Source organism: Tribolium castaneum, chromosome 8 (genome assembly GCF_031307605.1).
Source record: "Tribolium castaneum strain GA2 chromosome 8, icTriCast1.1, whole genome shotgun sequence".
NCBI lineage: Eukaryota > Metazoa > Arthropoda > Insecta > Coleoptera > Tenebrionidae > Tribolium > Tribolium castaneum.
Window position 1 is genome coordinate 9,275,389 of NC_087401.1, and position 108,957 is coordinate 9,384,345.

The window sequence follows — 108,957 nt, forward strand, 5'->3', positions numbered from 1 at the left end:
CAACTTATTCGGCGTTTTTGTGAATAAATTTTAACGCAATTTTACAAAATATTTGCTTCTCTAATGAATTATTAATTACTTATGAATCTCGAAGTTGTTTCAACATGTAAGCATTACAAAATGTGATCCTTGTCATCTAAAACAAACACCTAATCATCGAAATTTTTATTCACACACTTACCGAGAGAAAAAAACCGCCATCTAGACACACCCCAGCGTAAATAATTTTAATCGGACGAATCGAATTTAGCAAAAAAATTTGGTAAATTTTGCGGTTGTTTGTACTCCACACATACCAGGGACATTTGAGAAGTTCAGCGAAAAGAAGACTTGCCTACGATATTCTTTTATTCCTAATTCCCTGGTCTTTTATTTACCTGATTCAACAAATGTTGGCCAACCATTGAATAACTAAAAATAACGACAATAATGGTAAGAAGAAATGCCACCATGCGGAATTGCATTATGAAGCTTAAAGTCCCCATGTACTAAAAAGTGCAACTAAATTATTGAGCTATTAGCTGTTTCAAAACTATAAAAACGCCAACATCGCATTTTCTTTCAAAATTAGAAACAATTTTACAGTTTTATCAACCTTATTTAAAAAAATTATTTGGTAAATTGCAACGTTAGCGTTTTTATAGTTTTGAAACAGCTAATACATAGTTTTAACTTACTGTTAACATAAAGAAAAACAAAGAAATCAGGCAGAAAAGTAACACAATTAGGAAAATTGGAATTCCGTTTTGGACTTTTCGACTCAAATCGGACATAATTCTGCAAATTCTTGTCGTTATTACCTCTATTAAAATAAATGGTGTTACTTTTTTTAAAACAACGTCGTGTGTGATACAATCACGCAAAATCATGTAAACACAGCTTTGATATTCTTCATTTTCAAAATCATCTAAATTGGCAATTTCCAAGATTTTGAAAACAAGTTCGTTTATGAGGAGTATTTGGACTTCCAAATGCAAGACTCCGTACAAAAGTATGAACAGCATACGAGCTGCATTGTAGCCTAAAATTGGGAACCCAAACTTGACAATATCCTGAACAGTCTAATCGTGGATTAATTTTTGAATTTTTCTGGTTAACGACTGCTTAGCTGGAATCAGTATTGTTGGTTGCATATTTAAAAAAAATACAGAAACAACCCACTACTGACTCACCCTGTATTTAAAAAATTAATTAACTACTGTTTCAAATGTCGAAAAGTAAAATTTTCACTTAATAATAACTTTAATGTTACCCTAAGACCATTATTCCTCATTATATATAATGTGCATTGTTGCTAAAATCAACTTCTAAAGTCATATCTTTTTAGTTATTAACTTTAGGAATCTAAAACTTTATGTTTTTAGTATACAATATAATAATCTTTGAGAAGGAAGAATAAAAAATAGGGTGTTCTATTTAAGTGTTTCTTGTTATTCAACTTTTAACAAACTTCTTAATATTTCTAAGTTCCTAATTACAATGCGCTAAACAATTGGAGCAGATTTTAAACTGGTGAAAGTTCTACTTTATTTTTACGATGCTTTGTTTTTGTGTAATACATTTTTAAATAAAACGTGTTTTTTCAAAAAAAAATTGTTTCAAAAACTAAGCAGAATCAATATTAAAGATAATTTGGGACAGCCTGTATACAGGATGTTTTACGTAACTTTACGAGGTTAAATACACATTTGATTACTTCATTTTTGGACACCCATGACAGTAGTTGTCAGACTTTATAACTGTTTTCTTTCAATAAAAGTAATAAATTTCTGCTTTTTACAAATAATTATCATGTGTTCTTTCAAGAGACGTGTGCTAATTTATTTATCTTAATCACTAACTAGCTTAAAACGTTGTAATTGTTTGAAGGGGTGAACAAACTAGAGAAGATAGTTCAATTATTCAAAGTTTGTAATCGAGTTTGTATTGGAATCTTTATTTTTGGTGTCACATTAGAGATGTATGCCTCGTAAAAATATGTGAAACACCCTGTATTGTTTTTACATCAACATAACTTCAACAATAACAACTTATTCGGCGTTTTTGTGAATAAGTTTTGACGCAATTTTGCAAAATATTTGCTTCTCTAATAACTTATTAATTATTTATGAATCTCGAAGTTGTTTCAACATGTAAGCATTACAAAATGTGATCCTTGTCATCTAAAACAAACACCTAATCATCGAAATTTTTATTCACACACTCACCGAGAGAAAAAAACCGCCATCTAGACACACCCCAGCGTAAATAATTTTAATCGGACGAATAGAATTTAGTAAAAAAATTTGGTAAATTTTGTGGTTGTTTGTACTCCAGACGTACCAGGGACATTTGAGAAGTTCATCGAAAAGAAGACTTGCCTACGATATTTTTTCATTCCTAATTCCCTGGTCTTTTATTTACCTGATTCAGCAGATGTTGGCCAACCATTGAATAACTAAAAATAACGACAATAATGGTAAGAAGAAATGCCACCATGCGGAATTGCATTATGAAGCTTAAAGTCCCCATGTACTAAAAGTGCAACTAAATTATTGAGCTATTAGCTGTTTCAAAACTATAAAAACGCCAACATCGCATTTTCTTTCAAAATTAGTAACAATTTTACATTTTTATCAACCTTATTTAAAAAAAATTATTTGGTAAATTGCAACGTTGGCGTTTTTGTAGTTTTGAAACAGCTAATACATAGTTTTAACTCACTGTTAACGTAAAGAAAAACAAAGAAATCAGGCAGAAAAGTAACACAATTAGGAAAATTGGAATTCCGTTTTGGACTTTTCGACTCAAATCGGACATAATTCTGCAAATTTTTGGCGTTATTACCTCTATTAAAATAAATGGTGTTACTTTTTTAAAACAACGTCGTGTGTGATACAATCACACAAAATCGTGTAAACACAGCTTTGATATTCTTCATTTCCGAAATCATCTAAAGTGTTAATTTCCGAGAATTTGGAAACAAGTTCGTTTATGAGGAGTATTTGGACTTCCAAATGCAAGACTCCGTACAAAAGTATGAACAGCATACGAGCTGCATTGTAGCCTAAGATTGAGAATCCAAGGTAGTAGAAGAATGAGGGAATAAAGGACCAATCTCCAAAATACTCCCCAAACACTTGAATCGAGAGGAGAAAGTCGCTCTGATCTCCAAATAGTGGCATATTAAAAACACACATCACACAAATGGCACTCACGAAGAAATTATTTAAAATTTTTATTATTGTTACTCGTTTTTGTATAATTGTTTCAAGTTTTTGTGACACGTTGGTATGAGGCCAAGCAACCCGAATAAACATGTCGTACGTTTGTAGGATGGTTTTTTCGTAAACTGCCGAAAAAATCAATGTGCTAAGCAACTAAAAGAAGGGAAAAAATTCAATTAGGTGCATGTTTGGAGAAATTGTAACTTACGTAGATTGACATCAAAAGGGCTAAGCTATATTTTTGAATAATGTCAGGAGTGAAATGATAAATGAGGTAGTATATTTGAAGAGCATAGGCCAGGCTGTAGAGGGTTATGAAGAAAGTGTTACAAGATTTGACAATTTTGTGGTAACCAAAGTCGATATAGAATTTCTTCAGAACGGCGAAGGGATCGTTTAAATCTAACATTTTAAGTAATTATGACAAACTACTGATGGTTTACCAATAAATCATCTATAATTTTCGTAAAGCGTTTAGAACTAGACATTGACATTTATTACGTTAATTTGGAATTACGAATAATTGTGCATTTTTCATGTTGTATTTTTTATGTTGTAGTAATTTAAATAAATAGACCAAGAAATCGATTTGTTTTTTCCTAACCTACAGTAGAAATAAATACATTGTTTCACAACTGAAGTTTAATTTTAACACCATGTTTATTAAATAAAAAAACATTAAAGGAAACAAACAGTAAAAAAAATTCACTGTTTTACTTTATTTTGAATAATTAACAGAAATGAATTGATCAATAATTGAAGTACCGTTAATAAAATTTGTTCTACAGAGTGTTCAAGAATTTCGAAGTTAGTATAACAAAAAGAGTTGGAAAGTATTATCTTGATAACTGGAACAAATAACTAGGTATTCATTTCTAGCATTACCTAGTATTAGCTGTTCCAAAATTATAAAAACGCCAACGTTGCATTTTATCTCAAAATTAGCTGTTATAAATTGTTCCTGCACTTTAAAAAATAATAGCTAATGTAATTCATACTTTTAATAAGAGATCTAATCATTAATAATTATTTTACAATTTTATCAATCTTTAAATTATTAAAAAAAATAATTCGGTAAAATGCAACGTTGGCGTTTTTATAGTTTTGCAAAAACTAATAGGTTAGAAAAAAAGTGTTATCTATACAAATGCCGGCATACAGAGGGTCTCAAGACTACGTAATCGGTCTATAACGTTTTTGTTAGTTGAAATATTGCCATGCTGTTTTTATTTTCCGATAGACCGACTTAAAGTCCACAAACTAAAAATATTTTTATTATGCACAGGTTATATACAGGGTGGTGAACTGAAGTTATATTTTTCTAAATGGAACACCCAACATATTTTTGCATAATTTAGATTCTACACAAAAAAATAATTTAACTTTATTGAAACTATATTGGGTCTATCTTTTTTCGTTTCGGAATTATTCAACTTTTCTCTATAAAACAAACCAATTTTTGAAAAATCACTGCGAAGTGGCTTATGAATATTTTGCGATAAATTTGCAACAGAAAAACTCAGAATATTCTATAGTTTTAGCAGTAGTCGACTGTCACTTAAAACACACAGGTAATGTACAGGGTGTGCCAAAACACGAAAAGTTAAAAAACTATATTTTTTCAAATAAAACACCATCGATTTCTTTACACGTATCGATAGCATTTTTTATAAGCTTTCTAACGATATGCGGTTTGTATAGGAAATTAGAAATATTTCTTAGTGATCAAAAAAAATTGTTTATATTTATTTTATTATTAAAACTTGATGAGTAAAATACATTCATGCATCAAGTAATATTTAAATTACGAATGTAATTAGTCACATTAGTACATATCAAAATATAAATTACCATTACAAATTTTCTTGTAATAAAATAATTTTTTTGAAAAATTTCGAAAAATGTTTTAAATTTGCTGTACAAATTCTATACCTTTAGAAAGCTTATGCAAAATGACAAGTAATGACAGTAGAAATTTTTCGGAATCGAGCAAAGACACGGGCTCTGTTTTTTCAAAGGCAACTAAGATAAAACATTTGTCTTATTCAAACCAAATTAAAATTTTTATTGCGCAAAACGCCTTAAGTTTTTTACTACTTCAGTATCGGAATTCTCACTTAGAAAATAGAAGGAATTTTATTACAAAGAAAAGATTCCAACAATTTAAAAACGAAAAAATTTTAATGTAGTTTTTTGCATTTCACGCAATCATGAAAATTTAGGATAACATTAAGCATCAAATTGAAGCGTGTTATAAACTCAATCGTTTGAAATACATTTTTTTCCTTTGGGCAACTAGAGGTATTTATTTTTTCACTGGAACTAAAACTTGAAACACTCTGTGTGTAAGTATTACAGAAGTGATCCAAAGTCACTTTGGTTTCTAAGTTAATTTTTTTTTAAATAAACATTATACAAAATAGATTTGTTATATTTCTTTTAATAATTTTGCAAAAACTTTGTGGCATGTTGTTACAATCGCCAATCAATCCTAGTGAAAATGTTGTATGTTTATAAAAGATAAAAAAAAACAATGTCGATTTAATTAATGTTTTAGAAATTACAAAGTTCCAATTAGTAATTAGTATCCAATTAGCATCTTAAGACATGTCAAAAATAACACACTATTGACTAACCCTGTATCTTTTAAGAAATCAGCAAGAGACTAATAACTGTTTTTAAATAGTGAATTTGAAGGTCTCTTATACATGCAAAAATAAAAAATTAGGTGTCCCATTTAAAATGATTAAGTTATTCAACTTGCAATAAACTTTTACATAATATTTTGTATCTTCTTAATTGTAGTAAAAAAAATATTTCTTAAGTTAGGTTAAAAAACTCAAATTATTTCAAAAACAAGGCAAAATCGACTTTTAACAATTTATCCTAAAAACATCATAAAAGTTTGATTATGGGAAACACCCGGTATATTTAAAAATAATTTTAGGTGAGTCAAGAAATTAGTGTATTTGGCTTTCGTAAAAAAAATTCAAACATTTAAGGGACAATAATGAACTTTTTCACATCACTATTAGTTACGAGAGTGTAAAAATTAAAGAAGTTACAGTTTCTCTCTCTAATTTAGAACTGTTATGAAAGCACTTTATACCTAATTATTTTGTGAGAATATAATTTATGATTGGCTTTTTTCAATTTTCGATTTCTCATTATTACACAAACAATATTTGTTTTATTAATCCATGTAATACCAACTTAACGTGATTTAACGAACCGTGATAATGAATAATAAAAATTACGCTTAGTGTAAATGTTCCCATCAACCTAAATTATTTAAAAAATAAACCACAGGAAATAAAACTAGTACTTGTCTTGATATGGAGGTAACCGGAAAAAAGTCACTTCCGGTGACCCTTTCATCACTTTAAAGAAGCTTTATATTGATCTAGGATACCACAAAGTTACGAAACTTGTCAACGTCTTCTTCATCGTCTTTTATGGTTTCGTTTATTTGCTCCAAATTTATTACCTGATTGTACATTTCAATTTTGAGATTATCGCAAAATACAGCACAATTCTTCTCCTCTCGACCTACGTAAGTGTAATAAATTTTTCAATCAATGGATTTACTAACTTTCCAGCTGTTCAACGTGATGATATTTTCCATAATCTACGAGAAATATATTCTGGACGCTTATAAAACCTTCAGCCTAATTGCTTGGCCTTGTGATAACGCCTCCAAACCACTTCAGATAATTATTTTACAAAGGTCCAAAACCATCAAATACTGGAATTATTTTTTCCTGGGTTTTATTTTTTTCATGGCTTGTATTAACTGGCCATGGTTGGGAGACCAAAACGACTTTCTCCTCTGTATCCAAGTTTTTAAAAAATATTTTGGCTCGTGGTCACCCCTCTTTTTACTATTCTACTATCTGGGATTCCCCATAATTGGTTACAGCGCTGCTCGCATTTTTTTCATAATCTTGTACGGAGTTTTGCATTTGGAACTCCAAGAGCTTTTTTGCAAAATATCTCGAACTATTTTATTAATTAGAGCACCATCTATGTCTTTACACGTGTCAATAGCATTTTTATAAGCTTTCTAACGATATGCGGTTTGTATAGTAAATTATAAATATTTCTTAATGATCAAAAAAAATTTTATATTTATTTTATTATTAATACTTGATCAGTAAAATACATTCATGCATCAAGTAATATTTAAATTACGAATGTAATTAGTCACATTAGTACATATCAAAATATAAATTACCATTACAAATTTTCTTGTAATAAAATAATGTTTTCGAAAAATTTCGAAAAATGTTTTAAATTTGCTGTGCAAATCCTATACCTTCAGAAAGCTTATGCAAAATGACACGTAATGACAGTAGAAATTTTTCGGAATCAAACAAAGACACGGGCTCTGTTTTTTCAAAGGCGACTAAGATAAAACATTTGTATGATTCAAATCAAATTAAAATTTTTATTGCGCAAAATGCCTTAAGTTTTTTACTACTTCAACATCGGAATTCTCACTTAGAAAGTAGAAGAAATTTTATTACAAAGAAAAGATTCCAATAATTTGAAAACGAAAAAATTTTAATGTAGTTTTTTGCATTTCACGTCCATATCATGTAAATTTGGGATAACATTAAAGCATCAAATTGAAGCGTGTTATAAACTCAATCGTTTGAAATATATTTTTTTTCTTTGGGCAACTAGATGTATTTATTTTTTCACTGGAACTAAAACTTGAAACACCCTGTATGTAAGTATTACAGAAGTGATCCAAAGTCACTTTGGTCTCTAAGTTAAAATTTTTTAAAAATAAACATTATACAAATTGCAAAAATTGCATAAAATTGTTATGTTTCTTTTAATAATTTTGCAAAACCTTTGTGACATGTTGTTACAAGGCCAAGCAATCCGAGTGAAATGTTGTATGTTTATAAAAGATAAAAAACCAATGTTGATTTAATTAATGTTTAAAAAATTACGAAGTTCCAATTAGTAACTCGTATCCAATTAGCATCTTAAAACATGTTAAAAATAACACACTATTGACTAACCCTGTATCTTTTAAGTAATCAGCAAGAGACACTTAACTGTTTTCAAAGAGTGAACTTAAAGATCTTTTAGATGCAAAATAATAAAAAATTGGGTGTTTCATTTAAATTGTTTAAGTTATTCAACTTGCAATAAACCTTTACATAATATTTTGTATCTTCTTAATTGTAGTAAACTAAAAAAAATATTTCTTAAGTTTGAACTTTATTTTTTAACGTGGTGAAAGTTCCACCAAGCTATAATTCTTAGTTAAAAAAATCAAATTATTTAAAAAACAAGACAAAATCGACCAGTAACAATTTATCCTAAAAACATCACTGTTAAAAGTTTATTTATGAGAAACACCCGGTATACTTAAAAATAATTTTAGGTGAGTCAAGAAGTTAGTATTTTTGGCTTTCATAAAAAAATTCAAACATTTAGGGGCAATAATAAACTTTTTCACATCACTGGGACACTCTGTATGTGTGTATTTAGCTACGAGAGTGTAAAAAATAAAGAAGTGACAGTTTCTCTCTCTAATTTACAACTGTTATGAAAGCACATCATACCTAATTATTTTGTGAGAATATAATTTATGATTGGCTTTTTTCAATTTTCGTTTTCTCATTATTACACAAACAATATTTGTTTTATTAATCCATGTAATACCAACTTAACGTGATTTAACGAGCCGTAATAATGAATAATAAAAATTACGCTTAGTGTAAATGTCCCCATCAACCTAAATTATTTAAAAAATAAACCACAGGAAATAAAACTAGTACTTGTCTTGATATGGAGGTAACCGGAAAAAAAGTCACTTCCGGTGACCCTTTCATCACTTTAAAGAAGCTTTATATTGATCTAGGATACCACAAAGTTACGAAACTTGTCAACGTCTTCTTCATCGTCTTTTATGGTTTCGTTTATTTGCTCCAAATTTATTACCTGATTGTACATTTCAATTTTGAGATTATCGCAAAATACAGCACAATTCTTCTCCTCTCGACCTACGTAAGTGTAATAAATTTTTCAATCAATGGATTGACTAACTTTCCAGCTGTTCAACGTGATGATATTTTCCATAATCTACGAGAAATATATTCTGGACGCTTATAAAACCTTCAGCCAAATTGCTTGGCCTTGTGATAACGCCTCTAAACCACTTCAGATAATTATTTTACAAAGGTCCAAGACCATCAAATACTTGAATTATTTTTTCCTGGGTTTTATTCTTTTCATGGCTTGTATTAACTGGCCATGGTTGGGAGACCAAAACGACTTTCTCCTCTGTATCCAAGTTTTTAAAAAATATTTTGGCTCGTGGTCACCCCTCTTATTACTATTCTACTACCTGGGATTCCCCATAATTGGTTACAGCGCTGCTCGCATTTTTTTCATAATCTTGTACGGAGTTTTGCATTTGGAACTCCAAATTCGGCTCATAACTGAGCTTTTTCGCAAAATATCTCGAACTATTTTTTTAAATAGAAAACACCATCTATGTCTTTACACGTATCAATAGCATTTTTATAAGCTTTCTAACGATATACAGTTTCTATAGGAAATTAGAAATATTTCTTAGTGATCAAAAAAAATTTTTTTATTTATTTCATTATAATACTTGATAAGTAAAATACATTCATGTATCAAGTAATATTTAAATTACAAATGTAATTAGTCACATTAGTACATATCAAAATATAAATAACCATTACAAATTTTCTTGTAATAAAATAATTTTTTTGAAAAATTTCGAAAAATGTTTTAAATTTGCTGTGCAAATCCTATACCTTTAGAAAACTTATGCAAAATGATAAGTAATGACAGTAGAAATTTTTCGGAATCAAGCAAAGACACGGGCTCTGTTTTTTCAAAGGCGACTAAGATAAAACATTTGTCTGATTCTAACCAAATTAAAATTTTTATTGCGCCTTAAGTTTTTTACTACTTCAGCATCGGAATTCTCACTTAGAAAATAGAAGAAATTTTATTACAAAGAAAAGATTCCAATAATTTGAAAACGAAAAAATTTTAATGTAGTTTTTTGCATTTCACGCCCATATCATGAAAATTTGGGATAACATTAAAGCATCAAATTGAAGCGTGTTATAATCTCAATCGTTTGAAATATATTTTTTTTCCTTTGGGCAACTAGAGGTATTTATTTTTTCACTGGAACTAAAACTTGATACACTCTGTATGTAAGTATTACAGAAGTGATCCAAAGTCACTTTGGTTTCTAAGTTATTTTTTTTTTAAATAAACATTATACAAAATAGATTTGTTATATTTCTTTTAATAATTTTGCAAAAACTTTGTGGCATGTTGTTACAATCGCCAATCAATCCTAGTGAAAATGTTGTATGTTTATAAAAGATAAAAAAACAATGTCGATTTAATTAATGTTTTAAAAATTACAAAGTTCCAATTAGTAATTAGTATCCAATTAGCATCTTAAGACATGTCAAAAATAACACACTATTGACTAACCCTGTATCTTTTAAGAAATCAGCAAGAGACTAATAACTGTTTTTAAATAGTGAATTTAAAGGTCTCTTATACATGCAAAAATAAAAAATTAGGTGTCCCATTTAAAATGATTAAGTTATTCAACTTGCAATAAACTTTTACATAATATTTTGTATCTTCTTAATTGTAGTAAAAAAAATATTTCTTAAGTTAGGTTAAAAAACTCAAATTATTTCAAAAACAAGGCAAAATCGACTTTTAACAATTTATCCTAAAAACATCATAAAAGTTTGATTATGGGAAACACCCGGTATATTTAAAAATAATTTTAGGTGAGTCAAGAAATTAGTGTATTTGGCTTTCTTAAAAAAAATTCAAACATTTAAGGGACAATAATGAACTTTTTCACATCACTATTAGTTACGAGAGTGTAAAAATTAAAGAAGTTACAGTTTCTCTCTCTAATTTAGAACTGTTATGAAAGCACTTTATACCTAATTATTTTGTGAGAATATAATTTATGATTGGCTTTTTTCAATTTTCGTTTTCTCATTATTACACAAACAATATTTGTTTTATTAATCCATGTAATACCAACTTAACGTGATTTAACGAACCATGATAATGAATAATAAAAATTACGCTTAGTGTAAATGTTCCCATCAACCTAAATTATTTAAAAAATAAACCACAGGAAATAAAACTAGTACTTGTCTTGATATGGAAGTAACCGGAAAAAAAGTCACTTCCGGTGACCCTTTCATCACTTTAAAGAAGCTTTATATTGATCTAGGATACCACAAAGTTACGAAACTTGTCAACGTCTTCTTCATCGTCTTTTATGGTTTCGTTTATTTGCTCCAAATTTATTACCTGATTGTACATTTCAATTTTGAGATTATCGCAAAATACAGCACAATTCTTCTACTTTCGACCTACGTAAGTGTAATAAATTTTTCAATCAATGGATTTACTAACTTTCCAGCTGTTCAACGTGATGATATTTTCCATAATCTACGAGAAATGTATTCTGGACGCTTATAAAACCTTCAGCCAAATTGCTTGGCCTTGTGATAACGCCTCTAAACCACTTCAGATAATTATTTTACAAAGGTCCAAGACCATCAAATACTTGAATTATTTTTTCCTGGGTTTTATTTTTTTCATGGCTTGTATTAACTGGCCATGGTTGGGAGACCAAAACGACTTTCTCCTCTGTATCCAAGTTTTTAAAAAATATTTTGGCTCGTGGTCACCCCTCTTTTTACTATTCTACTATCTGGGATTCCCCATAATTGGTTACAGCGCTGCTCGCATTTTTTTCATAATCTTGTACGGAGTTTTGCATTTGGAACTCCAAATTCGGCTCATAACTGAGCTTTTTTGCAAAATATCTCGTAATGCGACACTCGAAGACGTTAGAAATGCTAAATATCAGAGGGATGTTTACTGGACGTTGCGTGAGGGCATTAGACATGACACTGCGCTAAAAAAGTATAAAACTTGTAATTGGAATTGTAATTTTTTATATTACCATTGATTTACAGAGTTTTGTTCGATTTGAACAAAGAAGTTAAACACGGTATTCCTGTTTTTCTAATTGTAACACTTCTTTGCTCAGTTTCTATCTTTTTCTTTGCGATCACGGTGAGCCAAAAATTTTGTAGTGAATTATTGAAATCGTAATTTTCAGTACTTGGAGAGTATGGGCTTTGGAATACAAATTCGAACGATAGCGTTTGTCGGTGCGGTAATTTTTGTTCTTTTTAGTTATTCTTTGCTCGGTCAACACCTCATTAATCAGGTAGTCAAAATAGGAGAAAATACAAACTTGTAAATATTTTTTAGACAAGTTTGCTGTTTGATCAACTTTATGAATGTCCCTGGTATACGTGGAATGTGAAAAATCGTGCAATTTATCTCAATTTTATGCTAAATACAGTTCGTCCTATTAAAATTACGTATGCTGGCATTTGTATTGATAGCAGGTTTTTTCTTTCTGTAAGTATACCTATACAGGGTGAGTCAATAGTAAGTTATTTCCAAGTTTTTGTTAATATGCAACCAATAATACTGATTCTAGCAGACCAGATCTGTAGTTATTTAAAAAATTTAATGTAATCTACTATTACTGTTCTGTGTATTGTCAAGTTCGATCTAACAGTTTTGGTAAAATTTCATTATGAAGTCAATTAATGTTTTTAAAATATAAACAATATTCAAGTGGTGAATGCAATTTGTATTTTTGGTTGCATCTTAAGACATGTCAGAAATAACCCACTAGTGACTCAGTCTGTACACATTAAAAAGTGTTCATTTTTAATGTCACTCAGTATATTTTGCTATTTGTTACAGATAACAAGAATAATACTTTCCAACGCTTTTATGTTATATCAACTACGAAATTCCTAAACACTCAGAAAAAAACCTGTTTTAATTTTTTTTTTGATAAACGGTGTGTTTAAACAGCTATTTTTTTTTGATAAATTTAAAGCAAAAAGTCTCCCACTTGGTTGCTCCCTTTATTATAGGCATTTTAAATCAGAAGAATTTTTCTATCAATTTTAAGCTTTATAAATATTTATTTAAAAATTTGCTTTTTCATTTTGTTTGGTTTTATTACTACTAATAAATAAGATATTACAAATAAGTCAGTGACAAAAAAAAGACTCGCTTTATTTACGATCTTGTAAATGTCATTTACCGAAGAATAATATTAAATAATGAATTAAAGATTCAATAATCATTCATTATTTTCATTGTAAACCATCAGAAATAAAATTAGTACCTATACCAAAGTTAAACTCAAAAAATGCTAATTTGAAGCGTCATTATAATAATTGTACTAATTTCTTAACAACTTATTACAGTAAAACCTCTAAACAACGGACACCGATGGGGAATCTTAAATTGTCCGTTGTAGAGAGGATCCACTAATGGTGGAAATTTTAATATAGGTTTTATTACGTTCCTACAAAAATGTCCGTTGTGAAGAGGTGTCCGCTATTCGGAGATGTCCACTAAGGAAGGTTTTACTGTAATGCACGCCTAAATATTTTTTAATTTTTCTTAAAATCTTTCTAAGAAATTCAAAATTCAAATACTATCTAAACAAAACTCAAATCCTTGGCCTATATAACCTATGTAACCTATAGAAGAACTTTTTTAATTCACATTTATTAATTTATTAAATATTATTCATAATTAAAATTAATATTAAATTTATAATAAAAAAATGTTATAGTAGGAAGATTGACGAAAAGTAATACAAGAAGGTTTTATTTAATTTTGTAGTTTTTTTTTTAATATTTAAAAAGAATCTGTTTTTTTATTTGTCAATGATGTCTAGTTAATAGTTATTTCAAAAACTTAGCAAAATTTACAAGTAAAAAACATTGGATAAGTTTAACAACTATTAGCTGTTTTAAAACTATGTTATAAATAACTTATAACAACTAATTTTAAGAGAAAATGCAAAGTTGGCGTTTACATAATTTTGAAACAGCTAATATGTATAGGGTGAGTTTAAAATAACTCATAAATTTAATATTTTTGTTGCGGGTCACTATTCGAAAAAAATCTTTAAACAGGTGGATTTTATTTTAGTAAATGTTACATTTTGACACCATGGTAAAATTTGTTACGTTAAATTATTTAGAAAATGGTTGCACAAGATGTTATTTTTAATATTTTTCCCAACATGTATTCATTTGATACTACAATTGGTAGTATTTTGTCGGTCCTTTTAAGAATCACGCTGTATATAATCTTTTATCTTCTTGGTAATTACAAAAATATATATAAATTTAAAAAACTCGTGACAAGGATAAGGTAAAAAAGACGAAAAACGTATTAATCATTATTAGCTGTTTCAAAACTATAAAAACACCAACGTCGCATTTCCTCTCAAAATTAACTGTGTAAATTATTCATGCTAATAAATTTACACTTTATGCTAATGTAATTTATACTTTAAAATAAATTTTTGAAATAAGAGAAAAACAGCTAATTCACGTAAAAGAGTTTATCTGTTTGTTTTTGCCTTATTTTAATTAATCAATTAATTAAGCCAATTAGTTTTTTTGCGTATTTTGAAAAATTACTATAACAAGAATATACATTTTATAAATTACATTCAACTTACTCTAGGGCCAAAAATACCCAAAATATAGGGTAAACTAAATAAAAACTGGGGCCAATTGTTAAATAGGGCAGCTCTGCCAACTGTGTAAAATTAGTTACCCTAAGATCTAGACCTTTTTCAATCACAATAATACAATTTTTTCAAACAACTGTGCTTCTGACCAGAATTAAAATTAATGTTTCCACTATTTCCATTTTATTCCAACTTTTAGTCGATTTTTTTTAAATTGTGACACTTCTCATATGCGCGCGCATTGCAACTCCGAAAAAGTTAGGTTAGGTTTAATAATTCCAGTTCAAAATCAATTATTATAAATAAGAGAAATGATTTTAATTCTGAAAAACACACATCCGACAACGTCTGCGTTCCGAATTTTACCAAAAGTATAAAACGCCCCATTTTTGACAACAACTAATTAAATTTAAGGTACTATTCAGCAGCAAATCGGCTCAAATCCCCACAAATGCCCTCAAAGACGTGATCACGGCTGACAAACAGCCCGAAAATGGCCTGGTTTACGACAAAAAACCATTCAAAATGCCTCTGGAGGCTGGTACGTAAGCTCAAAATTTGTATAAAAAAATTGACCAAATTTCAGGTAAACGATATTCGTGGTGCCTGTGTGGTTATAGTCACACGCAGCCGTTCTGTGACGGCACTCACAAGAACCAACAATTGAAAATAAAACTAAAGTGAGTGTGTAATTTTTGTGGCTTTTTTAATTCGCTGTTTCAGGCCTGTGGCTTTTAAAGTAGAGGAAAGTAAGGAATATTGGTTGTGTAACTGCAAACACACGGCCAATAGGCCGTTCTGTGACGGCACCCACAAACAACCAATAGTCCAAGAAGCCACTTCTGTAGTAAAACAATGAGGTAACTCAATATAACCTTTATTATTTAACTATTCTAACCTAACAATTCACTAATCACGTTTTATTCGCTTTATCTTTCCCGGGACTCTCCTCCTGATTCTTCATTTCCATATCAATTCGCTCCTTCGCCCTCACAACTTTTGATTGGAGGTAAAACGAGCCGCCACTTGACTTTTCATTCGCTTTAAATAGGGCTTCGTAGCGCTTCTCCACCTCTTCCTTGTTCAAGTTTGAGACGTTTAATATCTGTTTCGCCTCATCTAACGATAAACCTAATTTGTTATTGGCTATTCGTTCGTTCCGCGTTTTCGCATTTCCTAACCTCTGTGCTGCTTGTTGCGACGCCTCGTATTCTTGCTTTATAGCACGAGCGAACGCCCGTCCGATCACTTGAGTACCAGCTATTATAATCTGGGCGATGTATTTTGCCATTTTTGGCAAAAATGCGCTAATTTTTATATAACCTCAAAGTGTCAAACGTACAGCGCCGCCTGGTGGTGACGTACTCAAACAATGATACGGGCAAAAAAATTAAATTTCACCAAATCGGAAAAGTACCAGATTTTGATTTGAAAACATTTTTTTATGAGAATCATGTAAAGTGTAGAAGATTAACGCGTTTTTGATCCAATTCCGACGAAAATGATCAGGTGTTCATTATTAAAAACACTCGCAGCATGTCCTGATATGTATACGAATGTCCTAGTACAATGTTGCCATTGTATTGTTGGTTGTCTACTAACCTTTCTTACCAAAATTCATAATCTGAGATTGCTAAATAGTGTTCAAAGGCGATGTGTTATGTGTGTTGAACAACAAGGAAAACATTTCCAACAGTTTTTATAAGTAATAAATAAAAAAAATTATGAAAATCTGTTCTTTTTAATTGTCAAAAAGTTAGAGCATGAGAGAACGAATTAATCAAAGACATATAAAACAAATGTTTTTTAATTTCAAAACACTCTAGAGTTTTTTACTAACACTTGTTAGTAAAATAGTACGACGTATAGCAGAGCAAAAATGAGGGCGCTGCGAGCGTTTTACGGTCTCAGCATCTAATCGTTTTAAATTAATTTAAATCTAACCAATTCACGTAATTACTTGAAAAACATGCCGAAATGTTAAGCTTTGCACTGAGAAAAACTAACGCTAGAAACATGTCAAAAAAAATTAAACATAAAATTTACGCTTCGTCCCGTATTTTTCAAAATCGGTTAAAGATACAAAAAAAATGTTAGGATGAAAGTTGTAGAGAATTAAATTTTCAAAAAGAAAATCCGCGAGACCATATCTCTATCGTCAACAGTTTGGGCCCCAATGACCTTCAAAGACACTCAAGCGACGGATTCGTTTAATTTTACCGGTGATCAAGTAACGGAATGTTAATTTAAACCTAAACTGTAGAAGATAGAGATATGGTGTTGCGGACTTTTTTTATAGGAAATCTAATTGTCTACAACTTTGTTCCTTACACTTTTTTTCCTATCTTCAACTGTATTTGCAGCGTTTTGAAAAATATGGGACAGAGTGCAAATTGGTAAAAGTTATTTTTTTTAAATAGAGTTTACAATAAAATCTACTACTGTTCTACTATTCACAATTTAATTCTCTATCTGCCTGTATTTTTTGTTAGGTGTATGATAACCGTTATACAAATACAAACATTTTTTCTGAAAACTTAGATGGTAATGGAACATCTGCGCTCTCTGGTGACATTAACGGAACTATCGAGAATGGGAACGTTTTATTTGTACGTCGTTTTATAATCCTAGCCTTTAGATATCCGTAGATACGACAAAAAAATTAAAATCTTCCTAATTACGTCCAATATCTCCAAAACTACGATTGATTTTAACATCTTCAAACACTTTTACGTCAAATAAGCATAATTTTAAACAGTTCAGTTTAAATGTTCATTTATTGTGGTTCTGATGATTTTTTTATTGCTGGATAAGTGCGTACACAAAAATTTTGACCTAGTTGTTTTATTGGGACTATTTTTTACTTGATTGTCACAAAATTTTGTCTAGAAATAGATAATTAGCTAGTAAACGGTTGCAGATTGTTTTAGATCAATTTATTTATTTATTTTTTAAAAATTAAAACAACTCAAAACGGAGACAGATTTGAAATACTCTCACAATTTTACGCTAAATAAATATAATTTTGGTTATTATGATCGTAATGATTCTTTTGTTGGTAAATAAGTAATAATAAAAATTTTAGCCAATGCCTTCAAGTCGCTTTCTGTTTTTTTAATATTCTATTTATTTTTGGTAGATCAGAAAAGCAAAAATCGATGGACCTTCGTGTAATATCTCTAAAATTACGAATGTTAGAATATAAATGGAGACAGATTTGAAATCTTTACACCATTTTGCGTCAAACAAACATATTTGATGCTTTTTTTATTGGTAGATAAGTAAACATTTTGATCAAGTTCTTTTATTCGGATTATTTACACAATTTTGACTCGATTCCAACATAATTGTGATCAGAAATAGATAATTAACTAATACTTACTTAAAGGAGCAACAAGCCTTTTTAAATCAATTTCAGTTTCTTTCTTTCTGTAATTGTAAAAATTAAATTTTTTCGCTCTGAAAATCGAAGAACATTTGGAGAAGATATGAAATAATTTTATTTCTCTTCAATAAGGCGAAAAGTTTCCATTAATGGTCGAAAATAACGTGTTTCTCTATCGTATTTTATAAGGAGAAATTTTTTCTCAAAAAATATTTTCACCTTTTTCAAATATTATTAGCTGTTTCAAAACTACAAAAACGCCAAGGTCGCATTTTCTCTTAGAATTAGGTGTTATAAAAAATTATTCATGCTATTCAAAAAAATGATTTTACTATTTTAAAATTTTATCAATCTTACTTACGAAAATAATTTGGCAAAATGCAACGTTAGCATATTTATAATAATTTTGAGGCAGCTAATATTCACTTTGCTAATACTGACATTATTTTTGACTTTTTATATTTTTTTGACAAATTTCAAAGTCACGAAATCTGGCAACACTGTACTCAGCTGAGCCGCGCGGGAAGTTCAAATAAAACCTACTGATAAAATTGTTTTTTTCAGGTTATTGCCCCCCCCCCCTGATGTAGATAGTAATGTAATAAAAATGTATCATTTTTAATAAATAAACTGTTTTTCAATTCATGTTTATTACAAATATAAATACAATCCTAATAAACGGAACTATGAAATAAAGTTAATTTCATGCACATTCACTGGGAACGGTGCGCTTGGAGCTCCAGTAATAAATAATCAGTCCAGTATTTCACTAGTAACAACACACTTAAAGTTCGGTATGTTTATGCTTCAATTCTTCTATTCTTTGGATGAACTCGCTTTTTTCGATGCACCCTTGGCAGTCTTCGCCCCAGTCGTTGATAATCTTCTTCAAATCCCTCACTTTGAGTTTCTTCAAATCAACTGTCTTTAAATCGATTTCGACGTCGTAGCGCAATTCGCAGATTTGGGCGTCTTTTTTCTTCAATTTTTCGCAGATTTTGTCCGATGGCATTGACCATGAAAGCGGTTTGGACATTTCGCCCAAAATACCAGTGGCACTTTCCTCAAGGCCCCCCAAGTAGTAACACTGAAATTTTATTGCATTTTTATTTTTGTGAAACTTGACGAATCAACAATTGCTGCTTACAAATCGATTCTCCTTGTTTCTCGTGTTTTTACAATAGTCCCGAAATTTGGATTCTATCAATTTCGGGTCTTTTTTCACGTCGTCTGATAAACTGGCCGCGAATTTGTCCAAGACTTTGATACAGACTTCGCATTCTCCTTGCTTTAAACTGTTCACCGCGACGATGCTTGCGAATAGAACAGTGAAGATTAATTGAAATTCCATTTCTGGGGCTGCAAAGTGAGGTTATGTCAATTGTCTTGACCGGTTTGTGTAAAAGTGTGGGGTTTGTGAATGAACAATGAAAAGAACTACTCACTTGAGCTTTTATTTCGTAAAAAATCACTGATTGTTACACTTTTTATCAAAAATAATTAACTATTGGCTTGTTTTACACGTTGACAGTTATTAAAAATTGATTTGACAGAACGGTGATTTTGGATTTTGTGGGTACATCGTTGGCGCACCGTGATTGGTCCACGTCTCTCTCAAGGCTTTAGTGTGGAAGGTGGGCTCTATGAAGTTGACTGTCTTTAATGACTTTATTTAAGTATGAAGAGTCGCAAGGTGTTTTTTTTTGTTTAAGTGTAAATCAGTGGAGCAAAAGTAAAAAGAAAAACTTATTTTGTCAAACATGTTCACCGACATTGAGACAATTAGCCCACCTCACTGAGAAATCAGTGGCCAGTCCAGTGGCGTAGGTGTTTGGGTCGTTTTTCTTTAATTCTTCAAAAACCGTTTCAACTTTCAAAACTAATTTTTGAAGCAAAAATTAGTACGGCGAAGTAAAATAAACGGTCGCTTTGAACGTTAGATGGTCACACCGACAAAACACAAATTAATTAAGTTCAATTAATTCTCTAATTGCTTAAGCAAGTCGCAGAAACGTGGGGCAACAAATTTTTAATAAGCTGAGAAAAACTGATTGCTAAAGTTTTTACGATAAACTTAAATATATATATATATATATATATATATATATATTACAATCAAATCTCTCTTAATGGTGACTTCCGAATAACGGACACCTCTTCACAACGGACAGACCGAAAGAGTGGTGATGCAAAAAACAAACATTTGTTTCAAGGATTGTGTAAAAATGGGTGAAAAATTTTATACAGAAATACCAGAATTGAATAACGATGAGTGTGTGATTTTTTTTTAGAAAGACGTTATTAAATGACTGATGAAGATGATTGTAATAAAGAGAAAACTTGCCTTAGAGCCACAGTAAAGTCATGCTGTCTGATTATTTTGAACCTTTTAAAAAAATAGCTGAAATTATGTGATGTAAAAAATTATAAAAAACACGAAAGATTTTAGTTATAACACATTTAGCTAAGAATAAAAAGTTTAATAACAAATTTTTTATACTGTCACGAATCTTGCAGGTACCAACATGGTCAAAACATTGAAAGAATTAAATACACCTAAAGTTATATCCTTATTCTACGAATAAAACATTTTTCTGTTAAATATATTTTCGCAGCTGTTTTAAATTTGAATATGTTTGGTGGTAAATTTATGGAATGGAGATGCTAAAAATTATTCTCCACCGGTGTCCGTTGTTGAGAGGTATTACTATAAAACGCTGCGAGTACGATTAGAGATACATATAAAGTGAGAAGGCAAGTTTTGTAAACTTAAATTATCTACTAGTAAATAAAACACAAACTGTTCCAAAAAAGAAGTTCTGTTTCTAATTTTTCATCATTTTTTGTGGTGTTTTTTTTTTAAAACATTTAGTAGACGATACAAAAGAACGCAGCATGTAGTGGATTTAACAGTAAACGTTGGTATGTTAGGGAATTTCTTAGAACTGCTTGCATGCGCGCGCACAGAAACTTTCTAACATGCCAACTTTTATTCTTAAATCCACTAGATACTACACATAACTAAGTCGATGAACCTAGTGGATTTACCACCTTTAAGTTGGTTTGCTAGGGGTTTCGCACGATTAAGTCCACTGGCACTGCTGTTGTCTCCTTATCTTATCATTTGTTCTGTGGTCAACTAAACAAAATGGTGTCTTCGGAGGACCAGAAAAAGGTAAGTTTCCACTTATATCTTACCAACTTGCGTCCGAAAACAGAAAAAAAGTGTTGCATTTCCAAAGCAGAGGCATTTATAAGCAAAAACATTGATTCACTTTATATTCAATACGAAATGTTTTATAAACAAAAAAGTTTCATTTCTTGTGTTTTAATGGTTTTTCAACCAGAAAGAGACTTATTCTACAAGATTTTAACTACTTTTAACTTTTAACTACTTCTACTTTAACCAGTTCTAAGTGACTAAGGGCCGCTTTTACAATCGTCCTATAAACTCCCGAGGAGTATGAGGAGAGGTTAAGAGTTCCTATCTAAGTAATGTTGTCTAAGAAATAAGCCTATTAAGTTTCTCAAAAAGCAAACAACAAATGAGAGCAGAGTATAAATTTATCCCATAGTTTATCCGGTCGTCGAACGGGTTTATCGACGACTGAAATACTGATTTTTTAATTTATCCTGGTGATAAAGTTATCGGGAGTTTGTCCTGGGGATAAAATTATCGGGACGATTGTAAAAGCGGCCTTTAGGTAACCAATTTAAGTCGAAAACTCATTTATTCTAAAGATTGCGTTCAAACTACTTTTTTCCAAGATAAATAAAAAATCATGACAACAACACGGTTCTACTCCTTAGTGGCCAATTCGGACACCGGTTTTCTGCATAGTATATTTTTCTTATATAGACGAAAAAATATACAAGGGGATTCTGCTAAATGTATTTTTTATTGTACTATCTGAAAAACTAGAACTAGTAATAGTGAAAGTATTTTATTTTTTTGCTTTGTGTGTGATTTTTTTAAACTTTTCTAAATATCTTTAATAATAAAAATTAATAAAAAATACAGATGAACTATATTATATATATATATATATATATCTTCTGTAATCTTCTGTACTATATATATAGTCTTCTGTACCTCAGTAATTAATAAAGTTGATGTTATTTATACTCTAGGACGTATTTAAAGAAAATATGTTTGATTATACAAAGTGTTTCAAAAAAGTATTATGGCAACATAATAATTTCATCAATGACAAATGACTTTAAATATTATTAAAGTTCGAACATGATTAAAGTTTTTGGAAAATAACTCCGAATGTGTTAGGATTTACCTTAAGGTTGTAATAAGAAAAAATTGAACAATATTTAAAAAATTCGCATAAAACACGGATTTAGAGTGACCCATGCGTCGCTTGGATTGCATGCAGCAATGACCTTTATTTTTTTACGAAAACATTACAAGACCTTTCTCTATAACATACTAAAAAATTGGAGTCGTAAGCCTTTTTGTTTTCTTTGTATTAAATTAGGAAAGTTGAATAATATTTGAAAAATTCGCATAAAACGCGGACTTAGAGTGACCCATGCGTCGCTTGGATTGCATGCAGCAATGACCTTTATTTTTTTACGAAACCATTACAAGACCTTCCTCTATAACATACTAAAAAATTGGAGTCGTAAGCCTTTTTGTTTTCTTTGTATTAAACTCGGAAAGTTGAATAATATTTGAAAAATTCGCATAAAACACGGACTTAGAGTGACCCATGCGTCGCTTGGATTGCATGCAGCAATGACCTTTATTTTGTTACGAAAACCTTACAAGACCTTCCTCTATAACATACTAAAAAATTGGAGTCGTAAGCCTTTTTGTTTTCTTTGTTTTAAATTCGGAAAGTTGAATAATATTTGAAAAATTCGCATAAAACGCGGACTTAGAGTGACCCATGCGTCGCTTGGATTGCATGCAGCAATGATCTTTATTTTTTTACGAAAACATTTCAAGACCTTCCTCTATAACATACTAAAAAATTGGAGTCGTAAGCCTTTTTGTTGTCTTTGTATTAAATTCGGAAAGTTGAATAATATTTGAAAAATTCGCATAAAACACGGACTTAGAGTGACCCATGCGTCGCTTGGATTGCATGCAGCAATGACCTTTATTTTTTTACGAAAACATTACAAGACCTTTCTCTATAACACACTAAAAAATTGGAGTCGTAAGCCTTTTTGTTTTCTTTGCATTAAATTCGGAAAGTTGAATAAAATTTGAAAAATTCGCATAAAACACGGACTTAGAGTGACCCATGCGTCGCTTGGATTGCATGCAGCAATGACCTTTATTTTTTTACGAAAACCTTACAAGACCTTCCTCTATAACATACTAAAAAATTGGAGTCGTAAGCCTTTTTGTTGTCTTTGTATTAAATTCGGAAAGTTGAATAATATTTGAAAAATTCGCATAAAACACGGACTTAGAGTGACCTATGCGTCGCTTGGATTGCATGCAGCAATGACCTTTATTTTTTTACGAAAACATTACAAGACCTTCCTCTATAACATACTAAAAAATTGGAGTCGTTAGCCTTTTTGTTGTCTTTGTATTAAATTCGGAAAGTTGAATAATATTTGAAAAATTCGCATAAAACACGGACTTAGAGTGACCCATGCGTCGCTTGGATTGCATGCAGCAATGACCTTTATTTTTTTACGAAAACATTACAAGACCTTTCTCTATAACACACTAAAAAATTGGAGTCGTAAGCCTTTTTGTTTTCTTTGCATTAAATTCGGAAAGTTGAATAATATTTGAAAAATTCGCATAAAACGCGGACTTAGAGTGACCCATGCGTCGCTTGGATTGCATGCAGCAATGATCTTTATTTTTTTACGAAAACATTTCAAGACCTTCCTCTATAACATACTAAAAAATTGGAGTCGTAAGCCTTTTTGTTGTCTTTGTATTAAATTCGGAAAGTTGAATAATATTTGAAAAATTCGCATAAAACACGGACTTAGAGTGACCCATGCGTCGCTTGGATTGCATGCAGCAATGACCTTTATTTTTTTACGAAAACATTACAAGACCTTTCTCTATAACACACTAAAAAATTGGAGTCGTAAGCCTTTTTGTTTTCTTTGCATTAAATTCGGAAAGTTGAATAAAATTTGAAAAATTCGCATAAAACACGGACTTAGAGTGACCCATGCGTCGCTTGGATTGCATGCAGCAATGACCTTTATTTTTTTACGAAAACCTTACAAGACCTTCCTCTATAACATACTAAAAAATTGGAGTCGTAAGCCTTTTTGTTGTCTTTGTATTAAATTCGGAAAGTTGAATAATATTTGAAAAATTCGCATAAAACACGGACTTAGAGTGACCTATGCGTCGCTTGGATTGCATGCAGCAATGACCTTTATTTTTTTACGAAAACATTACAAGACCTTCCTCTATAACATACTAAAAAATTGGAGTCGTTAGCCTTTTTGTTGTCTTTGTATTAAATTCGGAAAGTTGAATAATATTTGAAAAATTCGCATAAAACACGGACTTAGAGTGACCCATGCGTCGCTTGGATTGCATGCAGCAATGACCTTTATTTTTTTACGAAAACATTACAAGACCTTTCTCTATAACACACTAAAAAATTGGAGTCGTAAGCCTTTTTGTTTTCTTTGCATTAAATTCGGAAAGTTGAATAAAATTTGAAAAATTCGCATAAAACACGGACTTAGAGTGACCCATGCGTCGCTTGGATTGCATGCAGCAATGACCTTTATTTTTTTACGAAAACATTACAAGACTTTCCTCTATAACATATTAAAAAATTTAAGTCATAAGCCTTTTGTTTTCTTTGTATTAAATTCGGAAAGTTGAATAATATTTGAAAAATTCGCATAAAACACGGACTTAGAGTGACCCATGCGTCGCTTGGATTGCATGCAGCAATGACCTTTATTTTTTTACGAAAACATTACAAGACCTTCCTCTATAACATACTAAAAAAATGGAGTCGTAAGCCTTTTTGTTTTCTTTGTATTAAACTCGGAAAGTTGAATAATATTTGAAAAATTCGCATAAAACACGGACTTAGAGTGACCCATGCGTCGCTTGGATTGCATGCAGCAATGACCTTTATTTTGTTACGAAAACCTTACAAGACCTTCCTCTATAACATACTAAAAAATTGGAGTCGTAAGCCTTTTTGTTTTCTTTGTTTTAAATTCGGAAAGTTGAATAATATTTGAAAAATTCGCATAAAACGCGGACTTAGAGTGACCCATGCGTCGCTTGGATTGCATGCAGCAATGATCTTTATTTTTTTACGAAAACATTTCAAGACCTTCCTCTATAACATACTAAAAAATTGGAGTCGTAAGCCTTTTTGTTGTCTTTGTATTAAATTCGGAAAGTTGAATAATATTTGAAAAATTCGCATAAAACACGGACTTAGAGTGACCCATGCGTCGCTTGGATTGCATGCAGCAATGACCTTTATTTTTTTACGAAAACATTACAAGACCTTTCTCTATAACACACTAAAAAATTGGAGTCGTAAGCCTTTTTGTTTTCTTTGCATTAAATTCGGAAAGTTGAATAAAATTTGAAAAATTCGCATAAAACACGGACTTAGAGTGACCCATGCGTCGCTTGGATTGCATGCAGCAATGACCTTTATTTTGTTACGAAAACCTTACAAGACCTTCCTCTATAACATACTAAAAAATTGGAGTCGTAAGCCTTTTTGTTTTCTTTGTTTTAAATTCGGAAAGTTGAATAATATTTGAAAAATTCGCATAAAACGCGGACTTAGAGTGACCCATGCGTCGCTTGGATTGCATGCAGCAATGATCTTTATTTTTTTACGAAAACATTTCAAGACCTTCCTCTATAACATACTAAAAAATTGGAGTCGTAAGCCTTTTTGTTGTCTTTGTATTAAATTCGGAAAGTTGAATAATATTTGAAAAATTCGCATAAAACACGGACTTAGAGTGACCCATGCGTCGCTTGGATTGCATGCAGCAATGACCTTTATTTTTTTACGAAAACCTTACAAGACCTTCCTCTATAACATACTAAAAAATTGGAGTCGTAAGCCTTTTTGTTGTCTTTGTATTAAATTCGGAAAGTTGAATAATATTTGAAAAATTCGCATAAAACACGGACTTAGAGTGACCCATGCGTCGCTTGGATTGCATGCAGCAATGACCTTTATTTTGTTACGAAAACCTTACAAGACCTTCCTCTATAACATACTAAAAAATTGGAGTCGTAAGCCTTTTTGTTTTCTTTGTTTTAAATTCGGAAAGTTGAATAATATTTGAAAAATTCGCATAAAACGCGGACTTAGAGTGACCCATGCGTCGCTTGGATTGCATGCAGCAATGATCTTTATTTTTTTACGAAAACATTTCAAGACCTTCCTCTATAACATACTAAAAAATTGGAGTCGTAAGCCTTTTTGTTGTCTTTGTATTAAATTCGGAAAGTTGAATAATATTTGAAAAATTCGCATAAAACACGGACTTAGAGTGACCCATGCGTCGCTTGGATTGCATGCAGCAATGACCTTTATTTTTTTACGAAAACCTTACAAGACCTTCCTCTATAACATACTAAAAAATTGGAGTCGTAAGCCTTTTTGTTGTCTTTGTATTAAATTCGGAAAGTTGAATAATATTTGAAAAATTCGCATAAAACACGGACTTAGAGTGACCCATGCGTCGCTTGGATTGCATGCAGCAATGACCTTTATTTTGTTACGAAAACCTTACAAGACCTTCCTCTATAACATACTAAAAAATTGGAGTCGTAAGCCTTTTTGTTTTCTTTGTTTTAAATTCGGAAAGTTGAATAATATTTGAAAAATTCGCATAAAACGCGGACTTAGAGTGACCCATGCGTCGCTTGGATTGCATGCAGCAATGATCTTTATTTTTTTACGAAAACATTTCAAGACCTTCCTCTATAACATACTAAAAAATTGGAGTCGTAAGCCTTTTTGTTGTCTTTGTATTAAATTCGGAAAGTTGAATAATATTTGAAAAATTCGCATAAAACACGGACTTAGAGTGACCCATGCGTCGCTTGGATTGCATGCAGCAATGACCTTTATTTTTTTACGAAAACCTTACAAGACCTTCCTCTATAACATACTAAAAAATTGGAGTCGTAAGCCTTTTTGTTGTCTTTGTATTAAATTCGGAAAGTTGAATAATATTTGAAAAATTCGCATAAAACACGGACTTAGAGTGACCCATGCGTCGCTTGGATTGCATGCAGCAATGACCTTTATTTTTTTACGAAAACATTACAAGACCTTCCTCTATAACATACTAAAAAATTGGAGTCGTTAGCCTTTTTGTTGTCTTTGTATTAAATTCGGAAAGTTGAATAATATTTGAAAAATTCGCATAAAACACGGACTTAGAGTGACCCATGCGTCGCTTGGATTGCATGCAGCAATGACCTTTATTTTTTTACGAAAACATTACAAGACCTTTCTCTATAACATACTAAAAAATTGGAGTCGTAAGCCTTTTTGTTTTCTTTGTTTTAAATTCGGAAAGTTGAATAATATTTGAAAAATTCGCATAAAACGCGGACTTAGAGTGACCCATGCGTCGCTTGGATTGCATGCAGCAATGACCTTTATTTTTTTACGAAAACATTACAAGACCTTCCTCTATAACATACTAAAAAATTGGAGTCGTTAGCCTTTTTGTTGTCTTTGTATTAAATTCGGAAAGTTGAATAATATTTGAAAAATTCGCATAAAACACGGACTTAGAGTGACCCATGCGTCGCTTGGATTGCATGCAGCAATGACCTTTATTTTGTTACGAAAACCTTACAAGACCTTCCTCTATAACATACTAAAAAATTGGAGTCGTAAGCCTTTTTGTTTTCTTTGTTTTAAATTCGGAAAGTTGAATAATATTTGAAAAATTCGCATAAAACGCGGACTTAGAGTGACCCATGCGTCGCTTGGATTGCATGCAGCAATGATCTTTATTTTTTTACGAAAACATTTCAAGACCTTCCTCTATAACATACTAAAAAATTGGAGTCGTAAGCCTTTTTGTTGTCTTTGTATTAAATTCGGAAAGTTGAATAATATTTGAAAAATTCGCATAAAACACGGACTTAGAGTGACCCATGCGTCGCTTGGATTGCATGCAGCAATGACCTTTATTTTTTTACGAAAACATTACAAGACCTTTCTCTATAACACACTAAAAAATTGGAGTCGTAAGCCTTTTTGTTTTCTTTGCATTAAATTCGGAAAGTTGAATAAAATTTGAAAAATTCGCATAAAACACGGACTTAGAGTGACCCATGCGTCGCTTGGATTGCATGCAGCAATGACCTTTATTTTTTTACGAAAACCTTACAAGACCTTCCTCTATAACATACTAAAAAATTGGAGTCGTAAGCCTTTTTGTTGTCTTTGTATTAAATTCGGAAAGTTGAATAATATTTGAAAAATTCGCATAAAACACGGACTTAGAGTGACCCATGCGTCGCTTGGATTGCATGCAGCAATGACCTTTATTTTTTTACGAAAACATTACAAGACCTTCCTCTATAACATACTAAAAAATTGGAGTCGTTAGCCTTTTTGTTGTCTTTGTATTAAATTCGGAAAGTTGAATAATATTTGAAAAATTCGCATAAAACACGGACTTAGAGTGACCCATGCGTCGCTTGGATTGCATGCAGCAATGACCTTTATTTTTTTACGAAAACATTACAAGACCTTTCTCTATAACACACTAAAAAATTGGAGTCGTAAGCCTTTTTGTTTTCTTTGCATTAAATTCGGAAAGTTGAATAAAATTTGAAAAATTCGCATAAAACACGGACTTAGAGTGACCCATGCGTCGCTTGGATTGCATGCAGCAATGACCTTTATTTTTTTACGAAAACATTACAAGACTTTCCTCTATAACATATTAAAAAATTTAAGTCATAAGCCTTTTGTTTTCTTTGTATTAAATTCGGAAAGTTGAATAATATTTGAAAAATTCGCATAAAACACGGACTTAGAGTGACCCATGCGTCGCTTGGATTGCATGCAGCAATGACCTTTATTTTTTTACGAAAACATTACAAGACCTTTCTCTATAACACACTAAAAAATTGGAGTCGTAAGCCTTTTTGTTTTCTTTGCATTAAATTCGGAAAGTTGAATAATATTTGAAAAATTCGCATAAAACACGGACTTAGAGTGACTCATGCGTCGCTTGGATTGCATGCAGCAATGACCTTTATTTTTTTACGCAAGTATTACAAGACCTTCCTCTATAACACATTAAAAAATTGGAGTCATAAGCCTTTTGTTTTCTTTGTATTAAATTCGGAAAGTTGAATAATATTTGAAAAATTCGCATAAAACACGGACTTAGAGTGACCCATGCGTCGCTTGGATTGCATGCAGCAATGACCTTTATTTTTTTACGAAAACATTACAAGACCTTCCTCTATAACATACTAAAAAATTGGAGTCGTAAGCCTTTTTGTTTTCTTTGTGTTAAACTCGGAAAGTTGAATAATATTTGAAAAATTCGCATAAAACACGGACTTAGAGTGACCCATGCGTCGCTTGGATTGCATGCAGCAATGACCTTTATTTTTTTACGAAAACATTACAAGACTTTCCTCTATAACATATTAAAAAATTTGAGTCATAAGCCTTTTGTTTTCTTTGTATTAAATTCGGAAAGTTGAATAATATTTGAAAAATTCGCATAAAACACGGACTTAGAGTGACTCATGCGTCGCTTGGATTGCATGCAGCAATGACCTTTATTTTTTTACGCAAGTATTACAAGACCTTCCTCTATAACACATTAAAAAATTGGAGTCATAAGCCTTTTGTTTTCTTTGTATTAAATTCGGAAAGTTGAATAATATTTGAAAAATTCGCATAAAACACGGACTTAGAGTGACCCATGCGTCGCTTGGATTGCATGCAGCAATGACCTTTATTTTTTTACGAAAACATTACAAGACCTTCCTCTATAATATACTAAAAAACTGGAGTCGTAAGCCTTTTTGTTTTCTTTGTATTAAACTCGGAAAGTTGAATAATATTTGAAAAATTCGCATAAAACACGGACTTAGAGTGACCCATGCGTCGCTTGGATTGCATGCAGCAATGACCTTTATTTTTTTACGAAAACATTACAAGACCTTCCTCTATAACATACTAAAAAATTGGAGTCGTAAGCCTTTTTGTTTTCTTTGTGTTAAACTCGGAAAGTTGAATAATATTTGAAAAATTCGCATAAAACACGGACTTAGAGTGACCCATGCGTCGCTTGGATTGCATGCAGCAATGACCTTTATTTTTTTACCAAAACATTACAAGACCTTTCTCTATAACATATTAAAAAATTGGACTCGTAAGCCTTTTGTTTTCTTTGCATTAAATTCGGAAAGTTGAATAATATTTGAAAAATTCGCATAAAACACGGACTTAGAGTGACCCATGCGTCGCTTGGATTGCATGCAGCAATGACCTTTATTTTTTTACGAAAGCATTACAAGACCTTCCTCTATAACATTTTAAAAAATTGGAGTCATAAGCCTTTTGTTTTCTTTGTATTAAATTCGGAAATTTGAATAATATTTGAAAAATTCGCATAAAACACGGACTTAGAGTGACCCATGCGTCGCTTGGATTGCATGCAGCAATGACCTTTTTTTTTTACGAAAACATTACAAGACCTTCCTCTATAACATACTAAAAAATTGGAGTCGTAAGCCTTTTTGTTTTCTTTGTATTAAACTCGGAAAGTTGAATAATATTTGAAAAATTCGCATAAAACACGGACTTAGAGTGACCCATGCGTCGCTTGGATTGCATGCAGCAATGACCTTTATTTTTTTACGAAAACATTACAAGACCTTCCTCTATAACATACTAAAAAATTGGAGTCGTAAGCCTTTTTGTTTTCTTTGTATTAAACTCGGAAAGTTGAATAATATTTGAAAAATTCGCATAAAACACGGACTTAGAGTGACCCATGCGTCGCTTGGATTGCATGCAGCAATGACCTTTATTTTTTTACGAAAACATTACAAGACCTTCCTCTATAACATACTAAAAAATTGGAGTCGTAAGCCTTTTTGTTTTCTTTGTATTAAACTCGGAAAGTTGAATAATATTTGAAAAATTCGCATAAAACACGGACTTAGAGTGACCCATGCGTCGCTTGGATTGCATGCAGCAATGACCTTTATTTTTTTAAGAAAACATTACAAGACCTTGCTCTATAACATACTAAAAAATTGGAGTCGTAAGCCTTTTTGTTTTCTTTGTATTAAACTCGGAATGTTGAATAATATTTGAAAAATTCGCATAAAACACGACTTAGAGTGACCCATGCGTCGCTTGGATTGCATGCAGCAATGACCTTTATTTTTTTACGAAAACATTACAAGACCTTTCTCTATAACATATTAAAAAATTGGAGTCGTAAGCCTTTTGTTTTCTTTGCATTAAATTCGGAAAGTTGAATAATATTTGAAAAATTCGCATAAAACACGACTTAGAGTGACCCATGCGTCGCTTGGATTGCATGCAGCAATGACCTTTATTTTTTTACGAAAACATTACAAGACCTTCCTCTATAACATACTAAAAAATTGGAGTCGTAAGCCTTTTTGTTTTCTTTGTATTAAACTCGGAAAGTTGAATAATATTTGAAAAATTCGCATAAAACACGGACTTAGAGTGACCCATGCGTCGCTTGGATTGCATGCAGCAATGACCTTTATTTTTTTAAGAAAACATTACAAGACCTTGCTCTATAACATACTAAAAAATTGGAGTCGTAAGCCTTTTTGTTTTCTTTGTATTAAACTCGGAATGTTGAATAATATTTGAAAAATTCGCATAAAACACGACTTAGAGTGACCCATGCGTCGCTTGGATTGCATGCAGCAATGACCTTTATTTTTTTACGAAAACATTACAAGACCTTCCTCTATAACATACTAAAAAATTGGAGTCGTAAGCCTTTTTGTTTTCTTTGTGTTAAACTCGGAAAGTTGAATAATATTTGAAAAATTCGCATAAAACACGGACTTAGAGTGACCCATGCGTCGCTTGGATTGCATGCAGCAATGACCTTTATTTTTTTACGAAAGCATTACAAGACCTTCCTCTATAACATTTTAAAAAATTGGAGTCATAAGCCTTTTGTTTTCTTTGTATTAAATTCGGAAATTTGAATAATATTTGAAAAATTCGCATAAAACACGGACTTAGAGTGACCCATGCGTCGCTTGGATTGCATGCAGCAATGACCTTTTTTTTTTTACGAAAACATTACAAGACCTTCCTCTATAACATACTAAAAAATTGGAGTCGTAAGCCTTTTTGTTTTCTTTGTATTAAACTCGGAAAGTTGAATAATATTTGAAAAATTCGCATAAAACACGGACTTAGAGTGACCCATGCGTCGCTTGGATTGCATGCAGCAATGACCTTTATTTTTTTACGAAAACATTACAAGACCTTCCTCTATAACATTTTAAAAAATTGGAGTCATAAGCCTTTTGTTTTCTTTGTATTAAATTCGGAAATTTGAATAATATTTGAAAAATTCGCATAAAACACGGACTTAGAGTGACCCATGCGTCGCTTGGATTGCATGCAGCAATGACCTTTTTTTTTTTACGAAAACATTACAAGACCTTCCTCTATAACATACTAAAAAATTGGAGTCGTAAGCCTTTTTGTTTTCTTTGTATTAAACTCGGAAAGTTGAATAATATTTGAAAAATTCGCATAAAACACGGACTTAGAGTGACCCATGCGTCGCTTGGATTGCATGCAGCAATGACCTTTATTTTTTTACGAAAACATTACAAGACCTTCCTCTATAACATACTAAAAAATTGGAGTCGTAAGCCTTTTTGTTTTCTTTGTATTAAACTCGGAAAGTTGAATAATATTTGAAAAATTCGCATAAAACACGGACTTAGAGTGACCCATGCGTCGCTTGGATTGCATGCAGCAATGACCTTTATTTTTTTACGAAAACATTACAAGACCTTCCTCTATAACATACTAAAAAATTGGAGTCGTAAGCCTTTTTGTTTTCTTTGTATTAAACTCGGAAAGTTGAATAATATTTGAAAAATTCGCATAAAACACGGACTTAGAGTGACCCATGCGTCGCTTGGATTGCATGCAGCAATGACCTTTATTTTTTTACGAAAACATTACAAGACCTTCCTCTATAACATACTAAAAAATTGGAGTCGTTAGCCTTTTTGTTGTCTTTGTATTAAATTCGGAAAGTTGAATAATATTTGAAAAATTCGCATAAAACACGGACTTAGAGTGACCCATGCGTCGCTTGGATTGCATGCAGCAATGACCTTTATTTTTTTACGAAAACATTACAAGACCTTCCTCTATAACATACTAAAAAATTGGAGTCGTTAGCCTTTTTGTTGTCTTTGTATTAAATTCGGAAAGTTGAATAATATTTGAAAAATTCGCATAAAACACGGACTTAGAGTGACCCATGCGTCGCTTGGATTGCATGCAGCAATGACCTTTATTTTTTTACGAAAACATTACAAGACTTTCCTCTATAACATATTAAAAAATTTGAGTCATAAGCCTTTTGTTTTCTTTGTATTAAATTCGGAAAGTTGAATAATATTTGAAAAATTCGCATAAAACACGGACTTAGAGTGACTCATGCGTCGCTTGGATTGCATGCAGCAATGACCTTTATTTTTTTACGCAAGCATTACAAGACCTTCCTCTATAACACATTAAAAAATTGGAGTCATAAGCCTTTTGTTTTCTTTGTATTAAATTCGGAAAGTTGAATAATATTTGAAAAATTCGCATAAAACACGGACTTAGAGTGACCCATGCGTCGCTTGGATTGCATGCAGCAATGACCTTTATTTTTTTACGAAAACATTACAAGACCTTCCTCTATAATATACTAAAAAACTGGAGTCGTAAGCCTTTTTGTTTTCTTTGTATTAAACTCGGAAAGTTGAATAATATTTGAAAAATTCGCATAAAACACGGACTTAGAGTGACCCATGCGTCGCTTGGATTGCATGCAGCAATGACCTTTATTTTTTTACGAAAACATTACAAGACCTTCCTCTATAACATACTAAAAAATTGGAGTCGTAAGCCTTTTTGTTTTCTTTGTGTTAAACTCGGAAAGTTGAATAATATTTGAAAAATTCGCATAAAACACGGACTTAGAGTGACCCATGCGTCGCTTGGATTGCATGCAGCAATGACCTTTATTTTTTTACCAAAACATTACAAGACCTTTCTCTATAACATATTAAAAAATTGGACTCGTAAGCCTTTTGTTTTCTTTGCATTAAATTCGGAAAGTTGAATAATATTTGAAAAATTCGCATAAAACACGGACTTAGAGTGACCCATGCGTCGCTTGGATTGCATGCAGCAATGACCTTTATTTTTTTACGAAAGCATTACAAGACCTTCCTCTATAACATTTTAAAAAATTGGAGTCATAAGCCTTTTGTTTTCTTTGTATTAAATTCGGAAATTTGAATAATATTTGAAAAATTCGCATAAAACACGGACTTAGAGTGACCCATGCGTCGCTTGGATTGCATGCAGCAATGACCTTTTTTTTTTTACGAAAACATTACAAGACCTTCCTCTATAACATACTAAAAAATTGGAGTCGTAAGCCTTTTTGTTTTCTTTGTATTAAACTCGGAAAGTTGAATAATATTTGAAAAATTCGCATAAAACACGGACTTAGAGTGACCCATGCGTCGCTTGGATTGCATGCAGCAATGACCTTTATTTTTTTACGAAAACATTACAAGACCTTCCTCTATAACATACTAAAAAATTGGAGTCGTAAGCCTTTTTGTTTTCTTTGTATTAAACTCGGAAAGTTGAATAATATTTGAAAAATTCGCATAAAACACGGACTTAGAGTGACCCATGCGTCGCTTGGATTGCATGCAGCAATGACCTTTATTTTTTTAAGAAAACATTACAAGACCTTGCTCTATAACATACTAAAAAATTGGAGTCGTAAGCCTTTTTGTTTTCTTTGTATTAAACTCGGAATGTTGAATAATATTTGAAAAATTCGCATAAAACACGACTTAGAGTGACCCATGCGTCGCTTGGATTGCATGCAGCAATGACCTTTATTTTTTTACGAAAACATTACAAGACCTTTCTCTATAACATATTAAAAAATTGGAGTCGTAAGCCTTTTGTTTTCTTTGCATTAAATTCGGAAAGTTGAATAATATTTGAAAAATTCGCATAAAACACGGACTTAGAGTGACCCATGCGTCGCTTGGATTGCATGCAGCAATGACCTTTATTTTTTTACGAAAACATTACAAGACCTTCCTCTATAACATACTAAAAAATTGGAGTCGTAAGCCTTTTTGTTTTCTTTGTATTAAACCCGGAAAGTTGAATAATATTTGAAAAATTCGCATAAAACACGGACTTAGAGTGACCCATGCGTCGCTTGGATTGCATGCAGCAATGACCTTTATTTTTTTACGAAAACATTACAAGACCTTCCTCTATAACATACTAAAAAATTGGAGTCGTAAGCCTTTTTGTTTTCTTTGTGTTAAACTCGGAAAGTTGAATAATATTTGAAAAATTCGCATAAAACACGGACTTAGAGTGACCCATGCGTCGCTTGGATTGCATGCAGCAATGACCTTTATTTTTTTACGAAAACATTACAAGACCTTTCTCTATAACATATTAAAAAATTGGAGTCGTAAGCCTTTTGTTTTGTTTGCATTAAATTCGGAAAGTTGAATAATATTTGAAAAATTCGCATAAAACACGGACTTAGAGTGACCCATGCGTCGCTTGGATTGCATGCAGCAATGACCTTTATTTTTTTACGAAAACATTACAAGACCTTCCTCTATAACATACTAAAAAATTGGAGTCGTAAGCCTTTTTGTTTTCTTTGTATTAAACTCGGAAAGTTGAATAATATTTGAAAAATTCGCATAAAACACGGACTTAGAGTGACCCATGCGTCGCTTGGATTGCATGCAGCAATGACCTTTATTTTTTTACGAAAACATTACAAGACCTTTCTCTATAACATATTAAAAAATTGGAGTCGTAAGCCTTTTGTTTTGTTTGCATTAAATTCGGAAAGTTGAATAATATTTGAAAAATTCGCATAAAACACGGACTTAGAGTGACCCATGCGTCGCTTGGATTGCATGCAGCAATGACCTTTATTTTTTTACGAAAGCATTACAAGACCTTTCTCTATAACATTATAAAAAATTGGAGTCATAAGCCTTTTGTTTTCTTTGTATTAAATTCGGAAAGTTGAATAATATTTGAAAAATTCGCATAAAACACGGACTTAGAGTGACCCATGCGTCGCTTGGATTGCATGCAGCAATGACCTTTATTTTTTTACGAAAACATTACAAGACCTTCCTCTATAACATACTAAAAAATTGGAGTCGTAAGCCTTTTTGTTTTCTTTGTATTAAACCCGGAAAGTTGAATAATATTTGAAAAATTCGCATAAAACACGGACTTAGAGTGACCCATGCGTCGCTTGGATTGCATGCAGCAATGACCTTTATTTTTTTACGAAAACATTACAAGACCTTCCTCTATAACATACTAAAAAATTGGAGTCGTAAGCCTTTTTGTTTTCTTTGTGTTAAACTCGGAAAGTTGAATAATATTTGAAAAATTCGCATAAAACACGGACTTAGAGTGACCCATGCGTCGCTTGGATTGCATGCAGCAATGACCTTTATTTTTTTACGAAAACATTACAAGACCTTCCTCTATAACATACTAAAAAATTGGAGTCGTAAGCCTTTTTGTTTTCTTTGTATTAAACTCGGAAAGTTGAATAATATTTGAAAAATTCGCATAAAACACGGACTTAGAGTGACCCATGCGTCGCTTGGATTGCATGCAGCAATGACCTTTATTTTTTTACGAAAACATTACAAGACCTTCCTCTATAACATACTAAAAAATTGGAGTCGTAAGCCTTTTTGTTTTCTTTGTATTAAACTCGGAAAGTTGAATAATATTTGAAAAATTCGCATAAAACACGGACTTAGAGTGACCCATGCGTCGCTTGGATTGCATGCAGCAATGACCTTTATTTTTTTACGAAAACATTACAAGACCTTCCTCTATAAGATACTAAAAAATTGGAGTCGTTAGCCTTTTTGTTTTCTTTGTATTAAACTCGGAAAGTTGAATAATATTTGTAAAATTCGCATAAAACACGGACTTAGAGTGACCCATGCGTCGCTTGGATTGCATGCAGCAATGACCTTTATTTTTTTACGAAAACATTACAAGACCTTCCTCTATAACATACTAAAAAATTGGAGTCGTAAGCCTTTTTGTTTTCTTTGTATTAAACTCGGAAAGTTGAATAATATTTGAAAAATTCGCATAAAACACGGACTTAGAGTGACCCATGCGTCGCTTGGATTGCATGCAGCAATGACCTTTATTTTTTTACGAAAACATTACAAGACCTTTCTCTATAACATATTAAAAAATTGGGGTCGTAAACCTTTTGTTTTCTTTGCATTAAATTCGGAAAGTTGAATAATATTTGAAAAATTCGCATAAAACACGGACTTAGAGTGACCCATGCGTCGCTTGGATTGCATGCAGCAATGACCTTTATTTTTTTACGAAAGCATTACAAGACCTTCCTCTATAACATTTTAAAAAATTGGAGTCATAAGCCTTTTGTTTTCTTTGTATTAAATTCGGAAAGTTGAATAATATTTGAAAAATTCGCATAAAACACGGACTTAGAGTGACCCATGCGTCGCTTGGATTGCATGCAGCAATGACCTTTATTTTTTTACGAAAACATTACAAGACCTTCCTCTATAACATACTAAAAAATTGGAGTCGTAAGCCTTTTTGTTTTCTTTGTATTAAACTCGGAAAGTTGAATAATATTTGAAAAATTCGCATAAAACACGGACTTAGAGTGACCCATGCGTCGCTTGGATTGCATGCAGCAATGACCTTTATTTTTTTACGAAAACATTACAAGACCTTCCTCTATAACATACTAAAAAATTGGAGTCGTAAGCCTTTTTGTTTTCTTTGTGTTAAACTCGGAAAGTTGAATAATATTTGAAAAATTCGCATAAAACACGGACTTAGAGTGACCCATGCGTCGCTTGGATTGCATGCAGCAATGACCTTTATTTTTTTACGAAAACATTACAAGACCTTCCTCTATAACATACTAAAAAATTGGAGTCGTAAGCCTTTTTGTTTTCTTTGTATTAAACTCGGAAAGTTGAATAATATTTGAAAAATTCGCATAAAACACGGACTTAGAGTGACCCATGCGTCGCTTGGATTGCATGCAGCAATGACCTTTATTTTTTTACGAAAACATTACAAGACCTTCCTCTATAACATACTAAAAAATTGGAGTCGTAAGCCTTTTTGTTTTCTTTGTATTAAACTCGGAAAGTTGAATAATATTTGAAAAATTCGCATAAAACACGGACTTAGAGTGACCCATGCGTCGCTTGGATTGCATGCAGCAATGACCTTTATTTTTTTACGAAAACATTACAAGACTTTCCTCTATAACATATTAAAAAATTGGAGTCATAAGCCTTTTGTTTTCTTTGTATTAAATTCGGAAAGTTGAATAATATTTGAAAAATTCGCATAAAACACGGACTTAGAGTGACCCATGCGTCGCTTGGATTGCATGCAGCAATGACCTTTATTTTTTTACGAAAACATTACAAGACCTTCCTCTATAACATACTAAAAAATTGGAGTCGTAAGCCTTTTTGTTTTCTTTGTATTAAACTCGGAAAGTTGAATAATATTTGAAAAATTCGCATAAAACACGGACTTAGAGTGACCCATGCGTCGCTTGGATTGCATGCAGCAATGACCTTTATTTTTTTACGAAAACATTACAAGACCTTCCTCTATAACATACTAAAAAATTGGAGTCGTAAGCCTTTTTGTTTTCTTTGTGTTAAACTCGGAAAGTTGAATAATATTTGAAAAATTCGCATAAAACACGGACTTAGAGTGACCCATGCGTCGCTTGGATTGCATGCAGCAATGACCTTTATTTTTTTACGAAAACATTACAAGACCTTCCTCTATAACATACTAAAAAATTGGAGTCGTAAGCCTTTTTGTTTTCTTTGTATTAAACTCGGAAAGTTGAATAATATTTGAAAAATTCGCATAAAACACGGACTTAGAGTGACCCATGCGTCGCTTGGATTGCATGCAGCAATGACCTTTATTTTTTTACGAAAACATTACAAGACCTTCCTCTATAACATACTAAAAAATTGGAGTCGTAAGCCTTTTTGTTTTCTTTGTATTAAACTCGGAAAGTTGAATAATATTTGAAAAATTCGCATAAAACACGGACTTAGAGTGACCCATGCGTCGCTTGGATTGCATGCAGCAATGACCTTTATTTTTTTACGAAAACATTACAAGACCTTCCTCTATAACATACTAAAAAATTGGAGTCGTAAGCTGTTGGAACTTCGGGATAAGATACTTGAGACTTCTAATAAAAGCATATTTAATATGAAAGTAAATCGAAATACAAAATGACGGAATTGATAAAAATATACACGGCACACTCTTATAAACAAAACTATTGTTCACACGGAAACGAAACGCGACTCGTGAAACTTAGATGTCCAACACTTCCCCTCGAGTCGTGTGTCGTTAGAATGAATACTTCCAAAAAAAATTCGTCATTCCACTAAAACTTCTGGCAACTATCCTAACTATTGATAACTTGTAGTCCCGCTGCATTTACACTCCAAATATGTTTTTGTTTAGCGAGTCCTTTAGTTAGGAAATCAGCCACTTGCTGTTCTGTAGGGATATGCTCGAGAGATACTTGCTTGTCTCTCAAAACTTCGCGTACAAAATGGTGACGGACATCTATGTGTTTACTTCTCGCATGAAAAACAGGATTCTCAGCAAGACGTATTGCACTCTGGTTATCACAATAGATTTTTACGTCAGCCAGTTTGTCAAATCCCAACTCCTGAATGAATCGTCTAAGATAAATGGCCTCTTTGGCACACTCTGCCATGGCCATGTACTCAGCCTCTGTTGTAGACAGAGCTACGGTACGTTGCTTCTTGGTATCCCAGGAAATTGCACTCCCGTTCAGCAGGAAGATGAATCCCGTGAAAGATCTACGGTCTTCAGTACAATTTCCCCAATCTGCATCTACATAAGCACGAATAGGTTTGTGCGTTGCTCTAAATGACAACCCCAAATGAATGGTGCCCTTGAGGTATCGCATCACGCGTTTAGCTGCTTTCCAATGTTCCTCGTCGTAGCAATTATTAAACTGTCCAAGTTGACTTACGACAAATGCGATATCGGGGCGCGTTGTCATTGCCAAGTAAGTGAGAGCTCCTACAAGCTCACGATACGGCAATTTTTCGTTCTCGTCTTCTTTCTTTTGTAGTCTCGTGCCTGGGTTAGTTGGTGTAGATACCGGCTTACAATCGGTCATACCAAACCGAGCGAGAATTTCATTGATGTATCCTCGTTGGTGCATGGTTACTTGTCCATCTCGTTGATCGAACTCCACACCCAGACAGCTCTTCACGTCTCCCAGACTCTTCAAGTCGAATCTACTAGACAAACAATTTTTGACTTTGGAAATCATGTTTCGATTGCGTGATGCAACCAAAATATCATCAACATAAACAGCAATGAAGGTGATATCTTCCCCTGAACCCAAACGAAAGAAACAGGGATCTGAGGATGTGGGGACTGCTCCGGTTTCCTTGAGTGTAGAACTCAACTTCTCGTACCAATTTCTACCAGCCTGCTTTAAGCCGTATAACGATTTCTTTAATCGGCACACTTTGTCTCCACTTCTTAGTTGTTGTAGCATCTGCTTGGCTCTTGATCTGATAGTACTGTTGCTCTCTCGTCTTATTATTTGTTGCAAAATCTGCTCGAAATTTTTCGGTGGTTCCATAAAAATTTCCTCTTCTATTTCACCATTAAGATAAGCAGTAGTCACGTCGAATTGCTGGATTCTCATCCCATGCTCGACGGCTAATGCTGCCAATAATCGTATCGAGCTGAAGCGAGTGACTGGGGCAAACGTTTCGTTGAAATGAATACCAGGTTTCTGACTAAAACCTTGAGCTACTAATCTAGCTTTCCTACGTTCCAACATGCCATTTGATTTGAACTTGTTGCGAAGAATGACTCGACTTCCGATGACATTACCCTCTTTAGGTCGGTCAACTAGTTCGAAGGTGTCGTTCTTCAAGATCGATGTGATCTCCGAAGTAATGGCTTGAAACCACTCACTTGCATCGTTGCTTGCCATCGCCTCGCGCATTGGAACTTCTGACAAAAATGTTTGCTCGACATTTTCGGAAATGTCGTTCTCTTCTTGCTCCAGTTCATTATCACGATTATCGTCCTCTCCTACACGACTTCTCATTTGAAATATCTTTTTCGGTTGGCCTCTACGTCCAGTTCGCTCAATTCTTGGTCGACCTCGTGCTTTTACACGATTATCTTCTGTTGCGTTCTCGTTCATCTGAACTTGTTCGGTGACGTTGAAGTCTTGAAAGGCCTCTTCGTCATCATCGTCGACTGCTTGAGTAGGCGTCAATACTTCATCAGAAATACGTTGATAAATATTAGAGCCATATTCTGTCGACTCCAATGGTGTCTCGTTCTGCAAAGATAAGAATTCTATATCAACAAACTCTCGACTCGATGATGATTCCTCTGGATCTGGAGGACTTGGAAAAACATCGAAGTTGTCTTCATTATCTTCATCATCTTTTAGTAATTTCACGTCCCGAGTTATAAAAACTTTACGTTTTTCCGGCGACCAAATTCGGAATGCCTTGGAATTTTCGGCATATCCAAGAAAAATCCCCTCTTGTGCTCGAGGGTCAAATTTTCCTCTGTCACGTTCTCTATTCAAGTAGAATACTCGAGCTCCGAAAACTTTGCAGTGTGACAGGTCAGGTGCTCTGCCTGTCCATGCCTCATACGGTGTACGACCATTTAGACTTTTTGTAGGTAGTCGGTTTCTGAGATAATTGGCCGTGTTGACAGCTTCGGCCCAGAAAGAACTCGGTAGTTTGGACTCCATAAGAAGACATCGTGCAGTGTCCAAAAGGGTCCTGTTTTTCCTCTCCGAAACTCCATTTTGTTCAGAATTATAAGGTGCTGTCAATCTTCTCGAAATGCCTCTTTTCTTCAAATATTCATCAAGTTCTTTGTTCGTGTATTCTGTTCCATTGTCGGATTGAAGGCACTTTACGGATTCTCCGATTTGATTCTCGATGAGATTGATATAATCTGCTGTCGCCTTGAATACGTCAGATTTATTTCTCAAAAATCTGACCTCGCACCATCTCGTAGCGTCATCAATGAACTCTACATAATATTTGGCTCCCCCCAGGGATTGGGTCCTCATTGGTCCACAAACGTCCGAATGTATCAGCTCCAGGGTACTGGTTTTTCGGTTAGACTTTTTCGGGAATGGTGTTCTAGCCATTTTTCCTTTCACACAAACAGAACATTCAAAATCTTCTCGATTTTTCATCTCGACTCCCTTCAAGTATCCATTTCGTATGGCACTAGTGACATATGTCATGTTGGGATGTCCCAATCTGCGATGTAGTAACTTGGTTGAGACTTTTTGACTTTTCTGCATGGTACATGCAGCTCGTGTGTCGTTTGATGCACCACGTATGTAGTAAAGATCACCAACACGATCAGCACACAAATAAACCTCTCCTTTTGAGTCAGTAATTACCGCTTTGTTACGGCTAAAACAAACCTCGAATCCTCGATCGGTAATTTTACTCACAGACATGAGATTTGATCTCAAGTCTGGCACTTGTAACGTGTTATTTAACGTAACGTGAGTTTTTTCACCGTACACGTTCGGGAAAAACTGAACAGTACCTTCACCCGTGGTTACCGTCGAAGAATTGTTCGCGAGATTCAAAGTACCTTGTTTTACACAACTGATTTCTTGAAACTGTCCCGATTTATTACACATATGTGTCGTCGCACCACTGTCCAAGCACCAATCGTCAGATCGACTCGTGAATTTGGATGAAATTTCCAAACACACATTTTTCGCATACTTTTTAGTGTCGTATTTATCTTTATTTCTGCAATCTGCCACTCGATGACCAATTTTGTTGCATTTGAAGCATCGTATTTCTGTGGTTTTGCTGTGTTTTCCGTTGTATACCTTATTGCACGTGAGTTTTTTCTTGTACTCCCTTTGTCCACTTTTATTTGCAATCATTGCTCCTGACGAATTTTCACGTGAGTTGCCTTTTCGCGCGTCACTTTCTTCAATGATTTTTATTCTCAGGGCTTCTGGTGTGGGCAAATTATCACGAGATTCTATTGCACATCTGAAATTATCGAAGTTTGGTGGTAAACTGTATAGCATCAGTATCGCAAGTAGATCAAGATTAATGTCAACATTCATCTCTACTAGCTTGTCAACGGAGACGAAAAAATTGTTAAGATGTGAGCGCACGTCGTCACCATCAGACATCTTGCACAAAATAAGATTCTTCAATAATGTTGCCTTTCTCGCAGGTCCTTTTGACTGATAACACTCTTCTAGTTTACACCACATTTCCCGTGACGTTACACAATTTTTGATTTGTCGCAGTTCGGTTGAGCTGATCGACAAGATCATTTCAGATTTTGCTTTTTGATCATTTTTGATCCACTCGTTTATGTCGGCTACATTTTGATTGTCTTCACCCGGCTCAGGTTTCACTTTGACGCCGTTCGTGTAGTCCCATAAATCACACTTGATTAATACAGCTTGCATCTGTATTTTCCACGTATCATAGTTTTCTTTGTTTAAAAGTTCAATTCGCGATACACTAGAGTTTCCCGACATGATAGTTAATTCACTTTCAATCACGTATCAAACCCGAATTACAAGCACATGCGTTTCTGGCGTTCTTGGCGTTCCTGGGCCCATAACCTGTTGGAACTTCGGGATAAGATACTTGAGACTTCTAATAAAAGCATATTTAATATGAAAGTAAATCGAAATACAAAATGACGGAATTGATAAAAATATACACGGCACACTCTTATAAACAAAACTATTGTTCACACGGAAACGAAACGCGACTCGTGAAACTTAGATGTCCAACATAAGCCTTTTTGTTTTCTTTGTATTAAACCCGGAAAGTTGAATAATATTTGAAAAATTCGCATAAAACACGGACTTAGAGTGACCCATGCGTCGCTTGGATTGCATGCAGCAATGACCTTTATTTTTTTACGAAAACATTACAAGACTTTCCTCTATAACATATTAAAAAATTGGAGTCATAAGCCTTTTGTTTTCTTTGTATTAAATTCGGAAAGTTGAATAATATTTGAAAAATTCGCATAAAACACGGACTTAGAGTGACCCATGCGTCGCTTGGATTGCATGCAGCAATGACCTTTATTTTTTTACGAAAACATTACAAGACCTTCCTCTATAACATACTAAAAAATTGGAGTCGTAAGCCTTTTTGTTTTCTTTGTGTTAAACTCGGAAAGTTGAATAATATTTGAAAAATTCGCATAAAACACGGACTTAGAGTGACCCATGCGTCGCTTGGATTGCATGCAGCAATGACCTTTATTTTTTTACGAAAACATTACAAGACCTTCCTCTATAACATACTAAAAAATTGGAGTCGTAAGCCTTTTTGTTTTCTTTGTGTTAAACTCGGAAAGTTGAATAATATTTGAAAAATTCGCATAAAACACGGACTTAGAGTGACCCATGCGTCGCTTGGATTGCATGCAGCAATGACCTTTATTTTTTTACGAAAACATTACAAGACTTTCTTCTATAACATATTAAAAAATTGGAGTCATAAGCCTTTTGTTTTCTTTGTATTAAATTCGGAAAGTTGAATAATATTTGAAAAATTCGCATAAAACACGGACTTAGAGTGACCCATGCGTCGCTTGGATTGCATGCAGCAATGACCTTTATTTTTTTACGAAAACATTACAAGACCTTCCTCTATAACATACTAAAAAATTGGAGTCGTAAGCCTTTTTGTTGTCTTTGTATTAAATTCGGAAAGTTGAATAATATTTGAAAAATTCGCATAAAACACAGACTTAGAGTGACCCATGCGTCGCTTGGATTGCATGCAGCAATGACCTTTATTTTTTTACGAAAACATTACAAGACTTTCCTCTATAACATATTAAAAAATTGGAGTCATAAGCCTTTTGTTTTCTTTGTATTAAATTCGGAAAGTTGAATAATATTTGAAAAATTCGCATAAAACACAGACTTAGAGTGACCCATGCGTCGCTTGGATTGCATACAGCAATGACCTTTATTTTTTTACGAAAACATTACAAGACTTTCCTCTATAACATATTAAAAAATTGGAGTCATAAGCCTTTTGTTTTCTTTGTATTAAATTCGGAAAGTTGAATAATATTTGAAAAATTCGCATAAAACACGGACTTAGAGTGACCCATGCGTCGCTTGGATTGCATGCAGCAATGACCTTTATTTTTTTACGAAAACATTACAAGACTTTCCTCTATAACATATTAAAAAATTGGAGTCATAAGCCTTTTGTTTTCTTTGTATTAAATTCGGAAAGTTGAATAATATTTGAAAAATTCGCATAAAACACGGACTTAGAGTGAGCCATGCGTCGCTTGGATTGCATGCAGCAATGACCTTTATTTTTTTACGAAAACATTACAAGACCTTCCTCTATAACATATTAAAAAATTTGAGTCATAAGCCTTTTGTTTTCTTTGTATTAAATTCGGAAAGTTGAATAATATTTGAAAAATTCGCATAAAACACGGACTTAGAGTGACCCATGCGTCGCTTGGATTGCATGCAGCAATGACCTTTATTTTTTTACGAAAACATTACAAGACTTTCTTCTATAACATATTAAAAAATTGGAGTCATAAGCCTTTTGTTTTCTTTGTATTAAATTCGAAAAGTTGAATAATATTTGAAAAATTCGCATAAAACACGGACTTAGAGTGACCCATGCGTCGCTTGGATTGCATGCAGCAATGACCTTTATTTTTTTACGAAAACATTACAAGACCTTCCTCTATAACATACTAAAAAATTGGAGTCGTAAGCCTTTTTGTTTTCTTTGTATTAAATTCGGAAAGTTGAATAATATTTGAAAAATTCGCATAAAACACGGACTTAGAGTGACCCATGCGTCGCTTGGATTGCATGCAGCAATGACCTTTATTTTTTTACGAAAACATTACAAGACTTTCCTCTATAACATATTAAAAAATTGGAGTCATAAGCCTTTTGTTTTCTTTGTATTAAATTCGGAAAGTTGAATAATATTTGAAAAATTCGCATAAAACACAGACTTAGAGTGACCCATGCGTCGCTTGGATTGCATGCAGCAATGACCTTTATTTTTTTACGAAAACATTACAAGACCTTCCTCTATAACATATTAAAAAATTTGAGTCATAAGCCTTTTGTTTTCTTTGTATTAAATTCGGAAAGTTGAATAATATTTGAAAAATTCGCATAAAACACGGACTTAGAGTGAGCCATGCGTCGCTTGGATTGCATGCAGCATTGACCTTTATTTTTTTACGAAAACATTACAAGACCTTCCTCTATAACATACTAAAAAATTGGAGTCGTAAGCCTTTTTGTTGTCTTTGTATTAAATTCGGAAAGTTGAATAATATTTGAAAAATTCGCATAAAACACGGACTTAGAGTGACCCATGCGTCGCTTGGATTGCATGCAGCAATGACCTTTATTTTTTTACGAAAACATTACAAGACCTTCCTCTATAACATATTAAAAAATTTGAGTCATAAGCCTTTTGTTTTCTTTGTATTAAATTCGGAAATTTGAATAATATTTGAAAAATTCGCATAAAACACGGACTTAGAGTGACCCATGCGTCGCTTGGATTGCATGCAGCAATGACCTTTATTTTTTTACGAAAACATTACAAGACCTTCCTCTATAACATACTAAAAAATTGGAGTCGTAAGCCTTTTTGTTTTCTTTGTATTAAACTCGGAAAGTTGAATAATATTTGAAAAATTCGCATAAAACACGGACTTAGAGTGACTCATGCGTCGCTTGGATTGCATGCAGCAATGACCTTTATTTTTTTACGAAAACATTACAAGACCTTCCTCTATAACATACTAAAAAATTGGAGTCGTAAGCCTTTTTGTTTTCTTTGTATTAAATTCGGAAAGTTGAATAATATTTGAAAAATTCGCATAAAACACGGACTTAGAGTGACCCATGCGTCGCTTGGATTGCATGCAGCAATGACCTTTATTTTTTTACGAAAACATTACAAGACCTTCCTCTATAACATTATAAAAAATTGGAGTCATAAGCCTTTTGTTTTCTTTGTATTAAATTCGGAAAGTTGAATAATATTTGAAAAATTCGCATAAAACACGGACTTTGAGTGACCCATGCGTCGCTTGGATTGCATGCAGCAATGACCTTTATTTTTTTACGAAAACATTACAAGACCTTCCTCTATAACATACTAAAAAATTGGAGTCGTAAGCCTTTTTGTTTTCTTTGTATTAAACTCGGAAAGTTGAATAATATTTGAAAAATTCGCATAAAACACGGACTTAGAGTGACCCATGCGTCGCTTGGATTGCATGCAGCAATGACCTTTATTTTTTTACGAAAACATTACAAGACCTTCCTCTATAACATACTAAAAAATTGGAGTCGTAAGCCTTTTTGTTTTCTTTGTATTAAACTCGGAAAGTTGAATAATATTTGAAAAATTCGCATAAAACACGGACTTAGAGTGACCCATGCGTCGCTTGGATTGCATGCAGCAATGACCTTTATTTTTTTACGAAAACATTACAAGACCTTCCTCTATAACATACTAAAAAATTGGAGTCGTAAGCCTTTTTGTTTTCTTTGTATTAAATTCGGAAAGTTGAATAATATTTGAAAAATTCGCATAAAACACGGACTTAGAGTGACCCATGCGTCGCTTGGATTGCATGCAGCAATGACCTTTATTTTTTTACGAAAACATTACAAGACCTTCCTCTATAACATACTAAAAAATTGGAGTCGTAAGCCTTTTTGTTTTCTTTGTATTAAACTCGGAAAGTTGAATAATATTTGAAAAATTCGCATAAAACACGGACTTAGAGTGACCCATGCGTCGCTTGGATTGCATGCAGCAATGACCTTTATTTTTTTACGAAAACATTACAAGACCTTCCTCTATAACATACTAAAAAATTGGAGTCGTAAGCCTTTTTGTTTTCTTTGTATTAAACTCGGAAAGTTGAATAATATTTGAAAAATTCGCATAAAACACGGACTTAGAGTGACCCATGCGTCGCTTGGATTGCATGCAGCAATGACCTTTATTTTTTTACGAAAACATTACAAGACTTTCCTCTATAACATATTAAAAAATTGGAGTCATAAGCCTCTTGTTTTCTTTGTATTAAATTCGAAAAGTTGAATAATATTTGAAAAATTCGCATAAAACACGGACTTAGAGTGACCCATGCGTCGCTTGGATTGCATGCAGCAATGACCTTTATTTTTTTACGAAAACATTACAAGACCTTCCTCTATAACATACTAAAAAATTGGAGTCGTAAGCCTTTTTGTTTTCTTTGTATTAAACTCGGAAAGTTGAATAATATTTGAAAAATTCGCATAAAACACGGACTTAGAGTGACCCATGCGTCGCTTGGATTGCATGCAGCAATGACCTTTATTTTTTTACGAAAACATTACAAGACCTTCCTCTATAACATACTAAAAAATTGGAGTCGTAAGCCTTTTTGTTTTCTTTGTATTAAATTCGGAAAGTTGAATAATATTTGAAAAATTCGCATAAAACACGGACTTAGAGTGACCCATGCGTCGCTTGGATTGCATGCAGCAATGACCTTTATTTTTTTACGAAAACATTACAAGACCTTCCTCTATAACATACTAAAAAATTGGAGTCGTAAGCCTTTTTGTTTTCTTTGTATTAAACTCGGAAAGTTGAATAATATTTGAAAAATTCGCATAAAACACGGACTTAGAGTGACCCATGCGTCGCTTGGATTGCATGCAGCAATGACCTTTATTTTTTTACGAAAACATTACAAGACTTTCCTCTATAACATATTAAAAAATTGGAGTCATAAGCCTCTTGTTTTCTTTGTATTAAATTCGAAAAGTTGAATAATATTTGAAAAATTCGCATAAAACACGGACTTAGAGTGACCCATGCGTCGCTTGGATTGCATGCAGCAATGACCTTTATTTTTTTACGAAAACATTACAAGACCTTCCTCTATAACATACTAAAAAATTGGAGTCGTAAGCCTTTTTGTTTTCTTTGTATTAAACTCGGAAAGTTGAATAATATTTGAAAAATTCGCATAAAACACGGACTTAGAGTGACCCATGCGTCGCTTGGATTGCATGCAGCAATGACCTTTATTTTTTTACGAAAACATTACAAGACCTTCCTCTATAACATACTAAAAAATTGGAGTCGTAAGCCTTTTTGTTTTCTTTGTATTAAATTCGGAAAGTTGAATAATATTTGAAAAATTCGCATAAAACACGGACTTAGAGTGACCCATGCGTCGCTTGGATTGCATGCAGCAATGACCTTTATTTTTTTACGAAAACATTACAAGACCTTCCTCTATAACATACTAAAAAATTGGAGTCGTAAGCCTTTTTGTTTTCTTTGTATTAAACTCGGAAAGTTGAATAATATTTGAAAAATTCGCATAAAACACGGACTTAGAGTGACCCATGCGTCGCTTGGATTGCATGCAGCAATGACCTTTATTTTTTTACGAAAACATTACAAGACCTTCCTCTATAACATACTAAAAAATTGGAGTCGTAAGCCTTTTTGTTTTCTTTGTGTTAAACTCGGAAAGTTGAATAATATTTGAAAAATTTGCATAAAACACGGACTTAGAGTGACCCATGCGTCGCTTGGATTGCATGCAGCAATGACCTTTATTTTTTTACGAAAACATTACAAGACCTTCCTCTATAACATACTAAAAAATTGGAGTCGTAAGCCTTTTTGTTTTCTTTGTATTAAACTCGGAAAGTTGAATAATATTTGAAAAATTCGCATAAAACACGGACTTAGAGTGACCCATGCGTCGCTTGGATTGCATGCAGCAATGACCTTTATTTTTTTACGAAAACATTACAAGACCTTCCTCTATAACATACTAAAAAATTGGAGTCGTAAGCCTTTTTGTTTTCTTTGTGTTAAACTCGGAAAGTTGAATAATATTTGAAAAATTTGCATAAAACACGGACTTAGAGTGACCCATGCGTCGCTTGGATTGCATGCAGCAATGACCTTTATTTTTTTACGAAAACATTACAAGACCTTCCTCTATAACATACTAAAAAATTGGAGTCGTAAGCCTTTTTGTTTTCTTTGTGTTAAACTCGGAAAGTTGAATAATATTTGAAAAATTCGCATGAAACACGGACTTAGAGTGACCCATGCGTCGCTTGGATTGCATGCAGCAATGACCTTTATTTTTTTACGAAAGCATTACAAGACCTTTCTCTATAACATATTAAAAAATTGGAGTCGTAAGCCTTTTGTTTTCTTTGCATTAAATTCGGAAAGTTGAATAATATTTGAAAAATTCGCATAAAACACGGACTTAGAGTGACCCATGCGTCGCTTGGATTGCATGCAGCAATGACCTTTATTTTTTTACGAAAGCATTACAAGACCTTCCTCTATAACATTTTAAAAAATTGGAGTCATAAGCCTTTTGTTTTCTTTGTATTAAATTCGGAAAGTTGAATAATATTTGAAAAATTCGCATAAAACACGGACTTAGAGTGACCCATGCGTCGCTTGGATTGCATGCAGCAATGACCTTTATTTTTTTACGAAAACATTACAAGACTTTCCTCTATAACATATTAAAAAATTGGAGTCATAAGCCTTTTGTTTTCTTTGTATTAAATTCGGAAAATTGAATAATATTTGAAAAATTCGCATAAAACACGGACTTAGAGTGACCCATGCGTCGCTTGGATTGCATGCAGCAATGACCTTTATTTTTTTACGAAAATATTACAAGACCTTCCTCTATAACATACTAAAAAATTTGAGTCATAAGCCTTTTGTTTTCTTTGTATTAAATTCGGAAAGTTGAATAATATTTGAAAAATTCGCATAAAACACGGACTTAGAGTGACCCATGCGTCGCTTGGATTGCATGCAGCAATGACCTTTATTTTTTTACGAAAACATTACAAGACTTTCCTCTATAACATATTAAAAAATTGGAGTCATAAGCCTTTTGTTTTCTTTGTATTAAATTCGGAAAATTGAATAATATTTGAAAAATTCGCATAAAACACGGACTTAGAGTGACCCATGCGTCGCTTGGATTGCATGCAGCAATGACCTTTATTTTTTTACGAAAACATTACAAGACTTTCCTCTATAACATATTAAAAAATTGGAGTCATAAGCCTTTTGTTTTCTTTGTATTAAATTCGGAAAATTGAATAATATTTGAAAAATTCGCATAAAACACGGACTTAGAGTGACCCATGCGTCGCTTGGATTGCATGCAGCAATGACCTTTATTTTTTTACGAAAACATTACAAGACCTTCCTCTATAACACATTAAAAAATTGGAGTCATAAGCCTTTTGTTTTCTTTGTATTAAATTCGGAAAGTTGAATAATATTTGAAAAATTCGCATAAAACACGGACTTAGAGTGACCCATGCGTCGCTTGGATTGCATGCAGCAATGACCTTTATTTTTTTACGAAAACATTACAAGACCTTCCTCTATAACACATTAAAAAATTGGAGTCATAAGCCTTTTGTTTTCTTTGTATTAAATTCGGAAAGTTGAATAATATTTGAAAAATTCGCATAAAACACGGACTTAGAGTGACCCATGCGTCGCTTGGATTGCATGCAGCAATGACCTTTATTTTTTTACGAAAGCATTACAAGACCTTCCTCTATAACATTTTAAAAAATTGGAGTCATAAGCCTTTTGTTTTCTTTGTATTAAATTCGGAAAGTTGAATAATATTTGAAAAATTCGCATAAAACACGGACTTAGAGTGACCCATGCGTCGCTTGGATTGCATGCAGCAATGACCTTTATTTTTTTACGAAAACATTACAAGACCTTCCTCTATAACATACTAAAAAATTGGAGTCGTAAGCCTTTTTGTTTTCTTTGTGTTAAACTCGGAAAGTTGAATAATATTTGAAAAATTCGCATAAAACACGGACTTAGAGTGACCCATGCGTCGCTTGGATTGCATGCAGCAATGACCTTTATTTTTTTACGAAAACATTACAAGACCTTCCTCTATAACATACTAAAAAATTGGAGTCGTAAGCCTTTTTGTTTTCTTTGTATTAAACTCGGAAAGTTGAATAATATTTGAAAAATTCGCATAAAACACGGACTTAGAGTGACCCATGCGTCGCTTGGATTGCATGCAGCAATGACCTTTATTTTTTTACGAAAACATTACAAGACCTTTCTCTATAACATATTAAAAAATTGGAGTCGTAAGCCTTTTGTTTTCTTTGCATTAAATTCGGAAAGTTGAATAATATTTGAAAAATTCGCATAAAACACGGACTTAGAGTGACCCATGCGTCGCTTGGATTGCATGCAGCAATGACCTTTATTTTTTTACGAAAGCATTACAAGACCTTCCTCTATAACATTTTAAAAAATTGGAGTCATAAGCCTTTTGTTATCTTTGTATTAAATTCGGAAAGTTGAATAATATTTGAAAAATTCGCATAAAACACGGACTTAGAGTGACCCATGCGTCGCTTGGATTGCATGCAGCAATGACCTTTATTTTTTTACGAAAACATTACAAGACTTTCCTCTATAACATATTAAAAAATTGGAGTCATAAGCCTTTTGTTTTCTTTGTATTAAATTCGGAAAGTTGAATAATATTTGAAAAATTCGCATAAAACACGGACTTAGAGTGACCCATGCGTCGCTTGGATTGCATGCAGCAATGACCTTTATTTTTTTACGAAAACATTACAAGACCTTCCTCTATAACATACTAAAAAATTGGAGTCGTAAGCCTTTTTGTTGTCTTTGTATTAAATTCGGAAAGTTGAATAATATTTGAAAAATTCGCATAAAACACAGACTTAGAGTGACCCATGCGTCGCTTGGATTGCATGCAGCAATGACCTTTATTTTTTTACGAAAACATTACAAGACCTTCCTCTATAACATATTAAAAAATTTGAGTCATAAGCCTTTTGTTTTCTTTGTATTAAATTCGGAAAGTTGAATAATATTTGAAAAATTCGCATAAAACACGGACTTAGAGTGACCCATGCGTCGCTTGGATTGCATGCAGCAATGACCTTTATTTTTTTACGAAAACATTACAAGACCTTCCTCTATAACACATTAAAAAATTGGAGTCATAAGCCTTTTGTTTTCTTTGTATTAAATTTGGAAATTTGAATAATATTTGAAAAATTCGCATAAAACACGGACTTAGAGTGACCCATGCGTCGCTTGGATTGCATGCAGCAATGACCTTTATTTTTTTACGAAAACATTACAAGACCTTCCTCTATAACACATTAAAAAATTGGAGTCATACGCCTTTTGTTTTCTTTGTATTAAATTCGGAAAGTTGAATAATATTTGAAAAATTCGCATAAAACACGGACTTAGAGTGACCCATGCGTCGCTTGGATTGCATGCAGCAATGACCTTTATTTTTTTACGAAAACATTACAAGACCTTCCTCTATAACATACTAAAAAATTGGGGTCGTAAGCCTTTTTGTTGTCTTTGAATTAAATTCGGAAAGTTGAATAATATTTGAAAAATTCGCATAAAACACGGACTTAGAGTGACCCATGCGTCGCTTGGATTGCATGCAGCAATGACCTTTATTTTTTTACGAAAACATTACAAGACTTTCCTCTATAACATATTAAAAAATTGGAGTCATAAGCCTTTTGTTTTCTTTGTATTAAATTCGGAAAGTTGAATAATATTTGAAAAATTCGCATAAAACACGGACTTAGAGTGACCCATGCGTCGCTTGGATTGCATGCAGCAATGACCTTTATTTTTTTACGAAAACATTACAAGACCTTCCTCTATAACATACTAAAAAATTGGAGTCGTAAGCCTTTTTGTTGTCTTTGTATTAAATTCGGAAAGTTGAATAATATTTGAAAAATTCGCATAAAACACGGACTTAGAGTGACCCATGCGTCGCTTGGATTGCATGCAGCAATGACCTTTATTTTGTTACGAAAACATTACAAGACTTTCCTCTATAACATATTAAAAAATTTGAGTCATAAGCCTTTTGTTTTCTTTGTATTAAATTCGGAAAGTTGAATAATATTTGAAAAATTCGCATAAAACACGGACTTAGAGTGACCCATGCGTCGCTTGGATTGCATGCAGCAATAACCTTTATTTTTTTAAGAAAACATTACAAGACTTTCCTCTATAACATATTAAAAAATTGGAGTCATAAGCCTTTTGTTTTCTTTGTATTAAATTCGGAAAGTTGAATAATATTTGAAAAATTCGCATAAAACACGGACTTAGAGTGACCCATGCGTCGCTTGGATTGCATGCAGCAATGACCTTTATTTTTTTACGAAAACATTACAAGACCTTCCTCTATAACATATTAAAAAATTTGAGTCATAAGCCTTTTGTTTTCTTTGTATTAAATTCGGAAATTTGAATAATATTTGAAAAATTCGCATAAAACACGGACTTAGAGTGACCCATGCGTCGCTTGGATTGCATGCAGCAATGACCTTTATTTTTTTACGAAAACATTACAAGACCTTTTTCTATAACATATTAAAAAATTGGAGTCGTAAGCCTTTTGTTTTCTTTGTATTAAATTCGGAAAATTGAATAATATTTGAAAAATTCGCATAAAACACGGACTTAGAGTGACCCATGCGTCGCTTGGATTGCATGCAGCAATGACCTTTATTTTTTTACGAAAGCATTACAAGACCTTCCTCTATAACATATTAAAAAATTGGAGTCGTAAGCCTTTTTGTTGTCTTTGTATTAAATTCGGAAATTTGAATAATATTTGAAAAATTCGCATAAAACACGGACTTAGAGTGACCCATGCGTCGCTTGGATTGCATGCAGCAATGACCTTTATTTTTTTACGAAAACATTACAAGACTTTCCTCTATAACATATTAAAAAATTGGAGTCATAAGCCTTTTGTTTTCTTTGTATTAAATTCGGAAAGTTGAATAATATTTGAAAAATTCGCATAAAACACGGACTTAGAGTGACCCATGCGTCGCTTGGATTGCATGCAGCAATGACCTTTATTTTTTTACGAAAACATTACAAGACCTTCCTCTATAACATACTAAAAAATTGGAGTCGTAAGCCTTTTTGTTGTCTTTGTATTAAATTCGGAAAGTTGAATAATATTTGAAAAATTCGCATAAAACACGGACTTAGAGTGACCCATGCGTCGCTTGGATTGCATGCAGCAATGACCTTTATTTTTTTACGAAAACATTACAAGACCTTCCTCTATAACATATTAAAAAATTTGAGTCATAAGCCTTTTGTTTTCTTTGTATTAAATTCGGAAAGTTGAATAATATTTGAAAAATTCGCATAAAACACGGACTTAGAGTGAGCCATGCGTCGCTTGGATTGCATGCAGCAATGACCTTTTTTTTTACGAAAACATTACAAGACCTTCCTCTATAACACACTAAAAAATTGGAGTCGTAAGCCTTTTTGTTGTCTTTGTATTAAATTCGGAAAGTTGAATAATATTTGAAAAATTCGCATAAAACACGGACTTAGAGTGACCCATGCGTCGCTTGTATTGCATGCAGCAATGACCTTTATTTTTTTACGAAAACATTACAAGACCTTCCTCTATAACATACTAAAAAATTGGAGTCGTAAGCCTTTTTGTTGTCTTTGTATTAAATTCGGAAAGTTGAATAATATTTGAAAAATTCGCATAAAACACGGACTTAGAGTGACCCATGCGTCGCTTGGATTGCATGCAGCAATGACCTTTATTTTTTTACGAAAACATTACAAGACCTTCCTCTATAACATATTAAAAAATTGGAGTCATAAGCCTTTTGTTTTCTTTGTATTAAATTCGGAAAGTTGAATAATATTTGAAAAATTCGCATAAAACACGGACTTAGAGTGACCCATGCGTCGCTTGGATTGCATGCAGCAATAACCTTTATTTTTTTAAGAAAACATTACAAGACTTTCCTCTATAACATATTAAAAAATTTGAGTCATAAGCCTTTTGTTTTCTTTGTATTAAATTCGGAAAGTTGAATAATATTTGAAAAATTCGCATAAAACACGGACTTAGAGTGACCCATGCGTCGCTTGGATTGCATGCAGCAATGACCTTTATTTTTTTAAGAAAACATTACAAGACTTTCCTCTATAACATATTAAAAAATTGGAGTCATAAGCCTTTTGTTTTCTTTGTATTAAATTCGGAAATTTGAATAATATTTGAAAAATTCGCATAAAACACGGACTTAGAGTGACCCATGCGTCGCTTGGATTGCATGCAGCAATGACCTTTATTTTTTTACGAAAACATTACAAGACCTTTTTCTATAACATATTAAAAAATTGGAGTCGTAAGCCTTTTGTTTTCTTTGTATTAAATTCGGAAATTTGAATAATATTTGAAAAATTCGCATAAAACACGGACTTAGAGTGACCCATGCGTCGCTTGGATTGCATGCAGCAATGACCTTTATTTTTTTACGAAAGCATTACAAGACCTTCCTCTATAACATATTAAAAAATTTGAGTCATAAGCCTTTTGTTTTCTTTGTATTAAATTCGGAAAGTTGAATAATATTTGAAAAATTCGCATAAAACACGGACTTAGAGTGACCCATGCGTCGCTTGGATTGCATGCAGCAATAACCTTTATTTTTTTACGAAAGCATTACAAGACCTTCCTCTATAACATATTAAAAAATTGGAGTCGTAAGCCTTTTGTTTTCTTTGTATTAAATTCGGAAAGTTGAATAATATTTGAAAAATTCGCATAAAACACGGACTTAGAGTGACCCATGCGTCGCTTGGATTGCATGCAGCAATGACCTTTATTTTTTTACGAAAACATTACAAGACCTTTTTCTATAACATATTAAAAAATTGGAGTCGTAAGCCTTTTGTTTTCTTTGTATTAAATTCGGAAATTTGAATAATATTTGAAAAATTCGCATAAAACACGGACTTAGAGTGACCCATGCGTCGCTTGGATTGCATGCTGCAATGACCTTTATTTTTTTACGAAAGCATTACAAGACCTTCCTCTATAACATATTAAAAAATTTGAGTCATAAGCCTTTTGTTTTCTTTGTATTAAATTCGGAAAATTGAATAATATTTGAAAAATTCGCATAAAACACGGACTTAGAGTGACCCATGCGTCGCTTGGATTGCATGCAGCAATGACCTTTATTTTTTTACGAAAACATTACAAGACCTTCCTCTTAAACATATTAAAAAATTTGAGTCGTAAGCCTTTTTGTTGTCTTTGTATTAAATTCGGAAAGTTGAATAATATTTGAAAAATTCGCATAAAACACGGATTTAGAAAGACCCATGCGTCGCTTGGATTGCATGCAGCAATGACCTTTATTTTTTTACGAAAGCATTACAAGACCTTCCTCTATAACATATTAAAAAATTGGAGTCGTAAGCCTTTTTGTTGTCTTTGTATTAAATTCGGAAATTTGAATAATATTTGAAAAATTCGCATAAAACACGGACTTAGAGTGACCCATGCGTCGCTTGGATTGCATGCAGCAATGACCTTTATTTTTTTACGAAAACATTACAAGACCTTCCTCTATAACATATTAAAAAATTTGAGTCGTAAGCCTTTTTGTTGTCTTTGTATTAAATTCGGAAATTTGAATAATATTTGAAAAATTCGCATAAAACACGGACTTAGAGTGACCCATGCGTCGCTTGGATTGCATGCAGCAATGACCTTTATTTTTTTACGAAAACATTACAAGACCTTCCTCTATAACATATTAAAAAATTTGAGTCATAAGCCTTTTGTTTTCTTTGTATTAAATTCGGAAACTTGAATAATATTTGAAAAATTCGCATAAAACACGGACTTAGAGTGACCCATGCGTCGCTTGGATTGCATGCAGCAATGACCTTTATTTTTTTACGAAAACATTACAAGACCTTTTTCTATAACATATTAAAAAATTGGAGTCGTAAGCCTTTTGTTTTCTTTGTATTAAATTCGGAAATTTGAATAATATTTGAAAAATTCGCATAAAACACGGACTTAGAGTGACCCATGCGTCGCTTGGATTGCATGCAGCAATGACCTTTATTTTTTTACGAAAGCATTACAAGACCTTCCTCTATAACATATTAAAAAATTTGAGTCATAAGCCTTTTGTTTTCTTTGTATTAAATTCGGAAAGTTGAATAATATTTGAAAAATTCGCATAAAACACGGACTTAGAGTGACCCATGCGTCGCTTGGATTGCATGCAGCAATGACCTTTATTTTTTTACGAAAGCATTACAAGACCTTCCTCTATAACATATTAAAAAATTGGAGTCGTAAGCCTTTTTGTTGTCTTTGTATTAAATTCGGAAATTTGAATAATATTTGAAAAATTCGCATAAAACACGGACTTAGAGTGACCCATGCGTCGCTTGGATTGCATGCAGCAATGACCTTTATTTTTTTACGAAAACATTACAAGACCTTCCTCTTAAACATATTAAAAAATTGGAGTCGTAAGCCTTTTGTTTTCTTTGTATTAAATTCGGAAATTTGAATAATATTTGAAAAATTCGCATAAAACACGGACTTAGAGTGACCCATGCGTCGCTTGGATTGCATGCAGCAATGACCTTTATTTTTTTACGAAAACATTACAAGACCTTCCTCTTAAACATATTAAAAAATTGGAGTCGTAAGCCTTTTGTTTTCTTTGTATTAAATTCGGAAAGTTGAATAATATTTGAAAAATTCGCATAAAACACGGACTTAGAGTGACCCATGCGTCGCTTGGATTGCATGCAGCAATGACCTTTATTTTTTTACGAAAACATTACAAGACCTTCCTCTTAAACATATTAAAAAATTGGAGTCGTAAGCCTTTTGTTTTCTTTGTATTAAATTCGGAAAGTTGAATAATATTTGAAAAATTCGCATAAAACACGGACTTAGAGTGACCCATGCGTCGCTTGGATTGCATGCAGCAATGACCTTTATTTTTTTACGAAAACATTACAAGACCTTCCTCTTAAACATATTAAAAAATTGGAGTCGTAAGCCTTTTGTTTTCTTTGTATTAAATTCGGAAAGTTGAATAATATTTGAAAAATTCGCATAAAACACGGACTTAGAGTGACCCATGCGTCGCTTGGATTGCATGCAGCAATGACCTTTATTTTTTTACGAAAACATTACAAGACCTTTTTCTATAACATATTAAAAAATTGGAGTCGTAAGCCTTTTGTTTTCTTTGTATTAAATTCGGAAATTTGAATAATATTTGAAAAATTCGCATAAAACACGGACTTAGAGTGACCCATGCGTCGCTTGGATTGCATGCAGCAATGACCTTTATTTTTTTACGAAAGCATTACAAGACCTTCCTCTATAACATATTAAAAAATTTGAGTCATAAGCCTTTTGTTTTCTTTGTATTAAATTCGGAAAGTTGAATAATATTTGAAAAATTCGCATAAAACACGGACTTAGAGTGACCCATGCGTCGCTTGGATTGCATGCAGCAATGACCTTTATTTTTTTACGAAAGCATTACAAGACCTTCCTCTATAACATATTAAAAAATTGGAGTCGTAAGCCTTTTTGTTGTCTTTGTATTAAATTCGGAAATTTGAATAATATTTGAAAAATTCGCATAAAACACGGACTTAGAGTGACCCATGCGTCGCTTGGATTGCATGCAGCAATGACCTTTATTTTTTTACGAAAACATTACAAGACCTTCCTCTTAAACATATTAAAAAATTGGAGTCGTAAGCCTTTTGTTTTCTTTGTATTAAATTCGGAAATTTGAATAATATTTGAAAAATTCGCATAAAACACGGACTTAGAGTGACCCATGCGTCGCTTGGATTGCATGCAGCAATGACCTTTATTTTTTTACGAAAACATTACAAGACCTTCCTCTTAAACATATTAAAAAATTGGAGTCGTAAGCCTTTTGTTTTCTTTGTATTAAATTCGGAAAGTTGAATAATATTTGAAAAATTCGCATAAAACACGGACTTAGAGTGACCCATGCGTCGCTTGGATTGCATGCAGCAATGACCTTTATTTTTTTACGAAAACATTACAAGACCTTCCTCTTAAACATATTAAAAAATTGGAGTCGTAAGCCTTTTGTTTTCTTTGTATTAAATTCGGAAAGTTGAATAATATTTGAAAAATTCGCATAAAACACGGACTTAGAGTGACCCATGCGTCGCTTGGATTGCATGCAGCAATGACCTTTATTTTTTTACGAAAACATTACAAGACCTTCCTCTTAAACATATTAAAAAATTGGAGTCGTAAGCCTTTTGTTTTCTTTGTATTAAATTCGGAAAGTTGAATAATATTTGAAAAATTCGCATAAAACACGGACTTAGAGTGACCCATGCGTCGCTTGGATTGCATGCAGCAATGACCTTTATTTTTTTACGAAAACATTACAAGACCTTTTTCTATAACATATTAAAAAATTGGAGTCGTAAGCCTTTTGTTTTCTTTGTATTAAATTCGGAAATTTGAATAATATTTGAAAAATTCGCATAAAACACGGACTTAGAGTGACCCATGCGTCGCTTGGATTGCATGCAGCAATGACCTTTATTTTTTTACGAAAGCATTACAAGACCTTCCTCTATAACATATTAAAAAATTTGAGTCATAAGCCTTTTGTTTTCTTTGTATTAAATTCGGAAAGTTGAATAATATTTGAAAAATTCGCATAAAACACGGACTTAGAGTGACCCATGCGTCGCTTGGATTGCATGCAGCAATGACCTTTATTTTTTTACGAAAGCATTACAAGACCTTCCTCTATAACATATTAAAAAATTGGAGTCGTAAGCCTTTTTGTTGTCTTTGTATTAAATTCGGAAATTTGAATAATATTTGAAAAATTCGCATAAAACACGGACTTAGAGTGACCCATGCGTCGCTTGGATTGCATGCAGCAATGACCTTTATTTTTTTACGAAAGCATTACAAGACCTTCCTCTATAACATATTAAAAAATTTGAGTCATAAGCCTTTTGTTTTCTTTGTATTAAATTCGGAAAGTTGAATAATATTTGAAAAATTCGCATAAAACACGGACTTAGAGTGACCCATGCGTCGCTTGGATTGCATGCAGCAATGACCTTTATTTTTTTACGAAAGCATTACAAGACCTTCCTCTATAACATATTAAAAAATTGGAGTCGTAAGCCTTTTTGTTGTCTTTGTATTAAATTCGGAAATTTGAATAATATTTGAAAAATTCGCATAAAACACGGACTTAGAGTGACCCATGCGTCGCTTGGATTGCATGCAGCAATAACCTTTATTTTTTTAAGAAAACATTACAAGACTTTCCTCTATAACATATTAAAAAATTGGAGTCATAAGCCTTTTGTTTTCTTTGTATTAAATTCGGAAAGTTGAATAATATTTGAAAAATTCGCATAAAACACGGACTTAGAGTGACCCATGCGTCGCTTGGATTGCATGCAGCAATGACCTTTATTTTTTTACGAAAACATTACAAGACCTTCCTCTTAAACATATTAAAAAATTTGAGTCGTAAGCCTTTTTGTTGTCTTTGTATTAAATTCGGAAAGTTGAATAATATTTGAAAAATTCGCATAAAACACGGATTTAGAAAGACCCATGCGTCGCTTGGATTGCATGCAGCAATGACCTTTATTTTTTTACGAAAACATTACAAGACCTTCCTCTATAACATATTAAAAAATTTGAGTCGTAAGCCTTTTTGTTGTCTTTGTATTAAATTCGGAAATTTGAATAATATTTGAAAAATTCGCATAAAACACGGACTTAGAGTGACCCATGCGTCGCTTGGATTGCATGCAGCAATGACCTTTATTTTTTTACGAAAACATTACAAGACCTTCCTCTATAACATATTAAAAAATTTGAGTCGTAAGCCTTTTTGTTGTCTTTGTATTAAATTCGGAAATTTGAATAATATTTGAAAAATTCGCATAAAACACGGACTTAGAGTGACCCATGCGTCGCTTGGATTGCATGCAGCAATGACCTTTATTTTTTTACGAAAACATTACAAGACCTTCCTCTATAACATATTAAAAAATTTGAGTCATAAGCCTTTTGTTTTCTTTGTATTAAATTCGGAAACTTGAATAATATTTGAAAAATTCGCATAAAACACGGACTTAGAGTGACCCATGCGTCGCTTGGATTGCATGCAGCAATGACCTTTATTTTTTTACGAAAGCATTACAAGACCTTCCTCTATAACATATTAAAAAATTGGAGTCGTAAGCCTTTTTGTTGTCTTTGTATTAAATTCGGAAATTTGAATAATATTTGAAAAATTCGCATAAAACACGGACTTAGAGTGACCCATGCGTCGCTTGGATTGCATGCAGCAATGACCTTTATTTTTTTACGAAAACATTACAAGACCTTCCTCTATAACATATTAAAAAATTTGAGTCGTAAGCCTTTTTGTTGTCTTTGTATTAAATTCGGAAATTTGAATAATATTTGAAAAATTCGCATAAAACACGGACTTAGAGTGACCCATGCGTCGCTTGGATTGCATGCAGCAATGACCTTTATTTTTTTACGAAAACATTACAAGACCTTTTTCTATAACATATTAAAAAATTGGAGTCGTAAGCCTTTTGTTTTCTTTGTATTAAATTCGGAAATTTGAATAATATTTGAAAAATTCGCATAAAACACGGACTTAGAGTGACCCATGCGTCGCTTGGATTGCATGCAGCAATGACCTTTATTTTTTTACGAAAGCATTACAAGACCTTCCTCTATAACATATTAAAAAATTTGAGTCATAAGCCTTTTGTTTTCTTTGTATTAAATTCGGAAAATTGAATAATATTTGAAAAATTCGCATAAAACACGGACTTAGAGTGACCCATGCGTCGCTTGGATTGCATGCAGCAATGACCTTTATTTTTTTACGAAAACATTACAAGACCTTTTTCTATAACATATTAAAAAATTGGAGTCGTAAGCCTTTTGTTTTCTTTGTATTAAATTCGGAAATTTGAATAATATTTGAAAAATTCGCATAAAACACGGACTTAGAGTGACCCATGCGTCGCTTGGATGGCATGCAGCAATGACCTTTATTTTTTTACGAAAGCATTACAAGACCTTCCTCTATAACATATTAAAAAATTTGAGTCATAAGCCTTTTGTTTTCTTTGTATTAAATTCGGAAAATTGAATAATATTTGAAAAATTCGCATAAAACACGGACTTAGAGTGACCCATGCGTCGCTTGGATTGCATGCAGCAATGACCTTTATTTTTTTACGAAAACATTACAAGACCTTCCTCTATAACATATTAAAAAATTTGAGTCATAAGCCTTTTGTTTTCTTTGTATTAAATTCGGAAAATTGAATAATATTTGAAAAATTCGCATAAAACACGGACTTAGAGTGACCCATGCGTCGCTTGGATTGCATGCAGCAATGACCTTTATTTTTTTACGAAAACATTACAAGACCTTCCTCTATAACATATTAAAAAATTTGAGTCATAAGCCTTTTGTTTTCTTTGTATTAAATTCGGAAACTTGAATAATATTTGAAAAATTCGCATAAAACACGGACTTAGAGTGACCCATGCGTCGCTTGGATTGCATGCAGCAATGACCTTTATTTTTTTACGAAAACATTACAAGACCTTTTTCTATAACATATTAAAAAATTGGAGTCGTAAGCCTTTTGTTTTCTTTGTATTAAATTCGGAAATTTGAATAATATTTGAAAAATTCGCATAAAACACGGACTTAGAGTGACCCATGCGTCGCTTGGATTGCATGCAGCAATGACCTTTATTTTTTTACGAAAGCATTACAAGACCTTCCTCTATAACATATTAAAAAATTTGAGTCATAAGCCTTTTGTTTTCTTTGTATTAAATTCGGAAAATTGAATAATATTTGAAAAATTCGCATAAAACACGGACTTAGAGTGACCCATGCGTCGCTTGGATTGCATGCAGCAATGACCTTTATTTTTTTACGAAAACATTACAAGACCTTCCTCTATAACATATTAAAAAATTTGAGTCATAAGCCTTTTGTTTTCTTTGTATTAAATTCGGAAAATTGAATAATATTTGAAAAATTCGCATAAAACACGGACTTAGAGTGACCCATGCGTCGCTTGGATTGCATGCAGCAATGACCTTTATTTTTTTACGAAAACATTACAAGACCTTCCTCTTAAACATATTAAAAAATTTGAGTCATAAGCCTTTTGTTTTCTTTGTATTAAATTCGGAAATTTGAATAATATTTGAAAAATTCGCATAAAACACGGACTTAGAGTGACCCATGCGTCGCTTGGATTGCATGCAGCAATGACCTTTATTTTTTTACGAAAGCATTACAAGACCTTCCTCTATAACACATTAAAAAATTGGAGTCATAAGCCTTTTGTTTTCTTTGTATTAAATTCGGAAAGTTGAATAATATTTGAAAAATTCGCATAAAACACGGACTTAGAGTGACCCATGCGTCGCTTGGATTGCATGCAGCAATGACCTTTATTTTTTTAAGAAAACCTTACAAGACCTTCCTCTATAACATATTAAAAAATTGGAGTCGTGAGCCTTTTTGTTGTCTTTGTATTAAATTCGGAAAGTTGAATAATATTTGAAAAATTCGCATAAAACACGGATTTAGAAAGACCCATGCGTCGCTTGGATTGCATGCAGCAATGACCTTTATTTTTTTACGAAAGCATTACAAGACCTTCCTCTATAACATATTAAAAAATTGGAGTCGTAAGCCTTTTTGTTGTCTTTGTATTAAATTCGGAAATTTGAATAATATTTGAAAAATTCGCATAAAACACGGACTTAGAGTGACCCATGCGTCGCTTGGATTGCATGCAGCAATGACCTTTATTTTTTTAAGAAAACCTTACAAGACCTTCCTCTATAACATATTAAAAAATTGGAGTCGTAAGCCTTTTTGTTGTCTTTGTATTAAATTCGGAAATTTGAATAATATTTGAAAAATTCGCATAAAACACGGACTTAGAGTGACCCATGCGTCGCTTGGATTGCATGCAGCAATGACCTTTATTTTTTTAAGAAAACCTTACAAGACCTTCCTCTATAACATATTAAAAAATTGGAGTCGTAAGCCTTTTTGTTGTCTTTGTATTAAATTCGGAAATTTGAATAATATTTGAAAAATTCGCATAAAACACGGACTTAGAGTGACCCATGCGTCGCTTGGATTGCATGCAGCAATGACCTTTATTTTTTTAAGAAAACCTTACAAGACCTTCCTCTATAACATATTAAAAAATTGGAGTCGTGAGCCTTTTTGTTGTCTTTGTATTAAATTCGGAAAGTTGAATAATATTTGAAAAATTCGCATAAAACACGGATTTAGAAAGACCCATGCGTCGCTTGGATTGCATGCAGCAATGACCTTTATTTTTTTACGAAAGCATTACAAGACCTTCCTCTATAACATATTAAAAAATTGGAGTCGTAGGCCTTTTTGTTGTCTTTGTATTAAATTCGGAAATTTGAATAATATTTGAAAAATTCGCATAAAACACGGACTTAGAGTGACCCATGCGTCGCTTGGATTGCATGCAGCAATGACCTTTATTTTTTTACGAAAACATTTCAAGACCTTCCTCTATAACATACTAAAAAATTGGAGTCGTAAGCCTTTTTGTTGTTTTTGTATTAAATTCGGAAAGTTGAATAATATTTGAAAAATTCGCATAAAACACGGATTTAGAAAGACCCATGCGTCGCTTGGATTGCATGCAGCAATGACCTTTATTTTTATATGAGAACATTACAGGACCTTCCTCTACAACCTACTAAAAAGTTGGAGTCATTAAATTATTTGTTTTCTTTTTATTACATCAAGAAGACACCGTTCCCATTATTTATTAATTTTTAAATTCGGTGGTGTAAATCCGATTATTTTTGTTTTTTAATTTTTTTGAAAGTAATTTCTAAACCGATTAAAAAAACTTTAGAGGCATGTATGATGCTAGAAATGCACACTAAAAAATAATAAAATAATAGCATGCATTTAAAAAATGTATATAATGACGTTATACTTTTTTGGGACACTATGTATAATGAAAAGTATTTTCCTGAAATATGTCGAGAAAATGTCAAAAGTTTACTAATAATTGAGCTACAGAAGACGGGAGCTGAGCTGGGCCCCTCTGTTGATATTATGTATAGTTATTTTTTATTTTTACTTATAATAATTGTAATAATTAATTCAGCAACTGAGGGGGGCAATAATAAACAACAGACTGGAAGAAGTCAAGAACATCATTACCAAAGGATATGATCTAAACTCCCCTCTCTTTCAATGGACTCCACTTACGTACGCCATTACTTGCAAAAATTTGGAAATGATTCAGTTGATATTAGATAACCAGGCTGATATAAATTTTGAAAGTCCCCAAAAATATGTGCCTTTATACACTGCCATTGACTACAACTGTTCACTCGAAGTCATTCAACTCTTAATCAACCGCGGAGCTGATATCAACCAACTTGGACGCAGTTTCTTCAATGACAAAATCAACACTCCCCTATCACGAGCAATCCAGAACAATAATTTGCAAGCCGCTCATTTACTGGTCGAAAATGGAGCTGACGTCCATAAGCCAAACCCAGATGGAACAACTGCTGGGTCACTTGCCCACGACCTAGACCGTGCAGATTTCATCAAAGAAAAGCCACCACAAGAAAACAATGACAGTTTAAAAGGTTGCACGCCTCTGACTGCAGCCATTCTGTCCGGGAAACTGGACGAAGCAAAGCTACTTCTAGAATCGGGAGTGAATTCCTGCAAGCCTGACTCCAACAAACAAACCCCACTTGTGGCCGCAGTCCGGTGTAAAAACCTCGAAGCTGTGGCACTCCTACTGTGTTACAAAGCGAATTTAACAATCCCGACTGCGTTTTTGGAGGCTGTTAACTTACAGTGCACCGAAATTGTCAAATATTTGTTAGAAAATGGGGCCAAAATCAATAAAACGTACCGCGATGGTTCCACGCCGTTTATCAAAGCGATAGAAACGGAAAATTTGGCAATCATTGAGGAGCTTTTGCACACTGGGGCCCAAGTGGACCTGGCTAATAGAGAAGGAAAGACTCCTTTGGCTGTCGCAGCGAGTAAAAGAAATATTCTCATTGTGAATCATTTGATTGAGGCGGGAGCTAGCGTTAGTTTGGCACGCCAAGAGCTTGAAGAATTTGCAAATGATGATGAAGATTTTGACTTGTATTATCAAGATTTGGTGGAGCGAGGAGAACAGATCGTGGCTCCAGTGTCTAACAGAGGTGAGTTGTAGTGTCGGGATTTTTCCTGTAATTGAAATTTTGAATTTTGAACAGGTTTGCCACTTGGAGCCAACGCCACGGCAGACTAATTCGAACATTAGAGGCTGTGCATCTTTATAGCAATAATTTTTGGGTTTTCTCAATGTAAATTTAATAAATGTTTCTACAAGTTGTTTTGAACTTATTTTTTTCAAATACCAAGGCTTTAACACAATTTCTTGTTTCTTGTTTGTGAAAATCTAAAGTTGTTTATGTGTGTTTTGCTTTCTTTTCATTTTTTTATACACGTAAACACAAAAATAAGAATATAAAAAATGTGAGATAGCTGCTGCTTATGTTAACAAAAAATGAATGAACGCAAAACTAAGACAACAAAAATTTTATAACTTGAATGGTATTTATTCGATAAATGTAAGTACCAAAGATTTCGTTCCAAAAATGAATTATCAGCTTTCTTCTTCTTTTTTTATCTCTGTTATTAGTGAAAAAGTTTGGTTGAAACAACGCAACTATAGAAAAAATCTTTTTGACAATTTTTTTTGTTTTTTTTTACATTTGTGAAAATCTAAAATTGTTTACGTACCATTTGTTTTCGTTTTATTTTTTTTTTTCAAAATTATAAGAAATAAATTAGTAATGTAACGTAACGGTAACACGTAAACACAAAAGTAAGAATATAAAAAATGTTGAGTTAACTGATTCTTTACGTTTAAAAGAATTATAAAAGAACGCAAAACTAACACAACAAAAATTATTGAATTAATTTGTAAATTGTCATGAAAATCTCTCCTAAATTTAAATGATATTCAGTTGATAAAAAAATACTTCAACTCATTTCTATCATGTACACCAAAGATTTCTGCTAAATAAATAATTAGCTTTTATTTTCTTTCCACCTCTGTTATTATTATTAGTCAAAAAATTTTGTTGAAACAACGCAATGTGAAAAAAAAATATTTATCACATTTTTTTGTATTTCCTACTTTTTTGTGAAAATTTAAAGTTGTTTACGAATCCTTCGTTTCCTTTTTTTATTTTCTTTTAGAATTATTATAAGAAACATATCAGTAATGTAACAAATCGGTAACACGTAAACACAAAAAGTAAGAATATAAAAATGAATGAGATAACTGATTCTGTACGTTTAAAAGAAATATGAAAGAACGCAAAACAAACACAACAAAAATTATTAAATTAATTCGTAAATTGTCATGAAGATCTTTTTTAAATTTAAATGGTATTTCTTTGATAAAAAAATATTTTAACTCATCTCTGTTATGTTAATGTACCAAAGATTTCGTGCCAAATGAACAAGTAATCAGTTTCTTTATTCCTTCTCTGTTATTAATGTTATTATTATTATTAGCCAGAAAATTTTACAATTTTTATATTTTTTTCTACAGTTGTGAAAATCTAAAGTTGTTTACGTATTTGTATTTAGAATTATAAGAAATAAATTAGTAACGTAACAAAACTGTAACACGTAAACACAAAAGTAAGAATATAAAAAATGTTGAGTTAACTGATTCTTTACGTTTAAAAGAAATATGAAAGAACGCAAAACTAACACAACAAAAATTATTGAATTAATTTGTAAATTGTCATGAAAATCTCTCCTAAATTTAAATGATATTTAACTGATTAAAAAATAATACCTTAACTCATTTCTGTCATGTACACCAAAGATTTCTGCTAAATAAATAATAAGCTTTTATTTTCTTTCCACCTCTGTTATTATTATTAGTCAAAAAATTTTGTTGAAACAACGCAATGTGAAAAAAGAGTATTTAACACATTTTTTTGTATTTCCTACTTTTCTGTGAAAATTTAAAGTTGTTTACGAATCCTTCGTTTCCTTTTTTTTATTTTCTTTCAGAATTATTATAAGAAACATATCAGTAATGTAACAAATCGGTAACACGTAAACACAAAAAGTAAGAATATAAAAATGAATGAGATAACTGATTCTGTACGTTTAAAAGAAATATGAAAGAACGCAAAACAAACACAACAAAAATTATTAAATTAATTCGTAAATTGTCATGAAGATCTCTTTTAAATTTAAATGGTATTTCTTTGATGAAAAAATATTTTAACTCATCTCTGTTATGTAAATGTACCAAAGATTTCGTGCCAAATGAACAAGTAATCAGTTTCTTTATTCCTTCTCTGTTATTAATGTTATTATTATTATTAGCCAGAAAATTTTACAATTTTTATATTTTTTTCTACAGTTGTGAAAATCTAAAGTTGTTTACGTATTTTTATTTAGAATTATAAGAAATAAATTAGTAACGTAACAAAACTGTAACACGTAAACACAAAAGTAAGAATATAAAAAATGTTGAGTTAACTGATTCTTTACGTTTAAAAGAAATATGAAAGAACGCAAAACTAACATAACAAAAATTATTGAATTAATTTGTAAATTGTCATGAAAATCTCTCCTAAATTTAAATGATATTTAACTGATTAAAAAATAATACCTTAACTCATTTCTGTCATGTACACCAAAGATTTCTGCTAAATAAATAATAAGCTTTTATTTTCTTTCCACCTCTGTTATTATTATTAGTCAAAAAATTTTGTTGAAACAACGCAATGTGAAAAAAGAGTATTTAACACATTTTTTTGTATTTCCTACTTTTTTGTGAAAATTTAAAGTTGTTTACGAATCCTTCGTTTCCTTTTTTTTATTTTCTTTCAGAATTATTATAAGAAACATATCAGTAATGTAACAAATCGGTAACACGTAAACACAAAAAGTAAGAATATAAAAATGAATGAGATAACTGATTCTGTACGTTTAAAAGAAATATGAAAGAACGCAAAACAAACACAACAAAAATTATTAAATTAATTCGTAAATTGTCATGAAGATCTCTTTTAAATTTAAATGGTATTTCTTTGATAAAAAAATATTTTAACTCATCTCTGTTATGTTAATGTACCAAAGATATCGTGCCAAATGAACAAGTAATTAGCTTCTTTTTTCCTTCTCTGTTATTAATGTTATTATTATTATTAGCCAGAAAATTTTACAGTTTTTTTATTTTTTTCTACAGTTGTGAAAACCTAAAGTTGCTTACGTATTTTTATTTAGAATTATAAGAAATAAATTAGTAACGTAACAAAACTGTAACTCGTAAACACAAAAGTAAGAATATGAAAAGTGTTGAGTTAACTGATTCTTTACGTTTAAAAGAAATATGAAAGAACGCAAAACTAACATAACAAAAATTATTGAATATTTGTAAATTGTCATGAAAATCTCTCCTAAATTTAAATGAAATTTAACTGATTAAAAAATAATACCTTAACTCATTTCTGTCATGTACACCAAAGATTTCTGCTAAATAAATAATAAGCTTTTATTTTCTTTCCACCTCTGTTATTATTATTAGTCAAAAAATTTTGTTGAAACAACGCAATGTGAAAAAAGAGTATTTATCACATTTTTTTGTATTTCCTACTTTTTTGTGAAAATTTAAAGTTGTTTACGAATCCTTCGTTTCCTTTTTTTATTTTCTTTCAGAATTATTATAAGAAACATATCAGTAATGTAACAAATCGGTAACACGTACACAAAAAGTAAGAATATAAAAATGAATGAGATAACTGATTCTGTACGTTTAAAAGAAATATGAAAGAACGCAAAACAAACACAACAAAAATTATTAAATTAATTCGTAAATTGTCATGAAGATCTCTTTTAAATTTAAATGGTATTTCTTTGATAAAAAAATATTTTAACTCATCTCTGTTATGTTAATGTACCAAAGATTTCGTGCCAAATGAACAAGTAATCAGTTTCTTTATTCCTTCTTTGTTATTAATGTTATTATTATTATTAGCCAGAAAATTTTACAATTTTTATATTTTTTTCTACAGTTGTGAAAATCTAAAGTTGTTTACGTATTTGTATTTAGAATTATAAGAAATAAATTAGTAACGTAACAAAACTGTAACACGTAAACACAAAAGTAAGAATATAAAAAATGTTGAGTTAACTGATTCTTTACGTTTAAAAGAAATATGAAAGAACGCAAAACTAACACAACAAAAATTATTGAATTAATTTGTAAATTGTCATGGAGATCTCTTTTAAATTTAAATGGGATTTATTTGATAAAAAAATACTTTAACTCATCTCTGTTATGTACCAAAAATTTCGTACCAAATGAATAATCAGCTTCTTTCCTTCTCTGTTATTATTACTATTAAGTTTCACAGTTTTTTTATTTTTTTCTACAGTTGTGAAAATCTAAAGTTGTTTACGTATTTTTCGTTTTTTTGTTAATTTCTATTTAGAATTATAAGAAATAAATTAGTAATGTAACAACACTGAAACAGGTAAATACAAAAGTAAGAAAGAAAAGAAGAAAAAGGTTTAAAAAAGTAAAAAAATAAAAGAACGCAAAACTAAGTCAACAAAAACTAATGAATTAATTTAAATTGTCGCCTTGAAAGGAAATTCTTGCAAAGTGCAAGTTGAGTTGCCAACCTTTGCTACTAAAAAACTACGTATCATAATAGCAAATGAAATGAATAAATTCAATAATGTAAAAGCGATTATCTAATTGTAGTTTAAGACACAAAATTATAGTAGATTAAATTTTTGAGGTGCTCTAAAACAAAGATCTATTTAAAACTGAAATAATTGTTATTTGATAAAAAAAAATACTTAAGCTTATTTTTGTTATGTATCGAAATCTTCATTTATTTTATGCCAAAAAAATGATCTCTTATCCCTTCTACCTTTTCTGTTATTAATCAAAAAATTTCGTTAAAACAACGCAACCAAAGAAAGAAGTCTTTTTTTTAACACAATTTTTACTGTTTGTTTACACATTTATGAAATCTGAAGTTGTTTACGTATGTTTTGTTTTCTTCATTTTTTTTCATAATTAATATTAGAAATAAATTATATTAAAATCAAATTAAATTAAACACATAGACATAGAAGTAAGAATAGGCACAAAAAATATGAGATAACTGTTTCGTAAAAGAATTATGAATGCGAAACTAAGACAAGAAAAATTAATAAATTAATTCGTAGACTGTCACTTTTAGAGCAAATTCTTTAAGTGCCAGTTGAGTTAAAAGTGAAAATTTAAATGGTTTTTATAATTTTCACTCATTTGTTATCTATCAAAATCTTCATTCGTTTTTTGCGTAATGATTTAATGAATCTCATTGTCTTCTGGTATTTATTAGTCAAAAAATTTCGTTGAAACAGCGCATACAATGTTTAAGACAACGTAACGAAAAAAATATTTGAATATTAAAAATAAAGAAACTAAACTTAAAAATTTTTGCTGTTCCGAAGGCACTATTTTGAACAACTGTAATAACGTAAACGACTATAAAATTATCATAAAAAAGATCAGATTACAATTATCAGTAATCACAAACCAATACAAAAACAAAATTTGTTCAAATAAGTAAACATAGTCTTACTTTTTTCAATTTTATTAAACATATACAACTTTTCCTTTTTTTTTCAACAAATCCAGTAAGTACTATTTTCTTGAACATATTATAGATGAAGCTTACAAAGTGAGCGAATTTGAATTTGGCAATTTGTCAGTGATTTTTATTTTCAAAAGTTTATATTATTATTATTAAAAATTTTACAAAAGAAAGTTCAGTGTATTTTTTTATTTACATTTGAGATTTTTTGTTCCACGGTTCCTTTCAGTTTTATCCCCAACATGATATATTTATTTCACTTAAACTCAACAATAGTTTGATAAAAATGTGATAAGAGAAAAGCCTGACAGGAAATTTATATTTTCGTTAAGTAATTATCTACCGTAACTGATCAGTATCGCGGTATGATCTCCAGTCAAAAATGTTTCACAATTATTGTTATTTTCGCCACTCTACTTACGATATATCTAATTTCGTACAGTGTAAGAAAAAAAAGTGATTCTACTAGTGACCACAAACCCACATTAATTAAAAATTCCCCACTTTTGGGGACTCTAGCCAAGGTAAAAAAAATTACCAAATGTTTCGACAAAACCATGGAGCCCCAAATCACCCAAAGGGGCCAATTTTTCGTCCTGTCCAACTACGTGCCAGCTTCAAGCCAATTCAAATGCCACGAAAGCATCACAGTGACCACACAAGGCGATTTTACTTTTATCGAAAATTTGCTACCACTGGTGGAGAGGTGGCAGGGGCCTGTTAGTGTCGCCTTGTACGCCCCTGGAACCGACTTCGACCGAACAGTCGCTTCGATCCGCTACTTGCGCGAATGCACCAATCACATCATTGAAAAATTTGTCACGTTTCACATTTTCTTCGAGACTGAACATACGCCAGAAACGGTGAGTTAGCAAAACTTGGGGATTTTTTTCACAAGAATTTAAGGTTTCCTGGCCTGAGGGGGCCTTTGACTGCGCCCAAAACCCCCCGTTTCGGGAAAGTTCGGCCCAAACGTACAAAGCCGAAAACGATCTCGTCTACCCGATCAATGTGGGTCGAAACGTTGCGAGAGAAATGGCAACAACGCACTTTGTCCTAGCGCTGGACATCGAACTGTTCCCCAATCCCGGATTTATCCCGAAATTCCTGGACATGATCGCCCGGGACGAGCCGCCCCTGGACCGTCCCTACCCTCGAGTGTTCCCTTTGCCAGTTTTCGAGATCAAATCGGGGGAGAAAATCCCCGAAAACAAGTCACAACTTCGCGAAATGTTGGATAAAAATCTTGCAATTTACTTTCACAAGGATATTTGTTACTCCTGTCACAAAATCCCGAAGTTCGATCAATGGAAACGGTTAAATGAGTCGCAAAATTTTGGGGTTTTTCGGGTGGTGAAGAGGATTCATGAACACAAACACTGGGAACCGTTTTATGTTGGTACGAATGCGGAGCCGCTCTATGACGAAAGGTTAAGTTGGGAAGGAAGGAGGAATAAAATGACCAATGGGTTCATTTTGTGTGTGCTTGACTACGACTTGATGGTTCTGGATAATGCCTTTTTGGTACACAGGCCAGGGATTAAGGAAAAGTCCGCCAAAAATGAAAGGAGGAGTAAGTTGGTCAAGGAAACCAATAAACTGATCGAGCAACGAATTTTGCCAGAAATGAAGGTTTTGTACGGGTTTAAAGACGGTTGCATTGTTTGATTTGAATTTTTTTGTGATTTTCTTTCATTTTCATGATTTAATAGACGTATTAACGAACGCAACGTCATCATGTCTTTTGGCAATTTATACTTTATTACTTGTCACTAGTCACTAGTCACTAGTGGGTTATTTTTGAATTTCTATAAATATGCAATCGATAATTGCAATACCAATAAAAAAAATGTAATCAAGATTGCACTGTTCTGGGTAGTTTCAAGTTTGTCGTGACAGTTTTGCTAAAATTTTCTTATGTATTATTATTATTATTTAAAAGATTAAAAACCAGTCATGATTCAATTAAGGTTCCAGGTGGTAAGTGGTAAGTGCAATTAGTATTTTTGGTTGCATCTTAGGACATGTCAGAAGTAACCTACTATTGACTCATCCTGTATACTTTTTCTATAGTAACATAGGGTGATTCTTTTCGGGCCTACATTAGAAAATTTTTAACTTCAAAATATAGCTAGAGCTTTAAAATTTTGTATACGATATATATTGACTATTCCGAGTTTAAGTGAATTATTTTCAAAATGGCTAAGTTTTCGGAACTACGAGAAATTGGCGTCAAGTTTAAAATTTTAAGTAGAAACCACTCATTTTTATTGCATTTTTAAATTTACTTTCTTCAATTGAATAAAATTTACCTAAGTTATAAGTATTTATCTGTCATAGTTTGTGACATATGTCAATTTTTTGTTAATATTTTTATTCGCAGGGGATAATTTAAAATATCACATCTCTTGAACTCTTTGCGATAAGTGAATATTTTTTTTGCATTTGATAATCGAAGGTTTGAGGAGCCATCTAGAATTTTCAAAATTGTCAACTGTTAAAATTCACGGCTAATATGATTTTTTTAAAATGCTCATCAAAAACGGCTATAACTCACATTTTTAAATAGAACGATCCTATTTTCTTAACGGCAATTTAAAAGAACATTGCTATTTATCTTGACTTTTATCAACACATCCTATATCTATCTCTTACAGTTTTTAAAATAATCACAAAAAACGAATTTTACTTTGTAATTTTCGTCGTTAATCAAGTAGGCTTTGCAAAATGGTCAACAATTGTCAAACTTTATTATTTTATGTGGTTTTTAGCTGATTTATTATCGAATAATCAGTAAAACAATAATATTTAATTACGGTTTATTATAACTTAGTGAATTATCTAAGTAACTCAGTGGGTCTGCCATCGAATTTCGAACTTTTTGAATAAAAATGGTGAACAAATCGAACATTTCTTTTAATTAATAGCACAATTTTATAACATTTTTCAAAAGTTTACTGGATTAAAAATAAAAATCATCAGCCATTGTTCCATGTTTTGCGATTATTTCAAAAACAGTAAGAAATAGATATACAGGGTGATTCAAAAGTGACGGACAAACTTTTGTATGGTGATAAATGACGTTCAGTTAGACACAAAAATGAAGTCATTTTTCTCAAGCAAGTTTATTTTTATATATTTTTTGATTTGTTTTCTTTAGCAACGCTATCGATTTTTGGTCTTTTAGTTCCTACGATGTCGAATTTAGTTTATTGACGATTTTGTAAGTTTTGTAATTGTTTTGTACGTCAAAAGATATTAATTGTTGATTTTTTCCAACAAATATTTATTTAATGTTGCAAAAGCTGTCGTTTCCGCGAACAGAAATGAAAAAATATGACCAAAAGCACCAAAAACTTTAGAGAGATCTCGTGAAAGAAAGCTTTGTCATTGAAACTTTTAATTCAATTTGATGTCCTTTATCAGCACCTGGTACTTTGAATCACCCTGTAGAAGATGTTAATACAAATTTTTATAAAAATTGACGTTTTTTGTTGCTATTAAAAAAAACGGTATCATTCTATTAAAAAAAAGCTCTTATAATCATTTTGTGATCATTACTTTCAAAAAATCATAGTAGCCTTAAAATTTGACAATTTGACAGGTTTGAAAACTTTAGAAAACGCTTCAAATTTTTGGTTATCAAATGAAAAAATAATTATTCACTTAGTCTAAAAGGTTCAAGAGAAGTGATATTATATAAAATATGACAGACATTTTATTTATTAATTTTTTTGAATTTTGGTTTTATGAAAGTATGACAGAGAAGTACTACCAACTAGGACACACTTTACTTTAAAAGTTTAATAAGACAAATTTAAAAATGCAATAAAAATAGGTGGCTACTAAACTTTCTAAATTGGCGCCAATTTTCTATCGTTCCGGAAGTTCAACCATTTTGAAAATAATTTATTTGAATTTAAAATGGTTGATTTGAATCGTGTATAAAATTTTGAAGAATAGTTTCTAAAGAATAACCCTGTATAATGTAAAAAATAGCCTTGTCACTTGTAACTTTTACGAAATGAGTCTCTGGTGTTAAGTAAAATTTTATCAGTTCGATAGATTTATTACTTAATTCGGACAAATACAAAATTTACAACCTGTTTGTCTTAACAGATTATCTCTAATAATTTAGTATTGTATCACTATTTATTTATTTTATTAATTCTTATCAATAAAAGATTTTTATCACAAATTCAGCTTATCATTTTCACACCTCGCACCCTCCTCTCCTCCCAAACAAAATCTCCAGCTGTGGCATAATCTCGGTTTTAATGCTCATATCAGTCAAGTCGGTCATGGCTTGCCTCCTCTCGTCCATCGTCTTCACTTTAATGCCCGGCTTATGCACCAAAAAGGCATTATCCAGGATCATAAAATCATAGTCCAGGATACACAAAACGAACCCTTGAACCAGCTTATCCTTCTGGCCTTCCCACGTGAACCTCTCGTCATACAGTGGTTCCTGGTGCGTGGTGATGTAGAAGGGCTCCCAATGCACATACTCTCCCTTTCGTTTCGCCGAGTAAAACACGCGCAAACCGGGCGTTTCGGCCGTTTTTTGCCACTTAAGGGCCTTGGGAATGTCGTGACATTGGGCACAAATGTTGTGGTGGAAGGGCACGGCCAAATTTTTCGCCAGCATTGCCTGGACTTGCGTTTTATTGTCTGGGATTTTTTGCCCAGTTTCGATTTCAAAGACCGCAAGGGGGTACACACGGGGCGTGGCCCAAGGGCCGTTCTGTGCGATCATTTTGAGAAATTTGGGGATGAGGTAAGGGCTGGGGTACAGTTCGATGTCCAAGGGAAAAATAAAGTGGGTCTGTGCCATTTCACGTGCAATATTTCGAGCTAAATTTATCGGAAAAACGAGCTGGTGGGCGCTCTTGTAGGTCGAGTTGGGCAAAAGCAACGTTTCGGGACATTCGTGGTCGTCTTCAAAGTCGTACGTTTTTAAATTTTTTGGCGGCATGTGGCCGCTCGGGAAAAAAATATGAAAGGTCACAAATTCCCTGACAAGGGCGCTGTGGCAACGCAGGTGTTTAATCGCGTCCAAGGCGGCGTTGAAGTCAGTGCCGGGGGCATGAAGGGCGACACTTATGGGCCCTTTCCAGCGTTCCACCATTGGTAAGATATTATCAAGGAAGGTGAAGTCGCCCAACGTGGTTATGGTCACACTCTCGTGGCACTTGAACCGTTTTTGGGCCACTATGTAGTTGTACAGCACCCAATAGTCGCCTCTTTGTTGGATCTTGGGTTCCATGGGTCGGTCCAGACACCCGGTTATGTGTTTCACTTGTTGCAGAATTTGAGAAAAGTTTGAGGGGTCACCTCGCTGGCTTCTCTCATAGTCGGACAGTAATAAAGTCTCTTCCTTGGCTTCCAGTTCGTAGTTTATGGAATTTGACACGTTCCACAAGTAAATAACTATTAGTGTCACAAGGAAAAGGGCGCAAAATGGGAGTATTTTTGCCATTTGTGACGAAATTTCATTTTATACTGGGCTGATAAAACAATGATAGGAATTGATTTTTTGATAACAGAATTGATCAATAAAGGACGTCGTCTGATAAAATTTATTCAAAACGGACTTGATAAGGTGTTCAAATAAAATTGTAACCTACTTGTAATTTTGAAGATTTTTGGAAATTCTGCTTTAGGGCACCTTACTTTGCAAGTGGATGCGAGCAAGGCCACCATGATGTAATGAAGAACGTAGCTGTGATTTTTTGATAAAAGACATTATAAGTATTAAAAATAACTGTGATAACTGATAACACTGATAATTTTCACATGTGGAAAGCAAATATGATATTAGTAGTAACAGTAGTAACACACCTGTAGGTGTATACTTTTAACAATAAATACCAGCAATTTTTGTTGCTTGTTTGTTCGCTTATTTAATCATTAATGCGAATGCACAAACTTGAAACTCAGTTTTTAAGTAAAATAATAAACAAAATCATTTTTTACTATGTAGTTTTTAGGTTAAGTCATTACCTCAACAATGTTTTAACAACTTAAACAGCTTAACAATTTTAATGTTTTTATGGAAAAACCTAAGTTCAAATGGCTTTAAAAAATACGGTCATATACAAGACTTCCAAAAAAATTTATCAAAAAATTACGTATCATTTTTTTATAAAAAAATAAAATGATCAAAACATTAGTTGATTTTTTATTTTATTTTTAAATCACACTTAATTTTTTTCTAAAACTTTCAAAAAGTTACGATATTTTTTTCAAGCGATTTGAAATCAAAAAAATATAGAAAAATAAATAAAACGAGCTTTAATCCGTTTACACTAAAATATTTAAAATGATGTGGAAACAAACTTGTGAGGGAATGAGTCACCTTTGGTACAACACCCAATAGTAAAGAAACCATACTGATAATTTCTTTTTTTTGCAAAGTAATACTGATTTTTTTTTAAGTTAAACATCTTTTGTAGGTATAGTGAAAACATTTTTACACGATTTGATATAATTCTTGTTTCTTGGTAAAACGGAATTTAACAAATATTTTCATGTACCACAATAAAAATACTAGAGGAAAATGGACTTCCACCAAAGACTCTATAAATTACGAGTAAAAGTTATCGATAATTTATAGAAAACTATGCCAATGTATATAAAACTATGTTAAAATTTAATTTGTGGTTAAAAGTTAACAACGCTGATGGACCAACCAAATTGCTTCAATTTGGTCACGTGATCAGTTAATCACGCATTTAATTGCGAATTAAATTATTGTTGTTTCTATAAGCCGGTACTTAAAATAATTGGATAAAAATCTTTAAGAAGCAAAAACAAAAAATGGAGTATTCTAATTAACTTTGTTAGGTTATTCAATGATTTCTTATTTTTTTACCTTCTTAAGTGTTCTGTACAGTGATGAAAGTACTACTTTTATAAAATTCTTAGTTTTTGTGTAATATATTTATTTCAAAAACTGAGCAGAATCGTTAAATACAAGTTAGATTTAAATCATCAGAATTAAAAGCTACGATTAAAAATGCAATAAAATTTCAAGTGTTCAATTAAAAATAAAACATAAGTTTGAATTGTAGTTGATTTCTGAAACCCCTTATATATTTGAACGTAATTTTAGGTAATGCAGAGAGGGCTAGAAATATACAGCGTGCTCAAAAACTGGCGCACCAACTCAATGGTGTGTGGTAGAGAAGTGGTTACATATATTGGTAAAAATAGTTAAAAAAATCTTTGTATTAAAGTTATTAATAAATAACTAATTTTAGGTAAATGATATGTGGCAACGTTGTCTAAAAGTCATGATCGCAATAGAATTTGAGCAACAATAAAAATAAATTATTTTTGAAACGGTTTCCTAGGAAATAATTCCCAGTGTTGGCACATCTACACATTGTGAATTTTTTGATGAATTTTAATTTTTTTAAATTAAAAAAACTACTAAAATCTGATAGTAAATTTTAAAATAATTATTCATCGTTTTGTTACGGAACGATTACCTGGTATGAAACATAGAAATATAAAAAAATAATGAAAACTAAAGAAGTTAACACAATAAGTTTGTAGCTCCAGATTTTTTAAAATATAACTTAAGGAATTTTTTTAACATTTTTCCCGTAATCTGCACTTGCTTCTCAATAACGTACCACTGAGTTAGTGCGCCAGTTTTTGAGCACCCTGTATTTAATATTTTTTTGTAAAAAAAATTTACTTTTCAATTATTTAAAGATCAATATTGGACTTTTTTAACTCGCTGAGATATCATGTATGTATTTGAATGATGCTTAATTTTGTTTATTAATAAAATATAAACTTAAAACTAAATTTGCAGTCTAAACATTTGTAAGTTTCCATTTTATAATTTTTTTTGAGATATTTAAGGGTCATCAATTTTCAGAGAATTCTTTGCTTTGACTAAAAAAACTTTTTTAAAACAAGATAAAAACGCTGAATTCTGGCTCAAAACAACAAATTATGTTTTAATTTGTTATAGATTCTTTGCTCTGAAACGAAAAATCTTTCACATAGCTCACTCAAAACACCTTAATCTAGTTAAAAAAAAACGATTTATGTAACATTTTGAACAAAAACGGCTTATTTCGTACGATTCCTTGCTGCGAAACGAGTAAATTATTATTGAACATACTCAAACCGTCGTATTTTGCCTTACAATAAATATTTATGTTACAGTTTAGATTAAAACTAATTATTTCCTGTGATTCTTTGTTAGAAAAGAAAAACACACATCCAACAGACTAAAAACGTCTTATTCAGGCACAAAAGAACGAATTATAATTTACTTTTAGCAAAAACAGCTCATCCTGTACGATTCTTTACTTAGAATAGAGTGTATTAAAAAAACAATGAAAACGTTTTTTTTGAAATAAATTCAGAATTCAGAATTCAGACAGGCTCTTGGTACTGGGTTCTGAGAACGCTTTCGGTCCAGAGTACGTGCTTGAGCAAGGGGAAGGACTTGCTCCACCGTCATTAAAATGATAATCCCAATTCCTGTTAGGATCAGCGCCATAACATAAGAAATGTGGCACACGTGTCTTACGCCACATGCGATCCTAAGACAAAATACAAATTTTTGTTTATCATCTCTACTAGTCAATTTGTTACCGTAGTGTGAGTATAAACAAAACCGTCTGGATTAAAAACGGGAACAAAGTACCAATCATGACTTTCTGCAACTTGACGAACAGCGGGATCTTGACTGGTCAAAAGTTCGTTCAGCATCCAGGTTGTTACAGCCGAACTTATCCTATGAAAAACAACGTACAGTAAAACCTCTCAACAACGGACACCGGTGAAGAGTCTTTAGTTGTCCGTTGTGGAGAGATGTCTAATAAAGAGAGGTGGGGAATTTTAAGTAAATAATTTTGAGCATTTTTCAACAAATCTACCAGAAAACAAATTTAAACCTGTACTTTACTAGAAATATTTTATTCAAACGCAGAATTCTTGAATAAGTGAAGTATGTATGTCACACGGATTAAATATGTTTTGTACAACTTTAGGTGTATTTAATTTTTTTAATTTTTTGAACATCTTAATATATGTAAGATTCGTGACAGTATATAAACATTATGTTATTAGACTTTTTATTCTTAGCAGTAAAACCTCCCAACAACGGACATCGGTGTTGAATCTTTAATTGTCCGTTGTGGAGAGGTGTCCGCTAATGAGAGGTGGGGAATTTTAAGTAAATAATTTTGAGCATTTTTCAACAAATCTACCAGAAAACAAATTTAAACCTGTACTTTACTAGAAATATTTTATTCAAACGCAAAATTCTTGAATAAGTGAAGTATGTATGTTACACGGATTAAATATGTTTTGTACAACTTTAGGTGTATTTAATTTTTTTAATTTTTTGACCATCTTGATATATGTAAGATTCGTGACAGTATATACACATTATGATATTAGACTTTTTATTCTTAGCAGTAAAACCTCCCAACAACGGACATCGGAGTTGAATTTTTAATTGTCCGTTGTGGAGAGGTGTCCGCTAATGAGAGGTGGGGAATTTTAAGTAAATAATTTTGAGCATTTTTCCACAAATTTAAAACAGTACTTTACTAGAAATATTTTATTCAAACGCAGAATTCTTGAATAAGTGAAGTATGTATGTCACACGGATTAAATATGTTTTGTACAACTTTAGGTGTATTTAATTTTTATAATTTTTTGACCATCTTAATATATGTAAGATTCGTGACAGTATATAAACATTATGTTATTAGACTTTTTATTCTTAGCAGTAAAACCTCCCATCAACGGACATCGGTGTTGAATCTTTAATTGTCCGTTGTGGAGAAGTGTCCACTAATGAGAGGTGAGGAATTTTAAGTAAATAATTTTGAGCATTTTTTCACAAATTTCCCAGAAAACAAATTTAAAACAGTACTTTACTAAAAATATTTTATTCAAACGCAGAATTTTTGAATAAGTGAAGTATGTATGTCACACAGATTAAATATGTTTTGTACAACTTTAGGTGTATTTAATTTTTTTAATTTTTTGACCATCTTGATATATGTAAGATTCGTGACAGTATATAAACATTATGTTATTAGACTTTTTATTCTTAGCAGTAAAACCTCCCAACAACGGACATCGGTGTTGAATCTTTAATTGTCCGTTGTGGAGAAGTGTCCACTAATGAGAGGTGGGGAATTTTAAGTAAATAATTTTGAGCATTTTTTCACAAATTTCCCAGAAAACAAATTTAAAACAGTACTTTACTAAAAATATTTTATTCAAACGCAGAATTTTTGAATAAGTGAAGTATGTATGTCACACAGATTAAATATGTTTTGTACAACTTTAGGTGTATTTAATTTTTTTAATTTTTTGACCATCTTGATATATGTAAGATTCGTGACAGTATATACACATTATGATATTAGACTTTTTATTCTTAGCAGTAAAACCTCCCAACAACGGACATCGATGTTGAATTTTTAATTGTCCGTTGTGGAGAGGTGTCCGCTAATGAGAGGTGGGGAATTTTAAGTAAATAATTTTGAGCATTTTTCCACAAATTTAAAACAGTACTTTACTAGAAATATTTTATTCAAACGCAGAATTCTTGATTAAGTGAAGTATGTATGTCACACGGATTAAATATGTTTTGTACAACTTTAGGTGTATTTAATTTTTATAATTTTTTGACCATCTTAATATATGTAAGATTCGTGACAGTATATAAACATTATGTTATTAGACTTTTTATTCTTAGCAGTAAAACCTCCCATCAACGGACATCGGTGTTGAATCTTTAATTGTCTGTTGTGGAGAAGTGTCCACTAATGAGAGGTGGGGAATTTTAAGTAAATAATTTTGAGCATTTTTTCACAAATTTCCCAGAAAACAAATTTAAAACAGTACTTTACTAAAAATATTTTATTCAAACGCAGAATTCTTGAATAAGTGAAGTATGTATGTTACACGGATTAAATATGTTTTGTATGACTTTAGGTGTATTTAATTTTTTTAATTTTTTGACCATCTCGATATATGTAAGATTCGTGACAGTATATAAACATTATGTTATTAGACTTTTTATTCTTAGCAGTAAAACCTCCCAACAACGGACATCGGTGTTGAATTTTTAATTGTCCGTTGTGGAGAGGTGTCCGCTAATGAGAGGTGGGGAATTTTAAGTAAATAATTTTGAGCATTTTTCCACAAATTTAAAACAGTACTTTACTAGAAATATTTTATTCAAACGCAGAATTCTTGAATAAGTGAAGTATGTATGTCACACGGATTAAATATGTTTTGTACAACTTTAGGTGTATTTAATTTTTTTAATTTTTTGACCATCTTGATATATGTAAGATTCGTGACAGTATATACACACTATGATATTAGACTTTTTATTCTTAGCAGTAAAACCTCCCAACAACGGACATCGGTGTTGAATTTTTAATTGTCCGTTGTGGAGAGGTGTCCGCTAATGAGAGGTGGGGAATTTTAAGTAAATAATTTTGAGCATTTTTCCACAAATTTAAAACAGTACTTTACTAGAAATATTTTATTCAAATGCAGAATTCTTGAATAAGTGAAGTATGTATGTTACACGGATTAAATATGTTTTGTACAACTTTAGGTGTATTTAATTTTTTTACTTTTTTGACCATCTTGATATATGTAAGATTCGTGACAGTATATAAACATTATGTTATTAGACTTTTTATTCTTAGCAGTAAAACCTCCCATCAACGGACATCGGTGTTGAATCTTTAATTGTCCGTTGTGGAGAAGTGTCCACTAATGAGAGGTGAGGAATTTTAAGTAAATAATTTTGAGCATTTTTTCACAAATTTCCCAGAAAACAAATTTAAAACAGTACTTTACTAAAAATATTTTATTCAAACGCAGAATTTTTGAATAAGTGAAGTATGTATGTCACACAGATTAAATATGTTTTGTACAACTTTAGGTGTATTTAATTTTTTTACTTTTTTGACCATCTTGATATATGTAAGATTCGTGACAGTATATAAACATTATGTTATTAGACTTTTTATTCTTAGCAGTAAAACCTCCCAACAACGGACATCGGTGTTGAATCTTTAATTGTCCGTTGTGGAGAAGTGTCCACTATTGAGAGGTGGGGAATTTTAAGTAAATAATTTTGAGCATTTTTTCACAAATTTCCCAGAAAACAAATTTAAAACAGTACTTTACTAAAAATATTTTATTCAAACGCAGAATTATTGAATAAGTGAAGTATGTATGTCACACGGATTAAATATGTTTTGTACAACTTTAGGTGTATTTAATTTTTTTACTTTTTTGACCATCTTGATATATGTAAGATTCGTGACAGTATATAAACATTATGTTATTAGACTTTTTATTCTTAGCAGTAAAACCTCCCAACAACGGACATCGGTGTTGAATCTTTAATTGTCCGTTGTGGAGAAGTGTCCACTATTGAGAGGTGGGGAATTTTAAGTAAATAATTTTGAGCATTTTTTCACAAATTTCCCAGAAAACAAATTTAAAACAGTACTTTACTAAAAATATTTTATTCAAACGCAGAATTATTGAATAAGTGAAGTATGTATGTCACACGGATTAAATATGTTTTGTACAACTTTAGGTGTATTTAATTTTTTTACTTTTTTGACCATCTTGATATATGTAAGATTCGTGACAGTATATAAACATTATGTTATTAGACTTTTTATTCTTAGCAGTAAAACCTCCCAACAACGGACATCGGTGTTGAATCTTTAATTGTCCGTTGTGGAGAAGTGTCCACTATTGAGAGGTGGGGAATTTTAAGTAAATAATTTTGAGCATTTTTTCACAAATTTCCCAGAAAACAAATTTAAAACAGTACTTTACTAAAAATATTTTATTCAAACGCAGAATTATTGAATAAGTGAAGTATGTATGTCACACGGATTAAATATGTTTTGTACAACTTTAGGTGTATTTAATTTTTTTAATTTTTTGACCATCTTGATATATGTAAGATTCGTGACAGTATATACACATTATGATATTAGACTTTTTATTCTTAGCAGTAAAACCTCCCAACAACGGACATCGGTGTTGAATCTTTAATTATCCGTTGTGGAGAAGTGTCCACTAATGAGAGGTGGGGAATTTTAAGTAAATAATTTTGAGCATTTTTCAACAAATCTACCAAAAAACAAATTTAAACCTGTACTTTACTAGAAATATTTTATTCAAACGCAAAATTCTTGAATAAGTGAAGTATGTATGTTACACGGATTAAATATGTTTTGTATAACTTTAGGTGTATTTAATTTTTTAAATTTTTTGACCATCTTGATATATGTAAGATTCGTGACAGTATATACACATTATGATATTAGACTTTTTATTCTTAGCAGTAAAACCTCCCAACAACGGACATCGGTGTTGAATCTTTAATTATCCGTTGTGGAGAAGTGTCCACTAATGAGAGGTGGGGAATTTTAAGTAAATAATTTTGAGCATTTTTCAACAAATCTACCAAAAAACAAATTTAAACCTGTACTTTACTAGAAATATTTTATTCAAACGCAAAATTCTTGAATAAGTGAAGTATGTATGTTACACGGATTAAATATGTTTTGTATAACTTTAGGTGTATTTAATTTTTTAAATTTTTTGACCATCTTGATATATGTAAGATTCGTGACAGTATATACACATTATGATATTAGACTTTTTATTCTTAGCAGTAAAACCTCCCAACAACGGACATCGGTGTTGAATCTTTAATTATCCGTTGTGGAGAAGTGTCCACTAATGAGAGGTGGGGAATTTTAAGTAAATAATTTTGAGCATTTTTCAACAAATCTACCAAAAAACAAATTTAAACCTGTACTTTACTAGAAATATTTTATTCAAACGCAGAATTCTTGAATAAGTGAAGTATGTATGTCACACGGATTAAATATGTTTTGTATAACTTTAGGTGTATTTAATTTTTTAAATTTTTTGACCATCTTGATATATGTAAGATTCGTGACAGTATATACACATTATGATATTAGACTTTTTATTCTTAGCAGTAAAACCTTCCAACAACGGACATCGGTGTTGAATTTTTAATTGTCCGTTGTGGAGAGGTGTCCGCTAATGAGAGGTGGGGAATTTTAAGTAAATAATTTTGAGCATTTTCAACAGATTTCTCAGAAAACGAATTTAAAACAGTACTTTACTAAAAATATTTTATTCAAACGCAGAATTCTTGAATAAGTGAAGTATGTATGTTACACGGATTAAATATGTTTTGTATGACTTTAGGTGTATTTAATTTTTTAAATTTTTTGACGATCTTGATATCTGTAAGATTCGTGATAGTATATACACATTATGATATTAGACTTTTTATTCTTAGCAGTAAAACCTTCCAACAACGGACATCGGTGTTGAATTTTTAATTGTCCGTTGTGGAGAGGTGTCCGCTAATGAGAGGTGGGGAATTTTAAGTAAATAATTTTGAGCACCTTTCCATAAACTTCCCAGAAAACAAATTTAAAATAGTATTTTACAAAAAAATATTTTACTCAAACGCAGAATTCTTGAATAAGTGAAGTATGTATGTTACACGGATTAAATATGTTTTGTACAACTTTAGGTGTATTTAATTTTTTTACTTTTTTGACCATCTTGATATATGTAAGATTCGTGACAGTATATAAACATTATGTTATTAGACTTTTTATTCTTAGCAGTAAAACCTCCCAACAACGGACATCGGTGTTGAATCTTTAATTGTCCGTTGTGGAGAAGTGTCCACTAATGAGAGGTGGGGAATTTTAAGTAAATAATTTTGAGCATTTTTTTACAAATTTCCCAGAAAACAAATTTAAAACAGTACTTTACTAAAAATATTTTATTCAAACGCAGAATTCTTGAATAAGTGAGGTATGTATGTTACACGGATTAAATATGTTTTGTTTGACTTTAGGTGTATTTAATTTTTTAAATTTTTTGACCATCTTGATATCTGTAAGATTCGTGACAGTATATAAACATTATGTTATTAGACTCTTTATTCTTAGCAGTAAAACCTTCCAACAACGGACATCGGTGTTGAATTTTTAATTGTCCGTTGTGGAGAGGTGTCCGCTAATGAGAGGTGGGGAATTTTAAGTAAATAATTTTGAGCATTTTTCAACAAATTTAAAACAGTACTTTACTAAAAATATTTTATTCAAACACAGAATTCTTGAATAAGTGAAGTATGTATGTTACACGGATTAAATATGTTTTGTACAACTTTAGGTGTATTTAATTTTTTTAATTTTTTGACCATCTTGATATATGTAAGATTCGTGACAGTATATACACACTATGATATTAGACTTTTTATTCTTAGCAGTAAAACCTTCCAACAACGGACATCGGTGTTGAATCTTTAATTGTCCGTTGTGGAGAAGTGTCCACTAATGAGAGGTGGGGAATTTTAAGTAAATAATTTTGAGCATTTTTTTACAAATTTCCCAGAAAACAAATTTAAAACAGTGCTTTACTAAAAATATTTTATTCAAACGCAGAATTCTTGAATAAGTGAGGTATGTATGTTACACGGATTAAATATGTTTTGTTTGACTTTAGGTGTATTTAATTTTTTAAATTTTTTGACCATCTTGATATCTGTAAGATTCGTGACAGTATATAAACATTATGTTATTAGACTCTTTATTCTTAGCAGTAAAACCTTCCAACAACGGACATCGGTGTTGAATTTTTAATTGTCCGTTGTGGAGAGGTGTCCGCTAATGAGAGGTGGGGAATTTTAAGTAAATAATTTTGAGCATTTTTCAACAAATTTAAAACAGTACTTTACTAAAAATATTTTATTCAAACACAGAATTCTTGAATAAGTGAAGTATGTATGTTACACGGATTAAATATGTTTTGTACAACTTTAGGTGTATTTAATTTTTATAATTTTTTGACCATCTTAATATATGTAAGATTCGTGACAGTATATAAACATTATGTTATTAGACTTTTTATTCTTAGCAGTAAAACCTTCCAACAACGGACATCGGTGTTGAATTTTTAATTGTCCGTTGTGGAGAGGTGTCCGCTAATGAGAGGTGGGGAATTTTAAGTAAATAATTTTGAGCATTTTTCAACAAATTTAAAACAGTACTTTACTAAAAATATTTTATTCAAACACAGAATTCTTGAATAAGTGAAGTATGTATGTTACACGGATTAAATATGTTTTGTACAACTTTAGGTGTATTTAATTTTTTTAATTTTTTGACCATCTCGATATATGTAAGATTCGTGACAGTATATAAACATTATGTTATTAGACTTTTTATTCTTAGCAGTAAAACCTCCCAACAACGGACATCGGTGTTGAATCTTTAATTGTCCGTTGTGGAGAAGTGTCCACTAATGAGAGGTGGGGAATTTTAAGTAAATAATTTTGAGCATTTTTTCACAAATTTCCCAGAAAACAAATTTAAAACAGTACTTTACTAAAAATATTTTATTCAAACGCAGAATTCTTGAATAAGTGAAGCATGTATGTCACACGGATTAAATATGTTTTGTACAACTTTAGGTGTATTTAATTTTTTTAATTTTTTGACCATCTTGATATCTGTATGATTCGTGACAGTATATAAACATTATGTTATTAGACTTTTTATTTTTAGCTAGCTATATTAACTATAACTAAAAATCTTTACAAAAAATTATGAAAAAACTAAATAAACAGATTTATTACTTATAATGTTCAAACTTTGTTTGGTGTATATTTTATAATAATTTTTTGCATGATACATAATTTCAGCTATTTTTTAAAAGATTCAAAATGGCTTTAAAAGGCTAGTTTTCTCTTTATTACAATAGTCTTCATCAATCTTTTTATCACGCTTTTCTAAAAAAAATTCACACTTATTAATATTAATTCTGGATTTTCAGTATACAATGTTTCATCCACCACTCTTTCAGTTTGTCAGTTGTAAAGAGTTAAATTTATATGATATTATAGTAATTTTTTTGTCTATGTCTGATATACAGGGTGCTGCATTTTGGATGTCCGAATAGAAGATCTCCGAAACTAAGAAGTTTACAGAAAGACTAGTGACACATTGTTGGGTCTATTTTTTGAGAAAATAATTTTGGTCAAAAGCGCATTCCGGTATCGTTTTTTGTTTTCGACTTATAAACAAAAGTTGACATTTTAGTGAAATATTAGAAATTTCATATCTTCCTCATTATAAAAGATACACATTTGAAACAAAGACATTATACAGGCAATTTTTTATAGAAAATTTAATAATATTATCAACGATTTTTTTAACCTTTCGTTTAGCTGTAATAACATAAAGTTTTATTTTTTTAATAAAAATCATAGGCGGCTGTGATATTTTTGAAAAGCTTATTTTTTCTGATTTGATATATCTATTTGTGTATAACATGATTTTTAAATATTAAAAGAAACATAACATTTCGCTTTTTCTTCATAGTAGGTCATAGAAAAATTTTGGATTTTTATTTAAAACTATGAAAAATATATTACCCATCGAGTATTTATAATTTAATAATTTTTAAACACTAATTAATTTAAAAACCGCGTAATAAATTATTATTAGATCAAATTTTTGCGATTAATAAAAATTATTTGTTTTTAGATTTAAAATAGCAATCTTACATTGTTATTCTATTTTCTAATTAAACATAAAATGTCGGAAAAAAAATCTTATTAATTGTATGATTGCTTGTCAATAAAATTTTATTTTACCAAAAAATGTCAATCTAAACAACAAAATCAAATTCCATCTGCGGTAAAAAAATACATAACATTATCAACGTCACCATCTATACTTCACTAAATCATAAAAAAGTGACATCAAACAATAGTGACACATCGTCTTCAGTTTTCTGCACATTTTTTATGTAATTAAAATCTGCGACGATCGTATTTGTTCAATTGAAAATAACTTTAACATAGCTTATTTTTTTAATATTATATTTTTTACTTTAATAACCTTTTATGTGAAATAATTTTTCTAGGGTCAACTACTTTCAAATAATTTAAATATACTTTTTATTAAAAGTACATAAATATATCAAACTGTATTTATATTGTTTTCAGTACAGAAAAAAAACTTTTTGAAGTTGTCATAGCCAACTATGATTTCTATTTAAGAAAATACAACTTTGTTTTATTTCAGCTAATTGAATGTTTAAAAAAGTCGCTCATAACATTATTAAATTTTCTGTAAGAAAGTAGGTGTATAATGACTTTGTTTCAAATATGTATCTTTTAAAATAAAGAATATATACAGCGTGCTCAAAAACTGGCGCACCAACTCAATGGTGTGTGGTAGAGAACTGGTTACATATAAAGGTAAAAATAGTAAAAAAATTCTTTGTATAAAAGTTATTGATAAATAACGGATTTTATATAAATGATATGTGGCAACGTTGTCTAACAGTCATGATCGCAATAGAATTTGAGCAACAATAAAAATAAATTATTTTTGAAACGGTTTCCTAGGAATTAATTCCCAGTGTTGGCACATCTACACATTGTGATTTTGTAGATAAATTTTGATTTTTTTAAATTAAAAAAACTGCTAAAATTTGATAGTAAATTTTAAAATAATTATTCATCGTTTTGTTACGGAACGATTACCTGGTATGAAACATAAAAACATAAAAAAATAATGAAAACTAAAGAAGTTAACACAATAAGTTTGTAGCTCCAGATTTTTCAAAATATGACTTTAGGAATTTTTTCAACATTTTTCCCGTAATCTGCACTTGCTTCTCAATAACGTATCACTGAGTTGGTGCGCCAGTTTTTGAACACCCTGTATTTTTTTAAGATTTCGCTAAAATATCAACTTTTGTTTATAAGTCGAAAACAAAAGACGATAGTGAAATGTAGTTATGACCAAAATTATTTTCTTAAAGAACGGACCTGAGAATGTGTCACTCGTTTTTTTCTACTGTAATTTATAATCACTGTCCAACAATTTTTCTACAGTTTTTTTTTATAACAAATCAATAAACACAAACTAATTTTGACTTCTTCTCTGAAAGAAAAAGACTCAAATACAAATTTTGTTGTTGGTGTTTTCAACTATGTTTTTTTGTAATAAGTAAGTACTCGTACTTTACCATTCGCGTGCATGAATCACCGAAAAATACCTCAATCGCTTTGCGATTTTTTAAGAATGTGCCTGCAGACGCACTAAATTGTACAAAACAAAATAATAAATCTGGACGGTTAAAGTAAATTGCAAAAACTAAACTGATTTCTAAAGCCTAAAAAAGTGCACATTTAATTAAATACAAATATACAGGGGGTGCCATTTAAAAAAACTATGTTAAAGGCTGTACTGTAAAAATGATAGATTCTGTATAGGACAAATAATTTTACAATGTGCACTTTGACTTCTCATTTGCAGTGAAATTTTATTAACTTCGATATCTTTGAGAGTGTAGGTGCAATCACCTTGTATATTTTGAACTATAGTTTTTTGAAATACTTTACCATTCGCGTGCATGAATATTTGATTCGATAAAAACAGTCCTATTCTCATTCCCTGCTTTGAAAGAGACTTTCACACCCAAAATATCTCGTCCTTCGTACGTCTTCCCAGCTGTGACCAATTCGATGTGGTCATTGCTTGAAGCAAGGCTTTTCAACCAATCGTTGATCTACACATGTCTCATAATTACGTTGCTTTAAACTTAAAGGCTTACCTCATCCAAAGTGTGATAATCAGTCCATTCGAGACCTACAGACTTTCTTGTTTGAGGTCTTTCGTTATCAATCAGTTTTTGAACATCTGGAATATAAATTTGGGCATCGAATTCGTTCAAACGGATGAAATCATTGAATCGGTGCTTGTAATGAGGAGGAACCATGACATCAACCGGTTGGTTGACTCCTCTAACACTTGTCCAGAAGTCATAACCATTTTCTTCAAGTTCTCGTAAAGCTTGGACGGCTTTTTGCGATCGAGGAGTCAATCGGTAGACTTGGAAGTTGTCATAACGAACTTTCTCGTCGGCAAGGATTTGGTTAAGAGAGAGGAGAAAAAGGAAAGTAAAAGTCGTAACAAGATTCATTTTTTGGCACTTTTAAGAGACTAGTTGAAGAGTTGAATGCGGTGTTTTATTTATACACCAATCTAATCTAAGACCCTCTTCACATTTTGATAAAAATCAATTTTTAATTGATTTTCAAAAACATGTTTATTGTCTTTTGTATTATTTTAAATAACTATCTGTTAAACCTTGTCTGGAGAGAACAATAAACAAACTTGGGACATATTTCGTCACGAGGTTTTACTCATAGGTGGGATAATCAAAATCATTTTCAGTATTTTTATTTTATTTCTAGTGTTACATTTTTGTTTACGATTTATCGAACTCTTGCAATATTGTTACAAGAGAATCAAAGGTTTCTTCAGCTGTTGGAATAATCTGATCAGGTGGCAACACAAATCCATAACGTCCTGTATCTCTCAATTCATAAGTGTAGGTAATTCGGGTTCCAAAAGTACCTTTTACCCAGTCCATACTGCCTCCACTTGCCACATCTGCAACACAATATTTAACCACGCGTAAAACTAAAGAAAAAGTACTAACAAAGAACATCGACAATGTTTCCAACTTCGTATTTCGTGCCGTATCGCTTGGCCAAACTCGTGGCAGCTTTCACTCCAACATCGTACTGAAAAAAACATGAAATTTATGTCAAAAAAATTAGGGCAAAATTACCAATTCTTGATAATTTTCCAAATGTTTGGACGTGTATCCATAAGGCAGCAGCAAAAGTTGCGAATACGAATGGAAGGCAATGTAAGCTTGCAATTTCGGAGCTATTGTTGTGATAAATTCAGACAGGCTCTTAGTGGTCGGTTCTGAGAAGGCCTTAGGTCCACAGTAGGTTTCAGAGCAAGGGGAAGGACTTGCTCCACCGTCATTAAAATGATAATCCCAATTCCTGTTAGGATCAGCGCCATAACATGAGGAATATGGCACGCGTGTTTTACGCCACAAGCGGTCCTGGACAAAAATACAATTTTGAATTTATTTTTTTCTCCAAAATTTTTAAAAATAAATTGTACCGTAGTGTGAGTGTAAACGAATCCGTCTGGATTGAAAACGGGGACAAAGTACCAATCATGACTCTCGGCAACTTGGCGAACTTCGGAATCTTTGCTGGTCAGGATTTCGTTCAACATCCAGGTTGTCACAGCCGAACTTATCCTGGAAATAAGTTGTGTGAAATATTTCTTAAAGTTCGAAACAACACTTAGGAATACGAAAATCACTGATCAACAATTTTTTGTCGAATTTTTCAACTATTTTTGAATTTTTTGGACATATTTTTTTAATTACATCTTGTATACAGGGTGAGTCATTGATATTGGCGTGCTCGATTGCACCTACACTGTCAAATATATCGAAATAAATCAAATGACACCGCAAATGGGAAGTGCAAGTTCCAAAGTTATTTTGCCCTATACAGAGCGTTCCCTTTTTACAGTGCAGCCTTTAACATGGTTTTTTTGAATGGCATTCCTTTATACCGGGTGCTCAAAAACCGGCGCACTAACTCAATGGTGTGTGGTAGAGAATTGTTTACATATAAAGGTATAAATAGTAAAAAAATTCTTTGTATTAAAATTATTGATAAATAACGAATTTTCAATAAATGAATTGTGGCAACGTTGTCTAACAGTCGTGATCTCAATAGAATTTGATGAACAATAGAAATAAATTATTTTTGAAATGGTTTCCTAGGAAATAATGCCCAGTGTTGGCACATCTACAAATTGTGATTTTTTTGATGAATTTTATTTTTTTTAAATTTAAAAAACTGCTAAAGTCTGAGTAAATTTAAAAATAATTATCCATCGTTTTGTTAGGGAACGATTACATGGTGTGAAACATAAAAACATTAAAGAATAATAAAAACTGAAGAAGTTAACAAAATAAGTTTATAGCTACAGATTTTTTAAAATACGACTTTAGGAATTTTTTCAAGATTTTTCCCGTAATCTACACATACTTCTCAACAACGTACCACTGAGTTGGTGCGCCAGTTTTTGAGCATCCTGTATTTGAATATACAGGCTGTCTTAGCGTGTTATTAAAGTCCATTAATCACCTCTAAATGTTAGAAAAGTAATCACTTTTTTTTCTAAGTTATATATACTAATCCCCTGTTTTACCTAAAATTATTTTCAAATATATACATGGTGTTTCGGAAATGAGCTACCATACAAACTTACGTTTTTTTTTAATGAAACTCTCAAAAATTTTTTGCATTTTTAGATGTAGTTTTTAGAACTAATGATTTTGACGTAAACTTTTATTGGTTGATTTTGCTTAGTTTTTGATGTATTTTAATTTTTTTACAAAAACAAGCTCTCTTTAAAAATGTCTAACTCAGCGACTAAGACTTCTAGAAAAGCCGGACTTTCACTTTAAAGAGGAGAGTTTAAACATAAATCCTCCTTCAATTGATTGGCCTTTTGCAGAAAGAAACGTAAATAATTTAAGAAGTTTGCTAAAAGTTAAATAACTTAAAAAAGTTAAATGGAACGCCTTAATTTTTGTTTTGCTTCTCAAAGATTACTAAATTTTCTATGTAAAAACATGAAGCTTCAGATGCCTAAAGTTAATAATTAAAAAGATTTATGAGTTAAAAAATTTAATTCTTCTAACAATGCATTGAATCATTTGCTGGAGTTTATACAGGGATTTAAAAATTCGCGATAAATATTAAAATTTTAGTTATTTTACTGTAAAAAGTAGCAAATAGCCTAAGAGTAATATTAAAGTTATTATTTTCTGAAAATTTTACTTTTCGATTACTGAAACATTACTTAATAATTTGTAAAGATTTTTTTAATGTTTAAAATTAAATATTTTTTAAGTAATCAGCAAGTGACAATTAACTGTTATTGTTTTCAGATAGACAATTTAAAGGTCTTTTAGATGCAAAAATAAGTTACTTAACTTCTAACAAACCTCTTAATTTTTTATTTTTTTGATCGAAGTGAGCTAAAAACACTCTTAAAGCTTGAACATTCTACTTTAAAGTGGTAAAAATCGCACTTTTTTAGATATCTTAGTTTTTAAGTAATAAATTTTTAAAATAAGTAGCAAGCAAACTCGACCAATAAAAGTTTAAATCATAAGTTTGTATTATAGCTCATTTCAGAAACAGCTTGTATATTTGAAATTAATTTTAGGTGAAGAAAAGTGTTAGTATCTATGGCTTAGAGAAATAAAATTATTATTATAATAAAAAAATACTCATAAAATCTCTTGGATACCAACGTAGTGTGCCATGTAAAACAATAAATTTGGACACCTAGCGTTTTTTGTGCGACACGTTTTGATTTTGTTGTAAAAATAATTTTTTAATGTAAAATTAAAAATGAAGAAAGAAACGACGGCTCTATCATAGAAACTGTGCAACAAAGAAATATAATAGCTTTTCGTAGAAATGATCATGCCACATTAGAAGCAGTGAATTTTAAAAAATCATTGACCAATGTACTAATTTATTGCTTAAGAAAGCCGTCATTTTAAACAATTTTGTAATTGCAAACAATATGTTATCGCTGTTGATTTGTTATTCTTCAGTTTTTTTCTGTCATTTTTATTTAATTATTTCTTGTATTGTTTTTCATAGCACGCTACATTAGTATCTAAGAGAGTTTATGTGAATTTTTCAGAAAAACCGAATTATTTCCTTAACTATCAACTTTTGGAAAAAAGCTTAAGGTGTAAAAATGATGTGAGATGAGATGCTGAATAATACTTGGTTATAAAATACAGGTGCTATTTAAAAAAAATCAAGTTATGGTTGTTCGAAGTTTACCAAAATAAATGTGTCACAGCATGGTAATGCTACAATGCAAATAGCAAGTCTTATCGCTGAAAGGTACCCCCGACAGTTGTTTACACAAACACAAAATCCCAACTCAATATCTTGAAAATCAAGAGTTCTGCGATTTTTTAATAATGTGCCTGCAGACGCACAAACTTGTAGAAAAAATTAAATAACTTCTGAACGGTAAAAGCAAATTGCAAAAATCAAACTGATTTATAAAGCCTAAAAAGTGCACATTTAAATATGTACAATTATTCAGAGAGTACAATTTAGCAAAACTATGTTAAAGACTGCACTGTAAAAGTGAAACGCTCTGTATAGGGCAAAATAATTTTAGAACGTACACTTTAACTTCTCATTTGCAGTGCCATTTAATTTATTTCAATATCTTTGGCAGTGCAGGAGCAATCCAGCACCTTGTATATTTTGAATTACGTTTTTTTTTTAAATACTTTACCATTCGCGTGCATGAATATTTGATTCGATAAAAACAGTCCTATTCTCATTCCCTGCTTTGAAAGAGACCTTCACACCCAAAATATCTCGTCCTTCGTACGTCTTCCCAGCTGTGACCAATTCGATGTTGTCATTGGTTGAAGCAAGGTCTTTCAACCAATCGTTGATCTACACATGTCCCATAATTACGTTGCTTTAAACTTAAAAGCTTACCTCATCCAAAGTGTGATAATCAGTCCATTCGAGACCTACAGACTTTCTTGTTTGAGGTCTTTCGTTATCAATCAGTTTTTGAACATCTGGGATATAAATTTGGGCATCGAATTCATTCAAACGGATGAAATCATTGAATCGGTGCTTGTAATGAGGAGGAACCATGACATCAACCGGTTGGTTGACTCCTCTAACACTTGTCCAGAAGTCATAACCATTTTCTTCAAGTTCTCGTAAAGCTTGGACGGCTTTTTGCGATCGAGGAGTCAATCGGTAGACTTGGAAGTTGTCGTAACGAACTTTCTCGTCGGCAAGGATTTGGTTAAGAGAGAGGAGAAGAAGGAAAGTAAAAGTCGTAACAAGATTCATTTTTTGGCACTTTTAAGAGACTAGTTGAAGAGTTGAATGCGGTGTTTTATTTATATACCAATCTAATCTAGGATCTCATTCACGTTTTGATAATTGTGGATTTTATTTTCACAAACATGTTTGTTTCGATTAGATCTCACTTAAAAAAACAATGTACAGTGCCGACTTTTTTAATTTTCAATAGGTACACAAAGTTTTTATAGGTGTTCATCACTGGCGTTTAAATCAAACATAAAATGAGTTAAAAAAACAATTTTTTTCTTTATTTTGCAAATTTACATTTACTGGGGGTTTAGTTTAAACTCTATGCGATAACGGGGCTTTATTTTGAGTAGGTAGTTAAACGCAGAAAGCACACACACACATCTTTGTAAAGAAAAGTTGCATTTTGTAAAAGAATTTCATGAAATTGGTGAATATTACAAGTACATTAGAAAATAATTTACGTTTTGTTCGCTAATTTTGTTCGATTTTGCGTATAAAAATGTTAATTTTTGGCAGAAAATTTTAGATTATTTAATAAAGTTTTTAGTTTTTTAATTATGGGCCTTCCTCTTTTGATACTTGATTTAGTTCAACACATCGGCCAATTTTTTAAATAAAAACAAATCTCATTTGAGAAAATGTCTATTTTCTGTTGATATTGTTTCAAGTTTGTATTTTTTTCATCATTTGTCTAAACCTATTCTTGAACAAAAATTGTCCTCAATTAAAAATGTTTAGTTTATGCAGAATTGAGAATAGGATATTATTATTTATTGTATGAGTCTCATAAGACGTTCTATTGGGGCACGAATGGTTTTAGAGCACGACGAAGGAGTACCCTAATAGAATGAGTGCTTTAGTTAAGTCTTATAAAACGAGTGAAATATACTATTTTTTCTAATTTTTGTTTTTGTTGTTTGTTTTTGTTTATTTTAACTTATCAAAATTTATAAAATCGATTTCTACTTAATTTGTTAATTATTAGGGCTTTATCAATAAACGACTTGACGCTGTTGACAGATCACACACTAGATTACAGTCACAGATTAAATGAGTTTTTTTTTTCTTTCGTGCATTACCTTTTTTTATAAATTTTTTTGCTTATTTTTATCATTATAACTTATTTTTTTAATGACACTCACTATTACGTAAGATATTAAAAAAATGGTTTTTTTTAATTATTGTTTTTTATAGTGCTTGCAATCGTCAAATAGGCTAGTTTTCAAGAGAAAAATCATTTTGTTTCAAAAATTGTTAGAAAATAGAAAATCACAAAACAAGTTCTAAGTTTGTATTTAGCAGGAGTAATGTTATGTTAGAATATAGTGAAACCATCCTTACTAGACACCTCTAAGACATCTCTTCACAACGGACATTTTTGTAGAAACGCAATTAAAGCATTAAAACTTACACTTCCTATTAGTGGACACCTAGGTAGAGAGCTCTCCACAACGGACAATTAAAAAATTCCTTATCAGTGTCCGTTGTTGAGAGCTTTTACTGTAGTACATAATTTATTCGACTTATTTCTTAACAAGGGCGGTCGTCCTTAATAAAAAATTGCTCAATTTATGCAAATAATAAAAAATTATTAGTTGTTTCGTTCAATCTGGTTTTATTTAGTGAATTTTGGAATGTAGTAATTTCATTGAGTACAGCTAGAGTTCTTGTATATTATTTTCTTGTAATTATTATTTTCATTACCAAGTTTCTACGGGTGCATACGCCCTGACGGACCCATGTAATCGGCGCCTGTGTGCAATGTTCGGTAATTTAAGAGAAATTTTGAGAAAAACAAGCTTTTATTATGATTTAATAAATTTACAACTCTTCACAACGGACATTTTTGTAGAAACGTAACAAAACTTATATTAAAATTCACACCTTCCATTAGTGGACACGTAGGTAGAGAGCTCTCTACAACGGACAATTAAAAAATTCTCTATTGGTGTCCGTTGTTGAGAACTTTTACTGTAGTACATAGTTTATTCGACTTATTTCTTAACAAGGGCGGTCGTTCTTAATAAAAAAATTGCTTAATTTATGCAAATAATAAAAACTTATTAGTTGTTTCGTTCAATCCAGTTTTATTTAGAGAATTCTGGAATGTAGTAATTTCATTGAGTACAGCTAGAGTTCTTGTATATTATTTTCTTGTAATTATTATTTTCATTACCAAGTTTCTACGGGTGCATACGCCCTGATGGACCCATGTAGTCGGCGCCCGTGTGCACTGTTCGGTAATTTAAGACAAACTGAGAAAAACAAGCTTTTATTTTGATTTAATAAATTTACAACTCTTTACAACGGACATTTTTGTAGAAACGTAACAAAACCTATATTAAAATTCACACCTTCCATTAGTGGACACCTAGGTAGAAAGCTCTCCACAACGGACAATTAAAAAATTCCTTATCGATGTCCGTTGTTGAGAGCTTTTACTGTAGTACATAGTTTATTCGACTTATTTCTTAACAAGGGTGGTAGTCCTTAATAAAAATTGCTCAATTTATGCAAATAATAAAAAATTATTAGTTGTTTCGTTCAATCTAGTTTTATTTAGAGAATTTTGGAATATAGTAATTTCATTGAGTACAGCTAGAGTTCTTGGATATTATTTTCTTGTAATTATTATTTTCATTACCAAGTTTCTACGGGTGCATACGCCTTGATGGACCCATGTAGTCGGCGCCCGTCTGCAATGTTCGGTAATTTAAGACAAATTTTGAGAAAAAAAAGCTTTTATTTTGATTTAATAATTTTACAACTCTTCACAACGAACATTTTTGTAGAAATGTATCAAAACCTATATTAAAATTCACACCTTCCATTAGTGGACACCTAGGTAGAAAGCTCTCCACAACGGACATTTAAAAAATTTCCTAGCGGTGTCCGTTGTTGAGAGCTTTTACTCTAGTACATAGTTTATTCGATTTATTTCTTAACAAGGGCGGTCGTTCTTAATAAAATATTGCTCAATTTATGCAAATAATAAAAAATTATTAGTTGTTTCGTTCAATCTAGTTTTATTTAGAGAATTTTGGAATATAGTAATTTCATTGAGTACAGCTAGAGTTCTTGGATATTATTTTCTTGTAATTATTATTTTCATTACCAAGTTTCTACGGGTGCATACGCCTTGATGGACCCATGTAGTCGGCGCCCGTCTGCAATGTTCGGTAATTTAAGACAAATTTTGAGAAAAAAAAGCTTTTATTTTGATTTAATAATTTTACAACTCTTCACAACGAACATTTTTGTAGAAATGTATCAAAACCTATATTAAAATTCACACCTTCCATTAGTGGACACCTAGGTAGAAAGCTCTCCACAACGGACATTTAAAAAATTTCCTAGCGGTGTCCGTTGTTGAGAGCTTTTACTCTAGTACATAGTTTATTCGATTTATTTCTTAACAAGGGCGGTCGTTCTTAATAAAATATTGCTCAATTTATGCAAATAATAAAAAATTATCAGTTGTTTCGTTCAATCTGGTTTTATTTAGAGAATTTTGGAATGTAGTAATTTCATTGAGTACAGCTAGAGTTCTTGTATATTATTTTCTTGTAATTATTATTTTCATTACCAAGTTTCTACGGGTGCATACGCTCTGATGGACACATGTAGTCGGCGCCCGTGTGCAATGTTCGGTAATTTAAGACAAACTTTGAGAAAAACAAGCTTTTATTTTGATTTAATAAATTTACAACTCTTAACAACGGACATTTTTGTAGAAACGTAACAAAACTTATATTAAAATTCACACCTTCCATTAGTGGACACCTAGGTAGAGAGCTCTCCACAACGGACAATTAAAAAATTACGTATCGGTGTCCGTTGTTGAGAGCTTTTACTGTAGTACATAGTTTATTCGACTTATTTCTTAACAAGGGCGGTCGTCCTTAATAAAAAATTGCTTAATTTATGCAAATAATAAAAAATTATTAGTTGTTTCGTTCAATCTAGTTTTATTTAGAGAATTTTGAAATGTAGTAATTTTATTGAGTTTTATGGGTGTATACGTTCTAATGGACCCATGTGGTCGGCTCCCGTGTGCAATGTTCGGTAATTTAAGACAAAATTTGAGAAAAACAAGCTTTGATTTTGATTTCATGAATTTACAACTCATCACAACGGACATTTTTGTAGAAACGTAACAAAACCTATATTAAAATTCACACCTTCCATTAGTGGACACCTGGGTAGAGATCTCTCCACAACGGACAATTAAAAAATTTTCTATCGGTGTCCGTTGTTGAGAGCTTTTACTGTAGTACATAGTTTATTCGACTTATTTTTAACAAGGGCGGTCGTCCTTAATAAAAAATTGCTTTTATTTATGCTAATAGTAAAAAATTATTAGTTGTTTTATTCAATCTAGTTTTATTTAGAGAATTTTAAAATGTAGTAATTTCATTGAGTACAGCTAGAGTTCTTGTATATTATTTTCTTGTAATTATTATTTTCATTACCAAGTTTCTACTGGTGCATACGCCCTGATGGACCCATGTAGTCGGCGCCCGTGTGCACTGTTCGGTAATTTAAGACAAAGTTTGGGAAAAACAAGCTTTTATTTTGATTTAATAAATTTACAACTTTTCACAACGGACATTTTTGTAGAAACGTAACAAAACCTATATTAAAATTCACACCTTCCATTAGTAGACACCTAGGTAAAAGGCTCTCCACAACGGACAATTAAAAAATTCCTTATCGGTGTCCGTTGTTGAGAGCTTTTACTGTAGTACATAGTTTATTCGACTTATTTCTTAACAAGGGCGGTCGTCCTTAATAAAAAATTGCTTAATTTATGCAAATAGTAAAAAATTATTAGTTGTTTCGTTCAATCTAGATTTAAATGTTCGGTAATTTAAGACAAAGTTTGAGAAAAACAAGCTTTTATTTTGATTTGATAAATTTATTGTGGCCTTTGTTAATTCTTCACAAATATTTTCGTTTCTGTTTGAAAAACGTGTTAACACTCAAAAAATTTGGTGATTTTTTAATTTATTCTGTGGACTTCTCTAAACATAAAGTTATAATCCAAAAACCGAAATGATTTGTGATCAAATAGTTTTTAGGACTCCGTCGTTAAAAGATAAGATAATGTCAATTTCGATCAAATTCGGTGATTTTTTGAATCTTTTTCGAAAAGTATTTCGTTTTAAAGGCTTCAAGAAGACTTAAAAAATAATACATAGAAATACATAGAAATTTTAACAATGGAGCTTAGCTCAAAATGCCATAAAATAAAATAAATAAAATAAAATGCAAATGATGGTTTCCCCGTCTTAGGAAAGAACAGATTATTTGTTTTCTTGGAACTTTGTTTAGTACCTGGAGATTTATCCCAATTTGAAAAAATCTGAAACTTTTTCTTATGTAAGTATAAGCGATAAGGAGATTTCCATCGTGCTGATATTATCTATTTTGTGATCAGGTGTCATCTAATCAACAGACAAATGTGTACTCAACTGTGGCACAAAACCTTTATCACAGGAAATACTTAAGTATAAGATTAAGCATCTTACTACAAAATACACAATTTTAAATTAACATAATCTTGCTAGGTACAAGATTCAAAATAAATTTTTCCTAGTATAATTCCATGAATGATTTTGATAAACACGGAAAACAACATGTGATTATTGATTAAAATTTCAACTAACTGTTGTGTCTAGAGATTTTCCTGATCAAACTCGGTAGCTTGAATGAGAACCGGCCTATGTGTACGACCTAACCAGAACGTTTGTAAAACACTCTGTTTACAACCTTCCTTTGACTATTTTCAGTCTTATTTATTACAGTGATAGCAATACTTCAAGTTTTGTTATGGATAATTAATGTTCAGGCGGTTGTACGCGCCTCCTCGTGTTCAGTTCCTGGATGTTTGTCTGCTACATTTTTACAGATCTTCATCGAAGCAAATAAATATTTATGTGGCTTGCTGAACGTTTATTAGAACTATTAGAAGACAGGTGCTGGTTGGACTAAAACGGTACCGGTTACACCGCGTGCTCCGAGATTTATATTCCCAGCTTTAGAAATATGAAAATTAAATAAACCGATGATAAAGAACGAAAAAGGTGGTCGCGTAATCAGGTAGGTACTTGAGACGACATTATTACATTGCTAAAAAACGTTGTACTGTCACGCAATTACCAACAAGGAACTCATTTGGATCAGATCAAAGTACTTGCAGCAGTTGATACTGTTTTATTACAAGTGTCATAAATTTATATTATTTTCCGGGTTGGCAAAAAAATTGTCTACGTGGCATCCACTTATTACCAGTTCTATTATCATTGTTTTTACAATAAAAACAGCATAGCAATATTTCAATTACCAAAAAACTTATAGACCGATTACACACCCTGTATCTCAAAAACGGTTAAACTTAAGTCAGTGGCGGAACTAAGGGTGGGCCCGGGTGGTCCAGTGCCCACCTAAAAAATTACTACATTTATTGCAGAGTATAATTTACTTCTGAATCTTTTTAACTTTGCATTAACATAAATTACATTTATAAAAATAAGCAACCGTTAAAAGATTGGTTGATGGTTTTTTGTAAAAAAGGGTAAAAAAATTATGTTAAAAAAACGTAAGTTTCGTTTTCTTTGATTTAAAAAAAGCCCTTTGATTCAGAAAACTTATTGCTTTCTATTGAAACCAAGAAAAAAAAATTTGAATCAGATTTAGATTCGAATTTTTTTTTTTATTTTTGTAACTCAGTGACAAACGAAAGACTTAGGTCCGGTTTATAGAAAGCTTTGTTAAAATTTAATTCATTGTTAAAACTTAATTACGCATTTAATTGCAGATTAACTTAATGACGCTTCTATAAACCGACCCTTAATTTTTTTTGACTGTAACTAAAGTATAGAATCGAATCAAAAATAGCGAAGTCTTTATAAACTCTGAGAACGTTTAATTTAATTCTTCTAATCAAAATACAGGAAATTTGTTACATTGTGAGTAATTATAATCTAATCTAACTTATTATTTAATATTTATTAACAAATTACTAGGTTTAAATACATCTACAACAAACTGATAAAAATTAGTAGTATTATAAGCGAATGGGGATTCAATCTTTAGGTACAAATATATTAAAATGTTGAGTCAAAAACTAAACTGCTCAAAAAAAGTTACAGATGTAAGTACGCATTTTGAGATTAATCGTTTCTAAGCGAGAACATATTTGCTGGAAGATACAAAACTGGTACAACTCTAAACGATACAATAAAGTTTCATGCGGCTACAGATTTTTTTAAATTAATATATCAATTTTTGATCAATTTATTAGTTTGGCAACATGCAAAATTAACTGAAATCTGGACAGTGTCGTTAAGGGAAAAATATTAGATTATTTATTACTGATATTAAGTGTTATGTGCTCAACAAAAATTTTGTTGGCCTACCTATGTGCCCACCCAAAAATTAGGAGCTAGTTCCGCCACAAACTTAAGTATAGCAAAAACTTATAAAAACTTCCTTAAAATCACTCAACTAATTCAAAACCACAGTGAAAAACATAGCTTTAAATTAAAAAAATAAAAAAAAGATTTTTTTAGGTTTTTAAAATTTATTAAAGTGCTCAAATTAAGAAAGTAATTCTGTAATGCCGTATTGTTATGACTTATGACCGTTCCCAAAACTTTTTTAAATTTTACATTCCTAACTTGTTGGCAAAAATATTCTCATCTGATAGAAAAACATTATTTTTTACTTGTTAGTGCATCTTTTAAGTAAAAGTTTTTTCCTAAAAAACATTTTTTTATTTAGTCTACTTATTTTAAACATCTTTTTCTCTGAGATTTAGTTTCGCCGTATTATTGTAACACCATTATTTTGCTGATTTGTGCAAATTTGTTTAGTGGTATGTGAAAGAAAACAGCTGTTAGCATTAAAAGAACATCCTAACCTCTCTTCTGTGGCTATACTCTATCGTCCAAGAAAAATAAATTTAAAAAAATAGCGACATTTGTTTGTAACGAAACGTAATGAAAATTATTAGGTAATAATATATTTTCCAATGACCAACATACCGTTAATGTTGGTATAAGTTACGGTATGTACACATCAAAGTTTGTAAATATAACCTAAAACTTCAAAACCCCATTTAATCCCTTTAGGGGGTATTTAACGACATAGGATTGCATTGTCACGCAGATTACGTAAGTATGCAAAATTTCAATTCATTGAGACAACGGGAACCCTTTCAAACTTGCCTCCAAATATATGAAACAGACAGACAGGCAACAAAGCAAGTTAAATTTAAAAACTTCAAAATTTTAGGCTGAAAACTGTGTTTTTTAGACGTAGTGTAAAAAAAGTGTACGAGAAATAAAAAGTTGCCGCAGTCAGTAAGATTCGTTGAATTATTTTCGTGATGTATACAAAATTGCCGTGAGCAAATAATTGATGCCTTTTTGCCTAGTTAAACAAACAAATCTTTTTGCTTCAACTGAATGAGGAATAAAGTGCTCCATTATCCATGTCGTGAACGATAACCGATTACCTGGATGGCTTCTGGTCAAAATGCAAGTGATTATTTTGCACGAGCTGTGGGTTATTGATTATGCTAAGTCAAGGTCTGTTCCTTCCAGGAAAAGAAAATTACAGATTAGGCTCGTGTTATTTTCAGATGCTTAACATTTTTTCCTTTTTGGAGAATTAGAAATAAAATACACAGAAACTAAAATATGTCCACTTAATTTATGACTGGAAAAATTATTTATAATTATAAAATTATATATATAATTATATAAAATTATATTTTTTATTCAAAAACCGTTGGAAAGCCATATACTTTTTTTTGAAAAATTTTGTTTGTTTATGTACCTACCTGGAATTCTTGGAGTTTCGCTTGGAAGCCATAATTCACAGTGCAGGCAAATATTTGCTATTAGGATATTAGGTATACTACTGTTTTCTTTGAAGAATTCAGTTTCCTGATATACCTACCTGGAATTCCTGGAAATTTGCTTTTACCTCCAAAGAGATTAACAAGTTAGGTGCCTGGTAGCAGTGCCGGCTTTAAAATGATGAAGAAGAAAAATTTCTTTGATTAAAATTTGTTTCGTAAATGAGAAACAAATTCTTTTGAAAATTATTCTCAAAAAATTGAAAAATTACATAATTAGTATAAAATTATTATTTATTTTGTTTGTCGATAGTTGTAAGTTTTTCAGCCAAAAACTCCCCTACTTAGGTTACTACCCACCGCTACGCCAAGCCACATCAACACAAAGACTTTAACTAATTGTGTGAAATTTATCTAGTTTTTGAGTTAAAGAACTCAATAAAAGTCCATTATTCACTTCTAAACATTGGAAGAGTTATAATTCTATTTTTCTAAGCCGTAGATACTAACCATCTGTTTCACCTAAAATTATTTTCAAATATACTGGGTGTTTCTGAAATGATCTAATTGAACAAATTTGATTGGTCTCTTCGCGTTGTTATCTTTTAACAACGTGTTAAATTTTAATGAAGTTTTCTGTAAAATACAAACCTATGTTTTTTAAATGGAACACTATATTTTTTGCATTTTTTATGTAGCTTTTAAAACTAATGATTTTGACTTAAACTGGAACCTAAAGTATAATTCTGACCGACTGCGGATTTGCAGCAACGGCTAGAAAATTTTTCACACATTTCGTTCATATTTTTGTGTTTGTCTTTTGTAATCTTTAAGAAAAATACGTTTAAAAACGCTCATCACTTTCATTTCTTTGAAATTGGAATTTGGTCTTTGGAGTACCACCCAGTTGATTATTTTGTGTAAAACTGAGTTTAAATCAGTCAATGTTTTGTATCCAGAATTGACAATTTTTGAGTAATAGACAAAATTTTTTGCAAGCATCTGAAAGCCGCACTAAATCAATTTTTTGACCACTTGTTTTTAATACCCGACACAAAATTATCCAAGAATTTTACCACTGTTTTTAATTCTATTGCAAGATTTATAATTTTCAAAAAAAAATGTGTGACATTTTTTGACTCGAAAAATATGAAAAAAACTAATCAACTGTTTTTCAGCATTCATTTGAAAATTGTCCACGGATTTTGGTGAAATTACTGCATTTATCGGAGGTTTTCTAGTTTTCAAGAAAAATGGCTTTGAATCTTCTTGCTGGTTTTTTCGATTTTTTTTATTTTTATGTTTTTAAGAGTGATACGAAATATTTTGAGAATTTTTGTGTTCGATGGTAACTTACCTTGTTAGAAGTTATTCATGTAAAAAATTAAAATCAGTTATTGTTTCTTATCTCTAGAACTCACAATTTCATTATTTTAAATTTATTTTCTCACTCTATTAAGTATTAGGACGAAAAATATGCAGTAAAGTTCACAAATGACGTAATTGTGATTATTGTATTTCTACAGTCAGCTCGTTTTTTAAAGGAGAATCTATTTTTTGTACAAAATTGATTAAAAAATAACGAATAAATTGGTTCAAAATTATTATTAATCTATTACTTAGAATTTTGCAAATATCGAAGTAATTATTTAAGTTAAAAATTTACTTTTTTACAAAATTTTGCATTCCACATATTTTTAATTTAGTTTTTAAACGTGATATTCGGATATTCTTTTATTTT

At 31.5% G+C, this 108,957-nt stretch overlaps 7 protein-coding genes and 1 non-coding gene across 9 annotated transcripts; 4 read left to right on the plus strand and 4 right to left on the minus strand.

Moving 5' to 3' along the window:
- The first annotated feature begins 11,725 nt into the window (after window positions 1-11,725).
- LOC107398094 (uncharacterized) lies at window positions 11,726-12,684 on the plus strand. The gene is made up of 4 exons (XR_010335213.1): window positions 11,726-12,185; window positions 12,239-12,338; window positions 12,385-12,495; window positions 12,540-12,684. It is a non-coding gene; the product is annotated as an uncharacterized LOC107398094 (transcript).
- A 2,356-nt stretch (window positions 12,685-15,040) lies between these two features.
- Window positions 15,041-77,939, plus strand: LOC660424 (uncharacterized protein). Its single transcript, XM_966655.5, has 6 exons — window positions 15,041-15,218; window positions 15,262-15,388; window positions 15,434-15,527; window positions 15,571-15,707; window positions 18,797-18,813; window positions 77,929-77,939. The coding sequence occupies exons 1-4, from the start codon at window positions 15,159-15,161 to the stop codon at window positions 15,704-15,706; spliced, it is 417 nt and encodes a 138-aa protein (XP_971748.1). The 5' UTR covers window positions 15,041-15,158; the 3' UTR covers window position 15,707; window positions 18,797-18,813; window positions 77,929-77,939.
- Window positions 15,709-16,216, minus strand: LOC660365 (mitochondrial import inner membrane translocase subunit TIM16). The gene has a single exon (XM_966602.4). It carries the CDS (start codon window positions 16,136-16,138, stop codon window positions 15,761-15,763), a length of 378 nt encoding a protein of 125 aa, XP_971695.1. The 5' UTR covers window positions 16,139-16,216; the 3' UTR covers window positions 15,709-15,760.
- Manf (Mesencephalic astrocyte-derived neurotrophic factor) lies at window positions 18,864-19,838 on the minus strand. Its single transcript, XM_966545.4, has 3 exons — window positions 19,678-19,838; window positions 19,380-19,591; window positions 18,864-19,319 (listed from the first exon to the last, which is right to left on the minus strand). The coding sequence occupies exons 2-3, from the start codon at window positions 19,581-19,583 to the stop codon at window positions 19,017-19,019; spliced, it is 507 nt and encodes a 168-aa protein (XP_971638.1). The 5' UTR covers window positions 19,584-19,591; window positions 19,678-19,838; the 3' UTR covers window positions 18,864-19,016.
- On the plus strand, window positions 21,169-68,157 carry LOC103313446 (ankyrin-1). Of its 2 annotated transcripts, none has more exons than XM_008196739.3 (3): window positions 21,169-21,407; window positions 66,909-67,977; window positions 68,032-68,157. In XM_008196739.3, the coding sequence occupies exons 1-3, from the start codon at window positions 21,381-21,383 to the stop codon at window positions 68,064-68,066; spliced, it is 1,131 nt and encodes a 376-aa protein (XP_008194961.1). In that variant the 5' UTR covers window positions 21,169-21,380; the 3' UTR covers window positions 68,067-68,157. The 2 variants fall into 2 exon arrangements, with proteins under 2 accessions (XP_008194961.1, XP_064214601.1); XM_064358531.1 differs by lacking the exon at window positions 21,169-21,407 and adding an exon at window positions 66,758-66,858.
- Window positions 73,768-77,647, plus strand: LOC660181 (beta-1,4-glucuronyltransferase 1). The gene is made up of 2 exons (XM_008196738.3): window positions 73,768-74,312; window positions 74,356-77,647. Exons 1-2 carry the CDS (start codon window positions 73,815-73,817, stop codon window positions 75,115-75,117), a joined length of 1,260 nt encoding a protein of 419 aa, XP_008194960.2. The 5' UTR covers window positions 73,768-73,814; the 3' UTR covers window positions 75,118-77,647.
- LOC107398128 (beta-1,4-glucuronyltransferase 1) lies at window positions 77,663-78,928 on the minus strand. The gene has a single exon (XM_015981144.2). It carries the CDS (start codon window positions 78,926-78,928, stop codon window positions 77,663-77,665), a length of 1,266 nt encoding a protein of 421 aa, XP_015836630.1.
- Window positions 78,929-81,694: 2,766 nt separating this feature from the next.
- On the minus strand, window positions 81,695-98,420 carry LOC659989 (zinc carboxypeptidase A 1). The gene is made up of 10 exons (XM_966253.5): window positions 97,997-98,420; window positions 97,785-97,951; window positions 94,545-94,686; window positions 94,195-94,482; window positions 94,063-94,147; window positions 93,833-94,013; window positions 93,172-93,553; window positions 92,960-93,126; window positions 82,069-82,210; window positions 81,695-82,016 (listed from the first exon to the last, which is right to left on the minus strand). Exons 1-10 carry the CDS (start codon window positions 98,363-98,365, stop codon window positions 81,840-81,842), a joined length of 2,100 nt encoding a protein of 699 aa, XP_971346.2. The 5' UTR covers window positions 98,366-98,420; the 3' UTR covers window positions 81,695-81,839.
- Between the last annotated feature and the right edge of the window lie 10,537 nt (window positions 98,421-108,957).

What these genes read in the sequence shown, in the direction of transcription:
- LOC660424 (XM_966655.5), top strand. Translation starts at nt 15,159, where the DNA reads ATGATTTTAATTCTGAAAAACACACATCCGACAACGTCTGCGTTCCGA. An exon ending in CGTTCCGAATTTTACCAAAA is followed by an intron (nt 15,219 to 15,261) that starts GTATAAAACGCC and finishes ATTAAATTTAAG; the next exon opens with GTACTATTCAGCAGCAAATC. An exon ending in CAATTGAAAATAAAACTAAA is followed by an intron (nt 15,528 to 15,570) that starts GTGAGTGTGTAA and finishes TCGCTGTTTCAG; the next exon opens with GCCTGTGGCTTTTAAAGTAG.
- LOC660365 (XM_966602.4), bottom strand. Translation starts at nt 16,138, where the DNA reads ATGGCAAAATACATCGCCCAGATTATAATAGCTGGTACTCAAGTGATC.
- Manf (XM_966545.4), bottom strand. Translation starts at nt 19,583, where the DNA reads ATGGAATTTCAATTAATCTTCACTGTTCTATTCGCAAGCATCGTCGCG. An exon ending in GAAACAAGGAGAATCGATTT is followed by an intron (nt 19,320 to 19,379) that starts GTAAGCAGCAAT and finishes ATAAAATTTCAG; the next exon opens with TGTTACTACTTGGGGGGCCT.
- LOC103313446 (XM_008196739.3), top strand. Translation starts at nt 21,381, where the DNA reads ATGGTGTCTTCGGAGGACCAGAAAAAG. An exon ending in CTTCGGAGGACCAGAAAAAG is followed by an intron (nt 21,408 to 66,908) that starts GTAAGTTTCCAC and finishes TAATTAATTCAG; the next exon opens with CAACTGAGGGGGGCAATAAT. An exon ending in GGCTCCAGTGTCTAACAGAG is followed by an intron (nt 67,978 to 68,031) that starts GTGAGTTGTAGT and finishes AATTTTGAACAG; the next exon opens with GTTTGCCACTTGGAGCCAAC.
- LOC660181 (XM_008196738.3), top strand. Translation starts at nt 73,815, where the DNA reads ATGATCTCCAGTCAAAAATGTTTCACAATTATTGTTATTTTCGCCACT. An exon ending in CTGAACATACGCCAGAAACG is followed by an intron (nt 74,313 to 74,355) that starts GTGAGTTAGCAA and finishes CAAGAATTTAAG; the next exon opens with GTTTCCTGGCCTGAGGGGGC.
- LOC107398128 (XM_015981144.2), bottom strand. Translation starts at nt 78,928, where the DNA reads ATGGCAAAAATACTCCCATTTTGCGCCCTTTTCCTTGTGACACTAATA.
- LOC659989 (XM_966253.5), bottom strand. Translation starts at nt 98,365, where the DNA reads ATGAATCTTGTTACGACTTTTACTTTCCTTCTTCTCCTCTCTCTTAAC. An exon ending in AATATTCATGCACGCGAATG is followed by an intron (nt 94,687 to 97,784) that starts GTAAAGTATTTA and finishes ACTTATTTCCAG; the next exon opens with GATAAGTTCGGCTGTGACAA. An exon ending in TTGTTTATACTCACACTACG is followed by an intron (nt 82,017 to 82,068) that starts GTAACAAATTGA and finishes ATTTTGTCTTAG; the next exon opens with GATCGCATGTGGCGTAAGAC.